General features: G+C 40.0%; 1 protein-coding gene across 5 annotated transcripts; it reads left to right on the top strand.

The window, feature by feature from the left end:
- Positions 1–23883: 23883 nt before the first annotated feature.
- LOC116995671 (diacylglycerol kinase iota) lies at positions 23884–141732 on the top strand. 5 transcript variants are annotated; one of them, XM_033058551.1, is made up of 34 exons: positions 23884–23989; positions 33475–33570; positions 35477–35551; positions 38292–38348; positions 38978–39043; positions 42683–42754; positions 43078–43194; positions 48663–48758; positions 49060–49134; positions 50322–50417; positions 52207–52289; positions 53595–53655; positions 56711–56824; positions 57361–57498; positions 58637–58715; positions 61834–61889; positions 62754–62816; positions 63047–63120; positions 64458–64569; positions 66944–67143; positions 70598–70660; positions 77297–77397; positions 86940–87019; positions 88853–88897; positions 91911–91980; positions 94401–94441; positions 96034–96161; positions 96696–96821; positions 113751–113776; positions 126345–126382; positions 127923–128043; positions 135353–135389; positions 137209–137308; positions 138219–141732. In XM_033058551.1, exons 3-34 carry the CDS (start codon positions 35534–35536, stop codon positions 138333–138335), a joined length of 2670 nt encoding a protein of 889 aa, XP_032914442.1. In that variant the 5' UTR covers positions 23884–23989; positions 33475–33570; positions 35477–35533; the 3' UTR covers positions 138336–141732. The 5 variants fall into 5 exon arrangements, with proteins under 5 accessions (XP_032914442.1, XP_032914443.1, XP_042635150.1 ...); XM_033058552.1 differs by lacking the exon at positions 48663–48758; XM_042779216.1 differs by lacking the exon at positions 70598–70660.
- Positions 141733–144179: the final 2447 nt, after the last annotated feature.

The following is a 144179-nucleotide window of genomic DNA, read 5'->3' as shown; positions in this document are numbered from 1 at the left end:
GAGAAGAAAACACAAGCTTTCCTAGGTGCCATAGGCTTTTGGAGAATGCACATTCCTGAGTACAGCCAGATTGTGAGCCCTCTCTACCTGGTCACCCGTAAGAAGAACGATTTCCACTGGGGTGCTGAGCAGCAGCAAGCCTTTGCCCAGATCAAGCAGGAGATCGCTCATGCAGTGGCCCTTGGCCCAGTCAGGACGGGACCAGAGGTAAAGAATGTGCTTTATTCTGCAGCCAGGAACCATGGCTTGTCCTGGAGCCTTTGGCAGAAGGTGCCTGGGGAGACTCGAGGCCGACCTCTGGGATTCTGGAGCCGGAGCTACAGAGGGTCTGAAGCCAATTACACTCCCACAGAGAGGGAGATCTTGGCTACCTGTGAGGGAGTCCAAGCTGCCTCAGAAGTAATCGGCACAGAAGCACACCTCCTTCTGGCACCCCAACTACCAGTGCTGGGGTGGATGTTCAAAGGAAAGGTTCCCTCTACCCACCACGCCACCGATGCCACATGGAGCAAGTGGATTGCCCTCATCATGCAACGCGCCCATATTGGAAACCTGAATTGCCCTGGGATTTTGGAGATCATTACAAACTGGCCAGAAGGTGAAAATTTTGGTCTCACTGATGAAGAGGAGCAGGAACAAGTGAGCTGGACTGAGGAAACCCCACCGTATAACCAACTGCCAACAGATGAAACACACTGCGCTCTTTTCACTGACGGCTCCTGCCGCATCGTGGAGATGAACCGGAAGTGGAAAGCCACCGTATGGAGCCCCACACCACAAGTTGCACAAAGGAGAAGGTGGATCAAGTCAACTGTCTGAACTTAAAGCTGTTCAGCTGGCCCTGGACATTGCTGAGAGAGAGAAGTGGCCAAAGCTCTACCTTTATACTGACTCGTGGATGGTAGCCAATGCTCTGTGGGGTTGGCTGGAAAGGTGGAAAAAGGCAAACTGGCAATGTAGGGGAAAACCAATCTGGGCTACTGATGAGTGGAAAGACATTGCCACCCGGGTAGAGAAGCTACCTGTGAAAGTTCATCATGTGGATGCCCATGTCCCCAAGAGTCAGGCTAATGAGGAGCACCAACACAAGGAGTAGGTTGATCAGGCCTCAGAGGTGTCATGGGTAGACTTAGACTGGCAACACAAGGGAGAATTGTTCCTGGCTCGATGGGCCCATGATGCCTCAGGTCATCAGGGCAGAGATGCCACGTATAAGTGGGCACGAGACCGAGGGGTGGATCTAACCATGGACAGTATCTCTCAAGTCATCCATGACTGTGATACGTGCGCTGCCATCAAACAGGCCAAGCGAGTGAAGCCCCTCTGGTATGGTGGGCGTTGGTCTAAATATAAGTACAGAGAGACCTGGCAGATTGACTACATCACACTGCCTCAAACCCGCCAAGGCAAGCGCTACGTGCTGACCATGGTGGAAGCCACCACCGGATGGCTGGAGACCTACCCTGTGCCTCATGCCACTGCTCGGAACACCATCCTGGGCCTTGAGAAACAGGTCCTTTGGAGGCATGGCACCCCTGAGAGAATTGAGTCAGACAACGGGACTCATTTCAAGTACGGCTTTATCAACACCTGGGCCAGAGACCATGGCATTGAATGGATATATCATATCCCTTACCATCCACCAACTGCCGGGAAAGTTGAACAGTGCAACGGGCTGTTTAAGACCACACTGAAAGCACTTGGCAGGGGAACCTTGAAGAATTGGGAAACTAACTTAGCAAAGGCCACCTGGATGGTCAACACCTGAGGGTACATAAATCGAGCTGGTCCTGCCCAGTCTGAACCCTTGCACACAGTGGATAGAGATAAGGTCCCTGTAGTACACATGAAAGGTATTTTAGGAAAGACTGTTTGGATTAGTCCCACCTTGGGCAAGGACAAACCCATCTATGGGACTGTTTTTGCTCAAGGACCTGGTTACACTTGGTGGGTAACACAGAAAGATGGAGAAACCCATTGTGTACCACAGGGAAACCTAATCTTAAGTGAGAACGGTGTGTAAGGTGTCATTATGCAGATTGTAATAGAATACAGGGTGGATAATGTCTTGGGTTACAATACAGGATGGGATAGATTATATCTATTCTATCACCATCTGTTGAGTCCAGGTGGGGCAGTGATCCTTATCTCTGTGGAAGATATTCTGCTAATGGGCAAAATGCCCCAGGTGGGGCATTGTTCTTTATCTTTTCACAACCCATCCTTCCTTCAGGGAGGTATCTTCTGCTAATGGCCCATTGAATCCCATTGCATGACTGATAAAATTACTGCATCCCATTGGGAGATGCTCCAGCCAGGGGGAAGAGCCAAGCCTTTCTTACCAAGATAAAAACAGAGGTTTTGGGACACTAAAGGAGCCCTTTTTCCATCCGGACTCCAGAGGAAAAACGGACTTCTCCACATCAATCACTGGACCTTCAGAAGGAAACTGCACCTTGTACAGGAGCACTGCTCCAACTGAATCACATCTGTCACTGCAGGAGGATGCAGCCACCATTTAATGGGACTGCTACCAACACCCTGCCTGACGGGGTGTCAGGTTGTACTCTGACTTTGTAAGTGTTTGGAGTTTGTTTCTTTGTAGTACTGTATTTCTATTTTAATTTCCTTAGTAAAGAACTGTTATTCCTAATTCCCATATCTTTGCCTGAGATCTCTTTAATCTCAAAATTATAATAATTTGGAGGGAGGGGGTTTACATTCTCCGTTTCAAAGAGAAGCTCCTGCCTTTCTTAGCAGACACCTCTCCTCCAAACCAGGACACCAGGACAATTAGCTTCAAAGGCAATCCCAGTTTAAATATATTGACGTGTAGCTGCATCACAATGATTCATACATTTGCTGTAGTCAATATCACAGATTGTGTTTGGTGTTAATATTTTGTATGTTCACTGGGTTTACCCAAAACATGGAGTTATTTCTAGTCCTGGTCTTTATGTAAAGCTGAATTTTGGAGTCCGAGCTGGCAAAGCTTCTGTGTTTGATTACTAAAACCTGAACCAAAACAAAGCAACTGACTGTTCTTTTTGTCTGCATTAGGCACTCCAGTTAATCAGAGTTTCTTGAGAGTCTTAATCCAATACCATATAATTAATTTACTGTCATTATGACTGGACTTTAGGCTGACCTACTTGCATAGGGTCAATCCACAGTCAGAATGGTGACTAGACCTCTGTGGAGGTTTTTGACTTGATCGTATTTGAAATAAAAAGAAGGGAAACACCAAAGCTGTAAAATGAGTCACCCAAATTTCAGTTTTACTCTAGAACCTCTGTTTCAGGTAGTACTGTTTGCATACATAATGTATATTACTCTGAAAGTTACTGTCATTCTTTGAATTCCCTCTCTTTGTACAAGATACTGTAAATATGTAGTTTGGAAAACTACAATGTGTAGGATCACTGCAGGATTTGGGAAATTCTAGTCTTTTTTTTGTAGGTTTTTATTTTTTTTGTGGGTTTTTTTTTTTTTTTGTGCGTATCTTTTCTGTTTCTGATTCACATTTACATCTACTGAGAATTTCATGCTCAAAAAACCCTAAAAACTCTTGAATTTTTTGCAAACCTTTTAATTTTAATCTGCACAGAAGGATCACCTTTTTCATTCCTTCTGCTTTCTGGTGCTCTCAGCTAGTGTGAGGTATGGTTACACCTTTGTACAGAATATATGGGGAAAAAAATATTTCACATAGATCTTCTGCCCCAGACCTTCAGCATTTGGCTTTGTGGTTGTCATGGTGTGAAGGATCACAAGCTTCTCTGCTTTCTAGGCTAAGTCCACTTTCTTTAATGGATCTAAGTTTGGGATAAAGGGAATATTTTCTTTCATGTTTCCAGTCTCTGTAAGGTTTTGCATGCCTAAAAGAGCATATTAATAAATCAGGCTTGATTTTTGTTTCCACAATGTGACTTCTGTTTGGCAAGCCTTCTTACAGATCCAAAGTTAATTACTCTTTATTTTTATTAATTCTGTGTCAAAAATCAGAGTTCAACAGCAGTTCCCAAATGGGTTGGTCCCAGTGACACTTCAGGAGATTCATGTCCTGAGTAGCATTGAACAGCAAAGTAGAAACAATTATAGAAGTAGCCAGAAAATACTGCGTTTAGGTATCCTTTTTTGATGTCCCAAAACATAGTAATTTAACTGATATTTTCTCTGCCAAACGTACATGTCTGTATGTGATCTCTTCTTTATTTGGTCTATGTATGGATCTCTGTATGGAGTTTCTCTGGTCAGAGTATGGGGATTTTCCTTAACACTTCAGCACCTGTGTAGTGTGTGATGTCTCTGCCTTTGGGTGGGCACTGTGCAAACTGGTCTGGCAGATTCTTCACTGAGTCCTTTTCAAGGCTCCTGCTCTGCTCAGTGAAAAAATGATGGTATTGCCGTTAGGACAAATGGAGAGTCAGGATGCTTTGGCACAAACAAATGAAGGAACAGGCATATCTTAAGCCATCTGTGGCTCAGATCTGCCAGGCTGAAATCCTCAGCACAGAGCCAGTGCTATCCAGTGGCGAGGGATGCAATGAGTATCTTTAGGAAACATGACTACTCTTGTCTTGGCTGTGGAAAAGATGAAACCCAGACAAGTCATTTCACACCTCTGTTTACTTTCCACTTGCCATTAGACCAAGAGCTCAGACAGCAGGGTCTGTCCTTCATGGCTCATATTCATAGCTCAGTAAAGCTTTGGTGTTTGCCATCAGCTCATGCTGTAATGGTGATAGCATCCAACACATCAACCCAGTGCTCCTTTCCAGTTATCAGCATACAGCCATGGGTGACAGGGCTAAATAAAACTGAGATCCAGACACATTGCGAGGGGGTTGCAACACGGCAGCACACTTGGAGTGTTACTTTTATTAAAGCTGCCCTTTCTTTCTCCTACTCCTCCTCTTCCTCCCTCAGATGATGATGACATTGATTTATTTGTTTTACTTCTATAGTTAGCAAACATGATTACTGAGCCAAATTAAAAATAAAGCAGCAACTCTTCTCTAACACTGAGAACTGTTTCTGCTGAAGCTTTGCATTGCAGAAAAGGTATCGAGTCCTACCCCTAACTGGGGAGGTTGTGCTCCAGATCGACACACTCTGGATAACTGGCAATTTCTGTCCTCTTTCTCTCTTTTGTGTGACTTCAGGCATATGATCATTAATGTCATCTTGGTTAAAGAGTGAAGTCCCATTTCCATGGAAACATAGGGAAATGCCTTTGGAGTTTTAAAGGTCCTTTATTTATTTGGTAGCATTTTCACCTCCTGTTCAATCATTTAAAACAAAGAATTCTGCAGTGATGAAGTCTTTTAAGACATATTAAGTTAAATGACAAAATGATAAAATTATAAAAATGACATTTAATTTTGTTCTGCTCTGTACTGCTGTAAAAATACATCAGCTGGTGAAAAACCAACCTAGTTAGCCTGAAGCCAATGGAACTAGACTAATTTACTACAGCCAGGACTTTGTCCCAGAACCTGTAGATGTGGATTCAATTTCTAAAGAAAGGTATGGGACTTTCATTGCCTGAAAGTTGTATCTAGAAAATACAAGAGGTATATGAGGAGTTTTAGTTCTTCCTCAGGTCTATATGAAGAAAGTGATCAAAAACTTTCTTTTGAATTTATTATTATACTTATGGATTTCCTGATGCAAGGTTTATTTATGCCTAAATGACTTTATTTTTTGCATTGTTTAGTGCCAAAGGAAACCAGTACTATGCAGATATTTTGTGTTTTAATGGGTACTCATCGTTTCCTATTTAGTATGAGATGCATGATATGCATTATATTGCATTGACTATTTAAATAGAATTCAAATAGTGTTAATTCTCCACCTTGATCTTTGTTTTATTTTAAGTTATTTGCAGTATATTACTGTAAAGACTAATAAAATGCTTTGTAAGGTACTTGGTGCCATGAACAGTGCATGGAAACATAGCATGCACAAAAGGTGAAGTCAAGAATATGTTTAAAAAGGTTTAACCAGTGACATGGGAAATCACAGTCTTTAACACAGTTACTGAAGCTGAGGGATAAAATACCAGTCCAATCAATGTTGATGTTAGGCTTATTGTATTAGATGAAACCTGGTTCAACCAAAGACTCTTAACATTACACATCCTGTTGTTTCCCCTTACAAATCACCACATTTTTTCCACATATGAATCAAATTCCTGTTCTGATTTAAAAAAGTTTTCTTTCTTTCACCAATTGAATAGAAACTGTTCCAGTTTATTCTGCATCTGAACTTTGTTTGTTTCTGATAATCTTCAGAAAACTCTACTATTAAAAGTGTTTAAACCTGCTTGGAATAATGACTGCTACATATATGTGTCTCTTGACAGAGTGCCAAAGGAACAGTAGAGATAATCAGATTTAAAAGTGGCAAGGTACTTGGCTGATATATTTGTCTGTAAGTAGTAAAATGAGAACACAAAGGGGCTTTGGATTCAGCAATGACCTTAATTTTTGTTGCCATCTAATTCCTCCTCCATTATTCCATAACCCTGGAAGAGTTATGTTTTGCCTTGCTGGTGAAGGGAGGTAACATAATTTCACTTTGAGCTCCCTCAATGTAGGACATCACATATGGAGCTGAACCAGAGGTGTCAAGTGTATTTGCATTTACCTCAGCATCAGGCAGCTCTTAAAAATTATGAGAAGATATAGGGGTGTGTAGGTGTCTGGGGGGAATAGTCCATCTGGGATGAGTAGCATCAGACTTATCACTTGGTCTTCAGTGCAACAGAGCAAATTCCTAAAAGTGGGGATTGCAGGGAAAGGCTCAGGGCACCTGAAACTGAATTCTTACTTCTGGGCAACCTACTTTTTCTGCAAGTTTCTTGTTAGTCTGGTCCCTTCTGTATAGACTTTGGCCTCAATTTCTTTAGAGTGTCTCTCTGTCAGATGAAATTAAGGGGAAAGATGAGGTTGGTGAGCTGTACAATTAGGCGTGATACATTCAATAGTAAGTTAATTTTCAGGGGGCTTTTTGAAGACTGGAATGTTAGTAAGACAGATGATGTGCATGAGTGTTGAATAAGTCTCCTCCCTTCTGCAAAGCAATACTTCTCAGTAAACAACTGTTAGTGCTTTCCCTTCTCATCTGAATTTCAAGCCAGTGATGATGGACACACTAAAGTGAACATGATCTCAGAACAAGGTCTTGTACAGATTAGAAGATTAAAATATTGCTCTAAATTTAGGATGCAGTCATTTGGATGAGATATGATGAAAAATGCTTTTTATTTGTTTTAAAAGAAGAAAATCCAATCCTCAGCATCTGTTGAAAATATTAGCTGCTCTCATCAAAACTGAGATCCAAAGCTCTGGATCTGGGAAAAAATTGTGTCTGAGGAAGATGCATCTTTTGGTTTATATCTAAAAAATGCTGGCTTATTCCCTGTTTTTTAATGTATTTCAGAGTCTGCAATATGAACCACTCTATAGAAATTAAATGTCGCAATTTATAGTGCTGCATTTTTTTTTTCTTATAAGCTTAAAATGAGGTTACAAATAAACTGTTATTTTAGCAAATGGTATATTTTGGCATTACAAATTAACTCACATGGTAGAATAAATAGGTTCTCTGAAGTTCAAATTGCTCTTTGTTTTTCTGCTGCTGCTTCTGTAAAAGCTCCTGAAACATTTTATTGATGAGGTAATGCACTCTTGTCTGCATGTAGTACTTCTGTAACTCCAGCAAAGGTTTCTGGTGACATGCTAGACCACAACAACAAAGCTCAAGTTTATTGTGTTCCTACAGATGGAATTACAATCTTCATCAGTTAATGCAGCATCCCTCAAGTTTGGAAAGCTGAATCCTGACTTGTCAAGAAAATTAGGCTTGCAGTATTGCTGCTACCAGCAACGTTGTTTTAAAAACCTACCCAAAATGACAAGTTGCTCAAATCAACTGTGTAGGTATTCATCTTCATCTTTTGTATCCTTTAATTAGCAGTGCATTTTCAACAATGTTGAAGTAATGCAATTGTCATTTGAATCATGACCCTTTTAAAACAAAAATTACTGCATCAGTTTCTCTGCAAATTTAGACAGGCTTTTCTGCATTATGGATGAGCTGTGGTTTCAGTATTGCTTTTTGCAATCAGACGTCTTAAAACACAAAGCAATCATAATAACAAAATAGGTGGATGTTGTGGAGGACCTATAAGAATCTTGGTTGGTATTCACTGTGCTGTAGATCTTGCAATTTTTATTATTGTACGCAATTTACTGTTACTTAGCTTTTCTTAGAGCGCTGCTAATTGGGAAGTTTACACTTGATTTACATACTGGTGTGAAGGAGCGGCTTCAGAACACTGTATCTCCTGTAGGCACTTCCTTAGCAGTTTTTCATTGTAGTCTGAGTGGCACAAACTTGGCGCTCAGTTGCAGTAAGATGTTATTAAGTGAAAGTAATTTTCACACTCTTATTTGGACCAGTAAGAATTAAGTAGTCTAAAATTTAAGTTGAAGCATTTGGTGTGGGTTATAATGTTTTATTAGCCCTCACCATACAAAGTTATCTGCTTCTGTGTCTCCCAACAGCAATGGGAATTGGAGGTTTTTTTCTTGTTCTTTTTAATTTTTCCTGACAATGTCTAATTTTTTTTTTCCATTCAGTTTTTGCTTGGTATTACTTATAAATAATTGATTTAATATCATACTGCTAGTCTGTTAAGAACAAATTTGTGGATAATGTCTCAAGTGATCCAAAATGGTATTACTTCACTGGAGACAGAGCTGCACCTGGAGGGTGAGGGCTCTTGATCCCAGCAAGGCAGCTACTGGTCTCTACATGTTCAGAAGTGGCCATCCCTACTCAGTTCAAGGAACAGACAATATATTGAGGAAAATCTGGGGCTAAAGAACAGCAAGAGTATTTTGTTTCTGTCTGTTTTGTGTTCCCACAGAAGAGATTTATTTTTCTTTCTTTTTTGTCACCCAGAACTTTATCTGTGCCAGAGCTTTAGTGCAGTATTTGTTTTAAGAGAAGTTACCTGCCTGTATTTGGAAGGATCTTACTGAGTAGTTGCAATTGCCTCCCTGGTGGATTTTTCTCAGTAGGAACTTTTCATAACTTTTCAGTATCACTTCATGGCTTGAAAGCCTCAATGTGGCTGCAGGGAAGAAACATCACCTGTGGAGTTGTCAAGATAATCTTCTGTGAGGGCAGCAAGCAAGGATAGGTTTTGTGGTCATGCTAACTTCACCAGTTAGGTATTTTTTATAAAACTTGGGAGCAGAACATTGCCCTTCTCTTCCCTGTTGCTCGTGTAGATGTCTCAGGATGTGAACTCTGGCCTGCCATCAGCATGGGATGGTTATTTTCATTTTTAGAGCAGCAAAAATCAGTCCTAAAAAGTATGTTTTAATCCTAGGTTGAGCAGAAATTTGTCATCTTCCCCATAAAATTCCAGGATTTTCTCTTTCTTTTGCTATGTGCCTTTTATTCATGATCTCTCTTCTACGTAATGTTAATTCTGTCCTTCTGCTCTGGTAAAATAGAGGGAATGAAGCTGGAGCAGGCTGATGCAGTAGCATGCAGGGGTGGGAGTGTGTAACTTCCTTCATGTTCTCTTACTTCTCTTCACTGCCCATTAGTATTTTGTTGAAGTTTTTATCGAGGGGATATGCACAATAGAGTTTCAGGGGAGAATTTATACTCCCTCTAAAGTGGATGTAGTACCAAAATCAGAATAACACCCAGTGATTCAGTCCTTCCATGCTGGAAAAGTGCTAGGGAATAACCATAAGTAACCTGGTCCTGCACTTGGATGGTTTTTATATCTATGTTGTGATCCCATCAAATCAGATGATCTAAAGTAGTTTGGATTTCCATGCCTAAGAAAAAGTCAGGTTTCATCTCATATGTGTGCAGTGAGCTTCCAAAGGGTATCCTTGCCTGGCTCTTTTATATCTGCCAGGAGCAAAGAGCAGCTGGGATATTTTTGCTCCTTTTTGATCAACGGCCATTTTGTGGTCAAGGTGTGATTTCATCCAATGGATGGTTGCTAGCTAAAGGAATGGTTTCTCTGTGTGTCTTTTTGAATGGGTGATGCAGCAGTAAAATATGTGGGGACAAAGATAAATTACTGCATTTCTGTACCTTACTTTGCTTGGTGGGGCTAATGTAATGAAACAATGAAAGTGCTACTTAGTTGTAATTCACCGGAGTTGGATTTTCTTTCTTTTAATAGTACTGTTTCTCGAGACAGTGCCAATTCATGGCATGATGAGCAGTTTCCTCTAGCTGATTTTTAATTCAGATTTAATTCTACCTGAAACCAGAATGATTTAATAACTATTTAGTTGTGTGCCAATGTAAAATGATTCAGCACTCCCACAGGTTACATCTTAGGGAACATGTAGTTTTATCCTGTGCAAGAGGACTAAGACACCTGAATCTATGGCTTCCTTCTTGAAAAACCCGAAGAAAATATGAGATTGGAGTTGGATTGAATCTGGTGATTGACCTGCCTTCTCAGTGCTACAAGTGTTACTCCAGGGTAAAAGTGGGTGGAATGGTTGTACAGTTGATACTTTTTGCTCTGGTAATTTTGCGGTAAATGATATAAATCTCCTGTGCTGTCAGTTGTCTTCACATCTTAATGCTTAATGATAGAAAAGAGTCTCAGATACTGGTCTTATTCTTTTGTAATAAAACCAGTACATAAACAGGTAATATTTTCTTTCTATTGTGGTCTTATCGGTGACTTAACTTCAAATCAGTATTTTGACCTCAGCAACTAAACAATACACCAATGCAAGAGTGCGGCATTACAAATCCCTGTTTTACACTCAAAATCTTTTTGAATTAAAATAAGGTCCAAATAATATGATATGTCCTCTTGTAAGATTAATGTCCAGATCTTTTCCAGGTCAAGGTAGGCAGGTCATTTTATCTGAGGATTTATCCAACCCTGAAAGGAGCACCAGCAATTTACTGTGTCCTTTTCTGAAGCTATATAGGCACAAGAGTAGCAACACCCAGGATTACTGTAGCCAAAAAGAAATTAGAAGAAAAATAAGGTTCCTTCCTCCTGCTGTTTGTTTGTTATATGCATTTGACAGTGCACTGTATTGTGGAGGTTATTTTAGCCTGCTTGTATGCAGCTGATGAGTCAACAGGGAGGAAGCAGAACTACATATGTATAATTTAAGAGAATTTAGATGAAAAAAAGAAAAGGGTAGATTATGAGAAAAATGAACATTTCTTAAATTGATTTCAAAAGAAAAGCAATGCAACCCAAACTCCCGTTATACCATTTGTTTAACTAGACCAACAGAGCTGCTGACGGAAGCTGAAGAGCTCCACTTTCATCTCAGCCATGAAGGTCACTGCCCTAGTTGATGTACGGCCTGCACTTTTCTGCCTCAGTGTCTCCCTGAAAGTTTCCCCATTCCTGGACTCTGACCTAGGCTCAGACCTGTCCCTTGGGGTTGGGGGGAACTGCAATAACCTCTCACCTGACTGAGAGTGCCTCGGCCTCTCTCTGCAGCACAATTCAGTGTCTGCTGCCTGGCGAAGGGAGAAGGCCTTCATTGTGATTCTGGTGAGATTTGTAACAATGCATGACACAGGCGATGTTGTCTTAATCTGATGTGAAACCTGGTGTGATTTCTCCTCCAGGCAGAAATATTAAGGTTTGATACACAGTCTGCTTTTTTTATTCTTTAAAAAAAAATAGTTACAGTAATTTCACAATTATAAGCTGCACCATTTTGACTAAAATTTTGGTCTGAACCCAAAGTGCGGCTTATAATCAGGTGCGGCTTATATATGGACAAAGAACAAAAAGTTGCTGTTTTAGTTGGGAGGACAGGTGTCTGCTGAGAAAGGCAGGAACTTCTCTTTGAAATGGAGAATGTAAACACCCTTCCTCCAAATTATTACAATTTTGAAATCAAGGGGCTTTCAGGCAAAAATATGGGAATTAGGAATAACAGCTCTTTACTAGGGAAATTAAGATAGAAATACAGTACTACAAAGAAACAAACTCCAAACCCTGACAAAGTCAGAGTACAACCTGACACCCCGTCAGGCAGGGTGTTGGTAGCAGTCCCATTAAATGGTGGCTGCATCCTCCTGCAGTGACAGATGTGATTCAGTTGGAGCAGTGCTCCTGTACAAGGTGCAGTTTCCCTCCGGAGGTCCAGTGGTGATGTGGAGAAATCCGGTTTTGTCTGGAGTCCAGCGGAGAAAGGGGCTACCTTAGTGTCCCAAACCCTCTGTTTTTATCTTGGTAAGAAATGTTGGGCTCTTCCCCCTGGCTGGGGCAACTTCCAATGGGATGATGTAATTTTATCAGTCCCACAGTGGGACTCAATGGCCATTAGAAGAAAATGACTGGCTGGAGGAAGGATGGGTTGTGAAAAGATAAAGAACAATGCCCTGCCTGGTTTCAATGGATGGCCCATTAGCAGAATATCTGCCGTTGAGATAAGGATCACTGCCCCCACCCTCAACAGATGGTGATAGAACAGATACCTTTTATCACACTCTGTATGGTAACGTGTGGCTTATAATCAGGTGCGGCTTATAATCGTGAAATTACTGTACATGCAACTCCAAAGTTGATTGTCAAGAATAAGCTTAAATCGTAAGTATTTTTGGTAGCTAATTCGTGTTTTGTTTGGAGCTAAATGACTGGATAAGTACATCATGCAATGGGTGAGCACTGGCTCATGGTTTGGGCACAAAGGGTTACTTTGAGTGGGGTGACATCAGGTGGAGACCTGTCACCAATGGGGTTCCACAAGACTCTTAGGCTCTTCAACATCTTCATAAATTATTTGGATGCAGGACTCGAAGGGATCCTGAGTAAGTTTGCACATGATACTAACTGGGAAGACTTGTTGACTCCCATGAAGGCAGGAATTCCCTGCAGAGAGACCTTGACAAATTAGGGGACTGGGGAAACCCCCAGTGGGCAATCATGTGAAGTTCAACAAGGGGAAGTGCCAGGTTCTGCACCTGGGACAGGGGAACTCTGGGTGTATGGACAGACTGGGGAAAGAGGGGCTGGGAAGCAGTGCCACAGAAAGGGACCTGGGGATCCTGGTCCATGGCAAGTTGGACAGAGCCAGCAGTGCCCTGACAGCCAGGAGGGACATCCCTGCCCTGGGAACATCAGGCACAGCATCTCTAACCAGGCAGGGAGGGATTGTCCTGCTCTGCTCTGGGGCGACCTCACCTCGAGGGCTGGGGACAGTTTTGGGTGCCACAACATAAAAAAGACACTGAGCTGTCAGAGTTCAAAGGAGGGCAGCAAAGATGGTGATGGGCCTGGAGGGGAAGCTGTAGGAGGGGAGGCTGAGGGCACTTGGTGTGTTCAGCCTGGAGGAGACTGAGGGGAGACCTCACTGCAGGTACAACTTCATTGAGAGGGGAAGAGAGGGGCAGGCACTGATCTCTGCTCTGTGGCTGTGACAGGACCCCAAGGAATGGCCTGCAATTGTGTCAGGGGAGGTTTAGGTTGGATATTAGAAAAAAGTTGTACCTTTTTCACTCAGCTGGGCATTAGAACAGCTCTCCTGGGCAGTGGTCACAGCACCAAGCCTGACAGAGCTCAAAAGAAGCATTTGGACAATGCTCTCAGGCTCATGGGGTGATTCTCAGGGTGCCCTGCGGAGGGCCAGGAGCTGCACTTGATCCTGATGGATCCCTTCCAACCCACTGTATTCTGTGATTCTGTGAGTGGGAATTCATTTTTTTATGAACACACTGGGTATTCTGAGGTTAGCACCTTACAGCAGGGCTTGAGACAGATTCTCTTCCAGTTTTTGAAGCTAGTTTTAAGCTGTTTCTTAAGTTTTCTGCTTTCTGTGGACTGAAGGGAGAGGGGGAATCTTGTCAGGAGATGCATTTTTTCCTCATTTCTGTATTGGCATACAGTTGTTTCTGATGAGGAGAGGGGAAGGTGGCGTGTTATTGTCTTTTCTACACACATCCTTCACTCCTGGTTTAAGGTTTTTTTGGATGAAATTTTACCCCTAAACCTCTGTTCTTTGATCCTGAAACTTGTTCAAAGTAATCAAAACCTTTTGATTAGAATCTGACCTTTGGATGGGATCCTGCAGGGATAGGGTTCCACACAGACTTGTTGGTGAACTGATGCTTTCTGTTTTCATGTGCCATTCACTTACTGCTGCTGAGCTCTTCCAGTTTGCCTCAAACAGAGGGAAGTGAAAGTGGTGGACACACATCTGCTTCCTTGGGATGGATGCATAAAAACCATGCCAGAGAGAAAGGAATGAAGTTGGGAGTGGTATGGACAGGATGAAGGTGCTTGGAGCCATGGTGGTGTTTGTCCCACCTGGCAGCTCCCAACCCCTTGAGGGCCTCTTGTCCCAGGTGCTCAAAACAATTTAAGTACAGCATTAGATGCATACCATAAAGTTGTGCAGTTTTTGTGGTGAGGAATGAAAAGAAAAAGACACTTGTTGAATTTTTTATGCATCAGTTTTCATATCTCATAGGATTCTGAGGAGGGAAAATTGGGAAAAAACCTTTGTCTTACCTCAGTTGCTGGACTTCCATCCTTGGAGAGAAAATAGAATATAGTTGGGCAGTGAATGATAGTTTTATATTTTTGTCTGTCTTTCTCGAGTGTCATTCTAATGAAAAGTAAATGTAAGATTCCCCCCCTCCCCTTTTTATTTTCTAGGGGTTTTTTTTGTTTTACTTTGTTTTTCTTCTTCCTTCTTTCTTTTTTTTTTTTCTTTCTCTTTTTTTTCCCCCTTTTTTTACCTGCTGAACTATGTAGGCAAAACCTGAACTCCCTTCCTTTCTCTGCTCTCTAGACTCTGTTTTCAGAGTGTGAAAGTCTAACTTGCTTTTCAGAAGAAAGATTTCTCTGTCCTGTGCACTTTCAAAATCTTTTGTTAGAAAAAAAATGGTTGTTTTGGATTGTTCTAAAGCTTGGTTTTATTCTTTCCTTGAGTCCTAGGTACTGATATACCTGTAAGGAAGAAAAATTGATTCTTCTATCAATACTTGATAATAAACTTGTTCTGGCATCCTCTGTAATATTCCTTTCTTTCTTAAATCTAGTCTATAAACTGTGGGATTATTTTTCGTTTGTCTAGTCAGTATGAATCTCCATTAACTTTTCAATTTTTCTTTGCATTCTCAGAAATGAAAGCTTTTTATTTTTGACCCCTCTGAGACCTTTGCATGCTAAATGAAAGCTTATAATGGGGGAAAATGTGGAAATGGACAATCACAATTTTTGGTGTTTCCATTTTCAAGGAAAAGATACTACACAACGAAAAGAACACGTAATGATTCAGGGCCATAGAAAGGTTAAAAAATCCATATTTGAAACAACTGTCTGAAGCTTACAGTGTAAAACTGCAAGGCAAACACTGTATTTGTGGAAAAGAAGCAAAACATGGTTGTTTATTATATAGGTTGTGAGGCTCTATAGTCTTTGAATCATAATGACATTTCAACTTGTGTAAATAGCTTATGCCAATGAGGGGACCCTGGTCTGACACAGAAATTACCTTAAATTGAGTTATTTTAGAAAGCATGTGCTAGCATCTGAGTGGCAAGAAAACATTTCCAAGACTAATGTTAAAATGCTGCTCTAAATTCCTCCCTTCCTCCCTGTCTTGTTTTATTTTCTTTCTCCTTATCTTACAGATCAAATGAATATTGATTGATGCTACCAAGAAGTACCCTGAAAAAATAGCTCAATTTTTTTTTGTCTGGTTGGCGGACTGATAACAGAGAATATCTGCACTCTTTTTTAAAATTTTGGAATATTATTAAAAAAAAAGTCACAATCATACCCTAATCATATCCATCCAATTCGCTGTAACCACTGTTTGTCTATACTTGAACTGCAGAACACAGGTCCTGCATATCCCATGATTTTTGTCTGGATGAAATGTATGAAAATGTGTTATGAAAATGATTCCCATTCAGACGTCTTTTGTTTTTTGAAATAGTACAAAAACATATCAATCTTCTCTAATGCTAATGTCCAGTCTGTGATGCAGCTGGAAATAATTTGTGCTTGGAGTTCCCTAGATCATTTCTTTTTGTTTGCCTGGAAAGGCAGAGATTAAATTTTATCATCTTGGTTGCTTGATTGATTTCAGAATCATTGAAATGGGAGCTTCTAACTCCCCATGCAAATCTCTGCCCTATATAAACTCACTCAAAGGATTTTGATCCCAATGTTTAAAGATTTCTGGATCAAAACTTTCAGGTGCCTTTTAATCTGTAGAAGGGTCATATAAAATCATTGGTTGTCAATTCAACTTTAACTCTTTGGATGAAATGTGAAAATCCTAATAATGTGAATTTAAGAAAGATTGTGCAGGGGCATGCGTGTTGGATGGAAATTACAAAAAAAAATTAATTATGAAAAAAGTGGAGATCTAGCATAGCTTCTCAATAGGAATAAGAGAGAAAATACAACCAGGCTAGATTTGAAATGCATCTTTAACTTTGTGAATTCAAACATATGATAAGTTTGCCTGAAATACAGTTGACTACATTTCATGACCTAAAAGGTCTTTTCCAGATCTGATATTCATAGCTTTAAAAGCTAAAGGCTAGAAAAAATTTAAACGCTTTTCTGAAACAAAATGGTTTTGACTGAAGCAAAATAAATGAGCTCAAGAAAGCTTTTGTGGATTTTTTTATCCCCAGCTTTCTAGGCTCCTTTATTAGTCCCTTTCTCAGTAAATTACAGGGATAGAGAATACTCTTCATCTTTATTGCATCACCAACTCTATCAATTTTTTTCCTTTTCTCCTCGTGAAACTTAATGCTGACATTTCTGTTACTGCAGAGACCTCCGAGGCCTGTCACTTTTCGTGGCAAAAGGAACCACTCTATTTGTACATATCTTTTCAGAAATTTTAAACAAAATATTTGGAGAAATCCTGTTGGTCCTAAAAGTTAGTTCCCTTGTACCATAAGTCTCCATGTTTTATCCTGTTTGCTAAGAAATCTAGAGCATAAATGAAGAGTAAAGGCAAAAAAACCCTAAAGTGAGCAAAAGAAAGAAATGGGTGCTAACCATTGGAAATCTGAGCCCTGATAGGAGCTCAGAGAGAATTCTGCATGACTTTGACTTTTCAGTATAATTATCTCATTAATTACCTAAGTCTTGGATCTAAGCCATTTTCAGTTTCCACATTGCAGAGGAGGATTGTTACAGTTTCCAGGGGAATGAGCTGGATCCAGGGCCTGGCCAATGAAGGCATGCAGGAACAAAGTCACCCTGATTTTAGTGCAATAGACTCTGAAGTGACTTAGAGATTTGGGACAAGATATATTGGTCACCTTGATAGGACCTGACACAAAACTGTGTACTTTCTCTGGCTTCTGATAAGATGAATTCTTGATGGAAGATAAGATTTAAGGGATTGAATAATTTAGCACAGTTCAGGATCAAATTGAAACCACTAATTGCTTTCCAAAAGGTAAGATTTGGTGCTTAATGTGTGCCTACTGGTCAAGTGAAGCAGAGAAGAGAAAAAAATGTATGGTAAAGATCTCTGGCATTTAGACTTGCACTGTTTTGACACTAAATCAAACTCCAAGTATAACCACAGGGCAGTGATGATTTGCATGCCTACATTCAAGAAACTGCAAACATATTCATGCCAGAACTTGAATGCCTCTTGTAACACACAACCTATTTCATTAATCCTTTTATTCATTTGGTATAGGAAAAGTAACCTGCCATTCAGAATTTGAGGGGCATACCTCAAGAATTTCCTCCTTTTACAAAATATCCCTTCATGTCCACAACATAGAAATGTCTATGAACTGCAGTGTTGACACAGAAAAGACATCATCGTGTGGTAGAAACATTTCTTCTGTTAACCTGCTCCAATTTTCTGCAGCTATTTTCTGCTTCTTTTGCTTTGCCTCATAATTCCTTTCGTCGGAAGGCTTGTTGGCACTGTTTGGTCTTGCACCTGCTCAATGCAAGCTGAATAAAGTGTTTGATGTGGTAGATCCAAATGTTCCTACCAGAACTCACCAGGGAGTCGATGCACTGTGTTGCAGCTCTGTGGTTGCTGTTGGAGGTACTTGGGAAGATTGTCACAGTGGAAATTTGTTTCACTCTCGTCAGGTCAGTCTCTAGTGGACACGAGCTGCTCCAGGTACAGGAGGGCTGGGCTTGAGGCTGAAAGCAGAGCTGCATGGAGCTGCAATGTTTCATGGAGATGTATCAGTTTCTATGCACCTGTTTTTCAGACAGGTCTGTGTGTTGAGGGGTGGAGAGAGAGGCAGGAAAGGTTTGTTTGGGGTATTGGTGATGTGGATGTTGGCTGGCTGGGAAATTACCCAAATCTTGGCTTTTCTGTACACTGGTTCACTGGGCAGCAGGGAGTGACAGATACTTAGGAAAGCATTTCAAAAGTCTGTTTCTTTGAGTGGTAATTGAATTTCTTGCATCAATGTTCACTGTTGAGGGTGCTTGAGAGTGTCCTAGGCTGAGCTGCTACTTGTGTGGATGAACCTGAGGAAAATGGGATGGTTAATGCAGGAGGCTGGTAATCACATTGACAAAAGTCTCAGTAACTAACCACTGAGGTTTTATTTTGCTAAGTATTCTGATGGAATTCAAATAAGAAACTGCTGAGAAGGCTTTATAAATTCTCTGTTAAGTGAGCTCTACTCCTAAAGGAATGGGGTGGCCACATGGGTTCACGGAGTGCTGATGGGGAAACCAAGCAGCAAGTTTTAATCAGAGAAACTGGTAAAGCTGCTGATAAGATGCAGGACTAGTAAATGCACAGCTGAACGTGGTGTGCTGGAGGAGAGCCAGCACAACTTTCTCCATACCAGGATGGGTGAATCTTGCAGAGGTTGCTGACAGGGGCATGAGACCTGAGAACTGGGGTGGTCTGGCCAAGGAGAGTCCATGTGGGCTTCCAGAAAGCTTCAATGGGGTAAGAAAAACAACTTCTGATACAGAAACCAGGGGTGAAATACATGGTTAAACAACTGTGTAGACAGCAACTGGAAGCAAAATGAAAGGGGACAAATCTTTCTGTTGCATTGCTCAATTAGAGTGGGCATGGTCTGATCGCAGAAATTTTTAGATCTCATGATGCTGAATGACTGAAGCAGATTGCAGTTGAAATGTGAGATCAGTGAAGCAAAATAATGCACATACAGGATTAAAAAACTACCAAGTTTGGACTTTATATTATCATTTAACACTCAGGAAAGAGATCTTTGGATAATCAAAGAGAACAGTGCAGAAACTGATGATACGACCACTCTGGTTCAGCCAGATGTTGAATATTTTTTTCTAGTTCTGGCAATTGTACATAAAAAAAGCCCTGCAATTGAGCTACAGATCATTGATAAAGATAGAACAGATCCAAGATTAGCAGAAGTCTGAGTAGTCTAGGGTGCTTCCACTTGGGGTTGTGGTTATTTAAGGGATGTATCAATAGATTCATAAAGTCACAGAAGGCGTAGAGAGGCAAGTGATTACTTGCTGTTACTTACAGTATGATACAGCAATTGAATTATTAGGCGGAATTTTAAAAACAGAAGGAAGTACTTTACATAGCCCATAATTAAATTGTGGAGCTTATTACATAGTGGAGATCAAGACTATAAATGGGTTCAGGGAAAGACCAACACATTCCTAGAGTAAAAAGCCATTACAGGCTATTAAGTGCAAAGGTCTGGAAGCAGTCTTCAGCTCAGGAAGTCCTTAAACTACTGATTACTGGAAACTGTGACTGGAGTATGTCAGGAGAAGGATCACCCAATTTGTGCCAGTGCTTTTCTAAACACCTGCCACTGTCTACTGTCAGAATGGGTTGGTGCACCAGACAGATTATTTAATTTGGCTGAAGTTGGCTCCTTTCATAGCAAACGCAAAAAATCTGGGAGTCAAGGTTGCAGTGAAATAATCACTGCCCAGTGGTCAGCTAAAAAGGAGAACAATACATGCCCCGGGGGTGAGCTGGGAAAAGTGGGTTTCAGGGTCCTGATGCAGTCAGAAGAGATGCATGGGGAAACCTTAATTAATGCCATAGATTAGCCAGTATGTTTTCCTCATAGTGTCCATAAGCACCAAATTGCTGGAGTGAAAAACCACCTCCAAATAAACTCAGGCATGTATAATTTGTTCATATAGTGTACAGGTGCTGTTTGACATGGTACAATGCTTTTCTAGCTCTAGTTGGCAAAGCCAAGGGCTGGCAGGTGTAGGATTTATCCACATTGAATATTCAGAGAAATTCAGGACTACTGTAACTTAAATATCATTATACAAATGATTGTCCCTTTCTTTGTAAATGTTAAGGTTAACTTGGAGAAATGATGCCCAAAAACACCTTCCTGGCAGATGTGCTAGCTGTAGGATCTGTGGAAGCCAGTCTTTCTGCATTTTTATATTTTCTCAACCTTGTAGCTGAGACTATCCCAGTGGTAATGCTCATCTACAAAGGAGCATTGGAAAGGCAGCAACTCTAGCACCAGTGACAACTAAACTGACAGTTAAGGCTGTTAACCACATGCAATAGTAACTTACTCTTTCTATTCCAAATAGATTTTTTTCCCCTAGCACTTCAATAGTCTGCATACTAATTGGCTAATTGTGGTCTTTGAGGGTAAAACTGTACAGTCTAAAGAACTCATTGGAGGATATTTATATGCCTTCAGTGGAGGAAAAGGCTCAACAAAGCCAAAGACTGGGATATAAGCTCACATCTCCCCTGATCCAATATGTATCCTTTGATCTGATAAGTAGGTTGAGTCTCGCCTGACTTTTCAGCAAAATGCAAGTGTAATGCTTTTAAAAAATAGAAAAAAGTCAGTTAGTGTGCTTCAATGTCTTGAATGTCTGATTGCTTTTGGTTTTCAAGACAGTTGACTGCTCTGTTAAAGAATTTCCTTAGTGGTATCAACTATGGAATTAGTATCAGATATTTTTGTCAGTTTTATATTCGATGACCTAGGCATTTATGTGTACCCATGCCTGTTCTCAATGGTGGTGTGTTAGCTAAGATAATAATAATATCTACTACAAGTAAGTGATAGTACTGGATGTGAAAAAGTAGTTATCAAAATACAGCTCATTATTTATGATGAAATATTTCCTAGCTGTAGGTTACTACATCAACAACTGGGCTGATTGTGCCTATTTTAACAAAGTTGTGTTTTTCATAGTCTGAAGAATGGAATATATGATGAAACCATGGATTCACTTTTACTGTGTGTCTCTTATCAGGGAAACAATGATTACTTCTATGGGAAAGGCTGTCTGTCAAGCCTGTGTTTTCATTCATGCACTCACCATGGTGGAGATGAAATTTCTGGGAAAGATAACTAAAAGTCAATCATGTTACCTTACCATTGGAAAAGAGCCACGTGATGTAATTTGCTAAAGCAATATGAGATATGATCACCTGGTTACTCAGCATCTGCTCAGTTATCAGATTCGTCCTACCTTCCCTTTACCCCCATTTTCCCGTGTCTTGTCTGTCTTATATTTATTAGAAAGTCATGTGTTTGCTCTTTAGCTTGGCCTCCTTTTTTGACAGGAAAGGCTTCTGCAGTGCATACGGTGTGTTTTGATATTCTGTCTCTCTTTGCTCTGAGAGAAAATTCTGATAAGAAACTGTGCAAAAGTAGACATTTTTAGCTTACTCCTGAGCCTGAGGGTCACTTCTGGCTGGCTCATGCCAATATGCAACCCTTGAGATAATTTTAAGGCTTTTATGTTAAAACAGATCAGGAAAAAAAAAAAAAAGGTGTTATTGTCATGTGTCATGCCTGTGTTTTGCATACATTTCAGAAAAAGCTGTAAATCCAACTTGGCATGAAGAGGAAGGGCATGATGTTGACACAAAACTGTGCCAGGTCTCCCCCAAAAAGGCTCACCACCCTCAGCTTGCTCTTAAAGAATTGTGGGCCAAGTTTCAGGTTTTCCTGTTGGAGGCTTGTGGGATACTTGAAATAGTATCTGAGGCTTGGTGCTGAGACATCTGCAAGCGCTCATTACACAGATTTACCTTCCTCTGTTGTGATGACAGCCTAAGTATGTTTGCTTTACCCCTGTCAGTGATGCAGAGTGGAAAAAGTGACACTGCCCTGTTTCCACCCAAATAAACTAACCTGTTATGAATGTCTATTATGAAATAGACACAAGAATGTACTCTTGCCTTTAGGAAGCCTGAATAACTGCCTTGATACCAAAAACAGCATGGAAGGAGACTGCCAAATATTGGGAAGTTTTTCTTGAAAAATATATTTTAAAATAATTTTTTTTAGTTTCTTGTAGCTTATTTCTCTAAGGCCTTAATCCAGTTATTGAGATGTGTAGTATATGTTGTACTTACATATTTGGCATAAAATCTTTCTTGTTAAATTGTTCCTTCCTAATACACTACCAGATGGTTAAAGTGTTTCCTTGGGCTTCTTCCCTTTTTTTGCCAAATGCAAAGTATTTTGGGAAAAAAACCCTTAATGTCAGTTTTGCCCACATTAAGTAGGAAGAGGGAATTGGATGATCAGAGGCTGATGTTAATGTTCTGAGCTGTTCATGCTGCCCACAAGAGAGGGGATTTAAGAGCTTCTGCTTCAGTTCACTTGCTTTTTCTAGACATGCACTGTGAGCAGCAAGGCTTCCAAGCTCCTTTTATGCAGATATGTATTGCACTGTGTATTTTCAGGACAATGAAAAGATTTATTAAGCATATGGCTGACCTGGATTGTCTCCACTGGCTCAATTGACCTCTGTTGCCTTGGGACAGTGGTAAGACTAGGAGATACTATAAATAGCTACAGCACTGTGGGAGCAGTATCATAAAACTGCACTTTACACAAACAGCCTGTCATTCTACTTTGTGGAAGATGTGTGCACTGGGCTTATAAATGGAGATACCTCTGAGCTGATTTTTGTCCTCGTCTGAATCAGTGCAGCTGAAGCTGTGAGATTATTTTGGCCACTACTATCAGGTTCTGACACATACAATGCAATAATGTTGGGAAGCTGTAGGAAAGAGACTGCAGGTGCAGCTGAGCTTTGCATTGGCAGCATACTGTGCTTCCACCTGAGGGCTTGTTGGTAGAGGCAGCTCTGCCAAGGCTGGGTGTCTGCAGGGAGACAGGCAGGGGGCATATCCCCTCTGCACTCTGGAGCCAGCTTCAGGAGTGTTTCTGTGCACCACCTGTGACTTCTGAGGAAGGTCACATCTCTGCCTCAAGAACTGTGAAAATTACTTTGGACCAGAAAGACAGAACTGAAATAGAAGTGGAAAGAAGTTGTAATTCCTTGAGGGATTCTGATATGATCAAAGAAAGTAACAGTTTATGACTTCCCTTCCTGGTGGTGTCCTCATGTCCTGTTTTATGTAGTTGGATGCCGAACGGGTGACTTTTTCCAGCTTATAAACTGAGTAAAAGCAACTTTGATTCTTTGAAAAAACTCGTATTTTGTCTCTCCTATAAATGGTATTTGGAATTTTACATAAATTGATTCAACAGATCTAGTTGTGTGTAAGGAATAGGTGTAATGCATGAGGACTCCACTGACACTGGCAAGCACAACCACAGATAGTCCACTGGATTTGATATTTCAGCTTAGTGCCAGATGAGTAACTGATCTCCATTAAAGAGTAATTTCCAGTGATCAGGTTGCTTTATTCTTTTCCTAAACTGCTTTAGCAGGAGATGGCATTCAAGCCTCATTTCACTGAAGCTGAAATGAAATTCATTTCTGCCTCCTCTCATTCTGGAGAAGGCTGGGGAGGATGTTGGGTAATTATGCTGGAGAGATATATTTGTTATATACACATTCCATATATACACTCCATTTATTTGTGGTTTTTTCTTTTTCTTTTCAATTTGCAGGAAAGCAATCTCCAGGTCAGGCCTCCAGCACTTGGCTCCTGTGCATTCCCTCAACATTCCAGTCACCAATGGACCTGTGAAGGAACCAAGAGCGGCCTTAGAGTGGACTGTAGGTGTTTGGTTTTTTGGCAGTTTATTTGAGCTATCTGTAGCTGGTGCTCTCTCCATCCTTAAGTCAACACAAGACATTGTGTCACTCTCAGAATTAGTGCTACCCATTGGGAGTATGCTTCTATTATGAACTGGAGCACAAAGCAGAGGCATGAAAACCTGTGGGGACTTGAGTGAAAAATGGTAGATTTTCCAGCTTGGCAGTTGTCTAGTTACGCTTTCCCACCTTCTTGACAAATTGTACCATCAAAGGTTGATCTAATTTTAGTACAGCAGGGTTTTTTGCCTCTGTTTGATGGCCCAAAATTTAAGCTGAAGGCACATGTCAAGTTGTCTGCATCTGTAGAGTAGGCAGTTGAAATCTTTGGTCACAGTTCTTTGCAGGTATGATGAGATTTCTTTTGGGCCTAGGCTAGTGTGTTAACATGAAGAGCATGTTCCCACCCCATTCCTCTTGCTCTTTTATGTTCCTGGGCTGAACCACTCTAGGGCTGGCCAGAAGTTAAAGCACATTGTTAAAGGCATTGTCCAAATGTCTTTTAAAACACTGGCAAACACCCCTCCAAGAAGACTGTTCCAGGGTTTAGCCACCCTTTCTGTGTTTACTATGGCAAGTCTGTACCTCCTCTGAAACCATCTCCATGCACCTTCCATGTGGTTATGCACTGTTAAGAGCTGAAAAGATGAGCTATACGCCAGCAAGTCACACAAATGTCTCAAAGCAAAGCATACAGTGGATTTTACACTTGGCTGCTGATAAAGAGGTTGATACATTGCAGTCTCAAGGCACCAGCCACCCCAGCAGCTTTTAGTTGAAGATAACTTCAGTTTTGATGAATATGGCTTATATATGTCTTTGTTCTCTGTACCAAAACAGGATTGAACTTTAGATTGCCTGCTCTTCTTGAACTCCAGGTGTGCACTCAAAGTTTAAGGGGATGAAATTTTGCAGGCTGTGTTGTGGGAAGTTTGATTAGATTCACTATGAGGGTCTGCAGTTTGAAAGCTTGAATCCTCTTGGAAGTGCTTTGGAGAATACCTTGTTCTTTCATCCCAGTAAACCCAGGTGCTTAGTCAGGAAGGTAATAAAAATGCCTGTTTGAGTCATCACTGCTGTTCAGTAGGAATCTGAAGGATCTTTCAGATCACATAATTGAAGGGTTAAGCACATTAGCTACATTAAACACCTTTGAAAAGTGTACTTAGGAAAAACAGAAGCAACAATCCCTGCAAAAAAAAAACCCTGAACCCCAAGTCCATCAACCACAGCTTGCCCTTACTCAGCTGATTGTCTGCTACTCCTTTACCAGGATGATCCATGATCCCATGATGATTACTCCTTTTACCTCATGTGATCCCTATAAATAAATACAGCAGGAGTTGCTCTAAGTTGGTAAACATCAATTAAATATTTTGGGTTTTAATTGTGTGTGATGTTTTTGTAGTTTACTTCCATGCTGATGGTTTAGATTTTTGATCAGTTAAATTTCTTAGCTGTTTACACCTTGTGTTGCTGCTTTACTTTACATTTTTATTGGAGAAGGGGGGGATTTGTGTCATGTGGGAAGAGGGACAGGACAGTGAATGTAAGACATCTGTGGTTGGTAGGAGACTGAACTGACCAGCTATAGTAACTAGTAGAAGGGAGAAAGCGTTCTGGTTTGGAGGACAGGCACTGCCAAGAAAAAGGCAGGAGCTCCTCCTGAAATGGAGAGTGAAAATCCCCTCCCTCCAATTCATTATAATTTGGAAATTAAGGGGGCTGGGGTCCAGATGTGGCAGGTTGGATTGGAAAAAAAGAAGTAGTATTCCAGCAGCCAGCAGTGACGACTATGGCTCCCTGCATTGGGATGGCAAGGAATGGTAGCTGCAGCTCCCGGACATCCGAGTGTCCCTCAGAGCACAATTAGCTCTCTCCCCACCTTCCCCCACCCTGCCCCTTTGTCTTGAGTGATCAAAAGCTGGGGGAGCTGCCCGGCAGGCTTCTTTAGCATGGTAATGGGAAAAATTCTCCACAGAGGAGGAAGAGTAAGGGAACAACCCCCCTCCACCCCAGCCCCCAACAGAAAGGCATTTCTCAAATCTGAGGTATGATGAAAGATATGATTAAATATGAGATATGATGGTTTGGAGATGTGAGGAGGTTGAAGTGGACCAAAGGGTTTTTAATATGTAGCGAGTTTCAACAAAGAAAAAAACTTAATTTAAAACTAAAAAAAAAAAAGTTTTAAATTAAGTCCAGAGGTGTATTTGGTAGAGTGAAAAGATATTTCAATTGATGTGGGGGAGCTAGACAAGAAGTTTTTGTATTTAATCACTGAAAGGCAGCATTGATCAGTGTGTGTTGCATTCTTGTATACATCGTCCTTCTCTTCAGTATTTCTGAGCATGATTCTCCAAGGACAAAGTCTAAGTGACATGAACATGAATTGTCTCTTGACTTAGAAGGGAGGAAATATTTTCCACCACAGTCTTCACAGTACTGGAAAGAATTCCCTGGCCATTGCCTCCATTTTTGAGAACTCCTTGCAGGTGATTTGCCAATATCAGATGCCCTGTAAACACGGCACAGAGTCAGAGAGAGGGATTCCATACTCTGCTCTGTCTCTTACCTTGTGAATGACCTCAGAAGAGTTGTTTTGCCTCTCACTACATCAGCCTCTCTAGCTGTAAAACAGAGGTGATGATTCTCATGTCCCCTCAGTATTCTTTATTATTGTTGTTGCTACTGTCTCTCTTCCCTGAGGTTTATTTTCCCTAACATGCTTAAAAATGTCCAGTTTCATCACATTTGTTACACCTAATTCAAGATAGCTTGTAGCTTTGCTGTATATTTTAAGGGTCTCTTTTCATACCAGGGCTGTACAGAATACAGTGTATGGAGTAGGTGTTTTAATAACCAGAGGGGAGTGCTGGGGATGCCTTACCAAAAAGTAATTGACTTAAGTGGCTGCCCCTGTGATATGTTTATGCATGACCCTTTCTCCCACCTGCCTTCATTTTAGACATCACTCCCAAATGTTAAATAATTAAGTAAGTAATTCTAGCCCAGATTCTCAAGTGAGTACAGACTGAGCCACCCAATACCCTGCCTGTGTACCTTTGTGCATCCAGGTCTTTGTGTATTTTTCTTTTGCCATTTTCTACAAAGGATTATAACCATAAGGTTGCACACAAAGTCCTCCTGTAATTTTCTTTTATCTGCTGCCTTCTAGCTCTTGCTTTCTGTGGTGCCTACAAAACTATTGAAAGCCACTAGAACAGCAGAGTGTTGAACATTCCCCAATTTTTTTTTTCCATAGTGCATTTTTTTCTGTTAATGCCCATTTCTTTCATTTTCCCATGACATCGAGACTTTGAATCTTTCCCCCACATCTGAAGAGGCATTTGAAGGCATTCAGCTTCCATTCTCAGAGGTCAATGTGAAAACTTGACTGATCCATGCTTTGTTCTCTGTGAATGCACAACTGGAGCTCTCTAGGTACAAGCTGAGTGTTTTTTAGAGGCGAAATATTGTAACTTACACTGCAAATTACGTGCATAAAAGATAAAGCCAGAAATCTTTTAGATCTTAACAAGATCAGAAAACTATGTGTCAGGGTAGAAGTTGAAAAATGACACTTGGCAATATGTGGAAGCAGGCTTAGGTCAGGAGGATTGTACAAGGCACTACCTGATTTGCTGCCACTGAATAGGGCAGAGAACATGGTGACCAAGGATGTGGAAAATGTCAATTGCTCAGTTGCCTTTTTTTTTTTTTTAACGTCCAGTTTTGCTGGTGAGAGCTGCCTTCAGCAGTCCCAGGTCACTGCTACCAAGGTCTGAAAGAAGGAAAAGTAACTTTTGTAGAGGAGGATCAGATTAGGGAATACTCAGACTGAACGTACAGAAGTCCATGGGACCTGATGAGTTGCACATAAAGGTGCTGAGGGAGCTGGCTGATATCACTCTCTAGGACAGTCTGTTGTCTTTGAATGATCATGATGGTCAGAGGGTGTTCCTGAGGACTACAACAAAACAAATGTTAATTCTACCTTCAAGAAGGATAAGGAGGATCCAGGAAACTCCAGGCTAATCAGTCTTACCCTGATTTCTTGGAAGGCTATGGAGCAAATCCTTCTGGAAGTAATTTCCAAAAATATTATTAATGAGAAGTGACTGTGAGTATTCAGCATTGATTTATGGAGGTCTGATCATGCCTGACCAACCTAACAGATTAAATGGCTTGGTAGATGAGGGGAAAGCAATGGCCATTGTGTTGAGTTTTGCAAGGCTTTTGACACCATAATCTACAACATCCTTGTAGATAAACTGATTGGGGTATGGGCTAGACAAATCGACATGAAGTGACTATATCAGTGAGGTATTTAAAATCAGTGACTGTGACTTTGAAATGAGTCTGTTACATTATATTCTGTGCCTTTTTGGCACTAGTCAGTAATTCTGTCAGCTTACTTTCATGGACAATAAGTGTTTGGAAGTGCCTAATGAGCTTGGATAATTAGCATATGTTTTAAAACAGTAGGGCATGATACGTTTTACATATGCTAAAACATTTCCCTCATTCTAGATTAATTTATTTCTTTTCCCCATGAATGGTTTGGCTCCTGTATCATAACTTCCTAAAAGCTATACTAACTTTTACACTGAAGAATGGACCTCCCCTCCATTAGAGGGTCTTCACGGCTAAGTTTTGTAATTGGGAATTAAGTATACAGTTGAAAAGAGATGTATGTTTTTATATGCTCTCATGACAAAAGGAGAATCCCAGGGTATTCCATTAGTCACATAAGAACATGAAGAGATAATAGGAATTCTAATTCAAGTTAAGTAGTGATGAGTGCATATTTAAAAATTGCTGAAATTTTGTGTTCAGTTGACACTTGAAGTGCTCTGTTCTGGATCAGTAGTGCTACTTTGCTGCTTCTTTTTCATGAAGGTTTAAGATCTGATATTCTTTCCAGAGAGATCTAAAGAGAAAAGAGATCTGTCGTATTTCAAAATGGTGGCTATGTCTTTGTATTTTTCAAAGAGGTGTAGAGGATGCAGTGATTTTGCAGAAGGTGCCCATCTAGAAAACATGTATTTTTTCACATTGCTGAAGTGCAGCTGTTATCAGCAACTGTTATCAGGAATATCTCATATTCTCTATGAGAACATAGGGAATCATCATCTCAGCTGATAGTATCTGAACATTGCTGCTCCGTGAAGACAAATGTTGTTATTTGGCTTCTGTATAGAGGTGATCTCTCAGCTGAAGATTATGGGGATCTCAAAAGGCAATTGATGCAGAAACATTGGTAAGCATGTAGGGGAAAGGAGAAATGTATCCCTATGCTGTTTTATTTTGTTCTATGTCCATGTATTACATTTGCAATAATTAAAGAATACGCAAAAAATATTCCCAAACTAAAATGTGCTAAAATGGAGTTAAAACTGAGAATATATATCAACAGAAAAATATTTGATGCATTTCTCCTGTTTGCAACATGAGTATTGTGAACTCTGAAATTTCAGAATTAAAGCTGAAACATAATCCAAACATGACAAAGATATTTGGAAAAGAGGCATCCAAATAAATTTGTTTCTGCTCAGTAGTCATCTCATAAAGCAAAGGGCCAAAAGTAATAATTTTTGCTTACAAATATATTTAAGTTCAGATTGTTTACCACTAATTTTACACTAATCATAAGTATCACCCACATGCATGTTTGCAAGAAGATTTTCCTCTCTTGCTGGAGTGCTAACAAAGGGAAAATGTTTTTACCGACTTATTTTAGAGATTTTTCTTAAATAATTTTTTGCAGAAGGTCAGTCATAGAGAGAGTGGGGAAGAGTTCTGTTCCTCCTGCTACAATTGGAGTTACAATTCTTTTGAACTAGAAATTTGGGCTGACTGATTTATTTGTTTGTCTCCATAAGTGCAGCCGCTTGACATGGCAAATTAAAACAGTCAGGTTTATCTTCATTGCTTTTGAAACCATGATTGCAGTCTGAAGAACAGTGAGGTATGGAGATAGTGGTGGGTGTTAGAAAAATGGTAACTCTTGCTCTGTCATTTTCTATGCTGGAGCACTTGAAAAAATCTAGCTGAATTGGTGAAATGTGCACAGCAAGTCATGAACACATGCATGTAATTACATGGCTCCCAAACTTCTGGTCCTTGAATTCTTATTTCTCTTCCACTTCAGGGGGGGTTGTGTGTGGTATTTGTTTTGTAGGCAAGGAATGTTTGCTATACTGAAATTATTTTGTTTGCTATTAAGGTGGTAATGGATCAGGGCAATCAAAGGGGAGGTCTACATCTGGGGGAGCATATTGAGATCGTGTGTCCTCTGTGAGCCAGGCTGCCAGGAAAGCACTGCTGCCTCCGCTTCACTGAGCAGGGGCTCTCTTTCTTCCCAGGACACTGAATTCACACACTTGTGAAGGCTGGGAAGCTGGAGAGGAGAGAGATTTCAAAGTTTTCTTTATTAGGCCATAGTTTTTGCTATTTTATCCGCAATGATGGACAGTATCCATTTTCCACGTAGCAACTCAGAGCAAAATGTGTCAGCCCAAAAGCATGATTTGACAGGTCAGCTGAGGTGCCCTGACACTGAGCTGGCATCAAAAGCGTCAGTCCCACTGAAGCCATCTTTAACCCACCACTCTTTGTGTCAGATCCAACAGTTATGTGGTCGCAGGGTGAGTCATTTTGTCTAGCTGATTTGGTAGATTAGATAGCTAGTTTTTTCCTTTAGCTGAACCGATTTTATACGTAGCTTTACAGCCACAGATTCAACATGAGGAAAATGGCAAGAGCATGAGACTGGCAACTGTGTCTTCGGGGGCAGAAAGAGAATAGCTACTCTGGCTATTCCTTTAGAAGCCATTAAATCCTAAAGCCAATGTAAAGACATCAAGTACAAAATAAACTGGCAAACTTCTTATGGGGAAAAAAAGGCTGTGTCAAAATATACAAGTGATCACAGGACCTTTATTGTGGTTTAACTTTGTGTTTAACAGGATATCCTAGAGGTGTTAGGAGCTTATTCCAAGGACCTCTGTCAGCCTCTGTGTTGGGAGGTGATGAGTGCCCTTTTGTCCAGCATGTTGTGTAATACTGCAAGTAAATTTTAGACTAGAAAATACTCTTTAGTTGAAGTAAAAATTCTTCATAGAAATACATTGATTTTTGTAAAAATTTTCTGTCTGAAGTGAATACAAAATTTTGGTTACAAAAGGTCACAGCACTTCCTTTGACTATATCATCTTGATTTTTATAAGTGGCAAGAGAATCTCATCATATAAATGACAGAGCCCTGAAAAATTTAAAACAGTGAAGTTCAAATAATTCCCTTTGATCTTATTGGGACAAATTAACTGACAAAGAAAGATTTTTGAGAGAGGAAATTTCATCTTGGGCAGTCTCACCTCTTTGCTCTGATTCAAGATGAAAGATTTTTCAAAAGTCAATTTGCTGAAATTGAAATGGAGACTTTTCACACACAGTGCTGTGAAATTTTCTGTGGCAGTAGGAGTCTGGAGGAGTGCCACTCATACCAAACCAGGTTATTTACATTTTTATTATTTAGCTGTGTTAGAACTCTATAGTAACATGAACTACAAAGGTCATCCTTGTATACTACCAACTAATTTTATTTACATGGTGATGTAAAGCTAGACATGTAAATCTCTGATACAATCTGGAACAATAGAGAACAAACAACCTAAACTAGGTTATGGAAATAGGCCACTTTATCTTTAGAAATCCTGATGGCAAGTTATGTGGACCTGGTCCAAATGAAGGGGTGGTTAATCTATTTTTTAATATAATTTTTATTCCTTGTTAAAAATTCTGTCCCAGGAGCTGTGTGCTTTCTTACTTACTATTCAGAGTTGGTCTTACCTAAGAATCTCTAATTACCTACAAAATTTGCAATGTTAAGTTTGCACTGTTTTGTCAGCAGAGAAGCTGCTCAGGTCAAGCACTCTTTAGTGAGCTCGTATCCTGCTGCTGAAGGGAAAATAGCTGCAACATAAAGACACACGTGAGGGACAAAATTTACCATCTGAATAATGTACCCCTTAAGAAATGCTTGAAAAATTTCTTAAGATAGTGCAAGTTCTTAGAAATTATTTTGCATTGTGAAAGCGTTGACAATCCTCACCTGAACTATTGTGCTCTAGGAATTGGAATATTTCTGATGAAATTAAATGAATAGACTATCCTTCAAAGAATTAAACATCTGAGACAGGTAGACCTCTCACCAGTGTTGGTCTTCTCTTGTTTTACTGGAAATGAACACCGTGATTGTGGTAGGCACCACGTGTAGTCTTTTACAGGTCCTGGCTGTTGTGGGTGCACTCCAAAAAAGCAAAGGATTTTCCTACTTCTGCTTTTCTGCTTTACCTAAGAAATCAGCATAACAAGAGAAGCTATCTCATTTCATCACTTTGAACCTGACAGTGGTATTTTAAATTAATTATTTTATCAAAGATGGCTATTTCGGAGCATCCTGCTGTCGGACGCCATCTGTTTGGCGAGCGTCATGATTTGTGACTTCTGCAGTGTGGGAACCAAATGTCTGACTGTCAAAGTGTTTTCTATCATGCTCTAATTCTGGCTGAACAGAATTCCTATTTATTCACTTTGCACAAGGGGTGTACAGTAGACTTTTAGGCTTTTTAGTCAAACCAGAATCACAGGCCAGTGAAACCCATAGTCTATCTACAAGTTTCCCTGGAACATGAATTTGCACAGGATCAAGGTACAAATTTGGTCAAAGGGGGCTGCTGAGAAAAAGATGTTAGCCTGTTGATCACTCCTAATTGTCAGTGTGCTAGGTAGATTCTTTTTTTGAGAGCATTCTCAGATGAATGTGTTGCTCTTTCATGTATAAAGTCTAGTCTCTCCTGGCAGTGTAATGCATTGTTGAGGTGCTCACAAAGAGAGTGTTGACCCAGCTATTTCAAAGAAAGCATTTTCCCTTGTCTAGTTTATCCCATCATCCTAAAGCTATAGTCAGCATGTTGTTTTTAACTCCTGTGCTCAGTCCTCAAATTTTTGTTTTCTCCCATGGAAGTTCATTAGTTGTATTTTTGTTTTGTCTCTCTGGATTTTCTGTTTCTTTAAAATTCTGTGTACGTCCTATGCTTATGAAATCTCAATTCCCAGTTAAACTATACAGCATGTGGGAAAACATTAGCAAAGTTTAACTGAAGTGTGTCCAAAAATACTTTGGTTTCAATTGGTGATACATCACTGAATTGTCAGCATCTTTGAAGCTGGGATGGTCAGCCAGGGTAATGCTGTTATATGCCATGGCTTTGTGCTGTAGAAAACTAAAGCAACACCTGTAGTGTGGTAGTTGGTGTTTGTTTGGCTTTTTAAAAGTTTATTTTTGTTTTTTTTATAAGTTGAAAATCGGATTTTTTCCCCTATATACTCACATGGCTGAATTTCACAAAACAGATTAACAACTGCTTATTTTTTCCCAGGAAAATGCTGTGAATGGAGAGCATCTATGGCTAGAGACAAATGTTTCTGGGGACCTCTGCTACCTGGGGGAGGAAAGCTGCCAAGTCAAATTTTCAGTGAGTTATTTTTTAATTTTTTTTTCTTTTTCTGAGGTAACAAGCCTGACTTCAGACTGATGCAGTGCTCAGTCCCTTGAGAGCTTGAATTGTTTGCCCGTGTTCCAGAACGAGAGCAAAAAGGGCAAAAGGCTGCTGGTAAAGACTTTATTGCTTCAGGAAAAAAGCTCAAACCAGTTTTGATTGACCCAGATTATTTACACAGTGAGAATGTATGTAATGAACCGCTTTACTAACGTGGAAGGGGAAAAAGGGTAGAGTACTGAAATGTTTCAGGAATATTAAAAGACACTACTCTATTTTACATTAAAATATATGCAAATACATATCACTTGTTGCAACCTCTGAGAGGAGGGTCTGATAAAATTTCTGCAATTTTAATCACTGCAAGGGTTCGAACTGAATTTTCCAAACTCTTGAATGCACTCACCAGCAATGAGTGCACGCATATTTGAGTGTTTACCTTCTCCTGTTTGGGAATTTTCAAGATTAGTTTTCTCCAATTGAAGCTTTTCTCCTGTCTGTGGAAATGTTTCACTGGACTGATCTCAGATCCCTGTGTATCTGTTCTTCGACTGTTACGCTTTCAGTCTATTTCAGGAGCTCCTGTGTTTTTGAAACAGTGCTCTAAGGGAGTATCCTAGCCCTTGGACTGAGAAGGTTAAAGGGAATTCCTTTTCTCTGGGATGTTTGTGGTTACCACCTGTGACTCTTCATGATGCTGTTTTTCTGCTTTTATTGACACCCTCCCCAGTGACTGCCCCACCCCCGAGAATTTTATTCAAATTGAAGCATTTTGATTCACTAATCACCCCCATCAAAAGCAACAAACTTGGTAAACACAGAGATAATAGCGATGAACTTACCAAATAATGAAACATGTGAAGGCTTAGTCTGTTACACAATGCCATGATTCTTCAGGTGAAACATTAGAACACTGTGTACATGTCAACATGTACAGTTAGAGTGTATCTAGATAATTACAAGAATTAATAATATTATTATAATTATTCCATAATGTGAGCTGAAGCTATGTTCCCTGGTTTTTTTGATTTAAAATATGCTGAAAATTATAAATAAATAATTTATTAGAGATTTAAATGGACAAGAATAAATTGTATGCAAAAAATTTGAAGCAAAGAAATCTCTTACTTATACACTTACTGTGTATTTATACATCTTCTGTCCCTCAAGTACAAGCCTGTAAGTTAAATTTCTATGAAAATTAAATTCATCTGGTTAATTAAATTGAATTTATGGAAGTAACGTAAGTAAATACATTCTCTCTTCTGGGTGTATACTCTTGGCTTTGATATGCCTTAGCTCAGGGGATTCAATGGAATTTATTTCAAAAGCCCTACTGAAATTAATAAAACTAACTGTCATAACTGAGAATTTTGTCCCTGTTGTAACATTTCATAAGCTTTTAACAGCATTCTCTGAGAATTTTATCATTTTCTGCTAAGATGACCCAAATACCCAAGTATTTTTTCACAAATCAACATTCAGGTCCATCAAATTAATATTTTATGATAGGCATGAAATGACCTCAACTGATCTGAGTTCTCTGGTTTGCATGGGCAATTTTTCTCCTCTTAGCTCATCATCTTTGCAGGATGCTCACCTTTAGAGTGATGCTGTGCAGGGTTAACAACCTGATCTGCTACCCAAAGGGAGGCATTCACTTCTAGTTCGCAAGCTGGAGTGCTGTGGCTGCTGTTTTCACAAAGTTTGGGTTTTAACCAGAAGAGCTTCAGATCTTTTTCATTTACTCATTGATTTTGTACTCAGCTGAGAGCACCAAAGGAGGGAAAAAACCCCAAGTATGTTGCATAGGGAGCTGACATTGTTTTCCTCCCGGGAATAGCTCACCTCCACACACACACGTGTCCCTTTCCTGTTGCAGAAGTCAGCCCTGCGGAGGAAATGTGCTGCCTGCAAGATCGTGGTCCACAATACGTGCATGGAGCAGCTAGAGAAGGTGAGACATTGCCATCTTCTGGAGCCTGATGTAGCCAACATGCTTTTAGTTCTTTTAGTGAGGTTTCAGCCTGGACAACACTCTATGCCAAATGACGTTTTCACAGCAGTTTTGACAATGTACTTGGGAACAAAACTTGGGTTAAAATTTCACCTTTTTTTTTTTTTTTTTAAAGTATATTTTTGAACCCTGTCAATGGTAAGAAAACACAGAGCCAACAAAATCCAAAACCAAACAAAGAAAAAAGCTACAGAATGCTTTCATACTTTAAATGTTTAAAAAATAAATTGCCTCTACTTCTAGATTAAAAATTGAAGCTAGAAAATGGAGTATCTGGTTATGTGCAAAATTGGCCTTTTACAATTCCCCAGCTAAAGCAGCATAATTCACTGTATGACAGCTATACTTATTATGAGCAGTGCAACACAAGATGCTAGTGTGAACTTTTCCCCCCTGTATTTACTAGACTATATTATTTTCTCTTCAAAACTTCAGAATTCAAGTTTTTGTCTATAAAATGGAAGACATCAAACCTGTCCTTTATTATTTCTGTGAGCATCTGTCCTGCTTCTCATTTCCTTCAAGGATCCTTCATCACACCCAAGCACCTACAGAATATCTATTACTAACTTCAATCTTCCCCTCAGAGATTTTTTTTCATTATACCTAATTAGGAATGTGCCAGAGAAATCCCCTCCCCACCCTTTTCATTCCTGGTGGGATATGTGCAAGGAAATATGTGTGGGAATTTCCTTATTGCTTTCATTAGAGCTTCATTTTCACTCCTATATGTTTAGCAGTGTTGTTCTTCATAAAAGAAGCTGATGCATAACAAATTTATAACAGCAACCCTATAAGGAAAAGGCTTTTTCCTTTCCAAGTATTTGGACTCATGTTGACAAATCCCACAGTGATTGCCATAATACCAAGTTGGAGAGGTACCATTTCCACCCCCAATGCTTTTATCCACAGTGAAACTCACATTACCACATGCTTTCAGCACAAAATGTTACCAGTGAATTTTTCATTACTTCCTTCATTGCCAGCGGTGCTGACTTTCCATATTCCAGCAAGCTGGTGATATTGCCAGCCAGAGAAAATTCACAGAATTCACAGAATGACTAGGTTGGAAGAGACCTTCTAGATCATCGAGTCCGACCCATGCCCTAACACCTCGACTAAACCACGGCACCAATGCCACATCCAGGGATGGTGACTCCACCACCTCCCTGGGCAGACCATTCCAGTACTTTATCACTCTTTCCGTGAAAAACTTGTTCCTAATATCCAACTTGTATCTCCCCTGGCGCAGCTTAAGGCTGTGTCCTCTCATTCTGTCAGTGCTGCCTGGAAAAAGAGACCAACCCCACCTGAGCACAGCCACCTTTCAGGGAGCTGTAGAGAGTGATAAGGTCACCCCTGAGTCTCCTTTAGATACAACCCAGTTTCTCTATTGCTGTTTTGGAGACCATGAAATCCACCTCTTGGTAAAGGGCTGTTATAAAGTCTATAAAGTTTAAAACCAGTACATAAGTCTTCTGCTTGGCCCTCTCTGCAAAGACAGACATTTTAAGCAAAATAAAGATAAGCTGAATCTTTCCAGCCTGCCATGACTGAGCAATAAAACAACAAATTGCAATTCCGGGCGAAGAACAATGGCAGAAGACTGATATTACAGTGCCTTTTATTTCTTTATATGTAGTAGGTATTTTGTTTACTTCTTTTTTTAGGTGTGTACCCTTAATTATTATTTTTATTTTCTCCCTAGAGTTATCATTTTGAAGGCAAATATAAAATGAGGGAAGAACTTATTTATTTGAGGAGGGTTATATTTAAATTTGATCATTCTACCTTTTTAACAAAAGCATAGCTGTGCATTGTCTTCAAATGTTTAATTCTTTGAAGGATAGTCAACTCAAACTTGAATTGATTTCATTTAGGGCATCCTTACTTTACATATCTTTTAGATTTTTTGCAGGCCTGTCTACACTCTTTTGCAAGCCACCGCATTCTTACTTCAGTATCTTTTTTAGTGTCCACATCCCTCTATTCTTATTTCTATAGTTTTTCTTTTCTCAAAACTTTTTCTTTTTCCTCATAGGACTGCCTTCTTGTTTATTAAATACCTTTTTTTTTTTCTCTTCACCTTCCTCTAAATGCTTTCCACTTATGAGAGCTCCTGCTCTCCTCTTTGGAGTGGTAACACCACTGTATGAGGCAATACAATGCTCCCCAAATGATTTGAGGTTGGGGAGGTGGATGCAAATATCCTTATCTAAGGAAGAGGTAGAAATCTGTGAGAATTTCCATGGTTCTTTATGTAAGTGGCAGTTCCTCCACAGATTTTGTTTAGGAAGACATAAAGATAAGTTGTGCACAAAGGTCTTACAGAGTGATATTGCCAGCACCTGCTGACTTTTGAGACCTAAGCTGAAGTGTGCATTTGTTTGTAAATGATCTTCGGAAAAACATAAGAGAAGGAAAAAGCAGTTTAAATATTTGAACTGAGTAGGCAACAATAACCTTAGTGAAGATGGCGGTAGAGGTCTAGCAAGGAGAATTAATATGGGATATGAAGAGAGATTTTTCTGGCATATAGGTAAATTATGGTTTTTTTAACCTAGTGAAGCTAATATTTTAATAGATAATATATACTTTGGAAGTCAAGCTTAGATTAAAATATTAGAATAAGTTTTCTTTCAACTTGCTTTTAGTTCTAACGGTTTTATTTCAATGCCAGATTAATTTTCGCTGCAAACCGACTTTCAGAGAAGGAGGCTCCAGATCTCCAAGAGAAGTAAGTAATGGACAAATAATGATCACTTTTCGTTTGACATGTGTGTTGATCCCCATGGTGTGCTGTTGCTATCTTAGACAGAGAATTGGTTCCCAGTGAAACATGTTCCCCTCTCCAGAATAAATGTAAAATGAATTCTAGCTGAAGCACTCTATTGTTTGCACTGAGAGAAACCATTTCACCTTTCTGTTGTCTTTTGCCTATTCATTAAGTTATTCTTTTTTTTTTTTCTTTGGTAGCATTTTTTTTCCTTCCTGGTCTTTAAGCTAGTACTTTTATTTTAAAAAAAACTATTTTCCTCTCTTTCACTTATTCTCTCTTAATTTTTTTTTCCCCTCTAGAAGTATCTCAAACATAAAATCAAACATTAAAAAACCTGAATACTGAGGAAGTAGTTCTGGCCTTATTTCAGTGAGGCTGAAGAAAACACCACCTTGTGCTTATTCCTCCTACACTTTTGGTGGCTTTTGAGGTTTCCTGCAGTGCCTGCTGCACATTTTGCTCCAGGAATTACTGTTGGCTGAAGGGGCTTTTTCTTTGGTGTCTGTTAACAAATTGCACATAGATGGTACCATTGAGTGCAAGGTGCCAGTGCTTCCTGTAACACATCTTTTTGTCCTTGTTTGCAGAACTTTGTGCGGCATCACTGGGTGCACCGACGGAGGCAGGAGGGCAAATGTAAGCAGTGTGGAAAGGTAAGATTTCCAGCACAGCACAAGCACAACACAGGGCACTAGGGGAGTTCAGGGTAGCCGGTGGGTCCTTCTAGTCACTGAAATTTTTTCTGTCACAAACATTTGGCCTCTTTTAATAGCTAATGACAAGCCTGAAATGTTGATCATTACAGTCCTGATTCCCGCGTGGGAAGAGAAAGACAGCTGTATCTGCAGGAATGAGCACATCATTTGTCCTGGGAGGTTGTGGAATACTGGCTGCTGAAAATGAGGAGGAGGAAAGCTGTGGCTCCTTTTAATTGCTAATATTATGTTCTTGCAGTGCTGTCCTCCATGCCAAAATTTTGATGGCCTGTTTTCTAGGCTCCTAAAAGACAGACTATTGCTTTCTTTCTGTCCCAACAGCCTCTTTGATTTGTGTGACTGCTTCATGTTTCCTCTGCTTCATGGATTGTAAAAGTTTATTTCTAAACAGGTATAAAAAGGGGAAAGAGGTACTTTAGCAACTGAAGGTCTTTCTTCCCTACTGTTATGAACCCCTGAAATATATTGAGAGATAGACAAAAATGAAATTAACAGGGATTGAATTTCCTTTCTCTAGCACTATATTATAGTTTGCTTCCCTCTTTACAACGAGTAAGAAAGTCCATGTCTCGTCTCCATGGCACAGAACTTCAGTCAGAAGAAAATGAGATTTGTATCTGGATACTCATGCAGATTGTCAGCTGCCAGCTTCAATAGGACATGCAATAAAAATGTGATGCCCTTTTATAGCAGGTACCATGGAAATGGTGTAGCAAGGCAGTTTGCACACAGCATTCTTAGGATATGACTTTACCATCCTTCTCTGCCTTCCTGACCTGGATCTCCCCTACAGGCATTTGGAGTTGGTTTTGCAATGAGAGTACTTACTAGGTATCATATCAAAGCCTGTGCTGGGTATGTTCCCCTGGGCAGCCTTGGCTGATATTCTTATGCCCACATTGAATGGCAGACAAGACGTGCCCAGCCAGAAGTGTCTGGCCAGCTTGTCTTTGTTAAGCCACTTCACTACTCTCTATTGCTAAACCTGAATATGCCAAATCACCATCATTATGAGGAGTGTACTCCTTGAATTTCTCTGAATATAAACTCTGAGGCATTAAGGGAAGGATTGAAGCCAAACCCCAAAAATCTAGCCAGAGGTGACACAAGCCTTTTCAGGAGTCGGTCTTGGTGATGAAGTCCATGTGGCAAACTGGTTTGAGTACTTGCTGGGGATAGATGAAGCTGCAGGATGTACTTCTGCATTCTGGGCAGGCAGATAGAACCTCCTTGCCTTTTGAGCATCAATACAATTGTCCTTGACCAATCTGTTTAGACAGATTGTAGCTCAATCTCTTACTTAGGAAGAGCAAGGGATCTCATCATGCTATTTTTTGGTTGTTTATTTAATTCTCCTCCTTGGTGTGTGCTTGACTTTGTCATTTCACTGAGCACTAATAGGCTCATCTGTCCTGCAGGATAAGAAGGATTTCAATAACAGACACAGTGAGGCAATGAACCTGTTAGATGTTACTGAATCAGTTTATAACTTTATTTTTTGCATTGAGTCTTGATCATTGTCCAGCGTGTAGGAGCTTGAGGTATTACTCAGCTTGTTGAAATGAAAACTGGCTTGCAAATTCATCACTTGGTAATGAGATTGAATTGGGAAATTCTGGGAGGTAATAGGCTACTGACACAGGTAGAGAGGATTGATGGGACATTATGAATAAAGGATCCAACCATCTGCAAATCTGAACTCTAAGTAGTAAAGGCAGCTGTGACAAACTGTTCACTGAAATTGTGGACTTTCCATCTCTCCAGACATCCACCCAAATAAATTTTTTTCTCTGACTAAAATAAACTTTAACTCAGCTCAAAATTGCAGACTGTATCTTAGTATTTGTTGCCTGTGTTAGAGGCAGAAGAATATCTATGACCCAATTATCTTTTCCAGTAAAGTCATATTGCATTCTATAGAAAGAAGTACCTCTCTAGGAGAATAAAGCTGCATTTTCTGGTTGGGGTGGGCTTTTCTATCTTTAGAATTGTAAAGAAATATTTTATTTTAATTTTGTGATCTGCATCAGACCATACTGGTTTTTTTGGAACTTACTGGAAAGATTTTAATCGGAGTCAGTTCAATAAAACAATAAACTTTATTACTTGATTTCCCTGTCAGAACATTCCCAGAGAGACATTGTAGTTACAGTAATTTCACGAATACAAGCCGCACCAATTTGACCAAAATTTTGGTGGAAACCCGCAAGTGCGGCCAATATTCCGGGGCGGCTAATACATTAACAAAATTCTAAAAGCTGCCAACACGGAAGTGAGAGCCCGCGGCAGCCCCAAGCCAAGCTGGAGCCCGGCCGGCCCCGGCAGAGGTGGGAAAGCCTGGCAGAGGCGGGGCCAGCAGTGTGGGGGGCGGGCGGCAGAGCCTGAGCCAGCAGGGCGGGGCAGGGGGGCGGCAGAGCCTGAGCCAGCAGGGCGGGGGAGCCCGGGAGAACTGGGGCTAGCAGTGCAGGGGAGCATGGCAGAAGCGGGAAGGCCGGCGGGTGGGGCTGCCTGGCAGCGGGGAAAGCCCAGCAGAATCGGGGCCAGCAGGGTGGGGGAGCCCGGCGGTGCGGGGGTCTGCAGTGCTGGCCAGGGCGAGGAAACGCGGCGGCGGTGCAGACGGGAGGGGGCGGCCGGCGAGCCCGGCGGCGGGGCTAGCGAATGCGGCGCGGCGCGGCCGGCGAGCCCGGCGGCGGGGCTAGCGAACGCGGTGCGGCCGGCGAGCCCGCCGGCAGGGCTAGCGAACGCGGCAGCGGGGCGGTGCTGACGGGAGAGGGGGGCCAGCGAGCCCGGCGGCGGCGGCAGTACCACCCGGCCAGCCCCGCCGAGCCGTGGCGCTGAGCTGGGCCACCCGGCCCCGTCGGCAACCATGAGCGGGCCGAGTCTGCCTGGCCCCGCCCCGAGCCAGTAAAGCCCGCTATGCCGCGATCCTGTTACTAATTGGCCAATTTGTGAAAGCTGCGCACGGATTCTCGCTACGAACGAAAGTGCGGCTAATATTCGGGGTGCGGCTTATCTATTGACAAAGACAGCAACATTGTCGAGGCACCGGGGGTGCGGCTTATAATCCGTGCGGCTTGTATTCGTGAAACTACTGTAATTTTGTTCAGTCAATTAAAAAAAAAAAAATCTTGCTTATATTTACAATAAACAAGGCTACAATGACAGAACACTTTGTTCAATAGAAAATCTGAAATTTTCAGGACTGTAGACTCCATTAAAAAATAAAATAGGCATTTCTTCTCTATTTCTTTCATTATTTTTAATAGGAAAAAAATTTAAGAAACAGCATAAAGTTTTGCAGAAATCTTTTTAAAATAATTGTGTGAATATACCCCAGTGGAAGAACCTTCTCTGTTACCTCCTGTAATTGTTTTATCCCTCAAAGATCTTCTTGCCCAGTGTATGCATCTGGTTGGTATATAATTTCTTATAGTATATTAGAATATATAAATTATATACTATATATATTATAATACATATTATATATATTATATATATATAGTATATGAATTATATATTATATAATTTCTTATAGTCAAGACAAATTTAATCCTTTTTTCCCCCTGGTTATTATAGGGCTTTCAGCAGAAATTCTCCTTCCATAGTAAAGAGATTGTGGCCATCAGTTGTTCCTGGTGCAAGCTGGCGGTAAGTGGAAAATACTTCAGGAGACTGCGGGGAGTAATTGCGGGGTTGTGGGGTTTTTTTGGTTTGTTGGTTGGACGCTTTTGGTTTTTGTTTTGTTTTTTTGTTTTTTTTTTAATTTTTTTTTTTTTTTTTTTTCTAAGAAGACATGACTTAGGAAGATAATCTTTACTAACATGTCCTGAATCTCCATGCTTTGAAGGACTTGAAGATGGTGGAGTTGGGAATATTGCTCCAGTTTTCATACCATCACCCTCTTCTTCTCCAGGCTTCCCATTTGTCTTTCTTGTCCTCTTTCTTGACTCTACTCTTTCCCTCTCTTCCAGTTTCATAACAAAGTCACCTGTTTCATGCTGCATCACATTGAGGAGCCATGTTCCCTGGGGGCTCATGCTGCTGTCATTGTGCCTCCCACCTGGATCATTAAGGTGAAGAAACCTCAGGTAACTGCATGCTGATGTCTGTTTCTGAAGCGGTCTGGCTGTGCAGGGCCGGTCTGGCTGTGCAGGGCCAGCCTGGCTTCTCTGCTTGGTCCTCCTTCACCAAGGCATGCTTGTTCAACTCTGTCTCTATCCCTGAAACCCAGCATACATCCATGGTTGTTATGAACCTGTATCCTCTTTCCCCTCCATTAAGTCCTTCAGTAAATGTCCCCGTTTGCGATGATTAGCAATAAACATGACTGATCTAATTCAGCTCAGAGTTGTTCCTGTAGCTGTGAGTTCAGCAAGCATACTGCAAGACATCCCCTGTGAGGTAGGCAGTCAAGCATGCTTCATTAAATAGAGCTGAGCAAATATAGGGAAAAATGCCACAAACATTGACTTGAAGTGCAGTAAGAATTGGCTGTGCCTGGACTGGCATCCCTCTGAATTTGCCTGTAGTGGACATGGAAAGAATCAGGTCCTGCACAGTCGACAGCAAACCCACATGCTCATTGAGCTACACATAACAACCTCGGACCTCAAAGCTTTTGTGATGGATGTAGCGGGTCTTGGAGAGGGTAATTCACTGCTGAACACAACAGGGAGAAAAGATATCCTAAAGAGAGCTGGCCAAAAATTAAAAGGGGGTTCACACCATGCAAGAGTATATTTTTCTTTGAAAGTCTGTTTTTACTCAAGTTGAACTGAAAGAAACAAACAGTGAACATATCAGGGAGTCAGAAATGCTGGTTAAATTTTTATTTCAGAGTAACATTCTTTATTTCAGTCCATTCTTGGGAAGTTACCTGGTCTTTTTGACTCTGCCTCCTGGTACTCAAGAAGAAGCTCAGAAGTTCAGGCTGTAGCAAAGGCACTAATACAAAAGTAGTCCATGAAACCAAAAAAAAACCTGAGGTCTAAATTTTGATGCTGTCTTTAGTTCCAGTTTAGGGATGCGACAGATTTGGGCATGAGTAGGAAGCCGGTAAAGACAAGGGGCAGAGGGAAGGGGAAATATATGGATAGAGTAACCAAAAAGTCAACCAAAGAGGTCTCTATCTCTCTTTAGGTCAAGAAAGAGCAGAGCAAGACACCTAGCAACCTCCATTCTGACAAGAAGAGGTTTTTTGCCATTTGTAGATTTTCCCCATGCTCTTCTTTCTCTGCTTTACTCAGACTCCTCCAGAGAAATACTTTTTCTCTTTTGTTGAGGAATGTTTGAGTTCTTGGCAGGGACTTAATATCCTTGGCTAATTTTCAGCAACTGTGTGGTGTTTGACAGATGTATACATGTTTGACCTTACTAAAAGAAGCTTTTATTCAACCCTTTTAATTTAAATTTAATTTAATTTTCAGTAAAAGAGGAAAAAAAACCCCCAAAAAATCCCAAACAAAGAAATAAAATCCAAAAAACCCCTCATATATAATTTTCTTTTGACTTGGCTTTTGCCCAAAGCAGAGTACCTTCCTTATAATATTTGCAGAGAATTTGCTGTCTTATCCATTTTTTTAAAACTTCAAATTAAAAAATAAATCCAATCCAGGTAATTATAATTTATGGAAAAAATATCTTTCAAATAAAGGCTTAAAATATTAAACTAAAAGAAAATATTATGTTAGTTTTGTGTGCCTGAGCCATGAGCGCAGAGAAAGGACTTCATTATTATCTTGCTATCACATCTCTAGTCCTTGAAATTCATGGTCAGTAGCATGCAAAACCTTATTTTGAGTAGATAAAGCATTAAATAGATCAAAATTGTATTTAATACAGACAATGGGTGCATTTCCATGAAACTCTTAATAGCACCCATTGGAGTTATGGGAAATATGTCCTTATTATTTAGAAAATAGTGATGCATCTTTTGGATGTACTTTCAGTTTTTTGGCAGAAGTCTTGTTTTCTTATTTATTGTTTTCTTAGGAAATATTTTCCCTCTTCTGCTGTTTCTGGCCAGCTCTGCTTCTATGTATTATGACCCTCTTCACCTTACAGAAATATTTGGCAGACACTATGAAATTTTCACATCACTTGATCCAGAGAGTTCAAACACAATATTTACAAATTGTTGTAATTTCACATTAAAAAAATGAATGTGTAACCAACAATCTGTCTTCCACATATTCCACAGTCAGAATAAATATGGCTAGAAGATTATGGGTATAAAATATTTCCTCAGCTCTAATTAACTACTTACATTGGTCACAGACAACTCCTGAACTGAATTCCCTGCTCATATAAAATTGATTTTAGTGGTGCCTGCATCCTGTTTGTTTGTGGTTTCTTTTAAGTAAATAAGATGGCATTTTGTAGCAAAACCTTGCCCTGTTTTATGATTTTTTTTATTTCTTGATTGCCACAAAAATGGTTTACCATACTTATTTTGTACAACGTGGGTGACCACCTTTCAAATATTGGGCTTGCACAAAACCTGCACTCTGTATCTTGTTACCAACAGTGTTGTGCTAGTGAAGCATCATGGTGTAATTGGTTAAGAACAAATTTATGCTGACAACCTATGGTCTAAATGGGGAACTTTTCCTTCTTGTAAGCAACTGATTGCAAGATGAAGAATATTCAGAATGGTTCAAACAGTTTTGGAATTGGTGGTAGCCCTGTGTGTAATAACATCTTTACATGAATGGAAAACTTCTAATACCCCTTCCATGTTATCTGTAATGTGAGCCACTTCTGTAACTTTTCTACTGATTTCCAGCATTTCTGTATTGTTAGCAGTGCTTTGATTTCAGGTCTTTTTTCCTGGACTTCAAAGAAATTCCATCTCCTAGTTTGTGAAGTAGGTCACCCTTGTTGACTGGTGGTACTTTGTTATAGGTGAGGTTTGGCAGCCAAAGTGGTGTTAGCTCTGGCAATGGACTTGCTTGTGTTGTGGGAGAAAAGTAGATGATAAGGAGGATCTGAGTTATGGATTTACTTTTACTTTGTCTTCTGTTTGAGAAGACAAATGCAGTAAACCGTAATATTCCAAGGTTTTTCTGTTCAAGGTGAATAAACTTCTCCTCTGAGGACTGTGAGCTAGTTCTAGTTCTGTTTCTGGCTTATTTCTTTATTTCCTCAATCGCTGAGTGCAACTGACTTGTCCAATAGTGGTCAGTGAACAACCAGAACATGGTCAAAACTGACCTTCCTTTATGATGCTGTTCATCGTTCAAACAATTTTAAAATCAGTGTGCTAAAAGCCTTTGAAAACTCGGGATGACATGTTGTAAAGGAAAAGGTTGAAAGGTTTCATTGGATTTGTCTGAGGTAGCCCGTGGCCTTCACACCATCCAACAGCATCCAAGAAGGACTCCAATTCTTCTGTTTATCTATCTAACCTTTCTGAGAGTTATACTGACCATTCAATAATGTGAAAAATCTCTTTTTGAAGATGGACAAACTGACATCCACAAAGGAGAGGGTTTCCTCTCTAGAGGCAAGTTAGGATTTACCTATGGTGCCCATTTAAAGGTATGCTTTGCTATCAGGCTCCTTGCTGAATGACATTATATGTTTACGAAATACTCATTACCTTGCTCTGTGAACAAGGTATTATGTATCCATTTATTCACTTGGGTGTGCAAAGACTGCTGATACTCTTTGGCTGTTACTTTTCTGCATGTTTGCAAAAAATCCCTGAGTGCGTTTAAGCAGCTTTTTGCGGTTCATCTGCTACGGACAGGTGGTTGCAATTACTGTAGCAAAGCTTTAGGTTCTGTTAAACATGCCCACTATAGGTGTAGGCATGTTTAAAAAGATTTAAAAAAAGAGGTGAAATAACATTGTTGAGATGCAGCATTTAGTGCCTTTTTGAGTATGGGAATGAAAATGGTTATAATTATAAATGGAGGCTTAGCCTTACACTGTTTCTTTAATATAGCTTTATGCAATTTCCCACACCACTGTTAGGTACATTACAGTGGAATTTAATAACAACTACATTTAAATATTCTTTAAATTATTCTTTTATAATTAGTCGAGGTTTTACTGAACTGTCTTTACCCTTGGTATGCTTGTGAGCTTTCAGCACACTGCTAACAAGAGTGTGGATAGACAAGATCTCCTCTCTCTCAACTCTGTTTTTGCCCCAATCCAGGGAGAATCCTTCAGAGAATGCCTGAGGAACTGGGCCTCCATGGGAGGCGGCCCTTCTGCTGGTATCAAGACTTTTGCCTGCAGTCAATATGACTACTGAAGTAGGGCAATGCACGACCATGCAGATGGGATTGCTGATGCACTTGGTACCAGTGCAGTCATTATGGTTTATCATGCTTTCAGGATCCCTTTGTGTCAGAGCAGGGAAGAATACAAATGCTTCTTTAGGTGGTTTCTCATACTGTGGTGTAAAAGGACAAATTCCTGAAACTGTTCTACAGAGCTGTCTTGTCTTCTGTATTTTCAGTAAGCAATAAGGCATGATTATTTCCTTCTCCAGGAATGCTGAGAGCTTGGGACCTTGTGCTCCATGGCAGTCTTCTCTTGGTCTATTGTGATAGAGAACAATGCCTTTAGGTATTTCAGCTAGATAGCCGTTAGTTTTTCTTCTCAGGTATGTGGAAGCATTAACTTGTGTTTCTGGTGTGTCACACTCAAGTCCTGAAATTCCAATAGGGGTTGATGTGTACTAAGCAAAACAGTAGCTATTCCTGTTAATGCTGGATAGTGAGCAGGATTAAGAACAAATATAACTTTTTACAGATTTTATGATCTCTGCTTGTTGACTTTCATTAGTGGCACACTTCTGATGTACCACTAGGTCAGGACAGAAATGAACTTTCAGATGAGCTGAGTGAGTCTTGCTTTCTCTCTCATATCCAAGAAAAAAAAAAGAACTTTCTTCTCATTCTTCATGCTACTTTATTTCCTGGTGATGGCTAGACTAGAAGTTGAAATACTGCAAAAACATTTGGACTATTTCCCAAAAGACAAAATTTCAATTATGGAAAGCTTTATTAGGGTTTCCTGCAGGTATAACTTCAATTAGTGAATTAAAATACATTAAAAATATAATAAAATGCCCCTCTTTTGGACTGTTCTTATCACACCAGAACACCTTTTTGCTCAGTAACACTGAGCAGACTGTCTTCTGCCTGGAGAATGACCTTGACATAAGTTCTATTTTAATAGGTTCTGCAAAAATACAAGCACTTGTACATTTTTTTTTCCTATGTAGTTAAGTGATATTGTCATTTAAAAACACAAAAAATCACCCATGGACACCTTCTTTACTTAAATCCTTAAAAATTAACAATTCAGTTTGTTCCATAGCAGATGATTACACAGCTTCTTGGTAGGCTGGAACTGACTCTACAGTGCAGCATCATATGCCATGGTGGCCTGTGTTATGTTGAGTCATAGTGGTTGCCAGAGCTAAAACTTGTTGCTTTCTTTCATTTAAAAGGAAAAAAAAAAAAGCAAGCAAACAAACAAACAAAAAAACATGAAAAATATCTTATTTATCATGTTTTTTTATTACATCTTTATGCAGGTGGTCTCCATACCAGGAGACGAGCCTGATTGGGCAGGAGACTGGAGCCCCGAAGGGGAAACGGGCGTCTCCTACCCCTATTGGGAGGGTTGGCAGGTACAACATGTGGTGTTATGTGAGTCTATGGGAGCATCTGATCTTTTTTCCCCCCTCACAGCGTGGGAAAGTTTCCAGTTCCAAAGCACCAGTCTGGTCTCAGTGTGTGGCTTTCTCCATAAACGGTGGTGTGGAAGTGTAAAGCATGCAGCGCATGTAATTTAAATCTCGAGCATGTGCCAGATACTCTTATCATTCTCCGAGTGGACATGCATGGAAGAGCTTCATAAAGGGACTCTGTCTGGGCCTGTCTTCTAAATTTTGTTTTGCTTTTCATGTATTCTTTTTTCTTTGGATGTAGAACTCCTTAAAGACTTCAACAAGGCGAAAGAAGAGAACGTCCTTTAAAAGAAAAGCCAGCAAAAGAGGAAATGAAGTAGGTAGTCAAGTGCTTTGGAAATCATACTCCTTTTGTTTAAATTTCTAAACACAGACTTAAAAGTTTTTAGGCTTTTTTTAACCTTTTTTTTTTTTTTTTTTCTCTGAAGCGTTTAATGTATTTTTCCCTTGGGAAATTCCATTATATTGAATTTGTTGTTAGGAGAGATAAAACTTGTATGAAAAGTTTTATTTCCTGAGTTGATTTTTTTCAAGAAACAACATATCAGACTATTGGAGGAACAGCACCCTAATGAAAGAGTGTTCCCTTGGGATGTAAGAGATTCAGCTCACACTCTTTCTTTCCACTAAGCAAAACAGGGGTGTGAAACCTGGGTTATGACACCCATGGTGAGAGCCCTGATGCAAGGCTGTGGTCCAGATGCGATCCATTTTAGGATGTCTTCTTCAGGGGATCTAATATCAAAATTGGACCATAGAAAGAAAATGCAGATTATTGATCTATTGGTTTGATTTAACATGTGTCTTATAGAAGACCTTGCTTCTGGATCCTTCCTAGTGGGTTAATTACATAGACAAACAACCTCATGGGAGAGGTGGAGCCTGCATGTCCTGGACTTTCTGTTTCAAGTCCTTTCCTGTATGGTGGGAGAGTTGCAGACCAGAAAGTGGAATCTGTGTCTGTTAGAGCCCAGGACAGTACTCTCATTACTGATCTCGTGGGTGTCCTACAGGGGCTAGGGAATAGGGAGGCAAATAGTTTTGTCATTGATGTGCCATGTTGTATTTGTGGCATTTGTTCAAAGGTGGGAAGGCTAGAAGACCAAGAATTTTAGAGCAGATTATCTGCAAATAAGTGCTTATGCAGCTTGTCTGTTAGATTGAATTAATGGAATAAATCGCTTATCTCATTCTGTTTTCCTTTGGATTATATTAGAGATAACACTGTATCTGATACGTTATTGGTGTTGTGTGAATAATTGCAGGGAATAGGGTCAAAAATAATCTTGAAAGAATTTTGAGACAATTGTGTGCTACCCTGAAATGGTATTTTCCACCTCTTATTTTATTTTGTTTTCTCAGCTGAATAAATTACTTTCAGCAGGGTGCACATTGACATGGCTGTACTGTTTCCGGTACAAGAGGTACTGGAAACTGGAACTAGATTGGGTCTTCTGTGTTTACTAACTTGTACTAAAGCTGTTTCTTGCTTCGGTTTTTCAGGATAACAAGGGCCGGCCTTTTGTGATAAAGCCTATCTCCTCTCCACTCATGAAGCCACTGCTGGTTTTTGTCAATCCAAAAAGTGGAGGGAATCAGGTAAGAGTACCAGCTGGGTCTGGACTCCATAAGTTAAGTTTAACTGCAAAGTTTCTGCAAATGACACTATTTCTTGGCCAGTCAGATAGAAAGGACTCTGTGCCTGAAGAAGCCTGAAGACCTTGCTCAGAAGAGGTCCTTTCTGTGGAATAGCCTTTCTACTTCACTAGGTTTGGATGACTGGAGTGGATATTTGAGTGGTTGCATTCCCATCTTCAGATTCTTGAAAGGAATGGAAAAGTTTGGGGGTTTTCAGATTTTGTCTTTCCACAGAAAATTTAGGTTTCCACTGAAGTTTTAGAATTACCTTTATCTAAAAAGTGGTTTAGCTTTGCTAGGAAAGCCTGCTGAAATTAAAGGCTGCTGAAATTACTGAATGTGAAATGACATATTCCTATGGCATCTAAAACAAATCATTAGTGGTCTTGTGCTGTACCACAGAGACCAAGTTTCAGTGACTAAAATGCAGCAGACTTCTTCCTTAGGATTCTTGGAATGAATACTTACCCAAGTGAATATTTTCCTGGTTTTACCACTTTTTGAATATTAAAGAATCTGAGTGCCTTTTGATAAACAAGGCTTTGTAATAGAAAAGATTGGTGTAAGATACAGCAGAGGCTTATAGAGCATGGAGAGTAGCACAGCACTGCTCATTTTCTCCTCTGTTAGAATTAGGGAAAATATCAAATGAAACTGTTTAGACCTGATTCAAAACAAAAGAAAAAAACTGGTTCTTCTCAGTCTGTAGTTCAGTGAAAACTTCTTGCAATAGGATGTTGTGGATGCTAAACATTTATACAGGCTGGAGGAGATATTTGGAAGTGAAAACTGTGAAATCCTGTACCTCCCTCTGCTTCGAGCATTCTATGAACTGTACACAGCTGAGACTGGAAGAATACTTATGGCAAAAATCACAGTTATTTTCTCTCTTCTTATACCTTTACCCAGGTATTAGGATTGCTATTCTTGGTTCTTCATTTCAGGGAAGATGTCAGTCTGAAGAACCATCCCTAGGAAGGAAGAGCTATGGAAAATTCCTGATGTGTACCCTCAGGCCATGTCTGAAAGGCATTCTTGAATTAGAGTAGATGCTCAACTCACAGAGTTTTTAGTTCTCTGTTGCTAGTAAGAGATCCTGTCACTCCATGTCTGGGCAGAACATGAAGGAAGGAATTTGCATGAGGATATGAACCCCAGAGTTTGAGAAAACAGAAATTATACCTTTAGGTGATGGGCTGGCCACACTGCACTGAGTGAGGGACCTTTGGGGCAGCTGTACCCCATGGTTGCAATTATGAATGATCATGGTGGTGATGGTCGAGGCCAGAGCACTGCCACTGCTTGCTGCCATACTGGGGAGCACACTGTCCAGTGTGATGGAGACTTTGGCTACGATCTCATTCAACTTCTTGTTGTCACAGGTAGCTGAGGGTGAGGTGGGATAACAGAGGTTTCTTCTTGTTGCAGGTGGTAAGGAGCAGGAGAACAGGTTGCTGTGGGAGACGAACCTTTGGTCTGACCCCAAATACCTGTTCTTATGGACCATTAGTGATCTGTGCTGTTGAAACTGTCTATATGCCTGCATGTGCACCTCGTCCTGGATTGCTATTCTACAGAGCAGTCATTTGCTATGCCACTTTCTAGTTTGTCTTCTTGTTTTATGTTTGCTTTATAAAGTACAGAAAAAAAAGAAAACCAGTTCAAATGTAGTGAATACTGCACACTATTATTTCCAATAATAATTAAAGTGCCCATAACTTTCCTTCCTTTGATTTGTCTCTCTTGCCAGGGCACCAAGGTTCTCCAAATGTTTATGTGGTATTTGAACCCACGCCAGGTGTTTGATCTCTCTCAGGACGGGCCAAGAGATGCGTAAGTACTGGAGCCTTCCTTGCTGTGCACCCTGCTTTGGTCTGGCCAGGAACACAGGAAAAGATCTAGCTGGGCTGGATTAGTGACTGTGTGAGGTTTTGGTAGCAAGGGGAAGGGCTTCAGTGGGGGTATTGGTGAGAAGAGGTCAGGAGGTGCCCCCATGAACAGACAGAGCCATGTCCAGGCAGCTCCAAGGCTCCCTGAGGATCCCAGTGCCTGACCATTCCCTAATGAAAGAGCATTGCTGTGGGGAGAGGTGGCTGCAGGCTACCACATGACAGCACTGTGCAACTGTCCCTGCCCACTGAGTAACTAATTTAGCTTAGCCAGACAATAATTGAAGTGCAAGTCTCTTCCAAGGGAGGGACTACCTCTCTTTAAAGGGCTGATTCTTGCTGCCAAGGGCAAAGAAACCATCCTTTTGTGGTATTGGACATGGGGATTCTGGCTTTACTTAACCATCTGTTCAGAACTTTCACATTTTATAAATTTGTTTTGTATGTTTTTGTAAATATTATTACTGTAAATATTTTACAGCAATAATGGAAAATCAAATATTTGCCTGTAGAAGAATAGTCCAAGTGTTTCCTATTCAAGGCACCCAAGATTTTTATTTTCCTGCAGAAACACCTACACTGCTGTTCTCTTTTGATGTTTAGAAACTAAGTTTGACATGCATTTTTCAGAGCTGTGCAATGGGGAAAAAAGAGGTCCTCTGGTCACTCAGCTCTCTACATGCAAATGATCCCCCCTCATCAGAAAATATTTCATTATGGCTTTCTGAAGGGTGCAACTGAAGGAGCAAGACTTCAATGGGTGCTTTTTTTGGTCTCTCCTGTTGATATTTAGATCACATATTCAGAGAAAGAACTCTATTACATATTCTTGCCTTCTGTGGTGTTAAAATACACTAGTTGAAGAAGCTGTCAAGACTGAGAAATAATAGCTCAACAAGTCATGAGGAAGAACATTAAATACTGTTTTAAAAGCTCAGTGTTTAAATTTGTTTGCTTTAGGGTAAGAGAAAAATGAAAGATTTTGACCTCCCTAGGGGGAATATGAAAATCTGGGAAGATGGTAAACTGATCAAACACTTGTCAGGAGGTGCTGCCTAACATGGAGGAAGGCCCCATTTCACATCCTAGTGGTTTTGCATTTCCACGTCCACTCATATTCTTAGTAATGAACATTTGAAAATGCAGTAAGTGGTGGTTAAACTGTCACACAGCAAAATGCGTGAAAAATGTCTGCATTACTGTTCTTAAATTTTTCTCCTCTTTTTTTCCCCTTTCCCTCCCTGGGCAGGCTGGAGCTGTACAGAAAAGTGCCAAACCTGAGGATCCTTGCATGTGGTGGGGATGGGACGGTAGGTGCAGGGACCTGGCAATCCCATGGTCTTTGGCCAAGTGATTAAACTCCTCACAGTGGTGGGTTTCTCACCTCACACTGTCTGCAGAGGCACAGAGAGAAAATATATCTTACACTTGTGAAATCTAACGTTTGTTTTTCAGTTTTCTGTGTGGCCTGGCCTGTGTAAATATGAGGCCAGATTCTCACGTCCAAAGCCCTCTTTCCTTTATTGCATAAAGGTGTTGTACAGCTTCAATGGGATAAAGACTAATTTTGCTGGTCTCCTCTGACTATATACTTTAGATCTGAGGGTCTAGAAGGTTAACTTAGTGTCTGGGAGCCATTAAATCCTAATTTCTACTCCTTCCTGCTAGATCCTGGCAGATCCAGGTTCAGCATTTTTCTTTACAACAGAATTTCCATGTTCTTGGGTAAGTGAATGGTGTCAGTCCATTAAAGGATTTGGGCACCTTCATTTGGAGAAAATCTCTGCAGCTTATGGTTTGAAGGTCATGAGTGGTAATGGAATTGTTATACCTGCATTCTCTTTCTAGTACTTGAAAATATTTTAAATCTTAGTCTGTGTCACTGAGTGCTAAATACAGTTGAAAAACTGACCTTTAATCTCTAGGGGGCTCAGATCCCCAACATGCATTTGATGGCAATTTTAACAGTAAGTATGGTATGGAAAATGCATTACTACTCACAAGATGCAGTGATTGGATAGAACATATCCATGTAGATGTTTAGGGCATGGAAAGGTGGTTGGTTTATTTTGTAGAGAGCTGAATCCCCTCTCTTAATTTTTTTCTGCTTGAATTTCTGGGGGAATTTTTTCAGGTTCTGTGGGTTCTTTTAAAACCCCAGCAGTAGGGTTATTAATACCAAGGCTGCCCCTGCAAGAATGAAGAAAAAAATCAATTATAAGATTACTGCCTTGCTGGTACATGAGAAAGTAAGATGTGACTCTAACAGATGATGTGATGTTACTGATGACTGAATGATGAACTTTCCTTAAGAAACATGAAAGACAGTCCTTTAGCAGGAGGCATCAGCTGAGAAAAAGTGTTTCCTTCTGTTTTCTTTCCCATCTGAGGAAGAGGGAAAAAAATTAATCATGAAGATATTAAAGGAGAAAAGAATGCAACTACATTGAGGTGGACCATCCTATTTCCCTTTGCTAAACTGTGCGAGCAAGAGATGGCAGCACCTTCTCATTAGTATGAGCAGCATTCCAATATTGCCTTTGCTGCTGCTCAGTTGGAAACAAATTAATATCCAGTTATTCCCAAAGCCTTTACATCTAGAAATGAAAAATCTGGCTCAAATGGGCTTAATGAATATGCAATGAGACCAGATGCTACGTCTCATTATTGAGGTGAATCAGAACTTTCTGTAACTTTTCCATCATCACTTCAGGGCGGGAGTGGAAAGCTTTGCTTTCAATGCAATCAGGAGCTTTCTGTTTACAGGGAAGTGATAGCATGTGTCATCCTGGGTTGTGCAACTGATGTACAGGGTTTAGAGGTGACCTCAAGTTAAAAAGCAACGTTGTACTTGTAAATTGAAATTTGACATTTCTGTTCATCAGTTAAAAGCATTTACAAAAGTGGTGGGTATTTTGATGCTGCCTGTAGCAGTGGAGGCTGAAGCAAAGATGTGTGGGTTAAGTCAGTGGCAGTGACAATGACCAACTTCTTTAAGAAGTGCTGGCCCTACCATTGTTATCTTGACTTTTTATTCTGTCTCTGTTATCAGTGCAGAAGTATAGATATTTTGAAAGAGAGAGGATTACTTACCTCTGAAAATCCCTTTAAAGACCTCAGTATTTTTGGTGACATCCAAGGTCATGAGAGCTGTAAGTACTTGAGATGGCTGTTGGCAGACAATGAACTCGAATAGGGGATCACATCCCAGATAAATGCTTTAATAATTGGACAATTGGTTATGATAAATAGCTGTCTGATAAACGCCATTTGTGCAAAATTAATTTTTGAATAGAATTGGAGAAAGAAATACCATAGAATACTAAATTGTGTGGTGATTTCTGTATTTATCAGGGCACCTCCTCTGCAGTCCTTCAAACTTCAGCTGTTTTTTCTGATGACCATGTTATGCTGGCTGTCTTTTTTGAAGTTCCAGTGCTATCCTTATTTGGATTGAGTCTATATTTGAAACCTCAGTAATATTAGTTGGGGCAAGAAAAATTCGGTCCACCTGTAGTCAGGATTTTGGTTTTCTGGCCTGTTTAAAAAGTCACATTTGCAGTAGAAACTGCATCTTTGAAAACTGGCAACAGAAAAAAAAATCTTCTGTTAATTTTTAATAATTCTTTATCTAAAAATGCAGCACAGATTCCTCACCTTTTTTTTTAAAGTGAAAAGTAGTTTAATAAAGAGTCCTTTGTTTTGCAGTAAGAATTTCAGTCACCAAAAGTTTGATAACATCTTTAGCAACAATTCTTTCTCCCTTTTGAAAATTACCATTTAATGAAAACAAAATACTTTACAGTAATTACTTCTTCTGGCTAGATTTCTATTTGAAAGCTTTATGTAGTCCAGAAGAAAGATAAAAGAAATAGCTCTCTGAAATAACTAATAGCTTAGGATACAAAAGACAAAGATTCATTATTCCTATCCCAAACCTCCAACCCTGAGCAAGGGTCTGTCTTTTAGTCTAGTCTTTTATTCTTTTATTAGATATGTGTGTGTGTGTATCTGTATATTGTATATATATAGATATAATGCCTTGAACTGAGTGAAATAATTCAGCACTAAGGTCTCTTTGGGAAAGGGAGACTTGTGAGCAAGTCCATGCTTGGCAGGACAAGTTCTGAGGACACTGTGCTGTTTTAATGTGGCTTTTGTATTCTTTCATAGCTGTTTGTCAAAGGTTGAATTTCTTTTGACTAAATGGTAATTTTTAAAAAAATTGCCTTGAATTGTATATTCTTCATTAATTTTAAAATTTCTTTTACTTGGTTTTCTCTGTGAAAAAGAAAATTGTATGATCAAAATATGTCTTTTTCTCTTTAAATTTCCTGATGGTCCTCTTAATATCTCTTTTTATAGGTGGGCTGGATCCTGTCCATCCTTGATGAGTTGCAACTCAGCCCCCCACCTCCTGTGGCTGTCCTTCCACTTGGCACTGGGAACGACCTTGCCCGCACTCTCAACTGGGGTGGGGTAAGGACTGGCTGCTGTACCCTTACATGGGGGTTCTCAACTTTCTGCTCAGATTATTTGTGTGGGGTGAAACATTTGGCTAAAATAGCAGGCAGGACTGTGTCCAAGGTCTGCTTCAGTCTGGCAGAATGATTGCTTCAAGCAGGTTTGCTTCAATTTGCAGTCTGGGATTTTGAATTACTAATGATATTCTTGCAATAGAAGTGTATGTAGATGTATCCGGTATTTCAGGCCAAGTATCAAGAACAGTAAACAGGCTTCTAATTTAAGCATAATTTAAACTCTCTCTTTATCCTTTACTACAGTAATGGACTTACTCCAGGAAAGGCAAATATACTTTGAATTCCTCTCCTTATGACCTTACTTTGCCTGCCCTAGACTTGTGCATCTCAATAGTAGCTTGTTAAAGTGTTTGATCAAAAATTTATCGAGGATCTTAGGCATGTGTGAAAGCAGGGAAGTCTGTCAGGTAATTGGTGAGTAACATGATTTGTTTTCTTCATCCATGGCTGATATTCTGGTCACTCTGCTGTCAGGGTTACACAGACGAGCCTGTGTCTAAGATCCTGTGCCATGTAGAAGATGGAACCATTGTCCAGCTGGACCGCTGGAATCTTCAGGTTGAGCGCAACCCTGATTTGCCCCAGGATGAGCTGGAGGATGGGGCACGTAAGGTTAGAGCCTGCTTTTTCCCCTGGAAACTACAGAATGCTTATCAATCTTTGGGCTGCACTTTAAGCAGCATGGGTTGGGAGTTCTGCAACTTTTTATTTTTCTATTTGCATCTCTGTCTTTGATTCTTTTCATGTGTCAGTGATTCCAGAGTTGTGTGAAAGGCATTTATTTGTTGTTTGAAACACCCAGGCATTGAACATTTATGTCAAAGATTAAATCCTGGAAAAACATCCTTAGCATTTCATCAGAAAAGTTATTGCTGCATTTCTCTAGTTGGAGGAGAAGCAACCCCGTGACTACCATCCATTCCCCAATTAGACAAAGCTAAAAAAAGGATGTAAAATTTTATTCCTTTTGATTTTGCTGATGGATACCCACTGTTTCCTAGTTTACAGCAAGGTGTAGTGTATTTTTGTATCTAACTTCTTTGTGTGTGGGTCTTCTTGTAATCTCCACTACTGTATCTTGGTAGTTGAAGAATGGGAGAATTTTTGTGAGGAATTCACATAATAATGCACAATTTGGACTGGAGATGTTGAAAATATTACAAAATTAAAAAAAAAAAAAAACCTTCTGATTCTGTGAACCATTTTCCTCTTCTCAGTTATAAATTCCAGCTTATCTGTTGGATGCTACAGTTACCTCTCTACAGCCCAGCTGGGTGTGTGAAACAATGAGAAGGCCAGATGTGTGTCTGCCTGCCTTCATGCATCCTCAGTAGGATTAGGGCTTCTTCTCTGGGACTTGGGTTGCACCTGGTTATACATGAAGCTAGAAGAACACATCTGGAGTTTCATTTGCCATGCTGAGCTTAAAGAGCCAGCAAAACCTTTGAAAACCTCTGTGTTGGTGATATCTTAGGTGGTGTAACCTTATGGGAAATGTAACATAAGGATCACTTATATGATCATGAAGCACTGCAGGTCTATTTGTGTTCTTTGGGCTCTTGTATCCAATTATTTTCCACAAGCCATTACAAACCTTCAGAACAACCTTCTGCTTACATTTCCCTGATATGTTCCACTCTGTTCTTAGTAGGTTTCCATGATGAACCAAGTTTGAATAGTTAAACCCTGGTGTGTTGAGAAATGTTCTGTTCATGTTGTTTTTATGTTTCTTTTTATTATCTAATTACAGCTTCCCCTCAATGTCTTCAATAATTACTTTAGTCTTGGATTTGATGCACATGTTACGCTGGAGTTCCATGAATCCAGAGGTAATAAGAACTTTTTATTTCCTTAGCCTTGTGGATAGGCATTTATTTTATTAATTAGAAAGAGAGTTGGATTTAACACCCTGTTCTTATAGTTCAGAAGTAAAGCTGGAATATAAAACCTTAAGATACACACAAGAAGAATTAGTGATTGTATCATGAGTTTCCAAGGGACTTCAGGATTAAGAAATGATAGAAGTACAAAGAAGACTGTAATTTACTGGAGGAAAAGGGCTAAAACGGAAGCTTTCCAAAGTGTTAGATCTTGTAAAAGAGATAATATGTAAGTCGGATATGAGTGTGGAAGTGGAGGCAAGAGAAGAACCACAAGACTGGAAGTAGCAGGAATATAATTGTGTTCTCAAACTGAATAGCTGTCACATCTGGACCAGTATAGCATAACATCCCTGGAGTTGGTACAGACCCAGAATGTCACTCTGCAAATTAAAGGGTTTAATGTCCACAGAAGTGTCAGGAATCTGAGCAGTTGTAGCACCTTATGTGTCCCCTTTGCCACTGGCAGTTATGCCACCCTGTACAGATGGGCGTGTGGCTTAAGGACTGAAATGAATGGCTTTGCACTGATAGGAGAGGCTCTATTGATATGGTTTAGGCAGGTGTGCTTGGAGAAAAACCTTGCTCAGGTGTCTGCCTTCAGCTTTTGGTCATTCCAGCTTCACATGCAGGCATTTTTTCTGAAACACAGCCTTCCTTATATTCACTGTCATACTATCAGAGTGTCATTGCAAGATGAAAAGATAGCGCTCTAATGTCAGGCTAAATAAAGAGCAGGATACATGATGGAATAAGCTAATGCATATTTTATGATGTTTAAGACTGCTTCAGGCTTTAGGAATAATAATGAGGGGCCACAGAAGGGCACAGGAATGAAATTATGACAGCTGTATGCATTTTTTTTATGAGTGCATGTCACTCTGCATTGGTAATGTGACTGTGAATAGACTGTATAGATTAAATGCATTGCTACTTTCTCATTTAATGGAGGCATTATTTAATAATGAAGTTATGGAGCCCTATAAAGGATGAATGTTATTCCAGACATGCCGGTTTTTAAAAAATTTGCACAGGTGAAAAATCACTTGGCAGAGCAAGCTATGTGTCTGAGTATGAATGGCCAGGAGAGCTTCTTGTAGTACAAGTCTTCACTGCTGGTGTTGTCCTTGCCTTCTCAAATGCTAAAATATATGACGTGAATTTTGTGTATTTTAGAAGAGGTAAGCTTATAGCCTTGGAGGTGTTGCTGGTGTGTGGATTATATTGTTTTTCATGTGGAATTGAAAGGAAAGGCTCCTGGGAGCACTTATAGCCTTTCAATACTCGAAGGGGATTTATGAGAAAAAAGGGTCCTGTTTCAATAGGATAACGGTTTTAAGCAAAAAGAGTGTAGATTAGGACTAGATATAAAGAAGAAGTTTTTAACAATGAGGGTGGTAAAACACTGGCACAGGTTGCCCAGAGAGGTGTGAATGCCCCATCACTAGAAACATTAAAAGTTGGGTTGAATGAAGCTCTGAGCTACCTGATCTAGGTGAAGATGCCCCTGCCCATTGCAGAGGATTGGACTAGAAGGACCTTTCCTCCCTACCTGCACTCATCTCTGTTGGCAGAAGTAGGCCAGCAGGTTGAGGGACTGCTGAGTCCCTGACATCAGAAAGGTTCCTTTCCTATTCTAAACTGGGGCTTTAGTTATGGGGAGTATTTTTGATAAGATCCAGGTAAGGTCCAGTGCTGTGAGAGAATGTGCAGCACAGACATTAAGACTTCAGAAGCCTTCTTCTGCTTAGCCATGGGGTGTTGAGACTCTGCAAAGAGCTGTGAGCTCAATAAGTGAGATGAGATTGACTTATGCAATTAAATTCATTGTTTGAAGTAGAAGTGGCCCTGGCTGAGTTTGAGTCACCTGTGACACAACAACAGATGCAGTAACTGAGCCAGTAAGTAAATCAGAAACCTCAAGCAGCTCATTCTTACAAAATGGAACCATATTTTGTGTGAGGTAGTGACTTTCAAGAGAACTAGAAGTATTGTTTTAAGTGGTCATTTGAGAGATAATTTGGATGTGTCCACACTAATGTGATGCCAGAAGAACTGCCTTGGTAGTTTGATGTTTTCAATAGAAAATCAATGAACCAGGGTGAGTAGTTGGCACTAACACTGAATACAGGGTCAGAAGGGCTGCTTCTGGAATTTCTAGATGCCACAAAGAAGGAAAGCAGTTTCCAAGGAGGCTCAAGAATGAACTGTATGCTGGGAAATGTGCCTTGTATTGGGAGATTAAGGAAACTCTGTTTAGTTTATTGGAAAGAAGGTTGAGGCAATTTAATCACTGCCTATAAGTATTTACTTGAGGAGAAGATATCTGATAGTTGAAGGCTCCTTAATCTGACACAGAAATATAACAAGATTTAGCAGTTGGCAGTTGAAGACTGAAAAGTTCAAGATTGGAAACTGCCACATTTACATCAAGAGTGAGAAAAATTAACCATTTGATGTACATTACAGCTAGACTTAAAATTCTGCATCACTCAGAGTCTAATCAAAACAAAATAGCTTTCTAAATAGGTTTTAGAGTAACCAATTCTTTTTTTTTTTCTCCTGCAGAAATTTTTGTGTAGAAATGTCTATTCCTTAATAACTATTTAACACATCAGAATTTTGGGGCTGTTTCATCTTGTAATTTACTAATTCTTTACTTCTGTTTGAAAGCATGGGTTATTGTTTCATAAATTTCTAATAATTCTTACAGATTTGTTCTCCATTGTTAGAAACAGAAATCTTACAAATTCTATGGAGGAAGCATAAGATGAATAGTCTGAAAGTTGTGAAATGAACTGATTGAATTCTAGTTACCTCTTTGCTTATGTTGCCCTCTATTTCCACTCTCAACAAGAGAAGGGAAGGATTCAATATCAGCGTTGGAAATCTGATAGCAGAGAAAGGCACAGATGGGTGACTCACACAGGGAAAACATATTTATGTTAATATTTTCTATGAGTGATAACACTGAAAGCACTGTAGTGCTGGCAGGGACTGTGAAGGTATAATGAAGTCTACTTGTTTTATTAGGGTGTTCATACTTTCATTTTTCATCCTTTCACAGAAGCAAATCCAGAGAAATTCAACAGCCGATTTAGAAATAAAATGTTTTATGCAGGGGTAAGTACAGATTTGTCTTACAGAATGATGTTAACTTAGTTCCTTGAATGTCTTCTTAATTACCTCCCCCCTCACTTTCTCACATCAGGAGCTCATGCCAGTTCATTCTGCCTGTCACCATTTCAAGTGCACACATGCTGTTTCTGGCAGTGCCACACACAGGTGTCTGTAGAAAAGAGCCTGTGGTGCTTTTACTGTACAGAGCTGAGCAGGTGAGAAAGGTACCACTCCTTTGGATACAGTCCTGGTCATACCTTGGTCCCTCTGCTTCTGGCTCAAAAGCTTCTCAAGATGCTATTTTGCCTCTGTCAGGGTTTGGGAAAGGCATTGGAACTGACTTTCCTAGAGAAATTGCCTGTATATTCTTAGCTTTGAGGAGCAGGCTTGGATATAGGGTTACAGCAAGTGCAGGGCAGAAATCAGGTACTTGGAGTGATTAATGACAGGTGAATATGCACATATAATTACCCACTTGTGCATTCAGGAGGCAAATGGACAGCACTTTATTCTAAAGCCATTAAAAGCAAACACCAGTTTGATAATGACTGACATATAATGTATTTCTGGATGATGACACCCACCGTACCCATGTGCTGTAAACATGGAAACAAGTATGAGAGCAAGAATTTGTGTTTAATGGTCCAGGATACCATTGCACTTGGGTTTCCAAGGCCTTTTTTTCAGTTAAGCTCTCAAAAGGAGATGTATCACAATTTCAAGCAAAAAAATCAAATCAAGTATTCTGAGAGAGTAAGTTTGACCAAAGGATGGCATTTTGGTAATTAGCTCTGTGGATGGATGAGAACTGAGGAAAAAAAAAAAGAGAGGCAGTGTTGACAATTCTTGCACTTATTTCTGTTGCAGGCAGCCTTTACAGACTTTCTGCAAAGAAGCTCAAGAGATTTATCCAAGCATGTTAAAGTTGTGGTCAGTATAAAAAATTGTGTCATAGTATTGTGGGAAGGGGGTGGAGGTGGAGGTTTGGGAGAGAGAGTGAGGCGAGAGTTTAATGGTTCTGTTACTTTTCAGTTTTGAGCATGACATTTGCAACACATTCCAAGGAAAGTCTTGGGAAAGGTGTTACAAAGCAGCAACACTTCTCTTGTCTGTGGCTCCATTCAGCAATTTCTCTGTGCTCTGTCACTTTGGCTTTGTAGTGTGATGGTACAGACCTGACTCCAAAGATCCAGGAGCTGAAGTTCCAGTGTATAGTGTTTTTAAACATACCCAGGTAAGCTCAAGCCAAACTCTTGAAGTTATACAAGAAAAATAACAATACTTTTCAAAAGACACCTACCAGTTGTCCTAGGCTGGGTGAATGTGCAGAAAGCATTTTGCCTCTGGGCTACCTTGTTGAGAGCTGGCTGCTTATAGTGCTGTTAATGAACTGTGCAGAATGGCGTGAGTTCAGGGTGCAGCAAAGCCATTCTTTCAAAAGTTGAATATCCTCATACAGTAGAAATGCCTAACAAACACACTTTGCAAAGCTGTGCATCTAGCCTTCAAACAGGGTAGTAAAGGGACAGATATGTGGTCTTTTGCTTAATTAGAATCAAAGTGTGAAAAAAAGGAAAAGGGTAGAAGGGGACAGAAGTGGAGAGAGGGGAAGGATAAATATTTTACCAGTTAAGGAATACCAAACTGCTGGAAGAAGTCATAGTTGTTAGCATGTTACAATGTGTCCTTAATAAAAATATAGCTGAATTATCAAAAGTTGTTGATGTCGTCCTCTCCAGAACAATAGTATCCAAACTTAATTTAATTGTGCATTTCTATCAGTAAAAAGCTTTTAAGCAGCACCGCAATAGATGTGTATTTATAAATTATATAGATGTACTTTATACTAGTATTACTAGCCATATAAAGCATGCACAAATATGAATTAAGAATGAATGTCATAAAGATGAAAGAAATATTTTAATGTTTGATTTTAATGCTTGCTTTCTTATTTAAAGTAATATTTTTCTCCATACACTCTAATTGTCTTGTCACTTGTGGATTTTTCTTGCATGCACCCCACTTAGGAAACAATTGCTTTAGGCAGCCTCATGCTTTGCTCCATTGGCACTCCCAAAAACTTAATCCTTGAGCCCTGCACGGCAAGTGACTTGGTGTCACCTCTCCAAAGTTCCCACTTCTATCACTTTTAGATCACTTTTCCATCTATTCTTTGATGGTAGAAAAGAGAGATGCCACAGCTATATCTGTTCCTGCTTCTTATGTCTTCCTGCCTCCTCAAACTATGCAATGTTTGGCATTATTTGTGCTGTTAGAACTGCTGAGCTAGCAGGGAGAGAGCAAAGAGGGGCAAAACAGCTTTATGGCCCAACAGCTCACCAGCAGGAACCAAAGCAAATAGGGAGAACAGAGTGCTGCTGCTCTATGACCTGTTTCCTGGTGTTTCCCCGTTTTCTCACTCTCAGAGAGGTGCCTGATAAAGTTTATGGTGAATACATCTGAGGGTGTTGTATCTGCTTGGGAACAAAAAGAACAGGCTCAAAAGAACAGGTCAGGACCCATCAGGTCAAGCTGCTTTCTCCAACTGGCTCTCCAAACCTCTCTCTGTAGGTATTGTGCTGGCACAATGCCCTGGGGGAACCCCGGGGACCACAGGGACTTTGAACCCCAGCGTCACGACGATGGCTACATCGAAGTCATTGGGTTCACTATGGCCTCACTGGTGAGTGCACAGGGCTGCTGCCAGGCTGGGTCAGCCCTGTGGGCAGCACTGCAGAGTACAAAATGTTTCTTGTTACTGAAGAAGTGTCTTTCCCCATAGTCAGATAAAGCCGAAGCATGCGCCGATGTTAAATGGCAGAGTCAAGTTGTTCTTTTCTAATAAGAGAAGAGTTATTAAATAACAGAAAGCATCACTTGCAAAATATGGCTGATTTGCATGTGCAGTTCTTGGAAGTAAGATTATTACAGTAAGAGCAGTATGATAAGAGCATGAAGTCATGATTTTACTGTTATATGATCAAATAAACACGCCTTTTTCTTTTTAGCATTTGTATGTTTCAATCTATGGCATTAACGTCTATTTTTAGATATGGCTGCTATATAAATATGAATTATTCTATAAAGTTATATGCACATACAGTTTCTGTATGCTCGCCAAAACTCTTGTGAAGCTTTAGTAATAGTCGTGGAAAACTTTTTTTTAGCATTTCTTGCCTGAATTTTATCTTTCCTTTTTATTCTGCTAGGAAAAGGAAATTCAGCCAACAATTTTGTCACTGCACTTTTCTTTCAATGCTGTCCTTAAAGTGAACTGAAACTGAGTTACCATAAAAGCAATCTGGCTGTCAATACCCTGGTGTTCTGCTGAGGCACTGTGACAGTGTCTTCAGGGGGTGGTTAAAAGCAGCCAGATCTGGCAATTATCCCCATGCTAGCACCAGCCTACCTAAGGCCCTGCAGCTTGGGCTTAGTGTGGCCAGCAGAAGGCCCACAGCTGGACTTCCTGCCAAGTTTTTATAGCTCACACTTAGCTCTATACCTGTCGGCCTTTGTTGCTGCTGTCTCATGTAAGCTAGTTTAAAACAAAGGTGGATAAACCTGTTTTAGCAAAACTCCCTGTTGTGTGACCTGCCCTCGGTCTGTATCACTGTCAGTAAATACCCATGGTAATGGTGCTTGTTTCCCCAAAGTGAAATTCAGGCAAATCTAATCTTCAAAGTAAGCAAAACAAAGTCTTGGTCAATCTTTCCTTTAAAAGTTTGTCTGGGTTAAGGATACTTTCCTGGCTTTTATTTATTTTTTTATTTTTTCTTTTGATGGGTCTAGTAGATTAGGGAAATAACCCACAAGAAAAATTTTGTTTATTAGCCTACTAGATCTTGTGGAATAAATGTGAAGAGTTTAGGGTATGTTTTTGAAAATACTGCCAATATTCTCTTTAGCATGTGCAAACTGACAGTTTTCAGTCAGAAGAGATTTTTGTGTTTGCCATTACCACAGTTCTTGTCAATGGAAGTGGCTAGACAGATCTCAAAAGCTGCCAACAATTTCAGTTTGGACTGAATTTAAGAAGTAGGGCCCTTTGAGCTGCTGTTTCTCTTTAGAGAAAGCCTAATTGAGAACTGAGGGGTCTACAGGTGCGCTTTGGTTGTGATGCTGCAGAACAATTGCAATCCTAGATTATATTGATATAATCCCAATTTGCCTTGCATGTCTCTCAGATGTGCTTGTTGGACCTAAGTGGGTCTGTGAAACCGAGGGAAAGAACTACTTTATTAAAAGCATTATTATATTATTGATAATATTGTCAATTGATCCATAATATTAAGTGCACAGGTCTTGACTTGTGTTTAGGCTGTTCTATATTGGCATTGCATTAATATGAGATTTTTTTCTGCATCTGAGAGATGAGAGTTAGTTGTCACAAAATAGTCATATTCATTAAAAAATTACATTTCTGCCCAAACATGTCTGCCTAGAACTTGAAGGATCTGCTCTTTGTATTCCTTGCTTAATTTCTGTGAAATGAATTCTTAAACATGGTATTTAATAGTTTCCTTCTGCTTGCTCTTTTCAGCCTGTCTAATGTTAATGTTGACTTGATGTGTAAGCTTTCATAATAAAAAAAACCTAAATTTATCTAATTCACATTAAGGACTATTCTGTTCAGGAAGGGGAAATAATTTTTGTCTCACAGATGTATCTAATTAGGGATGTTGTTTTAAAGAGCAAATAATTATTAGCATTACTATATTGTGAAAACAAACAAAGCAGAACAAATTGAAAGCTTTACGAATGAACACAGTTATTAATTTTTGTGTATATACAGATGATGAGTCCTATAATGCATGTGGTTAGATATCTGCTTGTTTCCCACCACTTTTCTTTATTAAATTTTGAGTATTGCTTTGCAGTTTTGGGGTGAAAACCCTTCCATTATGCTTTTTTAGAATAGCTTAGGTATGGAGTACTGTGTAATGGATGCTGTCAGCAAAGTTGCATTTTAGACAGACTAGCTGCCTCAGCTATCTCTGTTCTGAGCTTTCCTTGCATGGTGTGCTGTTCCTTTGTGGTTTTTTGTTTGTGTTTTGCAGGCTGCTCTGCAGGTGGGTGGTCATGGAGAGAGGCTGCACCAGTGCCGGGAGGTGACGCTTTTGACGTACAAGTCAATCCCCATGCAAGTGGATGGCGAACCCTGTCGGTTGGCTCCCTCCCTCATCCGGATCTCCCTGAGGAATCAAGCCAACATGGTGCAGAAAAGCAAGAGGAGAACGTCTATGCCTTTGCTGAATGAGTGAGTTGCATATGTGCATGTCCTAACAGGAGGCCCGTGTGGGGCAGCATATTCCGACATGGATTTTGCATGTACTGGACTTGGCAGTGCATTTGAAAAATAAATTTTAAAAAAAATCACATCTTCTGAAGTCCCTTTTCACTCTATTGTAAATACGTATCTGACTTCCTTTTGCTCTTTATCTTCTGAGTTACCCCTGTCTTGCTTTTAGACTGGTGTTGTATCTTTCTGTTATAGATCTATTAATTTATTTAGAGAGATTTCTGCAGGCTTGGCAGTGTGCCCCCTGGCTTCTGATGGTTCTGCATATGTATGCCATTTGCCCTTGAAGTTTTTTTGATTTAGTTTTTCAGCTTTATTGATCTGCTTTTTAAGCTCTATTGAAGACCCCATAAGAAATTGCCACAATCAAGAACTAATCAGGACATATTTCAGTCTCTGTTGTGAGCACATGCTGCCTGGCAGAGTTTGTGGAGAAAGATTTGAATGTCCTGAAAGAACTGTTTGTACTTTATGTGAAATCCTTCTCCCGTATAGAAACCCAAATAAGAAATGAGTGTTGTAGATATGACTAGGGAAAACCTAAGAAGATTGGAAACCAGCAGCTTTCAAAGAGGAATACACAGGGCTAACATTCCTTTTCATGGTTAAACTTTCTTTACAAGAACTGCAGATATATTTTAATGAGAAGAAACCTAAATAGTCAAATTTTGGCCAATGAAAATGACCTTCCAATAAAATAATTTCTATTATTTTGTAGAGGGTATTACTGTAATTCTTGTATAGGTTTTTATTGCTCCTAAAATAAGTAATGCAAGGATCTTTGCTGTTTTTCATCAAATATTCTAAATGTGAAGCAAAATAGTCTACCTCTTAAGATAATGGCCAAAAATTATTAAGGATCTAATCAAACTAATGGCCTAAACTTATTAAGTATCCACATATAACTCAAACACTCATGCACCAAGGCTTTAATATTTCTGGGGAAATGGATGGGGAATTTTGCTGTTGCAATTGTAATGGTGAGGCAAGTTCTGTGAAGAGATGTAATACCTTTCAATAGACTGACTCATATAACTGTAAAAAAAAAGGACAAAGTCTCAGGCACACTTTTTCTTTTCAGCCGTCTTGAAAGTTGTCCCTCTCACAGCTGTATATCTACAGAAAGATACTGCTTTACTTCAAACTTTGACTCCAGCCCTTAAAGAGTTTTTGGCTATCCCCTGGCTGTCAATCTATTAATGTAGTCAAAGCCAGCCTGGTTACTTTCAGCATGTTCCTGTTCCATTTAGCACTCTGTTCTCTTACTGAGACTAATGCTTTTCTCTTACTGAGGCTAATTAATAATTCTGCTTGCAGTAGAACCCCATTTCTCTAATGTGCAATTTCTGTTTGCTTGGAAAATGCATAAGGTATACTCATCTCTCTTGGGCAGAGAATAGCAGCATTTTGACTATGGGCAGCAGTGCCCTGTTTCAGCCAACCACAACTCCTCAGTCATTAGTGAAAGCTAGAATGAAGCAAAGGACAATCCTGGGACATCTTTTTCTGCACTGAAGGAGACTAATGCAAATGTAAAAAGAGAATTAATGGTATTTCAAACTGATAATTAGCATGGTTAGGTTTGGATTTTTAGATCTCAATTTAAACTGTGATAGGGAAATACACATTTGTAGTATATGCCAATTGTCAAGGGGATAGTCTTTGTGGTTTAGCTTGATTTAAATGTGCCACGGTACACTAAATTGCTGTTAGAGTCCTTTGATTTGGCTGAGGTATTTTTCTGCAGATTTATGTGTTGGGAAAATGCAAATGATCTGTCAGGAACTGTAGCCTTAGCTTCACATATCAGAAACTGTGTGTGTATATATTTACATCTATTTCTATATATATCTCTGTATGTACTTCTCTCTGAGGTGTTGAAAAGGAAGGAGAGAGGACTTGAATCTTCTAATACGATAAAAAGTAAATGACTTGTTAAAGGTTAAAATCTACAAAGCATATTAGTATTGTAAGAAGTTCATTCAATATGATGCTGATTGGTAGTATTGCAGAAGTGAAGAAATTTGTAATTAAATATGTTCATCTATTTTTCTTAACTTGATCTCTAGGATATAACTCCTTGTTCTGTTGGAATCTCCCAGAGAATCTTCTATTGGACTGAACATGATAGATTAAGGGTTTTTTAATGACTATCATTTGAATGTTAGTTGTGTGAGATAAATCAGTGGGTCTGAAGCTGTCCTTAATTACTAGACAGCCCTTCTTGAGCTCCTTGCCAAGAAACAATTAGAAAATTATCTTGGTCACAGAAATGCAGAGTTGTTATTATTGTCAGCTTTGATATTATTGCCACATAAGAAGTGGGAGTGAGTAGACAAAGACTTAATTTGAAGAAGTTTTACAGTTTCTGTATTTTTTTGTCCTGATCCTCTTTTTTCTGTGAGTGTTTTTTTTTTCCTCGAAACACTTGTTGGCAAAGTTCCCATTCCTGTTCTCTACTGATGACGGTAGCATGTGAAAGAGACAACACATAACTCGGTTTTCTGTAACCAAACCAAGAATGTGGTTGTTGTGAGCTATACCAAAAATTGTGGGGAATAAGAAGAGGAACTGTGGTTCAGCTTTTCCAGGAATAATTTTCTGATTGGAAACTCCTGTACAGTATATTCCCCAGTAAGTTTCAGTAAATGAACACTTTCTGAATTGCAAAATATATTTTACTCTCACTGACTTTTAATTTTGGTTGAAGAAGAGCATCCTGCATAATGGAAGAGAAAGAGGAGGGAAGAGCTTTTAGATAAAACATATACAATGCATTCAAGATAAAGAAAGGGACCATTTGAATATAAACACTAAAGGTGAATTAATATTGGGGGTCACGACATATAAAATTCAAGTTTCCCGAAGGTATGAAAAAGAAGAATGAAAAGAGCAATTTGTCATTGTGGATACACAATCTCTAGTAAGAGGCTGATTTTTTTCTTAAACAGTAACTAGAGATGGTCAACCCTTGGAGATAATCCCATCCGTCTAGATCTCAGCTTTGTTGTTCATTTGTGTTTCTGGAGCTGCTTCCAAAGTCTGTTGCTTTGAAATTTTTTAGTGCTTGTGGAAGAAATTCTGTGGCCCCTTGTCTTCCTTGTATACTTGTGTGCCAAGCTTGTCACTGGTCCTCACTTGTGTCTTTGGAAAGCTCCTGTGTGCCACATAGCAGTGATTTTCTCCATTTGCATGTCTTCAGTTGCTCTTGGCTTCCTCGTGGGGACTCAGAGATCTGCATGTCACTTCATTCAACTTTTATGTCACACATTCCTTTTGTTTCTGTTTAAATGTTGTGTGTCTTTTTCTTTCTTCTCTTCCACTCCTCTCTTTTTCTCTCTCACCTTTTTTCCTTGCCTGTCCTCACTGTGTGCCGTTTTCTCCTGGCCACTCATTTCCTTCTGCCTTGTAGTATCCATAAAGTGCAGTCTGCTGACCTGAGGAGAGTCTCGGCTCCCCCTGATTCCTTCACTGTGTGAGTATCTGGCTTTTTTCTATTCTAGAAGTTCCACAGCCTTTCGTTATTATCCTGTGTCATTCAGCCGAGAGATGGGGCAGTAAAATCCAGTAGCAAATGGGATCAAATGACAGCATGACTGATGGGCACAGGATCTTGCCATGAAGGCCACAGTTCCACAGTAGCCCAATAAGGTGAGCAGGACATGTCTGGTGATGGTGACCAGGTCCAGCCAGGACCAGCTCCCCAGACATCCATAGCAGCAGGCACATCTAAAGTTTGATGCCAGGCACCATTCCTGGAAAGAACTGTCATGAGATCTTTTCAATTAAACACAGGAGGTTTCCTCTGAACCTGAGGAAAAAATGCTTTTTACCATAAGGTTGACAGAGCACTGGCACAGATTTCTGAGAGAGGTTGTGGAATCTTCATCTTTAGTCATAATCAAAATCATGGTTCTGGACAGCCTGCTCTCGGTGGTCCTGCTTGAGCAGGGATTGATGACCTCCAGAGGAATCTTCCGGCTTCAGTCATTCTGCGATTCTGTGAAATTTCAGAAAGCTGCAAGTACATTGTTATTTTGCAAACAAGGAAAGATTCCCAGTTTGGTGTGCCTTTTCTGTGGGTCTGGTTTAGTGTGTTCCAATGAGAAGTATAAAGTAATTAAATGAACTTGTCTCAACAATTCACCATCTAAATCAGCCTCTAGAAAAAAGTTGAGGTAAGCCTTATTTCTTCCACAGAACACCGAGCTGTGTGTCTAGGAGAATGAGTTCTATTTCCAAGCTCAGGGATATCCCTTGGAAAATGACCTCCAAGTTTTGATGCGGTCCGTTCTAATGACCCATTTGATACCAGTTATCAGAATAAAGCAGGGAGAGAAAAACTTGCAAGCCCCAATTTGAAAGTCAAAGATGTTTGTTTCTTAAAATCTGTAAAAATAGATTAAACATGCTGCTGCGCTGGGGCTGCCAATTAACGTGTCTGGCAAATTAAAATAAGAACCCATGTAGTAACAGGGAAATTTTATTTGGATTATGTTGACTTTGAGATTCAAATGTTTCTTTGGGTTTTTTTGTTGAATAACATAGAAGCAGACTGAGTTCCAGGACAGATCCTACTGAGACCTGGTGATGGATATAACCTGTCTAAGATAAATGTCAGGATTTCTGCAGCATGAGATGCATGGGAATTTGGGGTAGCTAATTATTAGGCTCATGTCGTGCTTTTTTTTCAGAGATAGTAGAACTGTGATCCTTTGAATAGAAGTAGAATTGTGATCCTTTGCAAATGCTTATACAAGGTGTGTAAGTAAATACAAGCACTGAATTTTTGAGGAACTTTCAAAAGGAAGGTAAAGACTTGCATTTTCCTGCGGGATGTTCAAAGATGAGAAGATGCACACGTGAGAGTACATTTGTCTTGTGTGGTTGATACAAAGGAATGCTGAAAAAATTAGCATTGAAAAATAAAATACTTACTTGCATAGCTCCTACAGTTCTTCTCCAAATGGAATAAATGCTTTGGGTAGGCTGTGATTATTTTTTTCAATTACAAAATCTGCATAAATGAAAATACAAATATCACTGTATTGGTAAATACTCCTCCTTTATGGAGTTTATGTGGTAATGATTGCAGCAGAGTATGTGTATAAAACCTGTGTGAATAACAAAAGGGTAATACAAAATAATGTTTTTGCTTTTAGAGGTCCAAATTCCAAACAGAATCAACTTTCTCAGGCTGAATATGGTTACTGTTTATAAGAGGAGAGTCTAATAAAGAATAGTAGGAGGCAAGGTGTAAGGGAGAAAGTGGTAGAAAGTGAACTATTCTTCAAATGCAGAGCTAAGGATGCAAATGCTCATAGATACCATCTCCCTTTTTTCTGAAGAATGATTTATAGGGAATTGAGTCTCATTGTTTCTTCATCAGTTTTCCCTTTGTAACATGTGAGTTTCTGAATGTGAAGCTGTCCCACGTTCTCTGGCAGCCCAGAAAGCCAACCATATCCTGGACTGCATCTGAAGCAGCGTGGCCAGCAGGGCAGGGGAGGTGATTCTGCCCCTCTATTGCTCTTGTGAGACCTGACCTGCAGTGCTGCCTTCAACTTCAGGGTCCCCATCATGGGAGGGATGTTGACCTGTTGGAGTGAGTACAGAGGAGGGCCCCCAAGGCGATTAGAAGGACTGGACACCTCTCCTATGTGGAAAGGCTGAAAGAATTGGGATTGTTCGACCTGGATAAGAGAAGGCTTTGGTGTAAGCCAATTGTGAACTTCCAGTGCCTGAAGGGAGCCTACAAGAAATATGGAGAGGGACCACTTACAAGAGCATGTAATGACAAGTGGAATCATTTCAACCTGAAAGAGAGTAGGTTTGGATTAGATATTAGGAAGCAATTTTTTACGGTGAGGCCCTGGCACAGGTTGCCCAGAGAGGCTCCATCCCTGGAAGTGCTCAAGGCCAGGTTGCAACCTGGCTTTGAACAACCTGGTCTTGTGAAAGGTGTCCCTGCCCATGGCAGGGCAGTTGGAACTAAGTGATCTTTAAGGTCCCTTCCAATCTAAAAATTTCTTTAATTCTATTTAGAGGGATTATTACCTATGGAGAACCCCTTATGCTTGGAAAGGTAAAGTGTGGGAGAACCACAGTCAGCATGCAGGAGAAGAAAAGCAAGTATCAGGATTCTACTGGGAATGTCAGTATGTGTCTGTACTTTGTGTCTGTGTGGGTCTAGCCTCTACAAACCAAAGTGTGTTTGATTAAGCAATTGTGAGACAAGAAAGTGCCAAAGAATTTGCTACAGTGGGTTGACCTGGCTTATCTGGGATAGCACTGCTGTTCTGGTTTTGGCTGTGACATGGCTAATTTTCTCCCTAGTAGCTGTACAGAACTGTTTTTTGGATTTATGGCAAGAATAATGTTTTGGCTGTTGCTAAGTAGTGTTTATCTCAAGTAGAGGACTTCTCAGTGTCTCACACTCTGCTCTGAGGAGCTGCACTCAGTGCTGGGAGGGAATGAGGCCAGGTAAGCTGACACAAACTGGCCAAAAGTATATTTCACACCAGAGATCATGCCAGTATGCAAACTGCTGGAGTTACCTGGGATGGGTCTGCCTGCTGTTTGGGGATCTGCTGCATGGGGAGCGACTGTATCATACATTGCTTTTTTCTCTTGTGTTTGTAACTCTCTCTACTCCCCACTTATCATTACAATTGTTATTACTACCATATTTATTGTTATTATACTATTTTGTTCTATCATTGAATTCTTATCCTGTCTATGAAGTTTATATTTTCTTTCCAATGCTTCTCCTAACCAAGGGGACTGTCCTTTGGCCCAGAATTCTATAACATGGCTGCTCATATAGCTCAGATTCCCAAAGGAAATAAAAATAATGTGTTAGAGCTTATAATTTCAAGGGTGTGATTTTTTTTTTTTAGGTAAAGAACTTAGGAAGAGCTTTACCTTAAAATAGTAGTGAGCTTTTCTGAAGCACTGAAATTCATCCATAGAAGAAACTGAATGAGTCTGCTCTGTTGTGGCAGTTCTTATGTTTCAAGTAGATAGATGCTGTCAGAAACTTATTTTTAATGTATCATTTCCAAGCTCTGTCAATGTGATCTTGAAAGTAAGGTGAATTCATTTTTCTTTTGGTTACAGCTTTCCTCTTTCCAATTGCTCTAAACACTGGAACACTTAATTAATTTTTCATGTTTATTTCTTTTCTAGGAGACAGGTAATTCATTAATCATTCATTGTCATTGCAAACATCCCCCAAAAGACTGATTTTTTTTTAAATTCAAGTACTTGTTGCGTGGGGGAAAGTAGGTTTCTTTTTCAGTTTACTCTGTGTAGGATGGTGTAGGCTGTATTCCTGAAGATCTATCAGAAATTTGTCACTGTATTCTGTAGACTTGTTGGACTGTTTATTCTTATTATTCCTTTCTCTGTGGAGACGTGAAGCATAAGAAATGGTTCAGTGGATTCATAAATAATTGATAAAGCGATTAGAGAACTTATAATTCACATGTCTGGCTTCCTGTCACTTGTTGCTGGATAATTAACAGGGGTGAGAGGAAGAAGTCATGACTTCATCAAAAGCCAAGTGCTTTCTAAGTGAAAGATCTTGGAGAAAATTCATATTTAGGTTTGCTCAAATGAAATCATTATAAATAATAAACATGAACAAATAGAATATTTTAGTTGGCCTCAATCTTTATTTGCATTCTCATGAGGCAAATGGCATTTAGGATTTAAATCTGTGGATTGATGTGTTTGTGGAATGAGTTCTTAATTACATTCTTTAGGAGGTAATGGACTTCATTCATCTGTACTTTCAAATACTTTTTTGTAACACCATTTAAAAAAAAATTTGGTAGGAGGTAAGTAATTTAAGTATTTTGTGTTGAATTTAAGTGCAGCAATCTCCCCAAATTTATTTAGAAATTGCTGCTTTATGTGGAAAGCTTCTCTTCCTCTCCTTGTGGTTGAGCAAGTTTTTTCACACGGTATTCAGAGAGATCTATTTCTGTTAATACTGTACTACTGTTTGTGTTCAGTGACATTCATCACCCCATTATTTGCTTTTACATGGACACGCTTCTTTAATCTTTCTGGTTTCTGCATACACTGAGTATGTCTGAACAAAGACAAATTGATCTATTTCTGTAATAATATGGATTATGATGTAATGTCTATGAAGACTGCAGCAGTGTTGATAGTGGAAGTATTTTGCTCAGCTACATTAAATAGGGTTCTGTGAATGAATGAGTTAATTATTTTTCCTGATGAGGACAATATACCCTGGTGTCAACTGCTAGTTGGATAGCACAAGAAATGAATATTCATATAGTGAGTTTTAGAATCTCTTGTTGCTCCTGCAGAAGCAAAGGCAGAGATATACAATGTGCCTATATATAAAAAAATATACTTTTTACAAAAGCATGGGAAATGTCCTCTTAAGCATTTTCCAATTAAAAGAGAATTTTGGAGAGTGTGTGTGCAGTTCCTGGAAGAAAATATATATTCTAGATTTGCTCTTCATTTTAGCTATTTTTCTTCCTCCAGCCCCAAACAAAGAAAAAGATCTTGTTCACTTCTTTTTAGGTGAAAGGACTAATTTGACTCAGAAGGAGATACTGCACATGCAATAGGTTGCCATTGGCTTCAAGCTAAGAAATAACATTTGTTTTTCTTCCTAACATGGCATTAGGTAGTGAGCATATCTACAGAAGTCAATGTTGTCTTTCTCTTCCCTTGGTGTCCAAACACCATCCTGTTCTCACAGGTTGGTTGGAAGGGAGGCAATTAGCCAAGGTTTGGCAGATGTTGGAGTGAGGTTATCCTGTTTCCCTGTCTTTCCTCTCCTGCTTTCATGAGATATCCAGATTATTCACTGTGATAATGAGTTTGAAATGAGACCCACTGTGATAGGACATAAGTCTACTGCTGATTAATTGATGACATTAGTGAATAAAATTCACATTTGATGCGGTGTTTAGAAATGACGTAGCACAGGTAAAATTTGTGAGATGTGCCTTGTCCTTCACTAGCAGTACAAATGCTGTAAGTCAAATAGTTAAAAACTGAGACAATGAAAGAAGCAAACACACATATTCATGATAGTAGACAGCATTTTGACTTTCAAAAGGCAGTGTGTATTAGTCAATATTACTGTAGGCAGAGTCCTGTTATAAGCAAGATTAAAACAGAAAACATAGATGGTCTTTTGGTAAAAGCACAGAATAAGTAATCTACTTTTAACTGACCTGGGGCTGAGTTCCTATGGGGCAGATGTTTTATATGTATGTTATAATGCATGAATTGTCTATCTTTCTCAAAAAGTGGAAGATGCAAGTGTCGCTAAATTGATCTGCATAGCATCCAGCTAAACTTTAAAAAAAATAATAGGTTACATTAAGGTAGAAACTAGTGTGAAAATGAAAGCTTTTCTGGACAAATTTCTATCAATAAATGAACACATAAATTTCTAGATATTGACCTATTGAGTCTTTCAAAATTATCAGTAGCTGAGGTATCTAAATCAGACTGAAATCTGTAAAAGTGAGGTTGCCATACTGCTACTTGCTTTTAAAAGTGCTTCTGGGTTCTGAGTATTAGACTCAACAACTTTAGAAATCCAGTTCTTAGCCACATTATTTTTGACTGTTTCTCAGACCTGAGATGCTGGATCAGGATCCTTCAATAATGTGGTGTGGATGCTCTCATGGGCAGAGGTTGTTCTGAGATACTTCCCAAGAAGCATCTTTCCATGTCTTGAAATTCAGGTTGGCAGATCAATCTACTGGTTGTGGCCGGGCTCTAAGAATACACAAAGTTGAACTGGAGGAGGGTGGGGTAGGTACATAGGGGCATAAGAACTCAGAAAAAAACCTTTACAGTTTCAGGTTACACAAATAGCAAAGGGGATTCTTGATCTTGCTTATTATTTAAGGTATAATGCTGTAGATGCTGTTGTGCAGTAGAAAGTCATAATTTTAAATGCAGGAATTGGCCTGTGGGGACTTGGCCCACTTTTGAAGAGGCTTGTTCATTTTCTTACTTCAGAGAAGATTGAAATCCCTTCATATCCTGTTTTCCTTTGCTCTTCCAGGGAACATATTTTCTAAGAAACTCTCTCTTTTTCTTGCAGTCCTCATTCCATCCCAGATCGCCTGCGGATCAGAGTGAACAGGATTAATTTACAAGAATACGAGGGGCTACATTATGACAAGGAAAAACTCCGGGAAGCTTGTAAGTTGGAAGAAACCAAATTGTAGCTGCTCTTGGTAGAATATTCTGTATAAATTTTGCATTGACCAAAACAACCCCCACCCCAAAAATGACGACAAACCTTCAAAGAGTCAATCATACATTTTTGGATGAGTAATGTAGAGAGTAAGCTCGTCTCTATGTGCATATGTACGAATGTGTTCCCTCTCTATAAACAACCTCTATAAAGATCATGTAAAGAGATTCCACCTGCTTTCTTATTTAACTATGTTTCTGCCCTCTGATTATATTTGCTGTAAAATAAGTGTTTTTCACACAGGGTATTTTTTTATTCATGTTGATTCTGCTGGGTTTCTAGTATATGAAACTGTACCAGATTTTATGATTAGCATCACATTTCAAACTGAATGGGACACCATGATATCTCTGATATTGAGAATGTGCACTGACCCGGAAAATGGTTCTTGCACAGGTACATTTTTCTTGGGGAACAAATCTGGGTTCCCCAGACCCTTATTTTTCACCAACCTTCAGTTTTCCACTTCAGAGAATAATTGCTGTTTTGTTTCCTCATGTAGTGGCTTAATTACCATGTTTAGGGGTAAGTCAAAAGCAGACAGTGGTTGCTTTGGCAACCTTAATGATGACAATCTGAACCTAAAAATGGAATTCCTTTCCATGGTGACACAGTCATTAATCAATGAGGGGCAGGGCTGCTCATGATAACAATTTAATAGTCTTGTTATGCATCTGGCTCATTATTCATATTAAATTACAAGCATGTCTGTTTGTTGTGCAACAGATCTTCAGTTCTCTTTGCAATACCGAGTGCTCTGGTAGTTACAGGATGGCAATCATTTTAATTGGTTTGCTTATCTTATTGTTGGAAGATAGTTAAATTGTTTCCATTTCACTCTTCTAGTCCTACCCCTCCTCAATCTACCAGCTCTCCTTACAAGAAAATAATTGAAATTTTAATATAGGTCTTGCCAGCCTTAACTGAAGATAAGGATTTTGGTCATATTTAAAGCAATCAAAACCTTCAATGGACTGAGAAGAATTTTAACAGGATCAGGATTATTCCTCACTGGAGGAGAACTTGCTTTGAGTTTAAATTCAGAGTTTGACATTGAGTAGATTTCAGGCCACATTGAACACACAACTCCTCAACACTGTCAGAAACAACCTGGTTCATTTGAAGATTTCCCATCTGAGGAGAACTATCCTCATCCATCCTTACTATGGATGTAAACTTTGTGTCTGTATTTAGCCTGTGTTTTGTCTTTAGGAGCCATTGCATGTTCTGACAAAATATACAACTTCTTACACCATTGTCACTGCAGGTCAATTGTGTATTTATGTTATTTGTTGTCTGCCAAAATTCATAATGATGACATCATAAGAAAATGCCAGGAACTGATCTGACATCTCAGTTTTAGGTTTCATATGGATTTGATCACTTACTAGGAGTGTGCTTAGTTATCATTCAAAAACCAGGTGTTTGTTCATCAACAGTTAAAATTATTGCTTTTGGATGTTGGTGGGTCATTTGTAATAAAACCCTCTTGTCTCTTTGAAGTTAATGCATGTCCGCTTTGATAGCATAACATAGTTGCACTGGAATATTCTCCCCAGATATTTTTTTATCAAGTTGTTTTTCCGACCAGTCCTCTTTTAACTGTCCCAGTAATGCTTGTGCATTGCTGTTAGTACTTTAAGAATAAGAGAAAGCAGATATCCCCATTATCCTAAAAGAAACCAGAAAAGATGCTTCACCTTAGTTTTTCCAGCAGGAATGTCCTGTGAGAGGGCATGGAACCTGCACTGCACACTCGTGGTCATAAGCCTACTTCTCTGTTATATAACGTTAAATGCCTCTTTTACTGGGGAGTTTTTACTGAAGAGGTTCTGGTTTCCTTCAGCAGACTGTAGCTCTTGTGTGTGTGCATGTCTCACTAGATGCTTGCAGGAAACCAAGTCTTTGTACTAGTTTGCAGAATACCTACAATTGAATCCAGAATGCTACACTTACTATATATTCTCCATCCGCAAGGATTAAAAACACTTTTACCTGCCTAAATAATTTGAGAACAAAGCAGAATCTCACAACTAGCTGAACAGGAAAAGGAAGCCAGTTAATAAGGAGTTTTTCCTGAAGGAAAAATAGCAAAGAACCTATTACGGTTTTTGGTTGTTACATGTCCTCATAATACCGTTTTAAAAACTCTGACCTCAATGTAATAATCTGGATAATTTTAACTCACAGTAAATACATTAATCCCCCTTGTTTGCTTGAAATACTGATTTGAATCTATCAACTATTTCACCTAAGACTGCACTTCTTTAATTACAGGGGCTCATGATACAAACAGTTCCATGAAGATTAATCTTCACTCTGCTGGAGGTAGACACCTCATTTTGAAAACCTCCAGAACAATTAAAGGATGTAATTTTGTCCTCTGAAGGGCATGACTGTCCTTAGCTCATTCTCCTTCTGTTGTTTTCTACTTTTCTTGTCAATGCAACTGGCATTTAACCAAGATGCTGTTTCTGAATTGTCCCTTTCCTCCCTCCCCTTGCTCCTTCTTTTCTCCTGTCAGGATCTCAGTACTATTGTGAGGGAGATGATTAATGATGGTGCAGAGGATGCGTATTGATCCTTCAGTGAGGAGGGATGAATGCTTCCGTGCAACATTTTAAGAAAGGGATATATGTTGGCATTTTAGTTGTGTTATAATGTTCTTTCTGAAAATGTAGCTGTCTTTTCTAACACCTCCTGATTCATGTCCCAAGCATTTTTCACCTTAGTCACAAGCTTCACCATCTCTGGCCAATATGAGAGTTGTACATTACAATGATTATCTTAAGAAATGAGCTGGACTGATGTTTCTAGAGGGACAGAATTTAATTCTGCCTCTCTTGCCTTATCTTGTGTGCACTCTTTCTGGCTTCCTGTTATAGCAGAAATGTGTGATCCAATGCAGCACTGTGGGTGAACAACTTAATTATTTTTAAGACAGCAAAATCTTTCTGTGTGACACCCTATTTTCTCTTTTCCAATATAATTAAGAATTTTCTGGCAGTGGAGGCATATGCAGAAACTAATTACGTTAAAAAAAAGAAAAGCAACAGACAAACCAAACATAAGGCAGTTAGTGACCTAGTGATACTCAGTGCTTCTTAGTTCTTCCTAGCAACACTATTTCAGATTTGCACCATAAAAAAAATGTCTCACCATAAGCAGTAACTGAACAGTTGTGGGATTTTTTTTAATAGGGTATATCAGTTCCTACTGCCCTTAACTTGTTGTGTGTGCCCTAGCCATGGAGAATAATCTTAGCTTCCTCAGTACCATTAAGATTAAGGAGGAAACCAATTGCAGTGATGATGGTATCAGAAATAACTCTCAGCCCTGTATCAGCTCTGGGTTTCCCACACTTTCTTTTACATAGAGGCAGCTGCTGCTTATGTCCTCTAGAATAACATTGCACATTAGACTCCAAAGAAATTTTGAGATAAAATTTAGTTCCATGTGTATAACAATTGGGCTGTCTGTAACCTAACAATCCTTTTTTGCGCAGCCTCCTTGCTCCGTGTGTGTTCATGACCCATGTTGGGATTTTAACCTCTCATTCTTGTCTCTTTGATTATCGGTAACTAAATGTCTGTTATGTGTGTGCCTCCAGTATCTGTGGGTTACCTGAGGGTTTTGGGGTCATCTTAGGAGTTCTTATCAGATATATGGGAGTACACAGAGTGACTAGCTTGTGAGTCATTGTGATGAGTGCATGTGATAAAACACCCCGTGGCTATCCCTGCTCCCTATGGAGTCTGCAGAGCAAGCCTGAGGTGCTATCATGTAGAGCACGATAAGATATATAGAGGCTCTTCCCAGGGTTTTCCTCAGTTTATTTCTTCATGGCTTCCAAAGGTCTGAGGTCTTTTCTAAGGTCAGGAAAGGGGAGGGGAATCTTGACTTCTTGCCAATCCCATTGCAGTGGGTCAATCCATAGGTTTTACAGGGGTTACAGGGATATACCATTCTTAAAGTATCTGGGTACAGGGTTACAACATACATATACAGTGATACTGTAGCTTGCTCATACCAGAAATGTACTTGGAAGCCTTGATCTATCAAAAGCATTCTGACTCTTTAAAACTTAGGGATAGCACAGGTGAAGCTAATTTGGAGACTAGTTCATGTGATTTTGAACAACTAGCTAAGGAAGAAGGGCTCAACACTTAGGACTTGGTATTTATATCCTGATTATGTAATATACAAGTCTTCAGGGGGCAGAAGAACTTCCTAATGAGCTATGAAGGAAATGTGCTTATATTGGCAAGCAGCTTTGAGCTGGATGGATTTAGACGAGGCAGACTGCGTAGCTATCAACTTTCTCTTTCATCCCGAAAAGGATGCATCAATGGGTGTTTATTTGTCAGGAGCTGTGCTCTTTGAGCACATGGTGGAAGCTCCATAAGAGACATTACCTTCACTCTGCTTAGAAGTCAGTACCTGGCTCTAACAACTTTGTTTTGTCAGTATGTATTGTGTGCATGTTAGCTAATTTAGGCATTTCTTCATCACAGTGATTTCATAAGACCTGAAACTGAGAGGGGTTGGAAAGATTGCTTAAAGCCTCCTAGCAAAGCGAAAGCCAGAGGATTGGGAGTCAGTAATGAGTTAAATACTGGAAATCGTTATTGCCTGAGTTTGGGGGAAGGAGTAAACCCAAACCATTGAAATTTTATATCATGGAGTTATAGAATCATAGAATAATTTGAGCAGGAAGGCATCTTTAAAAATAATCCAAAAAAACCCATTGTTATGGGCAGGGACTAGAGCAGGCTGCTCAAAGTCCTTGACCTTGAATTCTCCCAGGGATGGGATATCAAACACTTCTGTGGGCAACCCATTCCAGTGTCTTGCCACTCTTGTTGTAGAGAATTTCTTCCTAATATCTAATCTAAATCTACCTTGTCCTGACACCTCATAGGGCATATTCAGTGCAGTCCTCTGCCTTTTGAGCTAGTGGGAAATTGTCATATGTTAAGTTTGTTATCTTCTTTGCACTGGATGAGATGGGCAGTATTTCAAATAGGTACAAGTTTATATTTGCCTTAGAGAAGTGGGGAGAAACAAGTTCCTTTTCAAACTTTCCAGGAAATCACATTGTAGTTTTTTTTCTCATGCAGGCCTTTCTGTGAGGTTCTTCTGTCCGTATTCTACTTGTGTGTTTCCTTAGTTCTTTTCTGATTTGATTTCTTCTCACTTTTTCAGTCCTGGTTGTTCCCTTTGGATAGCTCATCCTACACACATCCTTCCTGCCTGTCTTAGTCTGTCTCTGCAGACCTCACAGCTCAGGTTCCTGTTCTTTTTCTTTACCCTAAATACTTACTTGTTGTTTATCCAGATCTCTGCTGTCAGCTCTTAGTCCCAATATCCATTCCCATCCAGTTTCAATTCCCAGCTCTTCAAATTATTTTCTATAATCTGTTCTTTTTTGTGTGGTGTTTGGCACAGGTTCTCTCTTCCTTTGACTTGGGCAGCTTTCTCCCCTTTGGCAGGGTGTTGGAGAAATCACCAAGAGACTGGAGGGGATGACTGGCTTTTCAAACATGGTCTGGTTTAATCTGATAACCTCTACTGTGTTTTATCTCCTTATACGTGGGGATTTTGAAAGTGGGCTAAAAAACTAGTAATCAGTGAACCTAGGGAGAATTGAGTTTTCTCAGTGTAATAAGCAGAAGGGATCTGAAGAGACACGTGGCTTAGATTTGTGTGATAAGGAAGTCCTTTTGTACAAACTCACTTTTATTAAAGCCATAGTGGTGAAAGCCAAACCTCTTAAGATAAATGTCTGAATATTTTATAATTCTCCACCATGAATTTACTTCATCCTTCATATTCTTAATATCTGTGGAAGCCCCTCAGGAAAATTGCATTCTTATGTCATATTCAGTAGTGAGGATACTTTATTTGTTGCATTAAACATTTACAGTTCAATGTCTAATCTCCCCAGTCTCCTGAAGTATGTCAAAATTAGAATGAGATTTCTTGGCTTTCAGATCTACTGTAATTTTCTGTCTCAAGGCTGTTTTGTTTGGGATTTAAGTGGGTTAATCATGGTATTAAGATCACAAATTGAATCCTTTGATAACAATAAACAGGGAAGTTAATTGGATTTTATAATATGTGTAAGTATATTTGGGCTTCCTTCATTTGGGTCCTCAATACTATTAAAGAATTCATTAGCTCTAGGTATTCAGCATGATGGGCACTTAATAGGTGGAAGATTTGTTTGTTGTTTATGAATTCCATAGCTAATTTCATGAGGATGTAGGAAATCACTCCTAATCTTGCAGTTCATTAGAACACCATGCTGCCCATACTGCTGCATCTACCCAACCCTCCTCCTGCTGATCCTTAGTTTTGGTTAGTGTTGCTAGGAGCAAAAACCTTTCTGCAGTACTCGTTCAGATTATGAAGCATTTCCTGGGGTTCTTGCACAGCTGCCTGGACAAAATCCTTTTTCATCATTCAGCACAAAGGAACTAGGAGATGGAAGCAAGTGACCAGAAGAACAGATGCCTCAGGAGAAAAATATCTGGCACTTGAGTGCTGTGGCTTGGCTCATGATATGAGACTATCCCTTATTTTTGGCATATTCACGTGTGTGGATTTATCCATATATTCACAGGAGTGGACAGTGTGTGGGGAAAATAGTTTTGTAGTGCCTGTGCTCTTAATGTGTTTGCACTCCCACGGCTCTCCTGGTATATCCAGTAATCCCTGTGCCCCACAGCACAGTTCTGTACTCTCCACGTCTTCATCCACACAGCAAATGCAGAGGCTCCTTTAGTCCTGGATGAAAGTGCCCACAATGCATGCTGACTTGGCCTTTAATTGATCATTTTGCCTCTGTTGTGTGGTATTGCACTATTTGTAGAATGAGCAGCAACCCCAGAGTTTCTATCCCATTATCAATCTAAGCATTTGCTTTTGTTTTAGAATAGCAACTATCGTGAAGCACTTTGCAAGTCTTGACTGTGTGGTGCATTTTGATTGCTTATTGCCGTTTGTGATAAAAATGAGGGCTGTGAACATTTTCCTTGCTGAAAATCAAATTAGTCTTGTAAAAGGAACCAACCAAGCAACAAACAAACAACAACAAAAAAAAACTGGAAAGGAACGTTTTAGCATATACTGTAGTGTTATCCAGTAATGACTTTAAAGATTTTTTAAAGACCATGAACCATATGGAATGGAACCACTTGAGACCCACCCCACACATTATCCCTTAGCTAACCATTGACCCAAAAAAACATAGATCATGCTAATTCATGATTTCCAAACAGTTAAGGCTACACTTTTGTTTTTAAGGACAAAGTCACACAGCCCAGAGTTTCAGAACTGTTCTTTGACCACTAAGAACCACCATGACATAATTAATTTAATTAATTAAATTTAATTAATTTATTTAATTTAATCACTACTTCTTCAATCATTAGATGAGACTCATGACGTATCACCACTAATGAATCTATTGCATGTTAGTTTTTTCTTTTTAGGCATTTTTGTGGATTTCTTAAGGTCCTTTTCTTTTGGTTTGTCAGGAATGGTGATAGTTAAGGATTCCAATTCTGTTATCTGTGTTGTTTTGTCAGGTCAAAGCTTTAGTCCCCATTAAGTGCATGGAAGAGAGAAAAAATCTGTGGTGGCAATGTGTGAAACAGTGCTGTAACTCCCTAGTGCTCTGTAGCTGTTGGAGGTGTACAATTCAGTTTTTAGTGCTATAAATGAATTTAACAAACACTTCTTTCAGTAAGGGCTGCAAAGGGATCTGCTCAATTGAAACTAGACAGCTGTTAAGAACTCTCTGCAAAGAGCTTAAGGGGTTCCTGCCAAGGTAGGCTAAGCAATAATAAACAATAAGCAAAGAGAATTAGTCTGTAACCCAGAGCACTGGAGTGTGTGAAGCAAGTCCTGCCTGTGACCATCTTTCCACTCACTTGTCTCTCAGTCTCATTTCTCTAGTGAAAGAATCTGGGAGGTCTCCACAAGCACTGTTTCCACTTAGCCTTTCTTAAAAAGTGTGGAGGGATTGTCATCACTGTTGGCTGTTAGTGTTGTTCCAGGAGATGTGTGACCTCTTCCTTCCCGCCTATTTTTTCCTTATGGTCTTGTTTGTACTCCAGCATTTTCCCCTGCCTCCTGTTTTCCTGGGTCCATAACTCTTCTGCTGTTCAATACACTTCCCAAGCACAATTCTGGCAGCATTGTTGAGCCCTGTGATGGCCTCTGAGGTCCACAGTGACCTTGAGTGCAGGAGGTGCTCCCCAGCTCTTCTCCCTGGAAACCACTGTGCTCCTCTTTATGCTTCAAGCCTCAGAGGTCCAGAAAAATGGGAACTCTCTTCCACACTATCTTTCAGCACTGTCTTATTCTCTTATCAGAACGAAGAACTTGTCGGTATTGAAATATCTCTCCCTCTTAATCAACTTCTTTTCAACAGCAGGAAGGGTTGCAGCACAGTTGTATTTTGTTTATCTCAGAAACCTTGGTGATTTTATGTTGCTGCTTATTATCCAGTTATCAAAATTGTTTATGAGTTGATATTCTGTTCTGCTTCTGGAATATTTCAAATGAAGATTTAAATATGTTTCCTGCTGCTCCCATAAATTTTTTGGCTGTTATTTGATTAAAGACCCTTCAGGGAGAAAAAAAGAACTTAATTCAGTGATTCACTTTCACAAAATAAGCTACTCAAGAATATTCACTTGTTTTCTTTTTATTTAATGAGATCTTAGTAGGTAGCTCTCTTGGTGCCTTTCTTGTGGACTCACTTTCTTCTCTTTTATTGTGTTCTTTATTATTTATTTTTCTTTTTATGAATTTGTTTTGGACTCTTTTTGTTGGCAAGAACAGAATGAATGTGGGAACCTCAATCTCCTCTTATTAAAAATTTGCCCTAACCTGAAAGCTTTTGCTGTATTTTCATGAAGTAACTTTTTCAAAAATTTTTTTTCTGTCTGACTAAATAAGAAAATATGTCAATTCTGTGTGTAGATGGAATAATACCTGTTTTGATTTAAAAGCAGCTAACATCAAGACAACCTGGCATTGGATAGTTTTCCCTGAAATCACCAGTGAGTTCCATTGCTTTAAATCTGTAGACTTTGAGTTCTGAGAATGAAATACCACTCTTATTTCAAGGTGTAAGGGTGCCTCCCATAAATCTTACTCTGGGGTATGTTCCTTTGTTTTACAGATAATATTTGATGTTCAGATCTGAAAATGAAGTACACAGTTTAACTGGATATGTTTTAGCTTCTTTCATGAAGCCATGAAAGATGATTGAAAATGAAAGATTCGATAATTATAAATGGGTGAAACTAATGATGAATAATATGCTCTTGCTTTTACATAACTGTTAAGGTTTAGAGAGAAGAAAAATTTCATGAGAATATTAAAAAAAAAAAAAGTTGGACACCATTGCAAGTCTGTTACAGTTCCAGAGACTTCAGTTAAAGAAGTTTTACTTTGTTTTTCATTTTTTCAGCCATTCCCCTAGGAATCATAGTTGTACGAGGCGATTGTGACTTGGAGACTTGTCGTATGTACATTGACCGTCTACAAGAGGTGAGGCTTTTGTCAATTCAGGTATCATTTGCAAACCTATTTTATGCTTCTTTCAGTTCTGAGTCCAGGGGTCAAATAATTGCAAAAACCATGTATCAAGAGTACTGCAATTTGCCTACCATTGAAACCAAAATTCTAGAATTAAGATGTGACAATAAAAGTACTGAAAAATATCCCTTAAACAGGAAATTAAAAATCATACTGATTCCTTTTAAATGATAACAGAGTTGAAGTGGATGGGTGTGTTTCCTTCTCCTTGATTTATAATGGAATAGTAGGACTTTCCATATACCTTGTTGAAATTGCATAAATTATGGATTAGAAAGTGTGTTATGCAAGGATGTACACTGTGGTATTTCAGTAGGTTTAATTATGCAAAATTTGTTCTCTAATACTGTCATGGAGTAATCTGAGACACCACTACACACAGCAAATATCAACTAGATAGTTTCAAAGACACAGAAATGAGTGTTCATGCAGCTAACAATAGTTTTGCTCTTATTCTTGAACGCCTTGCCTCATGAGAGTTCATTCTACAATACACCCTGGGAAATGCAGATTCCAAATGCCTCATTACCTGAATCATCTTAAGTGTGAATCCTTTTAGTGATAAGCTAATGGATTTTCATTAATGTATTGTCTCTGATTTTTTTCAATCTCTTAGTGATAGCTTTCAATAACATTTGCAAGTCTGATGACATTACATTTATAAACAATTTATATATTAATATTTATAAGAAATTATAAATTGTTAATCTAGTTTATGTAGGAACTATGAACCTCATCCCTTCCGTTGAACTCTTTGGGAGCCATTGACTTCCCATAGATTTTGGAACTCCACTCTTACAGTCTGAATATGAAACTTAGTATCTCACTTCAGGCTTTTACTTCTTTGCATTTCAGCCAAGATTCCATTCATTGAATGCACTTTTGGACATTCAGACCTGGGGTGTGACTATTCTTATCAGAAATAAAACCACATTGTAAGGTGGTGCATATTTGAAGTATTCAGTACAGAAAATTACAGTGAAATGATAATGATGATGATGATCTCATCAGATTGGAAATGTGATCTCACACTGAGTTCAGGCAGTTTTAGATACAGATGTGAAGGAAGCACAGCTGGATAATTTGGTTGAATTACCCATAGTGGTTATGGAGGAACTTTGTTTCTCCAACCTTTTGCAGGGTTTGTACTGATTTTTGTGTATGTGTGCTTGATTTGGCTCAGTCCCATTTGCTGGGAGTAGAGATGCCAAGGTTTGCATGCTGTTGGAGGGCAATGGTCTGCTGGCCAGGCTCTTTAGTAGACTGTGTCATGTGCTATGACTATTTGACAAAATCTCTATTAAAATAAATTAGATGCCTGAACATGTTAAATGTCAGGATCATTCTGATATGACCTTCTTGGATTGAGGTTGTTTTAAAATAGAGAGAAGTGTCAGTGATTTTCTTTAGTGCATTAATCACTCAGAAATATTTGCAAAAGTGTCTTAAAGATTTTTGACATATTTGCATTAATTGTGTTACTGATATTGTAAATTTAGATAATTCTCTTGGAACAAATAGAGTTTTTCAACGTGATAAAGATACATTAGTATAATCTCCTTATTTTAAAAAACTATTTTTTGGATCAAATGCATACAAATCTAAACTTTGAGTGAGCTTTCCTTGACTTTTCTATGGAGTCTGTTCCATATGCTTGAAACCAGTGAAAAATATTTGCAGAATGATTTGTGTTTCTCCAGCCACTTCAGATACTAGGACTACAAACAGCTGTTGTTGTTGCTTTAATCTTTTTCATCACTACTGTGTCTTTCATTCTCCTGCTAGGACCTACAGTCAGTAACGTCTGCTACACAGAGAGTTCATTACCAGGTAAGATAAGCTTTCCTTTTAGCATCAGAACAGAAAGAGGCTTAAAAATGGGAACAGCACTCTTTGTCTTTGAACCCATATGTTCTTGGGTGAAAGACCCATATTTCTAGAATTTCTAATTATCTGATTATTATATTTACCTTTAAATATTGGAAGCTAGTTCTGCTTTCTCTTGGACAAGTTTTATGGAATCATCTTTAAAGTAGTGGAGCTTGGTGAGGTGAGTAATATTGGAATAGCAGTGTTTTCCATATTAAAGTGAATGAGAAAAGGTGTCCTGTAGGAAAAATGGCAAAAGTAAAACTGTTTCTCTGTCTGAGAAACTTAACAATGACATGTTGTATTGCATAGCTGTTGCAATAAAGTCTATCTCTGAGGAAAAAAAAGGTGCTTTAGCAGGCCCAACCTCTTAATAATTCTGTACAGGACAGTCATCCACCTTCACCTTACATGATCTTCAGGGTAATTTTTTAGTCCATCCTAAGCATATGTGTATTTTCTTCATGAAATCAATAGGTTTTAGTTTAGGTGGATGGTTCTTAAAATTGGTCTCTTCATGTTTTGCAACTTTATTCTACAATTTTTGCAATACAGAAGTTGTCTTTTCAGTTGGAAGTATCATTCAAGAATGCATATTTCTCTCAGTAAAACAATTCATTAAAGAGTGCTTAAATTAGAAGTAAACTGAGTCTAACTACTGATTCCTGAAATTATATGATATTAGCATGGAGACTTGGCACAAACTATGGTCAGTTGACACAGTGCTTAGGGTTACAGGACAAGTTTGCATGGTGTTGATAGCATTTTCCTAGAAATAACAATGCTAGTCTTGTTGGATGTGCAGGAATGAGTTCACTGAGAAAGAATACAGAGACCAACGTATAGGAACAAATTGTGGTGAAATTGCAGATAATTTTTTGGGGTTAGTCATTACTTGGGTGATACAGAATTCCAGTTTGACAAGAATGCCTGTAGATGCACTGGCTGCAGACACTACAAGAAAATGCAATTTGGCATGTTTTCCTTGAGTTGCCTTCTTTATATCAGTTCATGGTTTGTTTCTTTCTTTCCCTATCCAATGCTAACTTCATATTCTTGACATTTCCATCAATCATTACCCTGGAACTCAGTTTTAGAACAGTGTTAGTGCCTAGAAAATTGACTAATAAACCAGCATGTATGAGTCTGTTTCACTCATTGCAAATTAACCTAAGTGGCTGCTGACTGCTCCATGTGTAGGAAACTGCCTGAGGTAAAACGAAGAGCCAAATCTGTGTGTATGGGGAGATGTACAAGAGAGTATGAAATGTCATAAATCAGCTCTATACTTGGCTCCAACCTCTGCAGTTACAGCAGTACATAAATTAGTTGCCTACCTATCTTCTCTAGTGCCCAGCAGTGTGAAATCCCTAACATACCATTCATATTTTATGATGCTACATTTTAAATGCACCCCTCTTTGTTTTGTCTTTGGTACTTATTTGTCTAGTGTTCTTTTTTTTTTTTTTCTCAGTGGGTCATTTCTGCAAATTGTCTCATTGGGTTAATTTGAGATTTGTTCCACATTTGTAGATATCCCTCCACATATTACATAAATGGGAAAAAGAGGGGGATAAAGGGCATGAATAGGGTGCTTTAGCTAATGGAACTGTGTTCATAGCTCACTAGTAAGGTGTCGTGGGCACTTTTAAGTCTCATACATGCAGTTCTCTGGCATGATTCCTCTGCAGTTCAAAACATAGAGAGTCAGCAGAAATATTAGCAAAACCAAGCGCAAATAAGAAAAAAATATACTAGAGTGTTTTCTCATTCTGTTTTGCTTCTCTGATGAGTTTACAAAATATTATTCTCGTGGGCCTGAGACTTTGCAAGCTAGTTCTGTAGTTGAACTGTAATGAAGTCTTGGAGGGAGTATGTCACAATGTGCAATTTACGACTTGAGTTGACATTTACCAGCAGTATTCCTATCTTCATTTCCCCAGAATTTTACTCATTTCTCCTCTTTTTATGAACTTCATTTTAGTACGCACCATTGGATGTTTTCTTTCTTTTCTCCTTTGTGTTGCAATCTCCTCCATTCCACACAGACTGAACTAAATATTAAGACACATGAAGCTTTGTGCATGTAGATACAACAGTGCCAGCAAGCCTAGTGGATTTCAGAGATTCTTGATTTTTTGACAAACACTCTAGGGGCAGTACAATCAAACCTAAAAATCCCAAAAGTCTGTCTGCCCGTGTTAGACAAAGCTGTATTTTCAATCTGATTCTATGAAATCCCTGAGATGTGTTATTTGCTCCTCATGTATGTTATAGTTCACTTTCTCTTACGCTGTCATTGTCTTCATCTCTGTGATGCACAGAGGCTGGATATCGTAAGCTGTATATGCAAATAAGGTTTATGGTATCCAGTAAAATCCTCCCTGTTGCTTTTACTTTTTCTTTTCCTGCCATGTGACTTGGTATACTACTCTGTGGTCTGTTGTCTGAAGGAAGAGTAAAGTTTATTCTTGAACCAACAAGTTCCTGAATTTACAGCATTTACAGATGTACTGATTGTACTGCTAAAGATATGAATAAGGATCGAATCTGTCTCTATCAAAATTGTGTGTGCCAAAGACCCATGCTACTGTGTTTTGCCCTGTGGAAATATATTTGTGTTTAAATGTTATATGCAGCAGATTTATGGAACTGGTTGACCATGCACTGGCAGCATGGAGCAGAGCTATGATCATCCTCTACTCTCTTAGATCCCTTTTGATCCCTTTTGCCTCTCCAGTAAGGGCTAAAAACACATGAGGTAGCCTGTTTGAGTCTTTGATAAGTGCAGGTCAGGAAGAAGGTCTTTATTCTTCCCCAGTAGTTTAATTTGGTTCCTGGTTTATATAGATTTTGCACATTGTGCAGTGTCAGTAACTCAAAATTAAAAAGTCAAAGTCTAAAAAATAGTCCTTTTTAATGAAGAAACAGTTTGTTGGGATTTTTAATAATGTAAGTTTCATGCCCTATCCAGGACCAGGAAAGCTCTTTCCCCAGAGTTCTGTCTGTTCAGAGGCTCTCTCCTAGATGGTGCTTCCTAGATGGTAAGTGCATCTCCCTTCTCCCATGCCTAGCATGCTGCCTGCTTCTGGTGTGCTTTGGAGGATAGTTCTGAGTGTATTACTAGAGAGAGGTAACTGTTCCTTCTTGTTACACTGAGCAGGTAAAAAAGCAGATGAGTGCCCCACTTTCCTCTCTAAAATATGAAACAGACCCTTCACCTAACAATCAAAATATCTGCTGTAGCTATTTCCATCCCACAGAGAGGCGTTCCCCTGAGGCAGATTAGAAGCTTGGTTTATCAGTGTCTCTGCTGCAGACAGTCTCTGTGATGAGCAGACTTTATGGCATGCACTGCCCGAGCTCAGAGTGCAGCCAGTTGTGCAATTCACTGCTGCTGGTTAGGTTGAGGTCTTCACCCTGGTTTCTCTGCACATGCTCTAGTCTTTAGGTACTGCAGTGTTTAGGCAACAGAAAGGTACCTCCCTTTCCTTGTAGCTCTGCACTGAAGAGCTGCACTTGTATTTGACCCAGACTTTATCAAAGCAGATGATTTATCTGGGCTTTACATGAGGCTACAGAGCACAGGAATTAGCAGCTGAAATGGATGGCATCTGCTTTTACAAAAGCTTCAGCATGGGGAGACTTAGAATTTTAATGCTCAAAACAAAACCAAATTCTCCTTGGCAATTTCTAATCACCCTTCCTTGTCTCTCATGAAGGGCATTGATAAAAGCCTTAGTGAGAATCTGCTTGATTTTTGGAGAAAGCTGGATGGATAGATGTGTTCAGTTTTTTGTCTTCAGTGTTTGATATTCCTGTGAAGTGCCAAAACCTTCAATGCTACATCGCTGTGCTCTTGTGTCAAAACTGCAGAGTGAATGAACCTGATTTCACTCACCCAAATAAATGCAAAGCAGATACAAAAATCACATCTGATGAAACACACTATAGATGATAAATACTTAAGAGTTTAGTAATATAAATTATTTGACTATGAGAAAATTCATGACGCATGCTTTATTTAGTGAGTTCCCCTATTTTCATGTGTTTTTCATGAGTAGCATAAATTTTCCTTTAACATATTGCTAATTCAGTGTCAGTATCTGTGGCCGAGCATTTGATTTATTTAGAGCTCCCAAGCATGTTATTATTCTTTAGATTCAGAATTTGAATTATCCCATTATACCCATCAAATTCAGTATATGCTTGCTATACTCCTATTGGAAGGAAACAGCTTTTTCTGTTACCTATTTTAATGTAATCAATTCTTCTTATAGGACTGAAATGCATTTTATGCATTTTAAAAATATTTATTTCAAGTTCATATTTTCAGTGACTACTGTTTCATTATCTCTTATCTTTAAATTCATTTTTTGGGATAGGAATATCACAGAGTCATGGAATGTTAAGGGTTGGAAGGGACCTTAAAGGTCATCTAGACCCAACCCCTGCTGCCATGGGCAGGACACTTCTCACTAGACCAGGCTGCTCAAGGTCTTACCCAGCCTGACCTTGAACAATGCCAGGGCTGGGGCATTCACAGGTTCTCTGGGCAATCTGTTCAACTATCTCACCACTCTCACAGTAATTCCTTCCTAATATCCAGCCTGAATTTCCCCTTTCTTCAGTTTGTAGCCCTTGCTCCTTGTCCTGTCACAGTTCATGATGGACAATCTGCCTTCAGCCTCTCTGTAGACCTCTTCAGATGCTGGAGGGTTGCTTTGAGGTCTCCGTGCAACCTTCTGTTCTCAGGCTGAACAGCCCCTACTTTCTCAGTCTGTGTTTGTAAGGGAGGTTCTCCAGTCCCCTTATCAACTTCCTGGCCTCCTCTGGACTTGCTCCGACAGTTCCAGGTCCTTCTGGTGTGGGGGGCAGCAGAACTGTACAAGAGCAGAGTCGAGGCTGAGAATCCCTTCCCTTGACCTGCTGACCACTTTCCTTTTTACTGAAGCCCAGGACATGATTGGCTTTCTGGGCTAAAAGTGCACCCAGCTGGCTCATGCTGAGTTTTTCACCAGCCATCACCCCCAAGTCCATCTCTGTAGGGCTGCTCTCAATCCCTTCTCCACCCATGGGATTACCATTGCTCCTGTGTAGGACACTGCACTTTGTTGAACTCCCTGAGGTTTGCACTGCCCCACTCTCAAGCGTGTCAAGGTGTCCCTGGCTGGAGTTGCTTTCCTCCAGCACATTCATGCTCCACCAAGGCTGGTGTGAGCAGGGAACTCGTCAAGGGCGCACCCCATCCCTCTGTCCATACCGCTGACAAAGATGTTGGTCACACTATTAACCTGAGACACACCACTCACATGGACACAAGGAATTAACTCGTGTTCTTGTGGAGCCGCTGCAACTTCCCTGACACAGGGGTTGTTTTATGAGGCAGTGATGTTAGCACAGCCCATCTTGTCCATGCAGTCCTGCTCAGACTATTTTCTGCTGTTGTTTCTCTGTCTTGCAGCAACTTCTGCTGATCGTTTTTATCGCATCGACAGATCTCAGGTAAATCCTTATTTGGTTTTTTTTTTGTTTCTATAGATTTATTTTTTTAAGCTACATCAAATGCAGCTTAAAATGAATTATCTACCATTCTTTCTGTGTATTGCAAAATGTTATTCATTATGTTATTCAAAATACGTTATTCATGAGAAGTAGTAAAAAAAATTCTGGACTGTTTTTTAGTTGATCTAATTCACATTGTTTCACTGAAGTCTTGTATCTGCTGGCCATCTGCCATTCCATTTACTACCAATCTGATGCAGATCAGAATTATCTGCAATTTTTTTCCTTATCAAGTCTTACTAGAGGCATCTGTGTGGCGGCAATATATTTGTATTTATCTTTTCACTGATGTTTTTAGGCACCAACAGTCTTGATCCTGTGTGTATGTGTATGCCATGAAATAGCTATTGAAGTTAAGATGTTGTTACAATTTGAGAATTATGAACAGATATGCATAAAATTTTCACAAGCAACCCAAAACCAGTGTGTATCTCTGCTGGATTCAGACCTGTGGCATAGATCTGACAATCTGAATATATTTTCTAAAAGACACTGAAAATTTTACAGGGCTTTTGTTGTTACTGATTTGTAGCCAGAACAGGCCAATTAGTGACTCGGCATTAAGCGCAAATTGTTGATTTCACACTGAGGTTGTTTGTATCTGGTCCCCCGAGACCTGTGCAAGCTGTTTCTGAATCACATGGACATGTTACTGTTTCTTAGCAAAAGCAGCTGGTGATTTAGCTCAAGCAGAGGAGCTGTGACTTCAATTCAGAGTTCCCATGTTCAGTGTCTGCATGTAGACGCCATGGGACTTCTTTGCACACAGTCAAATGAATGGTTTGATCTTGTAATCTAACATTGTGAAGGCAAGGGTGAAGAAGATGCTGTTACAGATTAAACTGGGCAATTTGTCTCTGGAGTATTCTAATATTTTGCTAATATTTGACACTGTACTAATGGTCATTTTTAATGCCTACTCCTTCATCCTGTGATTCTCTGGGGGAAAAATTGATACTGTTTGTTGGTCCCAGCACAAAAATAGTTGCAAATTTCTTGCCCATTTCCCTACATCGACAGGCATTCTCACACTCAGTGGATTTTTTTTTAAAGACAATAATCCTTCAGTGTCAATAACAAAAATAAAGGATTGAGAAAGAGAGCTTTGGTAATGGAGATGTGAAAACAGAATGTACAAGTGGCAGAGAGCTGGAAGAGTACACCCAAACAATGAAAAGTTCTGTCAACCATCATCAAATAAGAGACCTCAGGTGTTGGTCCACGTTTCAAAATGCAAATCTCTGCTTTATGGGTTTCATCAGAATGGCATAGTCATCAAGTAGCAACCTTTAAAATGGGGCTGTTAGTGTGCAACTAGCTAGTGGGGAATCTTGTTTGGCTTGAAATCAATGACATATTAATTGGTGATTCTATAGCATTGATTTTAATGTGCGTGTGTATGAGTACACAGAATCCCTTGAATATTCTTCAGAGATCCTGACATGCACTCAACTCATTCTAGGGCAGCTGGGTACTCTGAGAGATCAGTGATGCTGCAGGTTCATTATTTGCTGCTTGTGTCACTTCAACAGGAGCATTTGCACTTTGTGACGGAAATTTCGCAGGATGAGATTTTTATTCTGGACCCAGAGATGGTAACCTCTCAGCAGGTGGGGACGCCACCAGGAATGCCTGACCTGGTAGTGGAGCAGGCAGCTGGGTGAGTGCTGCTGGGACATGATTTTCAGCAGTTGTGTTAGTGATGGGCATCTCTTTCTGGTCCCCTTCTCTGAAGGCCTGGGAGATGTGGGAGGGTGGGTATTAGGTAGGAGCAAATCCAGCTGTGGTAATGGCAGGAGGACGGTGGTGAAGCATTTACTCCATTAGGATTCCTGGAACCCACAGCAATCCTAGTGGACTTCAGCACCTTTTAACCACATTGCACCACTTGACCCTAAATCCTGCCGTGAATCTCTAACGTTTGAGTTACAAACTTGTCTGCATGGTCAGAGTTCTGACTCCACTGTGTAAGGCCCTGAAGCCTTTTGTGTCCTAAGAAGGGCCATGAAGTGCTTCTGTTTCTTGTCATGATCAGAAATGCTTCCATTCCTGTTCAGGAGCAGCATTGTACTCACAGTGAATGAATCTATTTTAACTTGCTGTGGGCTCAAAAATGCTGGGAACCAGTGGGCATAAGACAGCTTTGAGGTGGAGCACACAAGGGGTGTGAATGTCTTTCTCCTTCTGTCCTTAGGATATCGGATTGGTGGAACCCTGCAGTTCGGAAGAGGATGCTGAGTGACAGCAGCCTTGGAAAGATTTCTCCCCACTACGAGGTACCTGACAAACAAAAGGACGCCAGCCAGACACATATGCTGCAGTAAGAGCCCTCTGCATTTCTCTGCTTGATGATGCACTGTCCCTGTCACCACAGACAACCCCTAATGCCTCCTTTAAGCTTAACTAATTGTGCCAACATGCTGAAATTACAAATACTTTTTGCTACATCTCTTTTGCTTCTCCCTTCTGTTCTTCCTCTTTGTCCATTATTTTATGTTCTTGCCTTTGTTTCATTCTCTGTGGCACCCTCCCCTCTTAATAAACCTAAATCCAAGTTTTTGAAAGAAAATACCTTATTTTGGATGTCTGAAGCTCCAGCCAGGAAAATCTTCTTGGCAACTGGTTGGTTAAAATTCAAAGCATTCACCCTCAAGGAAGCTCTGCTGCAAGGTGATAAAGCAGAAATCTCTAGAACTGCTGCTTGCTATCAGAGATGTAGGAAATGGTTTTCATATAATCTTGAATCATGTAGGATGGCTATACAGTGGTTTTCTTTTTGATAATTTCCCCATAAAAGAAATTTTTACCTTAGTAAAAATTAGTACTATCTACTATATTCTGATTTTTTTTTGTTAGAAATTTTTCTCAACTTTTTGATTATTTCACTTTAGATTTTCAAAACCATCAGTGGATCACTACCAAAAATTATGTGGGAAACATCTGTCACAACTGTATTGCTGGCTTTGTTATTTGTGTTTTGTGGCTCTATTCCCCCATCCCCCAAGTATATAATGCATAATTGTGTTTCTAGTTCTACTATATCAGCAACTCTAAGGGCAGGTTTTAAAACTTAGTATAGAAAAATCAGGAATAGTGTTAATGTGGCCTTTTTTCAAATTTTTCTTTTCTGTAAGGATGTGTGTGGGAGGGAGCTGCAAGGCACAGGGCAGACAGAGCCTACAGCTCCAGGACAGGTGCAGTGTGGATGGCAGACTGTCTAGCCATGAGGCTACCAACTGGAAACTTTCCAGCTACTGGAGGCTGCTGTCAGGAGGAGATATCATGGCAAGAAAGGGTCATCAAGGTAGCACTGCCAGGAGAAAATTGCCTGGTTTTATCCCTTGGGATTCTGGATCTGTTCTTTATATTCTTTTCAAAGTGAAGAATGATGTATTCAGGTTCATTTTTCCATAGATTGGAATGGCAGGGCCAAAAATCTGAAGCTGGCAAAGCTGTGAGAAAAATGATGCTTAGATAGTTTTAGGCAGTGTGCAGAGATGGTGAGAACATGTGGACTAATTTCTTATTGATAAGAAGAATGATTTTGTTTACATCAGCATGACTGGAAATGTTTGCTTAGCTGTAACAATTACATTTGGTAGATTTATTAAGAACAAAGTAAGCTAGTAGCATCGCTCAGAGTAAAGTGTTCCTGTCACTGCCTAGTATGAGGAATTTTTTTCTTCACAGTTTCTCTAAACTTTAATTGTTTCAGCTGAAATTTTTCATGCTAAGACTCAGTCTATGACTGATTCTTTTTCTTTCAGCAAAAACTTTAACAAACAGACAGTTCTTTCTGAAGACAGGATTTGTGGGAAACGTGCTCCTTTAAACGGCCTTATTTCAAATAAATAAATCCAGTGGCTCTTTTCCAAGATGTGTTAGTGCTGGTAGTGGAATGAACCCCATTGCAATGAAATTTTGGAAGCGTGACATTTAGTAAAATGTCATCATAATACCAGGGAGATGCCTTTTGCTGTCATGAGAATTACCCCTGAATGTGCCCTGCTGATGAGCTTGTTTGTGCACTTTGGAAACTCCTCAGATTTGAGAGCTTTCCTTTCAAAATTTTCTGTCTGTACATGCAGTTATGCTCCTCTGTGCTTAATTCATGTTGTAGATCTGCCCACAGGGCTGAGGGAAGTGGGACTGTGCTGCTCATTAGCTGCTCTCCAGCAGCAAGGAGAAAAGGGATGCAGTAGCCATGGTCAGATGGAGATGGTCAGGAGAAGGTGTGTGAAGGAACAAGGAAAAGAAGTTGCAGGAGCCAAAGGAGTAGAAGCAAAAAGGGAGCATGTGAAGGAACCTGGGGAGCAGGGTTAAAGGATGGGATCTGTTCAGGGCACAGAGGATAACCAGGGGTCTGCTGAGTCAGAATGGGAATAATGAAAAGGCGGAGAGCATGGGGTCCATATAGGGAATAGAAGAATGACAGGCCAGGGGCATGGGGAAAGGGTCTGTGGCTGTTTCTCTCCAGAACACAAAATTCTGGGTTCATGCAGGTTATTACACAGGTGAGCAAGCTCTGAAATATATTTAGACACTGCCTCGCTTGCTACCAAGGTGGAAGGTGTATGGAAAATGAATCAGGGAACCACAGTGGAGACAGCAAGGTAATAAATTTAGGACAGCTGAATGGTGCTCTGTGGGACTGGCTTCTCTTTTCAGCATCCATGACAGAATTTCTAAATGGTGAAGATTTACAGCAGACTTTTTGCAAGTGGCCGGTTAGCCATGGGATCCTCATTCTGTGCGTGTCCTCTGTGAAGTAGGTTTGGTTACTGGGAGGCCACTACAGGGAGCTTTTGAAAGAGTGTGGAGGGCTGGAAATTAAGAAATAGGATTTCTGTTGCCTCAGGTTGTGTTACTAAAATGAATGGAAAGTTTGTGTCTGCTTTCCCAGCTGCAGAATACAGATAATATTGCAACCTCACCTTAAAGGAGCACAGTGAGGGTAAATTTCATGGTCAATGAGAAACCTAGATGCTATGGGGGACACTGTCAGAGATGCTTAGCAGGACATTAATCATTTTGCATTCTGTGCACAGTTATGGCAGTGTGGAAGAAATAAATCATGAGGCTGTGCAGTGGATATATGGGAGGATATCGTGCAGATTTCTAGTTAAACACTGAGGCAAGAGTCCAGTAGAAGAAAATAGAAAAAGGGAATGTGACTAAAATTTGTCATAACATCTGAGTGCAACAGGGTTGCAGTATGATATGAGATCCCAAATTTCCAAGCTTCTGGATATTTGACTTACCAATCTAAAAAAATCTCTCTAACATGGCGCTTTAAAGAAAAAAATAAATGCTTTAGAAAGCACTATTATATTTTGACAGCTGAAGTTGCTCACAGGTTTTTTTGCAGAGATTTGTCCCTTCAGAAATTATTTTTCAATTAGAACTTGAAAAAAGGATTTCAGCAAAATTCCTAAAGAAGAATATGGCAGAGAAGAGAGGAGTCAATTCCTCCTGCACACAGAGCTCTCATGGATCTTCTGAGAGTCATCAGCATCCAATATTTTTTATCTAGGCAGAAATATTGTACAGCTCAAAATGCATTACCCTATAGCCTAGGGCAAATGACAAGGGACTTAGTGTGAAAGTGTCATGTTGATTCACTGGGAGTGCTTTCTCAGTAGTCATTTTTCTCCTAAACAGGGTGTGACCACAGCTGGTCATAAAATAGCTTCAGGATGCTTAGAGTGTATCTGTCATCACTATATGTACACATATAGATGTGTATATATGCATATATATACATATATGTAACTTCTTTAATATTAAGTAATTATTTCTGACAAGTGAGGAAAATTTCAAAAGTGAATGATCCCTTATATAATTTAAATAAATGAAAACAGAGAACAAAATATGTGATCTAAAAGTAATTACAATGTTAGGTGTTGCTTTTGATCAGAAGCTTGTTTGGTTAAAGCATAGTGTGAATATAATGGTTTTGAGGCAGGAGTCTTTCTGAGAGAAAAATTATGCTTTTGTTTCCAATTAACTGAACTTCATGTTATTTTCAGGTAGCTGTTGTTTAATAGTATTTCATGTTTTGTTCTTTATTTGATCTCTCTTTGATCTGTGATGGATTGGACAGGATATGAAACAGTGTCTTGATGCAGTAACCAGGAGCTGGGGGAGATTATAGTTTGATAGGAGCATCAATTAGTGTGAACATTGCATTAAAAAAAACACATTGGGAAGACAATTTACAGGACTAGAGGTGCTTGTTCTTGAAAAAAGAATAAATATTCTGGTCTGACAGCACTGATACAGGTAATTGGACCCTTCCTTTGTACATGAGTGGGTTCATTCTGTGATTAAACGGTACAGTGAGATTCAGAAGACCTCACAGCCTGCTGTATGTTGTTGGCCATGTATTTCCCTTCTTAGTTGTTTGTCACCCTGTTACATGATCAGAGCTGGAAAATTCAATAAAATAAAACCCCCAACACCATACAAAAATGGAAAGGTGACTATATCTTGGTAGAGGTTTAATCTATATCTTTTAATTGAAGTCATTAATTTTCCCACTATTGGGGGCAGTAGCCAGCACTTTTCTAGCATCTGTCCAGCTGTGATGGTAATGTGTTTCCCAAGCTGCTGGCTGCAGTTTCTGAATCAAGTGCATGGCTTGTGAAGGATGGGTGAAGGTTGGCCAGGATGCCATCTGGTCTTGTCAGGGAGAGGAAATAAAAACGCCTGTAGGTGCTGGAAGATGGCAGCCCTTTCCACTAAATAGACATTAATTAGCTAGTAATATCATCCAGACATTGCTTTATGAAGCAATAATAACCTAGTTTCTCAGAGGGAAGAATAAAAAAGATAAATGACAAGTGTTTAACTCAGCCACAAGAATCTGATCGTTGCCCAGGAAATCCATGTGACAATGCAGATGCTACAAGGTGGTTTAGGGTATTTTTTAAAGATAAATCTTTTTGTATTACAAGATGAAAAGAACATTAGGGATACACATTTGCATGTAGAAAGGAGCAAGAATGCTCATTTAGAGAAAGTTTAGAAAATAGAAAGAGATTATTCAGAACATGCTAGGCCAGAACTGCTTAGTGGCAGTGACTCTTTAAAATTTCAAATGTTGGGAAGGACTTGAGAAATGCAAGGGTTTGCCTGAAAAATATTGCAATGGAAAACTCAGCATCAACTTCTAAATAGGCAGAGTAGTCTACCCTGGTGTTTTTGATAGCAAAATCTGAATTAATTTTCAGGTTCAGATTTAGTTCAAGCTGTATTTATAAAATTACACTGCAAGAGTGAAGTGTGTATGTCTTAATCAGGTATTTTTATGTCAGTAAGAATTGCTTTCTATTTTACAGATGAGGCTCCATGAGTACTGACTGCTTCAAACAAATCTTATTTTAGTGAAGGCATAAATCACCATTACCTTTACTGTACACTCCTTTGTAGTCCTTATAATAGATCTTGAATATTACAGAGTGCAATGTCTATTTTATTGCTCAAATCTCCCTTTTCTTTCTCTTCTGTTGTCTTGGACACTTTTACAAATAACTTGTAAGAGATCTTTCTCACTACCTAAAAGTGGAGCATGAGAGATTTGCCTGAAACAACTCAGCTTCTCGTTGGGAAAGTGATGTCCAAAAGGTGGGGTTGTACTGGAAAGGAAGAAGTAGACTCAAAGAATAGGGAAAGTGTTGTAAAGAGGACTTAGAATTATTCAGAAGAAGGTAAACATGGGTTTCATAGGTAAAGAATTTTGAAGAAAGCAAAGAAAAATAAATTATAAGAGTACAGCAGATGAATAAAATTGTTTGCAGGGAAGGCAAGTTCCCTGCATGAGACTGAGTGTGAATAAAGTGATGCATTTTGATGCAACTGTCCTGTATTTTTAAAACTTTTGCTATTTGATAGCATGATGCAGTCACAATACTTAAAATTTTATACACATACCAGATAGAAACTACAACTTATCCACCATTAGGCAAACCTTCCTTCAGTTCCTCTATGACATAAATCTTCCCTTACCCCCACTTATGAATAATTCTTTGACAAGGATGGCACCTGTTAATTTTTTTAGTCTAGTGCACAGGTATGGTAAACAATTTAATGTATTTTAAGCTTCTGTTGTGAATCTAATTTCTCTATACACATCAAGTTCTTAGCCATGTTCATTGTTTTGGGTGATTCTCAGAGGGGGAAAATGCAAGAATTATTCAGGGACTTCTGGCCATTTCTGATCAGTAGACACATCTTGACTCAGCTGTAGAAGAAAGGCAGGGTTGTGAGAGGAAAACAATGCTAAAATGAGAGAGAATGGAGAGGAATGTTCATATTAAAATACCTTTGCAAAGACTGGCCTGCATGAGATATGCTCTTGATTTATCCTGAGTGGGTGAAACATGAGAACATATGCTCTCAACTCAGGATTCAAGAGGCTTTGGGCTACTTCAGCTGGAGTGGTGCCATCTCACAGATGGTTCTGGGCATGGCAAGATCCTGGCATTAAGTTCTGATGTCTGAAGGCACAAAAGCAGGACAAAGGAAAGTGTTGCCATATACAAGCCCTGCTAGGTCAGGAGGATGAGCCATGGCTTTGTGGGGTCTCATGCACTGGACCTGAGGGACCTTTGCAAACGATGAGAATCAGGTGGTTCTGGAAACTATCCAACACAAACTTTCAGCAATTTCTGGTGTTGTCTTTAGGTTATTGCATACGGGCAAAACCTTATTTAATCATCTCTTCTTCTGTTTTGGTTAGTAGAATTTTTATGTCACTAATGTCAAGTAGTGGCTTATCTACAGAGAACTGGGCTGTAGAAAATTCATGGGTTTTACTTCTTCAAATTTTCTGCAACAGTCATTAGTAATTGGTACTTGCACATTATTGTGACAACCCCAGCCCGGTAATACTGAGCTGTAAGACACAGCTTTTGCTTCTGCTCTTGTCAACCATAATTGGGAAAAGAAGAAATCAGAATTTTGTTTAGATTTGTATGTCTGTAACCTTATTTATGTATGTGAATGCAATGCAAAGAGTGTGTGTTTTCTTCAAGAATGAAGTCCCCAGCCTTTGCTGTGGAGGCAAGGGGTTTTAATGGCAGTAGGCACATGTGAGGTGGGTTTGTGCATCCACCCTTTGATAGATGGCAGAAATGGAGCACATCATGTACTGTAATCCTGTACAGTGTTTTTTCTTTTCCTCATCAGTATTTATTACCAATGCATTTTATCATTCAGCATTTAGCTCCCCAGACTGGATTGGGTGGGATTTTAGCTTCCTCTTTTCTCACCAACCTGCCCCCTCTTAATGACTTCTGTGGCATTTCAACACCTGATGCATAGCTGAGGAAATTCACCCTGCTGACAAATTATTTTGACAGACAGTGGAATGCAAAACACTCCCACACATGATGAGACTACAAATTGGCTTCTTTAGAGAGATCTGGCTTCTTGACTGGCATCCCACTTTCCAAAAGGGAAAGGCGAGCAATTCAGCTCTCCTCCTCTCCTTAGGGCAACTTCAAGCAACAGAATGCTCATGTACTTGACAAAGGAGCCATCTTACCCCAATGCTGAAAAGTCAACTGCCGCCTAGCTTGAAAATGCCTCCTGAATATTTTCCAGTAGACAAAGGAGCAAAGCCAGGTTTTCTACATGGAATTTAAGTTTTTATTTTGGAGTGTATTTAAAGGACAAAAAGTGATGTTGTCAAAGTAGAGATAGCTGGGCACCTTGGTTTCCTTTAAGAAGTTTGCCATAACAACTAGTAATCTGCTTTCCACTCTCTGACTGATAGCCAAGACTGAAGCAGCAGAGTCTCTTTTCTCCTTTTTTTTAACAACTGTGTTATTTTCCCCCTTTACTTCTATCCTTGCCTGCCTACTTTAGTCCTTGGTTTGCAAAGCAGAATCTTCTATGGGAAGTAAAACAGCTTTACAGCAAAGAAGCAGGAATATTTCAAGAGAATAACTTCTCATAATCTCATTTTCTTTTTGTCTAGGTAAAAGAAAATGACATTTGATAATTTGATTTGTAGGGCCTACTGCTTTCCCTGCAAGCATTGGACAGGTGGTAACTGTACCTGGGAGGAGCAGGGTAGCAAGAGTGGATCTGACAATGCCACTGTAGAATGTGAATATCCTTGTCTCCAGCTTCATGGACTGGAAACAACAGACCTACAGTCCACAGTGATGTTAAAAGTCCTGGAAAAGGGGGTAGATAGGTTTAGTGGGATGATAAAGGATGATTGACAGAAAGATATATTCTTCTGGGTCTACTTTAGGCACTGTTATAAATATAAACCAAATATTCTCCAGCCAATCAAGGGTGGAAAAGTTGTGTACCTTGGAGTTTTCAACATGTATGTCTGTATTTATATGTACTTACTCATTTGTAAGAGTTGAAGGAAGAAAAAACCCAACCAAAACAACAAAAACCAAAACCCAAACCTCCCAGTCCTAGTTTTCTGAGCGTTGCACAGGAATAGCAAGCCTGTGTCCGTGTGCTCTGTCCCTGCCATAAGGAGCTGCCATCTGCTTGGAGAGGAGGCTGGTTCTTAATGTGTTCTCACTCAGTACCAAGCTGTCTTATCAAAGCCAAAACTGAGCTTCAGAGCCCGGGGAAGAAACACAGTCCTGTACATATATTACACACACATTGGGCTGCATACTGTGTTCAAGCTTTCACACCTGGACATCTCATTATATGCATTCAGACTGTATTTCTATTCCTGTTCATATCCCTAAGTTCTGGTTTAACAGGCTTTCAAAGAGAATAGAGGTGTAGTTTGGTAAAATAGCTGCTCTAAACTATCATGCAGAAGTACTACTTCGCCTGAGTTGACTGTGTTAAACTCAAAAAAGCCAAACCTTTTAATAATTCTTCAGATATCTTCATGTTTGTATTTCTGCTGTGGCTGAAAACTGGGAAATGTGAAAAACATCATGTGACAAAAAGCTAAAGACAAAGGATAGTTGTGTGAAAATAGGTAATCCTTTGAGGTTTGCAATGGAATATTTTAGACTTGCAAAGATTAATGTTTGGGTGAGGCTGGGAACAATATTCTAAAATGAGCCTTCACTTAACTCATGGAACAAAAGGGAGATTCTTCACTGGGGCTGCTTGGAAAATTCATTGTTTCCCAGGATGTGTGTCTTGGCATGGCTGCTCTGCAGAGAGCTGCCCTTTCTCTTGCATGTCTAGTGTGAGTGTCCGAGTCTCCTGGCTCTGGGCTTATGTGTCAGGGTGTAGGAGGCACGGTGCATTTTTAACACACCTGCCAAAGGACTTGGGTGAGCAGAGAAACTTTTGGAAGCTTAAAAACATTCAATTTGTCCCTGCTTGCCTGCTGCTCCTCTGCAATAGGAAAGGACCATTAAAACCCACAGCTTTGTCTTGGTAGTTGAAACAGCGTTTAACAGCGCTGGCACAGAGGTGTGTGCAAGGAGGGAAATACAAGGGGAGCAAGACCAAAACACAGAGCCTTGCTGAGCTTCTGGCAGTGCTGATGCCTATGGGCAAGCAGGGACAGATGGGCCTGGCTAAATTATGCCAAGAGCTGAAATCAGAGAACCAGATGTGGCTTGGAGCCAGCGTAACCCTGACTCCTGGTTTCCTGTTTCTGTGCCAGACATCTAAAAGTGCAGCACAAAAGCTGTATCTGAAACCCCCAACAGAAGTTTTATTCTCCATCAATTAGTCTATAGCAGGGGTGTAAACAGCTCAGCAGTTCTGCTCTGCCTAGGATCTGCGTGTTATGCATATTAACTAAGGTTATTCTTTAATATTTAGATTATTTTTTAAAAGATGGCAGGAAAGTGAGGGTTTCTTAGTGCTTAGCATTTGTGAAAATCAGGCCACTTCTTTAACGTAATTGCAAGAATCTGTTTATGAGGGATTCTTGTGTTTCAGGAACAAAATTCTGTTTCTCAAAAGTGACTGGTTTGCATTGTTGTAACAAACTCACCATTTAGGATAGCTTCTGGATTGTTTAGAAACCCAAAGTGGCCTGAAATTATCTAGGTAGTATCTCAAGACACCAAGCAACTGATGTGCTTCACCTCCATCTAGCCTGAGGACCAAGTGGAGATGTGTCTTATGAACAGGTTATACCTGAGGTGCCCAAAATTGGGCTGTCATGGCATCATGCTCAGCAAAACAATTTCTTTCTCTGGGTTAAATAGAAGTTGAAGTCCTAACAAAGTGGCCTCTGCTTTAATCTTTTCCTGGAATTAAGTAAAAGTGCGCTGATTTGTCATTGAGGAAATGACAGATGTTTTGTTACCTAACAGATATGCTTGAAATTTCATGCAGAATGCTAAGGAAGTGCATAAATGTAGCCATGTTCCAGGTCTTAATAACGACCTGTGTCAAACAACATCCAGTCCCTTGACATCCAGGTTGTTGTTTCACTACAGCATTATGTGGCATGCTTAAATCTCAATTTCTATAGGTCAGTGAGGATTTTTAAGATTTAATTAAAATCTGGAAATGGAAGAAGAGCATTTCAAAGAAGCTGGGATAAGGCCCTTTTCAAAATAATTTTCTTGCATTCCATTGAGATATTTTGGTGCCATGTGATGATAAGAAAAAGAAATGCCAGGTATTTATAAAAAGAAAAACCAGAAAACCAAATCCAAACAAACTGTGACTAATCTACCGTGATCTTGCTGCTCATTTGGAAATACCTTCTTTTTCAAGTAAACACCAAGCCAGCTTGCTCAGGTCATGTTTTGAGGTGGAGCTATCTTATCCAAGATGAACTTAATAGAACATTTCTCTATCTTTCTTCTCTTTTTAAAAAATTAACGATAAACATGTTTGGGTTTGTATCTGATTTTGCAGTAAAATCTATTCCCTTTTTAAGCAGCAATTCCCAGACAACTCCTCTGGGTGTCAGTACAGCTTCAGGGATGGCTGCATTGTGGTGTTACAAGTCTTCATTAAAACATTCCACAGTGGACAGAGCAATGGTAAGAGAGAAAAAGTTAAGTGGTATTGAAAAAAGATGTGTGACAATATAGGGGACACTGACATACCTAAGACTCAGTGTGGAATACATCTGAGTTGCCCTTGTTTCCCTGAGAAGCACAATTTCTTTCCTTTATGCTGGACTGCATGTGAACAGCCTGAGGCAGTGGTTGCTGTGCAGGTAGAGATGGAGACTGCTGAAGGAAGTTAGAGATGCTGGAATTAGTATTGGTCTTGTCCTTCAGCAGCATTAGGAAAGAATAATCTCTCTAGTGTTTGTCACTAGATTGTCATTGCAGATTACAGGATATGTCCAAACAGATTCCTTCAAACTAATAAGTAACTTGAATGGAATTTCTTAGATTCTGGGGCTTTGCTGGCCAGCATTTTCCCATGGATGTGAGACAGTATGGCCATTGTCTATGAGAAATATTTGAGAGGTAAGAATGACAGGAAAAATGGGGTAGTAAAGGCAGAAAGTTCTGTAGAGAGACTTAAAGAATTGCAGAAAAACTTGAGTTGGGAAGGACTCTGTATGTCATCTAATGCAAATCTTCAGAATAGATCCAGCTAGATGAAGTTCAGAGCCTTTTTCAAATTAGTTTTGAACATCTGAAAAACTGGAGATTCAACAGTCTCTTTACACAGTGTGTTCTTCTCTTTGATCATCCACGTGGTAAATTTTTTTTCTCCTAACATCCCATCTGAATTTCCCATGTGCCAGCTTGTGACTGTTGCTTCCTTCTTCAGGCAGACTCTGTCTTCTCTATCCTTTCCTATTAAGTAGTTGAAGGCAGCAATTCAATTTTGCCCAAACCTTCTCTTCTTACTGAACGAATCCAGCCTCCACAGCCTGTCCTCCTATGCCTACACCACCTCTGCAGCACTTTCTGGAACTCAGTCCAATTTGTCAGGACCTGTCTTGTTCCCAAGTCTCACAAGCACTGACTAGAGGGTCAAAACCCACTTCCATTTACTTTATGGCTCTGCTCTAGCAAATACAGCTCAGTGTGTCATTGGCCCTTTCCATCACAGGGAGCTCTGCTGACAGATGTTCAGCTTGTACTCTGCTAACATCAGGCACTCGTTCTAAAAGCTGTTCTCAGGTGTTAGACCCCCCCAGCCTGTCTTGTTTCATGGGTTTACTCCCCTGAGGGGTGCAGGACTTTGCATTTACCTATGCTGAACTTGCTTTTCTTCTCCAGCCTCTCATGGTCACTCTGATCTGGGCATGTAGAGGGTCAAAGTGAAAGTGTGGGGAAGCTCTCAGAAATTCTTAGATTTTTATTTTTCATCAAGTGCCATGGCAGAAAAGCACTGTCTGGTCAGGGACCAGGAAAGCAAGCAGTTCTGCTTTCCTACTCGTAAAATGATGTACTGTTTGCAGCTGGGGGGACTGCAGGGGACTCACAGTTACAGAGGTATTTATATAAATTGCTGAATGAGAGGGTTTCCTCGCATATATTTTAAAAGTACTTGATATGCTAAAATTTTTCTTCATTTGCAATCAGGAGATATGTGAATAAATCCCAACAAGGATGCCACTTTTGATTTTTAAGAGATGCACTGGCAAAATGAGAAGGAATGGGTTTAACTTGACAGCTCTTCCTCTCCCCTTGTCACAGGTAGCTGTTAGACTGAATTAGAAAGTTTGTAGAAATATATACCTTAAGCAGGAAAAAAGATTTAATGGTCATAAGCCCCAGTAGAATTGCTGCATTGAGATTGTTATTTGGCCTTTAAATATTTAATGGCTGGTTTTAAATAGGCCTGGTGCAGATGGTTTCTGCTACAGGTTTATTGATTAAAATAGCTGCTTTACATCAGCTCCAAGTTTGTTTCTCCAGAGGCTTTTGTCTTCATGAATAATGTACTCATTTGCTGAAATTTTGTTATAATTAATCTCCTGGAGTCTGACTGTGTATCTCTAGGTTCCTTAGTCTCAGTTGACCGGGCTCAAAATTGTGACATTCCCTGCACTTCCCTCCTTAGAAATGAATATTCCTTCTTCTGCCCACCTAGTGCTGAACAAACCTGGTGTTTGCACATTGGGGAGTGCACTTGGAAACAGCTCTGACAGTTTTGCTCTTTGAGAGAGGCTTGTGTGGTACTGAAGACTGCCTTGGCTATACTGAGGATTAGATTTCTGCAGCAATTCATTCAATCCCTGCAAGAGTGGGTGGAAAAAATCCAGTGAGCTTTGGATCAGACGGTGAACTTGGAGGCCTGTTGCAGTTTTAGGTGGGCAGGTCTCATGCCTTCAATATTGTAAGTATTCCAATTTGCTGGATCCATCTAGTGTATGCATGATCAGGCGTTTTTTACACCATTTTTATACCTTTTTAATACATTTCTAAATATGTGTACCTGGATTTCTGGAAGATGCTTGCAGGTTTTATGTAAAGCCCAAAGGGTATTGCTTTGCCACTGTGCAACAGGAGAACACTGCTGCAGGACCTGTAAGAAAGGAGGGCTATGAGCAGCATGGAAAGCAAACAGAGGTGATAAGACCTTTCTTGACAATGTGCTTTTTCTCCTCCTCTCTTCTGATCCTCTACCCTATCACAGAAACATATCTTTACTCTAAGTATCTGCTGCAACAATAGATACTTGTAAAACCGGAGTAGGAGGAAAGTCAGATTGAAGCCTTTGGTGAAAATATATGAAATCAGGCTCCCCAGTTTCAGTTATGCAAGGGGAAAATGGTAGAAGAGATAATTGAATCTCATTAGTCTGGAGATGTAGCCAGTCCCAGATAATGTGGCCTGCCTTTACTCTCTTGGGGAAATGGTGGCCCCTTCTTTCGATAAGTTAATCTTACACCAAGGTAAAACCAGAAGAAAAACCCAGCTGATGTATGTATATGTGTGTGTGTATATATATATATACACATATAAGAAAAAAGTTATTCCATTCTGAAATGGCCAAGAACAGGATGTTGAAGTGCCTGAACCTTTTCCTGAAGATTTTTTCTCTTTTGTTTAACCAAATGAAAATCTCTTCAAGATGTCATTTGGCAAAGTGTTTTGACCCAGGTGAGGCCACAGCTCTTGACAGCATATTAGTTTTTCTGAAGTATCTCTGACTTGTCTTTAATTTTTTTTAAGGCATGGAGGCTGTGAAGATGATAACTTGCTTCTTTATGACAGTAAAACACATAGCCAAGATCGTATTGGGAGGGTAGCTGACACTAGACAGATGGTTCCTGTGTGGATGTTAGCAGATAAGAATCCTTCCTTCTTGGAACACCTGTCTGGTGACCAGTGCTGCCACAGTATATCTCTCACACTTCTTACAGACCTGAGAGAAAGATGTGTGACCGGAAATATGAGCATCTACTGGATTTTTTTTCCTGTCAGGAAAGCCCCCTGTGGCTGAGGAGTGAGTGGATGTGGTTTAGAGCAGGTCATTAGGCTTTCTCTCTTTCCTCCCTTAGAGCCTGTCATAAGCATGGGGTGGACGAGTCCGTGTATAAAATGCCCCATTTTAGTTAGTGTGAAGGTTTCCACAGTCTCTACCTACTTCCATCATTGCTACAAACAAGAATCCCCATGGTGTCATTAGGACAGGACTTGAGCAGTTGGGAAAGCCTCCCCCTTGCTAAATTGTATTGTCCGGAATTGTAGGAGGATGCTGAAAGTCCTCTCCACTCTGTGCCAAAATACTTTGTGTCAGTAGTGGAACAAAGGAAGCCCAATTTATTGTGGTTGAGCCCTTGGTATCTCCAGTGGTGGAAAATCTCATTGAGGCTTTTCCTGTGGCTGGGATATTCAAAACCTTTCTTTGTGACATCAGAAAAGTTGAACTTATGCTGTTTTGTTTCCTGCTGTGTGAAAGCAGGAATTGGCTCTCTGTCAATTAACAAGGGATGAAATGAGCCAACAAGCTCAGTTTATCAGGGTGAGACAGAGGTGCATAAGTACACATCAAGATACTGATATGAAGCTGGTGAAACTGATATAAATAAGGTTATATGAACCTTATTTTCTCAGGATACCAGGCTACACAGTTATTTGATGGATCCTTTCAAATAAAAGCACTGATAGTAGCATCAGTAGTGGTGCTAAATTTCTTGCAAACTGTATTTGAGGCATGCAACAAAGCAAAAAGATGGTAATATTTTGAAAAATATGTAATAATTTTAGGCACACAAAGTATGCATAAACATATTTTTCATCCTTCCCTTCAATCAATGTTTTAATTTAGAAGTCATTGGTATTGTAATAGTGTCTCTTCTGCTGTTGATGCTTTAAGGAACTGATGACATCTGTTTTACCAAGCATAAAGAAGAGCCAAATTGTAGGATAATCGGCTTTGTTTATTTTATTGTTTCAGATAGAGAACTGAAAGGTGATGAAACTGGGCAATCAAGAAACAAAACAAAGGAATAAATTCTGCTGATGCAGTGGAATACTGCATTAGCAATGAGTGGAGAGTCAGGATACGTGAGCCAAGGAACCTTGCACAACTCTTGCATGTAAAAATATTTTCAAGTATTTAAACATTGTCACCTCTTGATATGACCCATTTGGCATTGTTTAACCTTGTAGAAAATGCAGTGGGTTTTGATCTTCAGACTGGATTCTTCTAGGAGTTAAGGACAAAAGTCTGTAACTGACTGGTCAAAGCAGGACCGTTCTAGTGGTGTCTGCTAAATCCTTTGGGTTACCTGCATTCCTGCTGTACCTCCACACACGTGGCTGAAGGGTGAGGGCAGAGCTGGCCTGGCTGGCACAGAGCATGATACATGCTTAGAATGTACAGCAGCAATCAGAGCCTTTAATAGGAGTAGCAGATTAATTAATTCTGATCCATATGGACACATTGGCTTCTTGTGCAGCCGGAATCCTAATTAGGCAATCAGATATTTTCACAGTGACCATTGCTCCAGTTGTGCTCTAACTCTTTCCTCTCTTTATTTGCAAATTTCTATTTTACAACAAAAAAATTTACGTGCTTTGGCGGGAAAGTTTCCTCCTTTTCTTTCAATTTTTCCTGTTTACATCTACATATTTGCATATCTGCTTCTGATGTACTATAATCCCCCAACCTTCATTTTCAAACCCTTGTTATGAAATGAGATCATGGCTCAATCCTCAGCTCCTTTATTCCTCTAACCCAGGGTTCCTTCACTTTTTTTTCCCCCCTGCAGCTCTCAGCCCCTGCTGACTCAGTTAAATATAAATGTGCTCTTTTCCCCTTTGTTCCTTCTTTTCCCTTCGCCCCTCTGCGGCTGCTTTTCTTATGTTGTCTTTGATCTGTTTGCTGGCAACAGTAACATTTTAAAATCTTTTCTAAATTATTATTTTTGTACATTGTTGTGAAATTAAATATCTTGGAAAGGAAATAAGGGTTGCCCCACTCACTGCAGGAGCAAACACATTGTTACTTGGGTGGGAAGGCTGTGTATGCAACTGGAATCTGAGCTGGGGAAGTGCTGAGGAATGGTCCAGTCCACTGGACTGTGTGCTGTCAGTCTGGTCTAAATAATGAACGTACGTCCCAGATTCAGCTCCATGGTTAGCCTCAGTTTTGCTAAGCCACACTACAGCAGCAAAGGGAAGAATGGAGAACCAGTACTTCTGTTTTCCTTTGTTCTAGATGATGACCAAACCCATGAGGAGTATGATCCTTAGCGATGGGAACTGTGACACAAATCCCTGAAATTCATTGGGGTTCTTCTTTTATCAGCAGGGACACTGAGAGGGCACCAGTGTTTTATAACCCTTCCCTCTCCTGGGGTATTATCAGAGTCCTTATCCACTGGTTAGGGTATTCTATAACTTGTGTTGCTGCTGGTAGGTTGGTTTTTTTGGTACTTACAGAAAATTTGATCTGTTGTGTTACTTTTGTGAGGATGGCATGAATTGTTATTAAATATAACTACTGTTTTATGCCAACCAATACACTGATTTATGGCAAAAAATGGCCACTGTAATGACTATGAGTTCCTGCCAAGATGTTATTTCCTTTACCATCCCTAGTTGTGAGGTTTTCTCCTGGCAGTGGAAGTATCAGATGAGTTTCTGCCAAGTATCTACAGACAGTCTTGGCATCAGTCCTCACAGAGGTGTCTCCATATGGTCACTCTGGCCTGCAGAATCTGCTGCTAGATGGCTTGTTCAGCTCTATTTTTATTTTTTTTTTCAGTCAGATGGCTTTCAGTCCTCTCTTCTAAGGAATAAAGAATAAAAGCTTCAAATTACTCTATATCCCATTCCCCAGACTGAGACTGAACTTGATTTGTGACCTTTTTTTTTTAACCAAGGATTGACTGGATTTTGTTGTTTTATTCCAGGTCACCGGTTTCTTCGGAAGATCAAGGTAAGATCTGTTTTATAGGTACTAACAGCATATTAAAAATGAGACCAAAGACTAGCGAGTAAGCACTGTTTTAGCATGGTTATGGTGGAGAAAAATGTTTTTTATAAAAACAAAGCTTTGATGTTGATGAAATTTTGTTCACCCTTAGACATTAAGTACTTGATCATTTAGTTAGTTTAATTGGGACTGACAGAAGTTGTTATTTGTAAAATGAATCTTACTTAATCAAATTGAACTATTGCAAGAGTTTATTCATCCAACTGTATAGAGCTTCACCTGTGGAAAATGATGTGTAGCTTAAAGGACGAAATGCTTATCTTTTGTAAAGATAAGCACACCTCTTATGACTCTCATAGGACAACATCTTTGTCACTGAGAGGAGAGTGCATTGTGTTTTAAAGGCTTGAACACACATTATCTTGGGTTACCAGTAAAGTCAGTTTAGTAGGACTGTACGGAATTTAGTGCAGCTAGGCTCTTCTACATGGAAAAATCTCACAGCTTGAGTAGCAGGAGTTGTAGGTTATGGCAATATGCTTGCTGTGAGGGAGACTTGAAGGATCTGATCTTTCCCTATGAACTAAAGAGGAAGTTTGTGGTGACCAGCTGCTTAATAACGTGGCAAACTGAAGTCCATCTAAAGTGCATGAATAAATGGCTACACTGGTACTGAAATCCAGAGACATACTATGAAGGGGTGGTAATTGCACGACCAGAGTTGTACAAGGAGTGAGGAACAAAAAAAGGGAGACTGCAAGAGAGCAGAAACTTCATCATGTGGCTCTGAACAGGGAATACTATTTTTGTCCAAAAACTAAATATCTATTTTCTTCTGGCACCCAATTTGTATGCAGTCACACAATCAGAACATTTTCTGGCCAGTACCATAAGCATTACTCAAGAAAGTTCCAGATGGGAATAGTAAGGACCATTGCAAGCAGAGGTATAAGGACATCTGAGCCTGGATATGTGTCACTGAGCTATGTTCACTTGGAGTGTGGAGTGACTAGTTAGGTATCAACCCTACATTGTCCTTGGCTCCAGCCAAGGTCTTCAGTCTGGTGTAATGGATGTCAAACATATCATCTTTAATAAACTCTCTTCCATCTCCTTGGCGAGTCCTTTCTCAGTAACAAAAGTTGTAAAGAAAGCCATAAAAATGAACAAACTGAAGATATATCTGGCCCATGTAGTACATTCATAGCATCTGGTAGCAGAAGATCCTGTGACAAATAAAAGGATGAGAGTGGCAGAAGTATACAGGTTTAATTTCCTGGTGTGCCCTATTAGATTTTTATGATTTACAGCTCATTGATTTGGTGAAACAGATGGAGTTCTCCTGTTTAATAGTTAATCTGCTTTTTACTACAGCCACAGCTTCTAATATGCAGTACAGGACACTTGTGAGAAGTTAACATGTCTCCAACTCTCAGAGGAGATTTGAAATCATTATGGTTTAATATGCTATTTCAAGACCTGGATTCAAGCTGCATCTCAGTGCATAAACTTGTTAGTGATGGGCTGCTCTTGCTATTTCATTTCCCTTGCATTTACTCTATTGCTTCATCTTTATCTATTAATGGAGCAACAGACGGTGTATATGCATTTCCTTGTGTATCTCTAAAGGTTAGTATTTCATGCTGTCAAAATGCTTTCCTTCTTTCCACTATTTTTATACTATTCTAGTTTTTTACAAAACCTTCCTGTTTGCCATCTACCATCTGCTGCCATGGTTTGGCTTTTCAGGTTTGATCAACGTCTCTCAATAGCCTCTTCTTCCCTTTCTCTCACAAGCAACCTCTTCTGAAATGCAGAGTGAAAGGCCTTGACCAAGTCAGTGCTTCTCTTTGGGTGTCGTGGGGTTGGATGAGACTCAACAACGGGCAAGTGCCAGGAGCGCAGGATTGATGTCATAGAGCCTGGTAGATGTCATGATGGAGGGCTGGGCAGCTCATCTCTTAGGGAAGGGTATCACCTGCTCTATTTTTGCTGTATAAAAAGTCCTGGGGATATGCTCAGGAGGTCTGGTGCTGTTGGATGTTATTGCACCCATTGTTTCTTGAAGAAGTGCACCAGTGGGGTGCGAATGCAGACTTCTGACATTGTCTAATGCCATTGTGTTGCCACTTTCCAGTGATTGCCTGGTTATCCAGTGCACATTTGTTGTCTGGTTATCATTGGGTGATTGGTTGAGGTTTACCAAACCCTTCATTCACCCAGTACCTATCAGAGCTGCACCGTATTTTGTGTCTACACTTGATCATGCCCTGCCCACCCCTATTTACACCCACCTTGCAGAAATCTGCATTAAATATTCATATCTGTAGTTTCATCTGGCTAAAGTTAGGTTCTCTCTACTATTCTTTGTTTACCTTGTATGTTTGGGTTGATCCTTCGTCATCATGTGAGCAATTGAAGGAAATGGCCTTAAAAAGAGTACATTGAGTTCTATTTTCATATCAAGCATTCTGAAAAATACTCAGCAAACTCTGGAGTGTTGCTGTTAATGGTGTAGGGACATTGGTGTGTTATTCATGTCATGGTAACTTGAACCTGATGCTGCTCAATATTTGTGTGTCTGACTTCAAACAGAGGAACCTTGCCTTTGATGGAATTACTCAGTTTTAAGTAGCTGTACTAATGCACCTCAAGTAGCAGTCAACCAAGCTTAATCCTTACACATCTGAGTTGCATTCTGATCAGGAGACAAGAGACTACTGTCCTACTTATTTCCCTATAAACCAGTGAAATTGGGCTTTTTGCCTTGTTTGCTTCCAGCAGACATGTGGTTTTGTTGCATCAGCATAATTTCTCTGATTTAGGGTTTGTGGTTTTGGGCATTTTGTTTGCAGTAGATTCAAAATTTATGAGAGAGTAGGGGACAACTGAGAAATTAAGACAAGAGAGAAATATATTCAATGGAGCAATTTTGAAGACAGCTAGTTATTACAAAGTAATAATATTATACAAGAGATTGAGATAAAGGATGGGTTTTCTGCTTGAAAAGACAAATAGCAACACTCAAAGGTCTTTCAGATTCTGCTAGACACTGGCTCCATGCCATGGAGTCATTCCATGACTTGGACTCATCCAGCCTGGATATCCTACACCTAGGAGTGGTTTAGAGATGTAGAGCCAGGAGTGCATTAGAAGTGAATTGAGTTTATAATTGTGACTTTTAAATTAGCCTCTATTAGAAAAAAATTTCTACAGGGATTGCTTGGCATGGGTTCAAACTGGAACTTTTAGGTGGGAGGTGTAATTCTGTCTCTGGATATCCTTCTGAATAGAGAGAGCTGCTATCTGATTTATAAGGAAGGGACTGATCATGTCTGTGCATGGAAGGCAGTGGTGGCTTCATCCCACACAGGAAAATGCTTTGCTGTGCAGTATCTGTTCCTGCCTTGCAGGCAGAGTGTTCTGTACACTCTGGTATTTGCTCCAGCACAGCCTGCTCTGTTAAAGAGAGGAAACCTAACACGTGCAAGGAGGACGATTGTTGCAGGAATCCCAGAAAATAGCACAAGAAGGAATAACACTTCCTGGAACCTCCCATAGATGGGATTTCCTGTTACCCATGGTGACCTGTGGGAATGCAGACTTCACTCTCTTAGCCTCCTTTCTTCTTCCTGGAGCCTCCAATAATCTTGATAGTCACAGTCTGCACAGGGGTGTTCTCTTCTAGAGTTTGGAAACACTCTGCCATACTGACTAAAGGGATGAGCAGGGTTCTGCAGATGAATCCAAACATCTCAAAGATTTAAAAAAATGGCTGTTTTGTACACCAGATTCCTTCAAAGAGAGAGTGAAGACACTGTATTCTTCACGGTGATGCTGCAGCTGTTCACCCAGCAACAAATTGAGATGTTTTGGAATGCTTTCTCTGTAAAAATTAGAGAGTATGGGCGGGGCTGGAGGGAGGCTTCTGAATGCAGGTATTTATCTTGATTAATTAGCCGCTTTGGGAAGCCCTCTTGGACAGTGTTTTGGAAGTTTCTGTGGCCGGCTGAGCCAGTGATGCCTTGGGGATCTGCTCTGGGTTTGTTCATTTGCTTCTCAGCTCAGCAGAGGCTGGTATTGATGCAGACCCAGGGTCCCCCTGGCAAGAGAAAGCATTCTGTGAAAGCACATGTCTAGGGCTGAGGGAGTCCTTTCTGGATAAAACATTTAAAAGGTCCCTACACCCTACCTCTCATCATATCCAGGCAGCCTGAGGGGTCAGCTGAGATGAGGGGAGATGTCTGGCAGATTTGGGCATCTGAATCAGTCATAGATGAAAACAGACATTTACTTCACAATGTCCACTGCCATTATCCTTCTCCCCTCTGGAGGAAGTATGAGTAAGGCATGTGTTGTCTGAATCTCAGTACTTGTTTTAAAGCAGAAGCCCTGGGTAACCTTGCAACCTACTTTGCTTCTGTTTTGTTTTCTGATGGAGGTTGCTCATGGTCAGATAAGAGTGGCAATCACCTCACCTGCTGAAGAGCTTAGCTAGAAAAATTATTCTTGAACTGAATTTTGGATTATTTAGTCCTTCTGTGAACCCTAGCTTTTTGAGGTAGAGTTGCTTAGATATTGCCAGGCAAAGGCACTGCCGCCAGTGTTGCAGTGGCAAAAACCTGAAAGAATGCTTGTGATCCACAAGGCCAGAGAACAGGAACAGTGTGGCCCACAATGCTACTTTTTTGCTGTCCTATTTATTTTTAAATTAAAAATAAACCACAGCTTAATTATTTTACCTAGAATTCTCTTTCTGCCAAGGTAATGCCACTCTGTTGATGAAATTACTGCATTAGTCAGCCAAAGTCTTCCCTGCCTTGCATTCTCACTTCATCACAGACTTTTTTCCTACTGCATCACTCCTGAGAATGACATTAATTGTTGCCTTGGCTTAAAAATAAAAATGGTGGAAGGGAAAAGGAAGGCAAAAAAGTGATGCTGTGAGCCAGATGGTGCTTAGTTTGTCTGTGACTTTTCTTTGGGATTCTGAACTATTTACAGGGGAAGTCCTTTTTTTTTTTTTTTTTTAACCATCATTTCCTTTTGTAAATCTGAATTAAATGGTCTTGCAGCAAAACTTCAGCATTAGGGTCTGAATACTTCCACTCCTAACTATCAACTGCTCTCTCAGCTCTGCAGTCATGGCACATAAACAATTCAGGTTGGACTCTAATTGGCATCAAAGTAGCTTTAAACTGGTCTGAGTGAAAATGTGGCTTTAAAGGCAGCTTGAGTGCAATTTACATCTGCTTGAAAGCCTCTTTACCCTTCCAGAGTTGTATGAAGGGACTTCTGTGTAAGCAAGAATTTAGCTTTTCTTTCCCTTCAGCAAGCATGGGTGCCTATTTTTGCCTTTCCCTCTCTCCTTCTCCCTTACAAGTGTTTGGTGCAGTTGTTGGAATTTAAATTTCTTAAGAGGTAAATGTTCACAGTGCATATTTATAGCCACCTGAGTAATGATTGATTTTTTTTTCCATGTTAATTTTTTATTTTTAATCACAATTTAGGCAAACATGTGCAATCAGAACTGTCAGTTCTCTAAATCTGCATGGGAAGCAGTGCTTTTGTAACTAAAGGACAGCCCTCAAATATTTAGAAGGCTTTTCTACTTCTGTGAAACCCTAGAAATAGATGTTACTGAGGCATGACTAATTCAGAGGGCCAGAAGACTTCAAAAGTGTGTCTCCCAAACCGCAAGAGGATGTGTGCTTATGCGTGTTTTCCTGTCCAGATGAAACAGTTCAAGATGCTGTGTGAAGGCTTTGTCATACCCCAGTCACCAGATCTGTGTGTGTGTGCCTGGCTGCTGCTCAGCTGATGTGCTGCTGAGCTCTTGGTTGCAGCAGGTTGCTGCACTCTCAGTTTTCTTGGTCTCTTGGGGGTATTTTGAGCTCTCAGGCTCTTTGTTAGGTTGTCCTCCATGGGAATATTGCCTCTCAGCAGAGCTGCTGGGAGCTGCCTAGACTGGTGGTGTTGCCTTCAGGTTCCGTAAGAAGCCCAAGACTTTTGACAATCTGAAAAAACTGTGGAGAGCCCTTGTTTAACACCTGTTTCTTTAGGGCAGTGGCAGCAAACAGATACATTTTGAAAAAAAAATTAAAAATCAATCTTTATTCAGCAGAAGAGATATTATGATTTAGGCAGAAAACCTCTAAACTGTATGTATTTTTTGCTGTCTTGTTTCTATTATGCTTCTTATGCTGTGTTTGGGCTGAGGTAGAACTCCTCTAGCAAGTTCAGGAAGCTTTTTTCATTCCCTGTTTGATGTAAGGTACTTTTTCAGTTAATACAGAAGTTTCTGGATTTTTAAATTTTTAATTTTTAAAATAATTTGCCAGGATCTAAAAGACCCCTTAACCTGCAAGGTTTAATTTCTGTTTAATTTTTTTCATGGTCTTCAGTTGTCACTTCCACTACTTGCAGGTGCATAAAACACATGAAGAAAAACCTAATTGCTCCTTTTACTCAGCTTATCTTCAAAGGAAATATTTAAGCATCATCAGCTTTAGTGAGGCTTGAGATTGTCTGTAGATCAAAGACATGTGAGCTCACAGTCATTCCAACAAAGGTTATTAGTTTCATAATTTAATTTCTCAATTATGTAGACAGTTTGCCATGTGTATTTTATAGGTGGTTTGTTTTTCTTTCTGTAACTTTAAAAGCAGGTAAAATGTTGGAAAGGGCTAAAGATTTTGCAAAAGCTCAAGTGCAGAGATTTGCAACTTCTCTTCATGGATCCCTAAAATTGTTTTATGCTGGCAGGCCCTTCAGAAACACCAAGCAAATTCACTGCATTTTATCTTAAGTGCCTGTTTATGTTAAGTGCCAGTCCTCTCAGAATGGAAGTAATTCACCAAACAATTCCCTGTGGTACCCCTCACCCTTGTCATCTGCAGGTCAAGGCTGAGGATCATGGCTAGAGTAGAAAAAAATCCATTCTGTACATTTCTCTGTAAGTTATATTACTACCAGTTTGTCATAAAGCTTTTATGATCAAATTGTTGTTTACAGAGAAAAGAGTGTATTTCCAAATGATAATCTATATGGACTCCAGTCTTTTGAGAGCATAGCTTTTGAAGTGATTAAAATAGAAGTTATTATTGATTTCTGTAAAACTAGTGAAAAATAAACCCCAAGGGCTCCTTTTGTTATCTTTTCTGTAATGCTGATCTTTAACAGCTCAGAACACTCCAGCTGTGTAAAAGTACTCTTCTAATCAGGGTCAGCTTTTAACTTCTCAATGTGTAAAGCAGTAATTACTTTAAATTTCTGACTCTCTGAATTACACAAAGACTAAAACAGCAATAAAGGATTGGAGATGTTTTGGAAGCTAATGACAGTCCCAGTTAAGTTTAATAACTCTCAAAAATCTGATGTCACCTCCTATAGTTTCTTCTTCATTATCAGCTCTACAAGGTTTGAACTAGGCAGTATTTTATGAGGTATCCCTTAAGAGTTCCCCTGAGCACTCTATTGGGAGATGGTGGTGAACACTGTCACTAATTCTGGGCCCTCCACGCCAAAGCTCTTTTTTTTTTTTTTTTTTTTTAATTTGCTGCCTCCATCCAGTAAGAAGCATTCAGCACTTAAAGGCTGATGGCATATCAATTCCAAATGCTGAATCAGTGCATTAGATGTGTCTTAGAAAGAGCTGGACAGATGCAGGCATTGTCTGTTAAATGAGATTTCTGCAGGGGGCTAATCAGATTATCAACTGTCTTACTGTGTCTTCTGAAAGAGCTAAAGGTTGTGTGAGCCCTGATTCTGCTTGAGATCAAAGAATCATAGAATGCTTTGGATTGGAAGAAACCTTAAAGAACACCTAGTTCCAACTCCCCTGCCATGGGCAGGGATGTCACCCAACAAATCAGTTTGGTCAACCTCCTCCAACCAGGTTGGAGTTATGGTAGCTGAATTCTGCCATAGTTTCCCATGTGCTTAAATATTGTCATAATCTGATTAGATGCATTGATACCCTGGTATTAAGTTATTGCAAATAATACTCTGCTGTCACACTGCATTGCATTCATAGATCTGTAATTGCCTGCGTTTTGATCATGAATGTGACAACTCCTTGGTGTGGTACTTATACTTTATAACATAGTTTTAAATAATTCTGCTCCCTTCAGTCATAATTTTTAGATCTTCATTAAAGAGTTGCTTGTAAATGTTGAAAACTTCAAAGTCGCTGTACATTTTTATCAGCATTCCTTGTGACTTAGTTGGTACAGAAGTAGTGGGTTCAAATACAGCATTGGAAGAGTCAGATCAGGTGTGCAATCTGACTAATAAAATCTGGAGGATATTTATGATTATGAGCTTTTACTCAAGTGAAAAGACACATTACCCCTGTACTGCTGACAGTGGCAGGCTGTAGAACTACCCTGTTCTTTGAGGTTCTTCCCAGTGCAGACCATCTCCTCTGTCTCACTAATGATTATTCAACTAACTTACTTAATCTTCCATGTCAACCTACTTTAAGCAAAGAACCTTGTGATGCTGAGGTGCTACTTACAATATTTTAGAAGAACCTTTTTCTTCCTGTTCTTTCTGAAAGTGTTTTAGCAGCAAAGTTTGTGTGATGGTAACCTAGCGATCAGCCCTGTGTCTGTCCTTGGTGTTAAGCTGATCAGCAGCTTTGCAATTAGGAGAAAATTTTTCTGCAGAGCATCCAGGAAGGAGTAGCTGTTTGAGGTTTTTCCTTGCTTGTGATTCTTCTCTGAATTTTCATGGCTTCTGAAGTGAGCAAGGTGATGGTGATGACTTCTGCCCCTCTCCTTTTGTATTCTTCTGATGTGCTGCAGTTGTGGGTCTGTCTTTGTCAGTCCTTACATTTATGAGATGTTCACATTCTGCACCTGTGCGTTATATGATGAACTGACATTTCCAAGATCATGAGCATTGCTTGGTGCTAGGAGTATCACACTTTGGAAAATCTTAAAAGAGGACCTCCAATTTTGCTCTTAGGTTGCCATTTCTGGAGGTGATCAGACATGTCTCATGGCATCATGTCATTCTGCAGGATCTGTGCTCTGCCTTGGTTTGACTTTTAGGTGCTGAAAGTTGGAGATCATTTTCTCTAGAGCTTCTTTAGTCTGTGGATCACAACATGAATGGTTGCAGGGCAAACCAGGTTATTTTCTATGAAGAGTTATTTTCTCTTCTGACCAGTCAAGCAAGCCTGTGAGACCTCTCAGGCATCTTGCAGGCTCTGAAATTATGGAATATGAATACTTCACTCCTTCTTTAATGATTGACTTTGCAGCACTGTTTTAATGGTGCTGGCTTCACATGCAGATCCAGACAGCAACTGTTATTTCAGATGTTAATTAGTTAATTTTGTCTGGGAAACAAAAATGTTTGTTGTAACTCAGTGACATTAACATAGATTTTTGGAATATTAAATAAAAATAGCTGTTTCCAATGGAAGCAATGGACACAAACACAGAAATTAGATGAGTGATATGTGCCCAAGGAAAAGTATTGTTTTTAGCATGAGTGTACTAGTAGTTGTTTATTCTGTGTCTCAAGCTGTAGTAGCTTGCAGCATTACCACAATTCAATTAGCAGCCTTTTCAACATGGCTTATTTTCTGTTGGTGCATTATCCACTTGTATCTCCTCACTAATAATTTATAAGTCAGGTGTGTGCGTGTGAGGACTGGGTGTTTTTTTGGTGTTTGTTTTGCTAGTCATTTATTTATGCTTGCTGGCAGGCTGGGTGGGGGTTGGTTTTTTTAGGTTTTTTAATTTTGTTTTGTTTTGTTTTTTAAATTGAGCTTCTTTTCTAAATTGGGTAGTTAGAGCTTTGCTGAGGAGACAGCCTGGGGACCAAGTGCTTCCTCAATACATGAACAGAGCACTCCAGTCTCCAGTTTTGCCAAGCTGTCACCTTACATCAGCAATAAAGCTACTTGCTAAATAAATATAAAAGGTTATAAAACACTTTTATTAGTAATGAGAAATACTTTTCTTGAGATAAATTTAGAAAACTATGACTTGATCAAAATATTAATTAAATGAAGTAATTTTTGAGATGTCTTTAAGACCTAAAGGTATATTATATATGTTCAAACTGTGGCATAATTCATTTTACATATTACACCAGTGGTGCAGTGTTGCTTAGAAGAAATAAAACAATTCCTGCTTTAATGTTTCTAATTTTAAGCTAGCCTGGCATTGCATATTAACAGCATTTTTCTCCACTTCTCAGTCTGGTCTCTCTTGTCAATGCCATCTGCTTGCTTGCTTCACCACCTCTTTCACAACCAGGTGATTTGTGCCATCTTCTCCCTCCTCCTCAATATGCCCAGCAGTTCCATTTGAGTTTACAGGGTTAGTGTGCTAAGCATTATTTGTATATTTATGTAAACATGCTCTTTATTCTAAAGAACCTTTCTCCATTTCTAGCTCAATAGTTTCTAAATCTTCCTGCACTAGGGCCTACAGCTCTGAATTATCTTACTGTAGTCTAATCCCTTGTTATGCCAGCTGGTTTTGTTGATCTGTAATGTATTCATTTATCCAATAGGTTCTAGTCTAGCAAAGCACTTTATTTTAAGAGTGCAGGTAGACTTGGTGTGAAAAGAACGTAATTAGCTCAAAGCTAAGCGCTTACCTAAATGCTTTGCTGGATTTAGGGCTTAGAAAAGAGATTAAAAGATTGGTCTAATTATGTTGAATTTGTTTTAGAGCTGCTTTATCCTAATAGCCTTATCACCAGACCAGTTGTGATTATGGATATTTGGTGTAGAAGATTTTTCTCATCTTGTCAGGCTTTTCATGGAATCATATCTCTCTCTCCTGTCTTTTCTGAACTGCAGTCTTCAGCGTGGCTTGCATAAGAAAATTTATCACTGCGTCTTAAGAAAGTGATTTCAGGGAGGCCATGTCTTCAGAAATTGCATGTAGAAAGCAATGAAAAACTCATGTCACCAGTTCATTTGATTTTCACGTGCGAGGAGTGCAAAATGTTTATACAAGTCCAGACTGAAGTAGCCTAAAGAATAAAGATGTCAGTGAAACCAGATTGACCAAAAAAAAAGACGTAAACAGATAAAGCAAATTACATGAGTTGAATTCTGCTCTGCTATTAATTTGGGCTGAGCAATTGTTAGAATTATTGGGGAAAAAAAGAAGGATGTAAACCACTGAAAATAAAAACTGAAGAATTTTGTAGCTCTTACCTGCTGGTGTTTGCCATCTTCCATTCCTAAAATCTGTGTGTCCTCACTCTCACAGATGCCGAGGGGATTTTTAGGATTTGATTTAACTTATGGTCACTAAAAAAATGCCCTAAATCTAAAGTTGCAAGAATTGCTGCTACTGCTTCCTCAAGACAGGTCTTAGCTGGACTGGAGTTTTGCTTTTCCCACTGCTGCATGGGCAGGGCATGAGGCATTACCGAGACCAGAAAGCCACATAGCCCCAGGTGTTTTCAAAGAAAGGGACATTTATTGAGTTGCCTTTGAACATTTTTCCTCTTCTACAGTGTTTTGCTTGGATGTATTGTCATTCCTGAAGGCGTCGCAAGTTCATAATTGAATTCCCACAGTGCAGCTTCCTGTGTGTTCTTTTTCAGAGGCAGGACTGTATTGTGGTTCTCTTTCCTCCCTTGTTTCTGCTTACGTGAACTTTTGACGTCTTTATCAAGGATGGCACTTGAGCAAATGCTGAATTTTATTCCACTCCTTGATGTGAAGATAGAAATAGGCTTAGACACTCTTGAAATAGTGTGAGACAGATGTTTAGTGTTTTCTAAGATGAAACCATGTAAGTGCTTTCTCAGAAAGACTATTCATCATTTTTTTTTACAATATGTATCATGATGGGGGAAAGGAGGAGAAAAGAAGGAGATAACCACATAGTGATAGGTTTGTAACAGCTTCTCTGCAGCTCTGTCCTGCCTTGTTGTGAGCCTTGTTCACTTTGTCTCTTTTTCCTTCCATGTGTTTTTAAAATACAAAGGCTGATGAGGTGAGGACTGGCTCTTGCTCTGTTTCTGACCCTGCCTGCCAAACCCAAGGGACTTGCTCCCCTCTGGCATCTCAAAATGGTTTTGTAATACAAGTAATTCTTAAGAAATTTCTCTCTTGTCACTTAATCCTCTAGAATTTGGGATTCTCAGTGTATTGGGGACTGACTGACCACTCCACCATCAGTATGACAAACTGACAGGTGTGTAGTTAGTTTCAGGTTCTCTGAGCAGATAACGCTGATATCTTCAGTGATGGTTCAGGTGCTGGATACTTGACCTTGTCTGCCTTGTGGACACTGTTTAAAGGTCTCAGAAGTGTCTCAAGTGAAAAATTCAGACAGAAGCCTGCAGTTCCAGGACAGCATTGGAAATGATGATGTCCATACAGCTTTCAATACCATGGATTGTCTTCTGCCTTTCCAATATGTGTCAGTGCAGGGTTTGCACTGGTTCTGGTAGTACATGAGAATGCAAGTGGACTGAGGGATGTCTTCAGTCTTGTCTTGCATGTGCTGTGAGTTATCTCCTCAGCTGTGAAGCTGTGTGCATAGTGCTTTCTTCCTGACACCAGCTTTCTTTTTGTCTTTTGCAGCACTTTTACAGGCAGTCACATCTGGTGATCTACTGAAGGTAAGTACAGAGCACTGAGTGTCCACTTATTCACCAGTGTTCTGCTGGTCAGATGTACTGTAAATTTTATCACGCCTCTGCTCAAAAACATGAATAGGTTGCTGTAGGGACCGCTGTCAAGTGCCATTTTACTGCCTTTCCAGGAAACCCTGAATACTGGGAGAACACATTATTCAGGTGAGGTGTGAAATGAATAGGATCTGGTGTTAGACAGCGCCTTTTTGCCCAGGTTTTAGAGCCCTTTGCGTGGGGCGACATGCCAGTTGCTAAGAGGGAAATTACCATACTGACAGTGTTGAACAGCAGGATAGTTCTGACGCAGCTTTACACAGGAAAGGATATTTTACACCAGTGAGGTTGGTGGCCAAGCCCCCAAGTGCTAGCTCGCTCAAAGTCTACCTAGGCAGTCACCAGACCAGGTAGAACAAACCTCAGTTACCTGCTTTATCACCTGATGGATGTCTCATAACACGTAGTGCCTTGGTGTAGGGAGTTTAGGAGGCAAAACTACTCATGCAAAATTGTTTGTTCCAGTGATTGAAGTCCCACGTCAGACAGCTGTTCAGGCTGTGTGCCTCAGTAGCCAAGTCAGGATCTGAAAACATGCCCTTGAATTTGGATAAGGACTGTGATTAATGATTGCAATCTTATCTGTGAGAAGACAGCTTGGAAGCTTGGAGCCATTTGTAAAAATGGCAGTGCTGTAGACCAACATTTTTGCCTGCAGGTACCCCTTCTATGCCACTGCCTCAGCACTTGTGGCTGCAGCATCTAGTGAGCAGTGCTTAAAGCAGTCATAAAAATATTGTCTCCTTTACACTTGTTAAAAACCTTTTGCCTGAGCTAGATTTTATGGGGAAACTTCCTGCCCTTCTTCAGATGTAGTGCATCATAAATAAATTCTCTCCTTTCTCTTCAGTGATCCTCACTGCAAATCCCACCCCCTCTCCCCCAAAATTTGCAGCATTTCTGAAACCTACCTGTTTGCTGTTCCCCTCTCATTCTTTACCCCATGTTGTACTTCCTCCTCAACCAGCCCTGAACAGGGGGAACTGTGAGAAAGAAGGTCCATGACAGTCACCTCACCTCCTTGTGGAATTTTGTGTTGGAGTTTTCTGATTTAGTCAGAAAATCTTTGACTCCTGTGCTGAGGAAAAATTTGAGTCTTCAGCAAAGAAGCCAGAATTTTCTGTCAAGTAAATATATTTGATATATCCCAACAGTGTTGCTAGATGTAGTTTGCAACCATTCTTAGCAAGCAGTAAATCCTCTCCAGTAGAGTAGCAATGTCTCATTGTTTAGGAAATACAGATTGTTCTCCTTAACCTATATAATTGTCAATACTTCTGGCTTCAGATGTTTTCTATCAGGGCCTAAAACCTATCTTTAAGTTAATGTTTTGTTTTATTTTATTCTATTGTATTTTGGTACTGACTTACATTGAGAACCAGTAAAGAATTTAATGGCATATTTTTCTGCTCCTCCCATCTTATCCTTCTGTATGTTTTTTTTCTCCCTCTCTTCCTTCTTTTCCTTCCAGTTCATAGAATGTTGTAAAAAAGGAGCCAATTTGTTAATCCAAGGCCCTGATCACTGCTCCCTGTTGCACCATGCTGCCAAGACTGGGAATGGCGAGATTGTGAAATACATCCTGGAGCATGGTGAGTCTCAGTGGGCAAATCCACAGTGAGCTGTACTTCAGCCAAGTGTCACTCAGTCAAAACCACACTGGGCTGCTGGAAGTGGCCTCACTCATCTGTTCTGTCCCTCAGTGAAATGTCCACCTGCAGCATGTGTGAGCAGGAGGCTGGGAATGGGGTAGCAATGAGAGTGATGGCAGCTGATAAAGTGTGAAAAGAAGAATTAGAATGGGTTTTGAGGAGAATGGTGTTTTCACATTTGCATCAGCTGGGGAGCTGTGAAGAAGCAGTGTGAAGCTCTAGTAAAAACCTTTGGCATAAGAATCCTCTGAACTGTTTTTCAATTAGAGCATATGTTGTGGAAAGCATCTAATCTCTATTCAAACATTTACAGTGACAAAGAGCCCATACAACCACTGCTATCATTTCAGCATTTACTAACACACTGGTCAAGAATCTGCTTACTGTTTTCTAGATGAATTCACCTAGCATCCATTCCAATCTTTGAAGATTATGTCTTAGATTCAAGACCACCCAATAGCAAAAAACTTATGATCTCCATTTTGTACTTATAGACTGTGATCATATCATTGCCATTTTTCCTTTTCATTCTTCTTATCTTTGTCAGTAGCAGAGACTGCCAGTTATCCAGCAATTTTTTTGTGTCTGAGGTAGTCACATTTAGGAGCTTTTGCCTGTTGAGCCACTGTTGGAGTGTGGCACAGTAATATAGTCACTGCTCTGCACATAGAGCTGAAGTCTCAGTTATCAGCCTCCTTCACTGCAGGAAAAGTTTTCTAGTTGTAACTCTTCTCTGACCGCACTTCAAAATATTAGTGGCTATTTTGGCTTCTGAATGCCAAAATCAGCTACATTATTTCAGCAGCAGTGTTAGTGTGAGCACAGAGACTGCCCCTGGCAATTAGAATAAGTGTTAACTAATGCTCCAAGGTATTCCACAAATTGTAGACAGGAAAGAAAAATCCACAACTCCTAAGAAGGAAAGAAGGAACAATGCATCTTTTCAAGCTTGACTCCTACAGGTGTCAGGTATTCTGTAGGTCCAAGTTCCTGTATTGTCAGCAGCAATATGTGACTTAGCTCATTTGCCCCAGTATGACAAAGGCACTTTTGGTGGAAGATGGGAGTGGGGAGGGCATCCTTAATAGCAGCAGACTTTAGCATGACTGAAATCTTAGTCAGGGTAGTAGTTGGAACCCAGAAAGTGATTCAGGCAACCTGTGCACTTTATTAATTCAGATAAACATAAATGTCTAATGTCATTTGCCTTTGGATATCCAGGTCATTGGCTTGGTTCTAAAAGATAATTCACAAGGCCCAGAGGAGCCCTTGCACTGCACTGACAGCAAAAGCCCATGCAAACATCTCTGTCATTGCAAATGCATCCCAAGGCTTGTCCTTAGGTATATCAAATGGCACAAAATATCTGTGTGTGGGCAACTGAACTGTGCCCCAAAAATCTGACTGAGAGGGGCTGAATTGTTCTTTTACTCCTTTATGTATGGATACCTACACATGATAGGTGCAGTTGGCCTTATATCCAAATAATGTCTGGTTTTCTCACCAGTTCCAGAAAGCCTTACCAGTCTGGATTATTCATTAGTCACAGTGAACCTATGTACCACTGAATTCTGAAGACAGGAATAATTTTGCTTTATTTTCTTACTGCCCCTGGTCTATTTTCACACTGCACGTGACCTGTGCCAATTCACTGTCATAGGTGCTTCTCCAGGATTTTTGTTAGACACATATACTTTAACTTAGTCACAATCTGACCCAGTTACTGTTCTTTTGGTGAAGGAGTAAAGTGAGATAATTTAAACTGATGAGAATGTCAGCAGGGAATCCATGGGAATTTTTTAAATAAATAGAGAAATATGAGGGATTAAGGACTGTTAAGACAAAGACAAATCAAAGGGTTGAGCAAATGTCAGCTCAGTTCCTCTCTCCCTTCTTTATCCCCAAGGTTGGCAGGAAGCTTTTGCAGTTTTCCAGACACATCCTCTGGGCTTTTCCAAATGCATTGTTTGTTTAACATTCTCTAGGGAACAGGGAGTGCATGGGACAATGCACAATCTAATAGAGGCCGCCTCTCTTCTCCCACTAAGCAATTAATGAAACTAATTTCTACTCTGGGCACTTCTCAGCCATAAACGAACTCTCTCTTGCTGAATCCTCCTCAGCATCATGTCCTTGTTATTCTTTGCATTCTCTGGTATGTGGCATTTTCTCAACATTAATTACTGTATACAATATGATCCAATGCTACTAATATCTAAGGTTTCCCTGTGAGGAGCTTCTTGTTTCTGCTGGTATTCACCCATAAAAATTTCATGAAAATTAGTCTTCTGTTCTGGCAATTACCTCTGCACAGTCACACTTCTCTGGAGTTTGTCTGCTTCCCATACATGACTGAGGATAGTGAATGATAATAGCAGTTGCACTGTAAAATATCCTCAAGCACACAGCACAGAAAATCTATTATTAACCACACAGAGAAAAATCTTCTGAATATCTTCTGAATATAACAGCAACAAAGGAAGACAAAAACCCACTGCTCCAGGAACTGTAGCTGTCTAGTATGAAAGACAGTACAGTGAATCCAATGCTATACAGGAGTGGCACCCATAGAACTAGAATTACAAAGGAAGGAAAACAGTGTAGTGGTGCTAAAGCTGTCGTTTGTGGAGATGGCTTTCTGCAAACATGAAAAGCACATTTATAAGAAAGGTTATTCTGTGATCATGATCAGAATGATTTCAGATGTTAAGGGGAGGAAAATAACCTATCCTAAACTAGAAATACCAGAGATGACTCACACAGGCGGACTGCTGTGCAGTACTGCCAGATAATTCGCAGTGGCCCAGCACAAGCCTGGAATAGCAACTGAAGCACCAGTGTGGTAGGTGTCAGGACAACAGCTGCTTGCTGCTGTGGGAGGTGTTGTGCTGACTGCTGCTCTAATAAAACAGTTTGTCTCTACTCCCTGTGCAGGAAGGGCAGATACACAGACCTATCACTTGTTCAAGATTGCTCCTAAATCAGGAGTCTTTCGCTTTTAGTAGAAAAGTCAGTTTTAAAAACTTGTCTGTAGCTGTGGTAAGAAATGCTTGGCTAGAAACTGAAGGCCAAACTCAGTAGGTATGAGAACCACAGCTTTTTAATGCTGCAGTCAGCAACTGCATCACATCCTAATGCATGTACATTAGAGAAGAGTTAACTCTGTACTTGCTTAGCACAAGCAGATTAAGGAAGGGTTAAGAACCTCTGTTTAGAAAAAGGGCCTCCTAAATCATCTGTATTTGGCATCAAACTTAGATTGGAGTCTTGATCTGGCAACTGTGAAAAAATGTGTAATTTATAAACACTGTACAAATAGTTCCATTTGCCTTGTCCTTGTCTTCTCTAGACATTTAAAAAACAGGTAAGAATTTTATAGTTCATCTAGGGTATTTTAAGTTTAAACAAAAGAGAGGAAAGATGTTTACAGTTGCCTTAGGAGTCTGTGGTGATAACTTCTGATGAAACAGACAGTATATAGGGCATCCCATCCTAAGCATTTCTGTGTCCTCAAACCTCAATGTCCTTGCTTCACTAGAAAGCATCCCCTAATAATAAAAAAGATGATGCTTTCATTAATCTTAGTACTGCAAAGTCCAGAGTTGAGAACCTTGAGTGAATCTGGATTTCCATCCTGACCAGGTTCAGAAGTTCCTTAGAAGGTTTTGGGAATGCAAATTTTGTGGTGACAGAGTTGTGTGTTGTGGATAAAGTTTGAATAGCAATCAGAAAGCAGCACTGAATGAGAGTGAGTTTGTATGACACTTCTTAGTCTGTCTAGATTTGTGGAATGTTTTGGGGTAGTGGTCATTTGTGAGGTGCCTAAGCAGAAAACAGTTTAGTTTTTCTAGAAGGTGCAAGGTATAAATAGTGTATTTTAATTTCATGTTTACCGAGGGCGACATGGCTGACAGATATATAGGAAGGAATGCCCCCATAACCTGACTACCCTCTATATGGAAATTCTGAGCTAAAAGGCACTAGCTGAAAAAAAGCACTGTTAATTTTCACATCAGATAAAAAAGAAGAGTGTGGAGCTGGAGAAAGGCCAGAAATAGTTCTGAATTTCCAGTTTACTGTTATTTTAAAAATATTCCTACTTCAAAGGTAGGGATCCACATCCAATTTTGTCCCCCAGATAATAACCTCAATCAGGTTATTAAACAATGAAGGTTTTTTCAGATAAACATCCAGAAATGTTGATAATGGCATTACTGCTTAGAGTAAATACCCTTCTTCCCCGGTTCTATGAAGGACTGTCAGGACACGGGACTAGCAGGGTTAATATCTGTGGGTCTTCTGTGGGTAGCTGTAACCACATCCATTGGAAAGGGCTATGCTGTGGGCTCAGAGGGCTTTCAAGAATGTGTGGTGCTGTATATTTTGGAAATGCCTCTGAAATATGGGCACTTAAAACCTTTTGTTGTTGTTGTTGTTGTGGTGAGCTCAGCGAAGGAGCAGTGCTTTTGAGCGTCTCCTTCCCTTCCCTCCTCCCATACCCAGCTCGGGCTGCTTTGCTTTCTGAGAAACTGGAGAAGGGCTTTGGTGGAGTGAAAGAGGGCAAAAGGAGAGAAGGAAAAAAGTTAATAATTCTACACAGTCTATGGGCGATACTGAGGAAAGAGAGTGATCTCAGCTGGGCTTCCCCTCAGTGCGTCATGCTTTTCAGCTCTTTTCATGCAAACTTCTCCCCCCACCCCGTCCCCCATCCCCATCCTGCCATTCTTCAGCCCCCCAGTCTCTTTTTCTTTTTCTCTCTCCTTTTTTTTTCCTCCCTCCACCTCTCCACACATTTCTGTATTTTGTTTTTATTTCCCCCCCTGCTGTTTTCCTTGATAGAAATCTCACTCATGCATTTCCCTTCCGGATTTCTATTGGGTTATTTTGTCCACTTTCTCTCTGTGCCTTGGTCCCCTTTTCTTTCTCTGCCTCTTGTCCCGGAGTGAAACAGCCGCCTCCCTGCTGGGTCAGGATGACAGTGCCGTTAGCTTTCCCAGTGCCAGCCCTTCCCACATCTGTGCAGCTTTTGTCCCTGGGCAGAGGGGGATTTGGAATGGTCGGTTGGCAGCGCCAGGGAGACTGATATAAAAATGAGGTCCAAAAAAGAGGGGAAAGGGAATTAGGAGGAGGGCGTGAGATGGTTTAAGAGAAGCACAAGTGAAAACAAAATAAAGAAGGGGACAGCTCAGGCTGTGAGCTGGTACATTCCAGCTCAGAGATAGGCCAGAGAGAATGAAATTAAATAATCCTGGTACCACGTTGTGCAGCTAATTATTAACCCCAGTATCTGGCCCTTATGTAGGACTCGGAGTCAGGGCTCTCCCATGAAATGTTTTATTTAGGACAGTATCCAGGAGAGAGGCATTCTCATGTGGGGTTTACCTGTCATCTCCTCAGGTCTGTACTCACAGACTGTCCTCATGGTCCTCAGCACTGAGCTCTTCTGTCCTGGCCCTGCTACTTTTTCCTGCTTCACACCAGTTTTCTTTTATCCTTGACTTCTCTCCAGACCCACTCTGCCTCAGCTTTCTTCTCCCTCTCAGGTCATATTCTTCTGACTACTCTCTGTTTTACTACCTTTACTTACCTTTCTACAGCTTCTTCTACTTACCTGGGCAAGTACCTCTATGTCCCATAAAGCCAGACCTGTCTCCCTGTTCCACCTTGGCAATACCTTCCTTGCTCCTGCTAGCAGCAGAAATAATAGGTGGTAGTGTCTTCTCTAACACACTGAAGCCATTCCTTCTTACCTATCCCTGGGACGTGGCATTGCAGGAAGCTATGGGGAATTACCTTAATTTCTGAGAGAACACTATTTTCTCCTAGGAAATGTAAAGGCCTCCTTTTCTTCATGTGTATTTCTTTAATTGTCTTTTCAGTTTCTCAGGCATTGTCTGTTTTCCTCTCAACGAGTCTCTGTTTTATCCTTTTTCATGATCATAGGAGCTCGGGGGTAGAGACTGATTCTCCTTTTTGATAGGCAGGAGTGAACACACATTTGCCAAGTGTGGAGATGAGGATGTGTGGCAGTAGAGTCAGGGTGCATTAAATAATTGAAAGTGGCTACTAAGTTTGGAGAACTGTCATGACAAGTAGGCAGTGGTACACAGCGCCCTGTGCACTGAGGACTAAGCAGCACCCTTTCTCATGATGACAGAAGATGCAGTGAAGGAGCTGCCTGCAGCTCCAGGAGCCCCAGTGGTACTCCGTGTGAACATTGTAAAAGCAGTGAGGTAAAGACGGCTGCTCTGATCCTTTTTGATGCACACTCAGAGTAAAAGGGGTGTAGAGAGGTTGGTGTAGCTTTTTGTGAGCACGTAGCATGAAATTTCTCAGTTTCAGGTGAGATTTGCTCTTGAGGACTCTTGAGATTCAAAGTCACAGTGTGCTGGAGAGAAATATTCATGCACAGGAAGGAAAAGTCTTGTAAAGTTTTCCCATTCCCCTTGCTAATTGCCCTATACCATCTAACACTGCACTCCAGAGCAGTGGAGAGAAGAGTAATATGACAGACTGCAAAGGAAAAGTTGTTTTTTTTCAAATGATATCCAGATCCTAGCCTTTCCATATCACTGTAATTCAGAATGTAATTTGCTGCTATAAATACCTGCCTGTAGTGATTATCAAGGACAAAAGGACATTAACATAAATGTATTTTCTTCCCACGAAGCAAAAATCTTTTCTGTTTTTCTTAATCTTACTTTCCTGATCACAGCTAACCAGTAGAGTACAGGATTTGCATATCAATATAAAGACTGCTGGGAGTATTCCAACCTGATCTACATTTTGTATAATGCTAATAAATGGAGTAGCACAGGGATGTAATTCAGGATGGAATTTGGCTAATTTCAACTTCCTAATGACATTTTCCCTCTAGTACCAACAATAGATATTAACTTGCAATGTATCAGGGTTTCCAGCATATCAGCATTTTCAATGTACTGTACTTATGTGAACCACTTAATTGAGCAAGGTGAAGAGTGAGAAAATTAACTCCATGAATATTCATTTCCCGTATAGAGACTGCTACTCCCTGTTGCTGACACTCCAGCAGTGACTGTGCATTCAGAATTTTATTAGTGCAAGGGTCACACAAGCAAATATTATATTACAGTTTGATATATGTGTGGAGGTTAAGCTTTCACTTGGCTTTTTAAATGTATTTTTACTGGGAATCTTCTCCTGGTGTAGACATATTTTTTAGTCTTTCAGACAAATACTGTATGACATACCTGACTATCTTTTGCAGGTCCATCTGAATTACTGGACATGGCAGACAGTGAAACGTAAGTACAGACTACTCTGTCCCTCACGTTATGTGTGTTAAACTAGCAGTCCCCTCTTGGTTTTCAAGTGCAAACTTAAATAGGAAAAAGCTTGTAAAGTGGCATACCTCTTCATAAACAAACAGAAGGCCCCCTAAAAACCACACATCAACCACCTCATATTTGGCTTTCTTGCCTCAAAGAAACATTTTTTAGATTTGCAGAGGACTTTCTCCCTATTGCTTCCCATGGTTCCTTCATCTTTCTAGAGGAATAGAATCCTTGCTTGTATTTTGATGTTTCTGGCCTCCAGCTACTGAGACCAACCTGAAGAGCAAATTCCAAAAGTCAGGAAATGACTTTTCTTGCTCTACACCTTCTTGATTCATCCAGGGTGCTCTGCCTTAGTTCTCCCAAGTGGCCAAGACTTGTGCCATTGAAGGTTTCTATCAAGTAGTTGAAACATCAGTCCGCTCTGTTCTTAGATAAAAAACTACAATCCAACCAAAAAAAATTACTTTCCTTTGCAATTCCCAATTTTTTTACACCTTGTATAACCAAAGTTTCACAAAAGTATGCAAGGAAAGCATGAATAATCCTGGAAAATATGTGTAATACAGGTGAAACGAAAGCAGTCTTCCTCATAGTGATCAAGCCTATTATTTCTCACCCCACAGTGCCCTCCTCTGCTGACTGAGAACACCTTTTGCACAAGGTGCATCAGTGAAGTCTAGAGATTCTTTTCATCCAGGAGTGTAGCATAGTAGTGTCAGTGAGCACAGCTATGAGGGCTTCCCTTTACAGAGGTTCCTCTAACTCTTGGAAAGGTTCAAGCTGTAACTGGCAGTAAAAATTTGTCTTTTGGTCCTCAGGGGGAAATAAGATAGTATCCAATTCTGATGCTATCCAATTCTGATACTAGTTCTCATGCAGCAAGGGCATATCTATTACAAGGTTACCTTAATATTTCAACTTCCCCTGTCATGGATGGGGGATGAGGTTCCTTTTATGCACTCTGTGTAGGTAGGTGCAAGATTTGTCCTGCTGCATGTATTTCTTGTCATTTGTTACTTCATGGGTTATGTAATGGCTCTACTTTTTGGATACTGGTATTAAGGACTCCTTTTCAACCCACTCAAAGCATGCTTTCCTCTTCTTCCTAGGCAAGTCTAGATAGATTTCTCTACTCTCGGTAAAGAATAAATCAGTTAAAGAATCCTGTCAGACTTAGCTCCAGTCTGGGTGAGAAGCTTTGCAACAAGTGTGCTCCCACCACACAGTCTCCTCTTCTGAAAAGCATGTGTTTAATCTTCCCCAGTAGCTTAGCAGTCCAGTGGTGGAAAACACACGAGAGTTCTTGCTCTCATATGTCCAAGAGAGCATGGTATCAGAGCTGGGGCAGCAAGTACACCAGTCATAGCTTTGATGGGTGTGATTTTTCTAGGATGATTCCAAGAATGAGGTTGAGGAAAGAAATTGCAGGAAGAAACAAACCCTGTTGCTGTTTTGCCTGTTGTGAAATAAGAAGGTGGCTAGCATGTCTTTGCAGCAGTTAACAGAGCTGGTGGTTGGATGGGAATGTGACATTCAGTCCTCTGAATAAGCATGTTTCTTGTACATCCCTCAGAAGTTCTTCATCTGCTATTTGTGCCTTACAGGCTTTCCTACCGAGTCAAAGGATGTAGATACTAAAGGAGAGAGTGCACAAGTCTACCTCTGCCAGCAAGAGGGGACCTTGCAGAAATACAGCATCCTTCTGTGTCTATCCTCTGCACCTCGTGCTTCGTAAATGTACATTGGTGTGATGTGTCTCACTGCTGGTTTCTGTGCTTTGGTCTAGGGGTGAGACAGCATTACATAAGGCAGCCTGCCAGCGCCACCGCGCCGTCTGCCAGCTCCTGGTGGATGCGGGAGCCTCTCTGAGAAAGACAGACTCCAAGGTAACGCAGCTCCATCAAACACTTACCAGCTCCTGCAGCCCAGCGAGGCTGATCAGCATCCATCCTTGCTGTTTGCATGACTGAGGCTTCCTTGTGTGTGCTGAGGGCAGCCCCTTTTAAGGAAGCTATTTTTATAGAGAAAACTGTATTGATTTAAACAAGCACAAGAGACTTCAGTTCAGTCCCCAACATGGGTCGTTGTCACCATAGTGAAAGCCTGGCCTCAAACTATTCAGTGCATTGGGTGTGAATGAGATGTCTCCATGGCACACCAGTATCTTTCTCCTGTGTGGTCAAAAGAGAGGCCTGGGGGCAAGGACCATCTGCAGGAGCCTTGGTTTCTGATTGCATAGCATCTGTGAGGCTTGGTTATTGTGGCTGACTTGCTTTGTGAGGATGGCTAACTATTTTCTTTTGCCCTGGCTTGCCCCTATGCTCACTGATGTGACACTAACCACAGTGCTCTCTTGGTGTAAGCTTGACTGAGAAAGAAATCTGGGAAAAATTAAATCCAAGGAATATTCTGTCATTGCAACAATATGATTGCTTAGGAACATGGTCCAGAAGCTGCCTCTCTGGAGTTTCTGAGCACAAGCACCCTGTGGTCAGCATCTGAGAGTGAGTTGGTTCTCTGGACTCCAGAGTCAGAAGCACCTTTGCTGCAGCTAGGCAATCAAAACCAATTCCTACCTTCTTGCACTCTATGAGGTCGCCTGTAATGGGAAGAGAGATCAGCTATGATTCTATGATCTCTTGTTCAGATGACAGAATTGTAAGTTGCAAAAAGCTTTCTGAAACAGATGAAATCCAGACAAGCGGCTTCTGACTTGTTAATCATCTTCTGCCTTGAAATCATCTGTTGTTCTAAACGCGTTAGCACAAGACTTTCTCTTCATGTTTCTTATTGCAGGGTAAGACCCCTCGTGACAGGGCTCAGCAAGCTGGTGATCCAGATCTGGCCTCCTACCTGGAGAGTCGACAAAACTATCAAATGGTTTCCCATGAGGATCTAGAGACAGCAGTCTGATGTCTGAAAATATCCAAGAGGATCCCTGGAAATCTCAAGACTGCATCTGAAGCACTCAGGCATCGTGTGAGGAAGAAACTGTTGAAATCCATGTGTCTCTCATTCTCAAGGAAAGTACCTGAGGACATGCCACCAGTTTCTAAGGGCAACTAAGTCTTGCTGTGGAACGGTTATGTTCCATAAGTTAGCCCATGATGGATGAGGTGGGACACTCAAAGGTCTGTGGAATCCATAGGCCACAAAAATTTACCTTTATTGCTTCCAGCAAGTAGCATGAACTTCTCCCATGTTCATCTGTACAATTTATTAAAAAAAAAAGAAAAAAAAAAGGAAAGAGTAAAGAGGGTGTGGGGGAACAAAATCCAAACCTACTGGTACATTAAGCCACCCAACCAGGCTCTCCTCCTCCATCCTTACAATTTCCTGCATTGCTTTTATTCTCCTGTTCCCCTCACTTCTCATCAGTTAAATATTACCTGTTATTGCTGTGTTGTCTTCACAAATGGTCAGGCAGTAGCAAAATATTTGAGGAGCTCTGGATGCCCTTAAGAAATATCCAGGATTTTTACCAGCTACATCCCCCCCCTTGCCATCCTCTCAGAAGCTGTGTTGTCAGTGCTCAGCCACCATGGAGGTTTCTTGCTTTCAGAGAGGATGCTGCTTATTGCCTTGTTTCCCAGGGTTTGGGGTACAGTTAGATCTACAAGCAGTGATGAAACACAGCCTCATCATTGCTGGGCATACAGTTATGGTATCCTCATGAAACATTTGTATGGAGAGGAGTTATATGGGATATACCATGCTGAATGGAGAGCAGAAAGTCACCAGGAAGCTTCTCATATCACTTTTGGGTGTGTAATGGCTGACCCAGCTCTTCTCAGGTTTCAGGCCTGTCTAGAAGGTGATAGCTGTTCTTTACTTCTAAAAAGATGGGTTTTACATGGGGCAGAGATTTGTGCAAGATGAGGGAATTCTGATGGACTGACTGACAGACCTAGTCCCCTTTGCACCACAGCCAGAGGGAGGAAGGAGACCTGGAACATCAGCAACCAGCCTGGTCGTATTGGGAATGGGAAAACCTTCTTTGACTGAACCTGTAAATCTGATTTTTCAAGGGAACAAAGTTTTGGGGAGTCTGTCCCCGAAGAAGGACAAGCAGCAGCTCTTTGCCTTGTTACCCACAATAGGTTTGGAATGTAAAGCTTAGCAGCTGTCAAGGTTAGCTTTGTCTTCTGTACTCATCTGTTCTCTGTCTTATAACCATAAAAGAAGAGAAAGCAAACAAATACACAGGCATAAACAAAATGTTTCACCTTTGGGTTTCCGATTGCTGCAGATATCTCAGCTGACAAAATAGCAGAGCTTCCAACTCTACGTTGTCAGACCAATGCTCATGGCTGACTTTTGGCATAACTCTTGCAATACATTTTTGAATTTTGCTTTGTTGTATGATTTGAAAGATGTTTGTTTTCACATGCCTTGCTAGGGGTAGCTCTCTGATAGATGGTGATCGTTGGGATTACATACAATTTGAAACCATGAAAATACCTCAGGTTGTTACCCAGATAAGTTTTTCTTCTTTGCTAGAAGTGGAGGAAATCAAATGAGTGCAATTTTTTTTTAAACTATGAATGATTGTTGTGGTAGGGAGGGGGGAGCTAAAAAATATATTTTAAATTTTTTTCCTCTTTTCAAAAGTTAATTTGATATGCGCAAAATATTTCTTTAGTATTTCTTCCTCTGGAAGGAAATTATATATATTTGTAATCTATAGGTCAATGGCAACATGAAATGTATTTTGTCTTATTTTCTGTCTTTACCTTTCTCATTTAAAAAATAAAATATGAAAGCCAAATTACTTCCCTTGATAATTATCCAGTGGCTTGTGGAGAAAATAAGTGTGTGTATATATATTAGAAAAGCATTTGGCAACTGCTAAAATGAAAAATCAGAATATAGTTTTGGTGTATGTGATATTTCCACAAGGAAAGATCCTCACACTGTGGTACTGTGGTTTCATGGTAGGCCTTGTATAATTTCCCAGTTGTGAGAAAACACATTACTGTAATATTTCTATACATTTGATAATAATAAGAATTGTGTTACCAACACTTTAATCTTTTGGTTTGCTTTGCTGATCTGAGAAATGGAGGAAGTTTCAATAGCACAGGAGCTTGGCTCTGTCCTGTGCTGAAGCCAAGCTGAGTATGGTCACTGAGCCTGTGACAGCTCCCTGATCCTTCAATCCCATAAAGCAGGTGGAGCAGTAAAGGCTTGCTTTAACCACAGGTAGCCTTCAGAGGCCAGATGTAGATTATGATAAGGGACCTGCTTCTGGTCCCTCTGTCCCCAGTTGCCTTCCACTTGTCAGCTCTTCCCTGGTACCCAGGAGGTGCCTGCAGCTGTGGCTGGCTCTGGAGCAGCTTGTCAGGATGGGCAGATTTCCTGGGCAATTTTGTGCCATTTGGACTGCTCAGAGGAACTCGGAGCACACAACAGAGTGTGGCTTGGATTTTCCACTGAGGGCTGGAGTACGATGGTATGATTGGAGCGAGCCTGTTGTGTCTCTGGGAAGCTCCTGTGCTGTGTGCTCAGTAGGAGACAGCCACTGTATGATAAAAATAGCCCCCAGCACTGGAGGCAGGACAGCAGCTGACTGGATGCAGTGCCTTTAGCGTTCAGGGTGTCCCAAAGCACTGCACATGTGATGCACTAGGTACTGGTGATTTGTATCTGTAGGTATCAGAACACATTTATTGCTTTCTACAATGGCTCATGCGTGGCAAGGAGTATCTGAAATTGGTTCACAGTTCATTGGCTGTTTGGGACCAGGATGCTGCAGGACTCTTCCTTACCCTTTTCAAGTAAAATGGGATTACCAGAAGCAGGCAGACTGCAGCAATTAAAGGCAACACATGTGTATTTGATCTCTGGAGCACTTGGGAATCTAGATTAGTACAGTACAATTGTGCCTGCGCTGGGCAGGGCCCAAATTCCAGTGTGCAGCTGGGAGTCCATATGAATTACATGTAATTTTGATTTACTAAAAGCATCTGTTCAGTGGCTGTGTCTGTTGACGTGTGTATATTACTATATATATGTATATTTATAAATATCAGTATGCATGTATATAGGTGCACACATATGTACGTGAACACACTTGAAATTGTGCCATTCGAATGACAAAGTCCCTAGGGATGCTCAGCTACTGGGATTGCTGGACTGACAAAATGTCATTTTCCATTTTGATTTGTTATCAAAGGGAACATTTTTCAGTAGAACTGAGGAGCTTCTGAATTATTCTGTTGTACTTGTTTTAATATCTTGTTTTGCAGTTAAATTGAGGGAAAGAAAATATTTATAATGTTGATAAAATAAACTTAATTTTGTAATTTAATAGCATCAGTTACTCTTATTATTTCATGTTTCAATGCCAGAGGTATCTTTTATGTGTTATTCAAGGCATGATGATATCATACAGTTTTCGTTTATTGTAGCATAGAATGGCAATGGACAGAAACACTTTGCACTAGGCCAGGCTGCTCAGAGCTCCGTCTAAGCTGACCTTGAACACTTCAAGGGATGGGTGATCCACAACTGCTCTGGGCATCCCTCAGTACTGTGAGATGTGAGGCTGAGTTTTTGCTTATGTGAAACAGAGATCCAAGGCAAATTTTGCCTCTTACAAAACAGATGTCAGAATCCAGTGGCTCTTTCACCATTTCATGTGGTGGTTTGCTTATCTGTGTTTTAGCACTTTGGGATGTCTGCAGGCGTTTTTACTGAGACCTGTCACTCTTGCTTCTCCCCAGCAGCAGTAGAATTGCTCAGTCTCAACTCATGGTGATGTAACCTGGATTCACACTACATGAGATATCCCCTGCTACATGAGGACTGTCATACAGAAGAACCATAGGCCAAGAAAATAGAACAAAATTGATGTTTTGTTGCCACTGATCTTCCCAGGTGTATTTGCTGAGCTGGAATAGATTGGGCACATAGTTTTTCTGGTGGTGTGGCTGTGGGAGGTTTGTTTCAGTTATATTTCATGGCATAATGAAATATTAATGAAATATTACATCTTTGGCTCATCTTTGTCTTTGCTGTGATGGTGGAAGGCATGGTAGTGAAAGTTTCTAACACAAATTCATCTAGAAGGTGGCTATTTTCCTGTCAACCATCCGAAATACCTTCTGTGGGACATGCTTATGTCTTGACCCTTCCAGGATGACAAAAGCATGTTGATGTGATCTGTCTCTGGGGTATGAAATGGGCAAGATATATCGGTAGCCTCAAATTTTCTGTGAGTTTAATGGTACTCAAGAAATGTATGGGCATGCTGGAAATTTAAATGCCTTAAAAAAAAACCCAAGGAAATTCTGTCCTTGCACTCTAGGTACTACAAGAAAAAAGCAGCTCCTTGTGCTGATCCATTTGAGGTGTGTCATTTTCTTTCTCCCTCTTTTTGCTTCTTTTACACCAAAGAAACATCTATAGAGAAGTATTTTATACGACTTGCTTTTAAGCTTTCTGAAAGTAACATTTTGACCTCTATTTTACCTATTTCTTTTCAATTCACAAGATATTGTTTCCTCTCTTTATTTTCCTCAGTGAATCTGAGCCAAAGTGACATTGGATTATTTGCTTCCTAATTAGTCTGAAGCATCAAATGTGAGTATCTTTGGACATTTCAGCAGTCCTGGAAAGAGCTTATATTCCTATACCTTCCTGGATGCATAGGACACAGTATTGGAGTGCTCACTGTGGTACTCATTTTCTCATTTTGCTTTCTAAACAACTGTTTTTCTTAGGAATGGATTGCTGCATTGTTAAGCCTTAAATTCCGTGGCCTGTCTGCCAAAATCTGTTGATTGCAACAGCAACTCAGTAATGTGCTACAAGTTACTCCAAGTGACCATAACAAGTGACCATGGCTACTTTTACTCCAGGTTCTGCCATGGCACTGGACTTCTCTGGAGTGCCTGCCTGCAGGTACCAGAACTCAGGGTGTGTTTCCCACAGAGAGTGGTGTTCTCTCATCCCCTGTACATGTGCACTGGAGCAACACCCCCTACCTTGGCCAAGGAATTTCCTGGCCCACGTATAGTGCCATTTATGCAAAAGGGGAAAATTCCCTCTCTTGGGCCTTGATCCCACCAGTAAATCCATTACATTTGACTTCAGTGATTAGGCAGGCTTAGAGCTAAATAACCTTACTGTATTCAGCCATCAGAGTGCATCTTGTCTCCTGCCTTATTTATAAGGTGCCACATTCCAGTCTCAGCTGCAGTTTCTTGTTTCCCTGACTGATTTAAAAAAAGAAAAATAAAAAATTCCAAACAAAAAAACCCCCACAACCCAAAAGACAAAAAACCAATCCATCCTATGCAGTACACAAGTATCTAGTTACCCAGAGAGTGGGGGACACAGGCAGATAAATTTAAAATCCCCACATTCTGATGTAGCACATCATGACTTCTAAAGTCTGAGCAGGGGAATGCCTTGCAACAAAAACATTTGTTTCAATATTAACACATCTATATTTCAGGAAACAATTTGATGCTAAGCCCTGTTAAAGCAGTCAGCTTATGCTCTTAGATCTCCTATGTGTCAGAGATTTGGGGAATCTAAGGAGGCAGCAATTCTCTTGACTGGCACATAAAGGTAGGTGATTGCCCAACAAAAGCAAAAACCAGCTTTCTTCAAGAATTTCTTTCTATTTTTCTGCCCTCATCCACTAGAATCGGAACCCTGATTTGGGAATAATTTTTCACAGTTCATCAGTATTTCAACAGCCTCAACATTCATATGCAAAGTATATAGAAGCTGTAGCATTTTGAAATG

Source organism: Catharus ustulatus, chromosome 4 (genome assembly GCF_009819885.2).
Source record: "Catharus ustulatus isolate bCatUst1 chromosome 4, bCatUst1.pri.v2, whole genome shotgun sequence".
Taxonomy (NCBI): Eukaryota; Metazoa; Chordata; class Aves; order Passeriformes; family Turdidae; genus Catharus; species Catharus ustulatus.
The sequence above is the reverse complement of the archived record's forward strand: the minus strand, read 5'-3'. Positions and strand labels throughout refer to the sequence as shown.

Excerpts from the sequence above, each read along its gene's own strand:
- LOC116995671 (XM_033058551.1), top strand. Across the intron at positions 43,195-48,662 it reads TTAAGGTGAAGAAACCTCAG|GTGGTCTCCATACCAGGAGA; the intron begins GTAACTGCATGC and ends ATCTTTATGCAG. Across the intron at positions 62,817-63,046 it reads CCAAGCATGTTAAAGTTGTG|TGTGATGGTACAGACCTGAC; the intron begins GTCAGTATAAAA and ends TTGGCTTTGTAG.